The following is a 144,179-nucleotide window of genomic DNA, read 5'->3' as shown; positions in this document are numbered from 1 at the left end:
TCCTTGAATACAGAGAGGGCATTCAGAGTGACCAGAAAGAACCTGGGCCTGAGAAAATGGAGGCCATGATTCTTCTAAATTTTTCATGAAAACAAACTAAGTCAAAATTGCTCCAAACCCAAATTAGCATTTTTTAAATTCCTGCTCCCAGATAGGCAAATCTAATCAGACTCCAGTGTCCAGAGAGGTTATCTCTGGTCTGCCTTGTATCTCCATTCCACCTTCAATTCATACCTTTGGTTAAGTGCCCCTTCCCACCTATCAAGAGAAAGTCAGAAAGCTGGCCTCTCCCCACTTCTCAGACAAACTTAGCATGCTCAGTTACCTTATTCCTTCAAATGGCTGGTTCACTGAGGTGCACAGTCCAAACTCCAAGCACTGGTTTGGAACCCCACCAGCCTAGGCCACTTAAACCAGCCACCTGTGTTTCACCTCTACAGGGGTGAAGAGAAAAATACTAACAAGGGGACAGTCCCCCAATGTCAGATTGCTGTGCCAAACAAACAAAAAAGTCCTAGCTCTACAACTAGAGAAGAAAGTTAATGGGAAAAGATGAGAGAGGACATTTAAAACTTAGTTAAGCATCAGAATTACTAACTTACTGTATGTACTTGAGTGGGGAGTATGCTATTACTGTATCTTTGGCTTTCTCTACATCACTCTTTCTTCCCAGGAAGAGGTATTAGATCAAATCAGCAAGGTCACCATTGCAGCTCACCTTAGCTCCTCTATGGCTGTATCAATTCCTACACACATACTTACTCACAGAGTTGGGAACCAAGTTGCATTTTTCTCAGAAAAGCCTTTTACAAAACAGAAAATTTCCAAATGAGAAAATTTAAGGAAACCAAAGGAAGTCCTGGGAAAGGGTAGCATTATCTTGGCAGTGTCTAAGCAGGACTGTGTCTTGTAATTACTTTTATCATTGATGATAGTAAACTGTAACAGGATTCCATCTCTTGTGCTTATTTTGCTGGCTCACTACACATCTTTGTACATGGTAATGCTACTGTTGCTCTGTTGTACCATCTGGATTCCCTTTCACCTACCCTGTCCTCCCACCCTGAGTCAGAATGATGTTGAACAAAACCACTAGGATTTGGAGATGGAGTCAACTCATGGAGCAAAATTGATAGATGATGAGGCCCAGGAGCAGGTAGATGTGGCTTGCTAAATTGCTTGGTTACTAGCTGCTTCCCAAAAAGGAAGCTAGTTTGCTGAGCACCTATTCTGGCATGTACTAGCTTGGAAGCAAAGTAAGAGGTGATGATCTTTCCCAAGGGAGTTGGATTAACCTCTGGAAACATAAGCTTCTTTCAGGACTACATTGTTAACTACTTGCAGTAATACAATTGCTTGGGTGGTGGGACCAATCACCAAATAGCCATCTCAACTATGTTCAGAGATGCCATTAAGAACCAAAGTTCTGGGGTTTGGTTGCATTTCTGGTAGCACTTACCAAGGGATTAATTGTGCAATTCCTGGCCAGAAAAACTGGGGGTCGGGGAGGAGAATGCCAATAGATTTGTACTGCCACCAACCACTCCTGGTGTTAGTACTACAGGAGGTCAGCAGCTATCTGTCACTTCTCTAAATGGGGCCTGTCCTGTGTCCAAAAAGGCAGGAGAAGAATAAGAAAGCATTTTCAGCTTAATAAAGTAGGTTAATTGTTGATCAGAAGAAACAACTGGGATCAACATCATCTTCCCTCAGGACACAGTAGAAGAATTTTGATGTCATAAGAGGTAGAAACTAATACCAAAGCAACTAAACCCATTAGCACTTTTCCATCCTGTAAAGGACCTTGATTGGCTATGTGGTTTGTGGAATTGCATTTGCATATTTGTCTGCTAACCTGTAATACATGTTGTTTTCTGTTTTGTGGGGTTTTTTGTTTGTTTCCTCAAATGCCCCTGCAAACAAGCAGCAGGCTAGGGTTGGTTGAGGGAGAAAGCTAGGGTAGTTATGGGGTAACAGGATAAAGCAGAAAGAAAAGTTCCACAAAGTGTTGCCTATTCCTCCTCCCCCTAAATATGGAACCCCCTCAACACTAATAAAGTTTTGCTTCTTAAAATATTTTAATAAATGGATAAATGTAACAGCAGTGTCTCATCAATGGGGGTAGTTGAATGGTGGTAGTTGAATGGTGATGGAAATGGGAGGCGGGCTTAGGTGGTCATTCAAGTTCTAAACAAGCCACATGCATACAGGGATGGCAGGTGAGGGAGGACAGCAGCAACACAAGCCAAGAATCTCCATCAAGGTGATCATAACACTAAAAGAGCTACCACAAAAAGTTCTAAAATCGAGCTGCAAATAAGGACACTCGTGTGGGGAAACACTTGCCACTCTAATTGTTCTAGAAGCCTATTGATCTGCAGGATGCAGATTTCAACGAAATGAATTAATTACTGGGGAGGAGAAGTGAGGTGGAGGAGTACAACCCAGATTGCTGAATAGATTCATAAATGCAAAAGGCACGTTGAAACACTTTTGACAGTACAATCTACCCCCACCATAACACATACACACTCCCCTCCCCTCAAGAAGGGTTTGAGGTGGGGAGGAATGTTCTGTTCAGATGTAAAATTGGTTAGGCAGGGGATCAAAAATGGTTCAGTTTCTCCCTACTAACAGCAACCCTTGGGGAGCCAGTTATTAGTCACATTTACTAAGAAGGCAAACAAAATTGTACTAGGCTAGGATTCCACAAAGTGCTATACCAGCATAAGAACTTGGATCTTATAAATCCTTCACTTTCCAATACTAAAAAAGCATCTTTTACTTAGACACAGTACAGTTGTGACCTTCAGGACCACATTTCAGTCCATACCCGTGAGAACTACCTTCTTGGGCTTTAGAGGGAAACAGACCTGTTGCTGAGGAACGACTAAAAGGGTGGGCCCTTGTAATTCACGGTAAGTTTAGACTGTATCTTGTAGACTAGTGAAGGACCATCAGAATTGAACCCTGTTTTTTAATTATCACACAATAAAATTGCTTTTTTTCTTTTGGTGTATAATTCAATGAATTTTAACACATGCTAAAATCATGTAACCACCACCACTATCAGGATACAGAACAATTTCTACTGCCTCATGAATCTCCTTCTTATCATTCGTTTATGGCCATACCTTAGCCCCTACCTCTAACCAACTGATCTATTTTTCCATCCCTACAGCTTAGTCCTTTCAAGCATGTCATAGAATATGTAACCATTTGAGACATGCTTCTTTAACTCAGCATAATGCCTTTCAAATTCTTTCAAGTTGTCCTATGAATCAATAATTTGTTCCTTTTTATTGCCAAATAAGATTCCATTGTATAAATCTACCATTTAGTTTATCGATTTACCCCCTGAAGGACCTTTAGATTGTTTCCAGTTTGGGGCAATTATGAATTGAACTTCAAATGTGGGTTATTTTATTCAATTCTCTAGAATACCAAGGAGTAGTATTGTGGGGTTATATGGGACATGCATGTTTAACTTAGTAAGAAACTTCCAGAGCGTATTTCCAAAGTATTTTCCAGAGTGGCTGCATCATTGTACATCCAAACCAGCAGTGTTTGAGAGTTCTACTTGCTGCACATTCTCACCAGTTCATAGAATTCAGTATTTTTTACTTTCGTCATTCTGATAGGTGTTTAGTGGCATCTCATCATAGCATTTTCCTAATAGCTAACAATGTTGAATATCTTTCTATGTGCTTATTCTCATACTTAAATCCTTTTTGGTGAACTGTCTGTTCAAATTCTTTTCCCTTTTTCATGTTTTTCATTTACTCTTTGCTGTTTTCAGACTTTTTATATATCCTGAATCCAAATTCTTTGTCAGATATATGATTTACAAATATCTTTTGCCAGTCCATAGTTTGTCTTTTCATTTACTCAACAATATTTTTCAGAGGAAAACTCTTATATTTTTATAAAAAGAACACTTCATCATTTTCTTCTATGAATTGTGCTTTTTGTAGCATATTTAAAAACTCTTCCTCTGAGTGGTTCTCAGTCAGGGGTTACCTTACCATCCAGGGACATTGGACATTCTCTTAGGCACATTTTTTGCTGTCACAGCTTGGGGCTGGGGTTGCTACTGGTACTTAAAGGGCAAATGGTAGAGATGCTGCTAATTATCCTACAGTGTTTGGAAAGTTCCCACAACAAATAATTAATTTATGCCAAAATGTCAGTAGTGCTGCTGCTCAGAAACCCCCATTTAATCCCAGGTCACAAAGATTTTCTTTTATACTAACTTCTAAATCTTTTATAGTTTTATTTTTTTATAGTAGATCTACGACTCATTTTGAGTCAATTTTTGTATAATGAGTGAGGTTTAGATGAAGTTTCATTCTTGGGCAGATCGATGTCCAGTTGTTCCAACACCATGATTGGAAAAGACTACTTTTATCACTGAATTGCTCCTGCACCTTTCTCAAAAATCAAACAGCATAATTGTGTTTGTCTGTTGCTAGACTCTGTATCCTATCACACTGTTCTTTCTCTTCTCCAATACCACACCATATTCATTACCATAGTTTTATAGCAAGTCTTCAAATCAGGTGGTGTGACTCTTCCAAGTTTACTCTTTTTCAAAATTGTCATAGCTATTCTAGTTCATCTGTGATGTAAATTTTAGAATCAGTTTGTATCTACAAAAAATATTCTGCTGGGATTTTGACTGGTGTTGAGGTAAATCAACAAATCAGCGTGAGTAGTGACATCTTTACTTTCTTGACATTTCCATTCCATGAACACAGTGTCTCTCAATTTACATGATTTCCTTCATCAGCATTTTGTAGTTTATACCACACAGATTTTGTAAATGTCTTATTAGACTTATACTTAAGCATTTAGTTTTGGGGATAATGGTATTTTAAAGTTTTAGTTCTTTGCACAATGCCAGGATATAGAAATGTGATTGATTTTTGTGTGTCCATCTTCTTCTGTGACCTTGCTAAACAAACATGTTAGTGCTAAGAGTTTTTTGTAGGTTCTTTGAAATTTTCTACACATGTAATCATGCATCTGCAAAGTCATTTATTCCTTTCCAATATGTATATTTTTGTCTCATTGCACTAAATGAAACTTCTAATACAATTTTGAATAGGACTGGTGAAAGTGGACATCCTTGCCTTGTTCCTAATCTTAGGGGGAAAGTATTAAGTCTTTCACCATTAAATGTGATGTTACACGTAGATTTTTGGAGACAACATTTACCTTTGAGGAAGTTTCCATCTATTCTTTGTTTGTTCATCATTTTTATCATGAATGAATGTTGAATTTCGTCAAATGCTTTTTCTGTATTGATATGTGATTTTTCTTCTTTAAATTGTTAATATGATTGATTACACTGATTGATTTTTTCAAATATTGAATCAGCCTTGCAATCCCAGGATAAAGCTTACTTGTTTATTATGTACTATTTCTGGATCAGATTTGTTAAAGATCTTTGAGTCTATGTTTATGGGGGAAATTGCTTTGTTATTCTGTTTTTTTTTTTATTGAAGGGTAGTTGACAACAGTATTGCATTACATTAGTTTCAGATGTACGACACAGTGATTCAACATTTATATACATGATAATTCTAGGTACCAGGTATCACCATACCAAGTTGTTACAATATTTTGACTATATTCCTTATGCTATACATTACATCCTGGTTACTTATTTATTTTACAATTGGAAGTGTGTTTATATATATATATATATATATATATGTATATATATATATATATATATATATATTTTGTGAGGGCATCTCTCATATTTATTGATCAAATAGTTGTTAACCACAATAAATTTCTGTATAGGGGGGTCAATACTCAATGCACAATCATTAATCCATCCCAAGCCTAATTTTCGTCAGTCTCCAATCTTCTGATGCATAACGAACAAATTCTTACATGGAGAACAAATTCTTACATAGTGAATAAGTTACATGGTGAACATTACAAGGGCAGTCATCACAGAAGCTTTCGGTTTTGTTCATGCATTATGAACTATACACAGTCAGTTCAAATATGAATATTCATTTGATTTTTAAACTTGATTTATATGTGGATACCACATTTCTCTATTATTATTATTTTTAATAAAATGCTGAAGTGGTAGGTAGATACAAGATAAAGGTAGAAAACAGAGTTTAGTGTTGTAAGAGAGCAAATGTAGATGATCAGGTGTGTGCCTGTAGACTATGTGTTAATCCGAGCTAGACGAGGGCAATAAACATCCATGTATGCAGGAGATTTCTCTCAGAACATGAGGGGGGAGATTCTAAGCCTCACCTCTGCTGCTCCCCATTTTCTCACCACATGGCCCCCTGCGACTGTGCCTGTCTTAGGTTGTTCCTCCCTTGAGGAATCTTACCCGTCTCTGGCTAACCAGTCATCTTCCGGGGCCATACAGGGAAATGTTAAGTTGGTAAGTGAGAGAGAAGCCTTATTGTTTGAAAAGGTTAGCTTTTTACTTCTTTGCATATTTATGCCCTGTGGCTTCTATGCCCAGCATTTGTCTTGAGGTGTCTTTACCACTTGGAAGAATTATGATACTCGGTAAATTCGACATGTGGCACGAGTTCTATTTAAAGGTTGTGATTAGGTAGGAAGAAGAAAAGCTATAGAAGTAGCAGGCAGAAGAAAACCTGGGAAGATTGATTATTTCTTTGACATATCTTCTTGTAGAGTAACTTCAGCATGGATAGGTTTTAAACTACTAATTAAATTGTGCACACACATTAACATAATAGGAATATAGTTACCTAACCAAAGCATACCTGTAATTACCAGCCATCTCCAGTGAAACCAAGAAAACCAGTTAGGCACCTTAGGCATTTGTGAAAACTTATCTATGATATGGTGGATATTGTCCGACTGAACTTAAACAGTCTGAGAGAATTCAGATAAACTAGAACAACCCATTCCTGGGGACTGTTCATATCCCATATGTTCTTTTAACGATAAATAGTCTGTGGTTGTAAGATTTTGGAGTGCTACAATTTGCACTTCTCCTAATTCTTGGTTGAGTTCCAACAGTATAGATCCAGTCCAATTTTTGTTTTACTGTATGCACAGGCCAGCTTAGATATCTCCATCATTCCCATGGCAAGTCCAGGAACTGGTGGGATGAGTGCATCTTCACCTCTGACAGTGCGTGGATCTTTGTTGGAGTTTTTTTTTTTTTTTTTTGCTGATCATCTTCTGTCATGAGTCTTCCCGAGAGTGCTGATGTTGGAAGTTCTTTTTCATATCGTATCTTAGTTCATTTTCGGGGTAGCCAAATTAGGCTTTGATCCTCTGTATAAACACAAACAGACCCTTTGCCTACACTTTTATATGCCCTTTATATCATTGTGTAGAACTCATTAGAGGTCACCACATAGGAACTGCTTTTTTTTTTTTAATCATTAATCTACACTTACATGACGAATACTTTGTTAACTAGGCTCTCCCCTATACCAGGTCCCCCCTATATACTCCCTTACAGTCACTGTCCATCAGCGTAGCAAACTGTTGTAGAATCACTACTTGTCCTCTCGGTGTTGTACAGCCCTCCCCTTTCTCCCACCCCGCTATGGATGCTAATCTTAATACCCCTCTTTTTCTGCCCCCCCTTATCCCTCCCTACCCACCCATCCTCCCCAGTCCCTTTCCCTTTGGTACCTGTTAGTCCATTCTTGAGTTCTGTGATTCTGTTGCTGTTTTGTTCCTTCAGTTTTTCCTTTGTTCTTATAATCCACAGATGAGTGAAATCATTTGGTATTTCTCTTTCTCTGCTTGGCTTGTTTCACTGAGCATAATACCCTCCAGCTCCATCCATGTTGCTGCAAATGGTTGGATTTGCCCTTTTCTTATGGCTGAGTAGTATTCCATTGTGTATATGTACCACATCTTCTTTATCCATTCATCTTTCGATGGACATTTAGGTTGCTTCCAATTCTTGGCTATTGTAAATAGTGCTGCGATAAACATAGGGGTACATTGGTCTTTCTCATACTTGATTGCTGCGTTCTTAGGGTAAATTCCTAGGAGTGCAATTCCTGGGTCAAATGGTATGTCTGTTTTGAGCATTTTGATGTACCTCCATACTGCTTTCCACAATGGTTGAACAAGTTTACATTCCCACCAGCAGTGTAGGAGGGTTCCCCTTTCTCCACAGCCTCACCAACATTTGTTGTTGTTTGTCTTTTGGATGGCAGCCATCCTTACTGGTGTGAGGTGATACCTCATTGTAGTTTTAATTTGCATTTCTCTGATAATTAGCGATGTGGAGCATCTTTTCATGTGTCTGTTGGCCATCTGTATTTCTTTTTAGGAGAACCGTCTGTTCAATTTCTTTGCCCATTTTTTAATTGGGTTATTTGTTTTTTGTTTGTTGAGGTGTGTGAGCTCTTTATATATTCTGGACTTCAAGCCTTTATCGGATGTGTCATTTTCAAATATATTCTCCCATACTGTAGGGTTCCTTTTTGTTCTATTGATGGTGTCTTTTGCTGTACTGAAGCTTTTCAGCTTAATATAGTCCCACTTGTTCATTTTTGCTGTTGTTTTCCTTGCCCGGGGAGATATGTTCAAGAAGAGGTCACTCATGTATATGTCTAAGAGGTTTGTGCCTATGTTTTCTTCCAAGAGTTTAATGGTTTCGTGACTTACATTCAGGTCTTTGATCCATTTTGAGTTTACTTTTGTATATGGGGTTAGACAATGGTCCAGTTTCATTCTCCTACATGTAGCTGTCCAGTTTTGCCAGCACCATCTGTTGAAGAGACTGTCATTTCGCCATTGTATGTCCATGGCTCCTTTATCAAATATTAATTGACCATATATGTCTGGGTTAATGTCTGGATTGTCTAGTCTGTTCCATTGGTCTGTGGCTCTGTTCTTGTGCCAGTACCAAATTGTCTTGATAACTATGGCTTTATAATAGAGCTTGAAGTTGGGGAGTGAGATCTTTATTTTTCTTTCTCAGGATTGCTTTGGCTATTCGGGGTCTTTGGTGGTTCCATATGAATTTTTGAATTATTTGTTCCAGTTCATTGAAGAATGTTGCTGGTAGTTTCATAGGGATTGCATCAAATCTGTATATTGCTTTGGGCAGGATGGCCATTTTGACAATATTAATTCTTCCTAGCCATGAGCATGGGATGCGTTTCCATCTGTTAGTGTCCCCTTTAATTTCTTTTAAGAGTGACTTGTAGTTTTCAGAATATAAGTCTTACACTTCTTTGGTTAGGTTTATTCCTAGGTATTTTATTTTTTTTGATGCAATTGTGAATGGAGTTGTTTTCCTGATTTCTCTTTCTGTTCGTTCATTGTTGGTATATAGGAAAGCCACAGATTTCTGTGTGTTGATTTTGTATCCTGCAACTTTGCTGTATTCCGATATCAGTTCTAGTAGTTCTGGGGTGGAGTCTTTAGGGTTTTTTATGTACAGTATCATGTCATCTGCAAATAGTGACAGTTTGACTTCTTCTTTGCCAATCTGGATTCCTTGTATTTTTTTGTTTTGTCTGATTGCCATGGCTAGGACCTCCAGTACTATTTTAAATAACAGTGGGGAGAGTGGGCATCCCTGTCTAGTTCCCGATCTCAGCGGAAATGCTTTCAGCTTCTCGCTATTCAATATAATGTTGGCTGTGGGTTTAACATAGATGGCCTTTATTATGTTGAGGTACTTGCCCTCATTCCCATTTTGCTGAGAGTTTTTATCATGAATGGATGTTGAACTTTGTCAAATGCTTTTTCAGCATCTATGGAGATGATCATGTGGTTTTTGTCTTTCTTTTTGTTGATGTGGTGGATGATATTGATGGACTTTCGAATGTTGTGCCATCCTTGCATCCCTGGAATGAATCCCACTTGGTCATGGTGTACGATGGTTTTGATGTATTTTTGAATTCGGTTTGCTAAAATTTTGTTGAGTATTTTTGCATCTACGTTCATCAGGGATATTGGGCTGTAGTTTTCTTTTTTAGTGGTGTCTTTGCCTGGTTTTGGTATTAGGGTGATGTTAGCTTCATAGAATGAGTTTGGGAGTATCCCCTCCTCTTCTATTTCTTGGAAAACTTTAAGGAGAATGGGTATTATGTCTTCCCTGTATGTCTGATAAAATTCCGAGGTAAATCCATCTGGCCCGGGGGTTTTGTTCTTTGGTAGTTTTTTGATTACCGCTTCAATTTCGTTGCTGGTAATTGGTCTGTTTAGATTTTCTGTTTCTTTTTGGGTAGTCTTGGAAGGTTGTATTTTTCTAGGAAGTTGTCCATTTCTCCTAGGTTTCCCAACATGTTAGCATATAGGTTTTCATAGTAGTCTCTAATATTTCTTTGTATTTCTGCGGGGTCTATCGTGATTTTTCCTTTCTCATTTCTGATACTGTTGAGTTGTGTTGACTCTCTTTTCCTCTTAATAAGTCTGGCTAGAGGCTTACCTATTTTGTTTATTTTCTCGAAGAACCAGCTCTTGGTTTCATTGATTTTTGCTATTGAATTATTCTTCTCAATTTTATTTATTTCTTCTCTGATCTTTATTATGTCCCTCCTTCTGCTGACCTTAGGCCTCATTTGTTCTTCTTTTTCCAATTTCGATAGTTGTGACATTAGACCGTTCATTTGGGATTGCTCTTCCTTTTTTAAATATGCTTGGATTGCTATATACTTTCCTCTTAAGACTGCTTTTGCTGTGTCCCACAGAAGTTGGGGCTTAGTGTTGTTGTTGTCATTTGTTTCCGTATATTGCTGGATCTCCATTTTGATTTGGTCATTGATCCATTGATTATTTAGGAGCGTGTTGTTTAGCCTCCATGTGTTTGTGAGCCTTTTTGCTTTCTTTGAACAGTTTATTTCTAGTTTAATGCCTTTGTGGTCTGAAAAGTTGGTTGGTAGGGTTTCAGTCTTTTGGAATTTACTAAGGCTCTTTTTGTGTCCTAGTATGTGGTCTATTCTGCAGAATGTTCCATGTGCACTTGAGAAGAATGTGTATCCTGTTGCTTTTGGATGTAGAGTTCTGTAGATGTCTATTAGGTCCATCTGTTCTAATGTGTTGTTCAGTGCCTCTGTGTCCTTACTTATTTTCTGTCTGGTGGATCTGTCCTTTGGAGTGAGTGGTGTGTTGAAGTCTCCTAGAATGAATGCATTGCATTCTATTTCCTCCTTTAGTTCTATTAATATTTGTTTCAGGTATGTTTGTGCTCCTGTATTGGGTGCATATATATTTATAATGGTTATATCCTCTTGATGGATTGAGCCCTTTATCATTATGTAATGTCCTTCTTTGTCTTTTGTTACTTTCTTTATTTTGAAGTCTGTTTTGTCTGATACCAGAATTGCAACACCTGCTTTCTTCTCTCTGTTGTTTGCTTGAAATATCTTTTTCCATCCCTTGACTTTAAGTCTGTGCGTGTCTTTGGGTTTGAGGTGAGTCTCTTGTAAGCAGCATATGGATGGATCTTGATTTTTTATCCATTCTATTACTCTGTGTCTTTTGATTGGTGCATTCAGTCCATTTACATTTAGGGTGATTATTGAAAGGTATGAATTTATTGCCATTGCAGGCTTTAAGTTTGTGGTTACCAAAGGTTTAGGGTTAGCTTCTTTACTATCTTACTGTCTAACTTAACTCGCTTGTTGAGCTATTATAAACACAGTCTGATGATTCTTTATTTCTCTTCCTTCTTATTCCTCCTCCTCCCTTCTTCATATGTTGGGTGTTTTGTTCTGTGCTCTTTTTAGGAGTGCTCCCAACTAGAGCAGTCCCTGTAGGATGCCCTGTAGAGTTGGTTTGTGGGAGGCAAATTCCCTCAACTTTTGCTTGTCTGGGAATTGTTTAATCCCTCCTTCATATTTAAATGATATTCGTGCTGGATACAGTAGTCTTGGTTCGAGGCCCTTCTGTTTCATTGCATTAAGTATATCATGCCATTCTCTTCTGGCCTGTAGGGTTTCTGTTGAGAAGTCTGATGATAGCCTGATGGGTTTTCCTTTATAGGTAACCTTTTTTTTCTCTCTGGCTGCCTGTAATACTTTGTCCTTGTCTTTGATCTTTGCCATTTTAATTATTATGTGTCTTGGTGTTGCCCTCCTTGGATCCCTTGTCATGGGAGTTCTGTGTACCTCTGTGGTCTGAGAGGCCATTTCTTCCCCTAGTTTGTGGAAATTTTCAGCAATTATTTCTTCAAAGACATTTTCTATCCCCTTTTCTCTCTCTACTTCTTCTGGAATACCTATGATTCTTATATTGTTCCTTTTCGTTTGGTCACTCAGCTCTCTTAAAATTCTTTCATTCTTGGAGATCCTTTTATCTCTCTCTGCATCAGCTTCTCTGTGTTCCTGTTCTCTGTTTTCTAGTCCATTAATGGTCTCTTGCATCTCGTCCATTCTGTTTTGAAGTCCTTCCAGAGCTTGTTTTATTTCTGAATTCTCCTTCCTTAGTTCTTGCATATTTCTCTGCAAGTCCATCAGCATGGTTATGACTTTTGTTTTGAATTCTTTTTCAGGAAGACTGGCTAAATCTATCTCCCCAGATTCCCTCTCAGGGGAAGATGTAGTAGATGCCGAAGCTGTCTGGGTTAGTCTTGCCTGGATCATATTTTTTTGCCTTTTCATGTTGACAGGTGCTTTTGACTGTCAGCTGGGAGGGCCAAAATTTTCACTTGCTACTGGCCTTTCTTTACTGGGACAACTGCGACCCCTAGTGGCTTGTGTTGGGTAATTGCGTGTAGAGTGGGTCTTTGTGTCTTGCCTGGCCGGAAGGGAGAAATTTCCCTTTCTGTGGGCGGAATTTGTCTCAGGCTGCTTCTCTGCTTTCGCAGCGCCCGGTGGGGTAATGGATGGGGGGGCTGCTTGACTGTTTGCCTCTGTGAGGGGTCTCAGAGCTGTTGCCCAGGGGGTTAGTGCACCCGGTTTTCTCTGTAATTTCCAGCTGCTGTACTGTGACCTGGGTTGTTTCCGTCAAGCTGTTAAGTCCCTGTCCCTTTAAGACTTTCAAAAAGCCCCCGCTTTTCTTTGTCACAGGGGCATCAGCTTCGGCACCCGCTCAGAGGTCTTACTCCCTGTTCCCCCAGTATCCAGGGCCCCCTGGGCACGTACTGTGTCTGCGCTCTGGCCCGGATGGCTGGGGCTGGGTGTTCAGCAGTCCTGGGCTCCGTCTCCCTCCCGCTCTGCCTATTCTCCTCCCGCTGGGAGCTGGGGGGAGGGGCGCTCGGGTCCCGCCGGGCCGGGGCTTGTATCTTACCCCTTTCACCAGTCGCTGGGTTCTCGCTGGTGTAGCTGCAGTCTGGCCACTGTCCTGCGTCTTCTGGTCTCTCTTTTAGGGCTAGTTGTGTTTGTTGTATTTTCAAAAGTATATATGCTTTTGGGAGGAGATTCCCACTGTCCTACTCACGCCGCCATGTTGGCTCCACCTTTATTTTCTTTTTTATACTGTTTTTCTGGCTTTGGTATCAGGGTAAAGCTAGCCTCATAAAATGAATTGAAAAGTTTTCCCTCTTCTATTTCCTAGAAGAGAATGTGTAGAATTGGTGTTAATTCATCTTCAAATGTTTGGTAGAACATGCCAGTGAGACAACCTGGTAACAGATACTCCTTTGGGGGAGGTTTTAACTATGAATTCAATTTTATACTAGTTACAGGAATACTCAGTTTGTCTATTTTATCTTAGATCACATTTGGTATTTGAGGTTTCCAAGAGGTTGGGCCATTTTATCTAAAATAAAATTTATGTACATGTAATTGTTTTTAGTATTCCCTCAATAGCCTTTCAATGAATGTGAGGTCTGTAGTGATTTCCTCTCTTTCATTCTTGATATCGGTAATTTGAATCTTCTTTTGTTTTTCTTTGTTTAGCCTAGCTAGAAATTTATCAATTTTACTGAATCAGTAAATTTTCAAAGAACCAGTTTTGGGTTTCATTGATTTTTCTTTATTTGTCCATTTTCAATTTCATTGTTGCTCTTTATTATTTCTTTCCTTCTGCTTGATTTGAATTTATTTTGTTCTTTTTCTAGTTTAAGGTAGAAACTCAAGTTATTGATTTCAGATCTTTCTTATTTTCTAATATGAGCAATTTAATACTATAAATTTCCATTGTCATTGCTATTTGATGTATTCAACTAATTTTGATACAATATATTTTCATTTTCATTATGTTCAAAGTATTTCTAATCACTATTGGGACACCTTTTTGACCCATCGATTACTTAGAAGTATATTATTTAATTTCCAAGTGTTTGGAGATTTTCCTATTATTTTCCTGTTATTGATTTCTAGTTTAATTCCATTGTGGTCAGCAAACACACTTATGATTTCAATTATTTTTAATTGTTAAAGGCTTGTTTTATGACCTAGGATATGGTCTGTCTTGGTGAATGCTCCATGTGCACTTGAAAAGAATGTGTATCTCAGCTGTTGCTAGGCAGTGCTCTATGTCAGTTAGATTCAGTTCACTTCTTCAATTCCCTTTCTGATTTTGTCTACTACTTTCCATCACTTACTGAAACTATAACTGTAGATTTTTCTATTCTTTCAGCTCTGTCAAGTTTTGCTTCCTGTATTTTGAAACTCTGTTATTAGGAGCAAACACATTTAGGATCATTATGCCTTCTTGATGATTTGTTACTTTTATCAATATATAAGTCTCTCTTTATTCCTGACAATTTCGTTGTTCTGAAGTCAACTTTATCTTATGTTAATATAGCCACTGTAAATGTCTTTTGATCAGTTTTTGAATAGTATCTGTTTTCATCCTTTTGCTTTTAGCCTATCTACATAATTATATTTGAAGTGGGTTATGTAAGTGGCTGTGGTTGGGTGGTGTTTTTAATCTATGCTGACATTGTCTTTTCATTGATGTGTTTAGACTAATGTAATTATTGACATGACCGGATTTAGGCTTGCCATTTTATTGAGGCAGGTAATGCAGGGATGCAGGCAGATAAAGTTCAGGGCCCCTGTAAATTCCAAGAAGCTTCAGGTCCCTCTAAGTTTCAAGACCCTTGTAAGTTTCAAAAAGCTCCAATCAAACTCAGCTATTCAAAAAGTACACTTAGTTAGATTGAACTCAGCTCTGATTCATTATGCCCTATGCAAGCTGATTGGTTATTCCCTGTGCAAATGAATCATTGAACTTTCAGCCAATCAAGAGTAGGTTGTGATGTTATCAGTTCAGTTCTCTTATTTGGTCTGGGGAGGGTGGGACTTCCTCCTCTCAGGAGGCAATATAAATCCCAGACCCCATGGCCTCATGCATCCCCCCTCTGAGCCCCCCTAAATAGCAGGAGCTTTCTCTTTCCACTCATTAAAAAAGCTTTCTGGTTGCACTATATTCTTGTCTGCTGGCTTCATTCCTGGCTTCATTCTTCATAGTCTCCCAGAAACAATCCTGGGAAATACAGCAGCTTTCTTAGCCAGTAACATTACTATTTGTATTCTGTTTTGCCCCTCTGATTTTTATTCCTGTTTCCCTTTCCTGACTTATTTTAGATTATTTGAACATTTTTTAGCATCCCATTTTAATTTATTGTGATTTTCACATCCCTTGGTATAATTTTTTTAGTAGTATCTCTAGGGATTAAAAATACATGCGTTTCACAGTCTACTTACAATCATTTTACCACTTCAATTGCAATGCAAAAATTTTACCAGCAAACTGGGTCCTTTAACCTCTCCATCTTATGCTATCATTGTTTATGTATTACATCAACATACACTGAAAATCCCATCAGGAAATGTAATTTTTGCTTTCAGTCAAAACTCAAAAGAAAAATAGTCTTATTATATTTACCCAGGTATTTACCACTTCTGCTGTGCTTCATTCCTAATGTTCCAATTTCCCTTCTGGTGTAATTTCATTCTGTATGAAGAAATTCCTTTAACCATTATTTTCACAGGTCTGCCTACTATGAATTTCCTTAGTTTTACTTCATGTGAATTTGTGTTTTAAATTTTAACTTCAGAGGATTCAAGATGGTGGCGTGAGAAGTGAGACAGATAATTCCCCCCAAAACCACATATAGTGTGAAAATATAGTTAATCCAACTAGCCCTAAAACAGCAACAGGAAAGAAGGCTGCACCAGACTGCATACAGACCTCACAAACAGAGCAGACCTCACCAAACAGGGTAACGTATGAAAGCCTTGATCTGGCAGGACCCAAGCCTTTCCCCCACCACAGATCACTGGTGGGAGGAAGAGAAATGGAGTGGGGAAGGGGTGGAAGCCTAGAACTTATGAAAACCCAGCCCTGGAGGTCTGCTTTGGAACACAAACCTACATTGTGTGGTGCCCTGGAGGTTGGTGGGGTTGGGGAGTTGGGACAGGTGGAGTGCTTGAGAGACTGAGATTCTGGCTGTTTGTGGAGGATGGGGATACACATCTGGCCGCTCTGGGACAAAGGAAAGGCAAGTGGTCTGAGAGGCTTTCTAGCAGTGAGAGGGCTGCTGAAGGGGTGGGGTTGGCATGGAGCTTGCTACACGGGAGAAGGGATCGGTGGACAAGTTTTTCTGGGCACACTCTTCCCAGAAGGTTGAGAACTTTGAGGAGCTTCAGGCGCTCCATCTCCCTGACTGGCTACTCAGCTCCAAGGGCCCCACTGTGATACCCAGCCTGTTGCACCTTCCTCCTGGCCTGCCAGCACCTGCTCGCAAACAAGCAGTCACTGTGCTGGTGTCAGGCCACCCAGAGGGAGGCACCACCTACAAAAGCTAGAGATGCCAAGTACAGAGGCTTACACCTGAGGCTCTGATACTAGAGACAGGAAGTGCAGCCGGGAATCAGGAAACAGATCTTTCCTCCCCCTAGGCACCAGAATCCCCTATAACTGCCAACCTCACTCTAGGGGCAGAGAAGCTCCAGAGACTAGAGCTTCTGGGCACTAGAGGGCACCACACAGAATTATGAAAAGTCAAAGGAACCTGGTTCAAACCAAAATCTCACAAACCCCAGAAAAAGGGCCAAATGAAACTGAACTCACCAATCTTCCTGAAAGAGAGTTCAAAATAAAAATCATAAACATGCTTATGGAGGTTAAGAGAAATATTCAAGAACTCAGGGATGAATTTAAGATGGAGATTCAATAATTAAGAAATTCCATATCTGAAATGAAACATACAATGGAGGGATTTAAAAGCAGGTTCGATATAGTAGTAGAGATGGTAAATAAAATAGAAATTAGAGAAGAGGGATACAAAAGAGCTGAGGCACAGAGAGAAAAAGGATCTCTAAGAATGAAAGAATATTGAGAGAACTGTGTGACCAATCCAAACAGAATGTATCCACATTATAGGGGTACTGGAAGAAGAAGAGAGACAAAAAGGGATAGAAAGTGTTATTGAGGAGGTAATTGCTGAAAACTTCCCCAATCTGGGGAAAGAGATAGTCTGTCAAGCCATGGAGAAGCACAGATCTCCGAACACAAGTGACCCAAGGAAGACAACATCAAGACATATAATAATTAAAATGGCAAAGATCAAGGATAAAGATAGACTTGTAAAAGCAGCTAGAGAGAGAAAAAAGATCACATACAAAGGAAAACCCATCAGGCTATCATCAGATTAATCAACAGAAATCTTACAGGCCAGAAGGGAGTGGCATGATATATTTAATGCAATGAAGCAGAAGGGCCTCAAACCAAGAATACTCTACTCGGTAAAGTTATAATTTAAATTTGAAGGAGGGATTAGACAATTTTCAGATAAGCAAAAGCTGAGATAATTTATCTCTCACATCCACCTCTACAGTGCATTTTGGAGGAACTGCTATAGATAGAAGTATTCCTAATGCTAAATAGATGTCACCAGTGGAAATAAAACTACAGCAAAGTGGAACAATTAGTTATTAAGCAGATGCAAAAGCAAATAAACTACCCCCAAAGTCAATGAAGGGATAAGAAAGAGGACAGAATATGATATCTAATATATAAAGAATCGAGGAGGAAGAAAAAGGAGGAAAAACAAAGAACATTTAGTTTGTAATAGCATAAGAAGTGAGATAATTAGACAGTTAGATAGTAAGGGAATTACCATTGAACCTTTGGTAACCACGAATCTAAAGCCTGCAATGACAATAAGTACATACCTATCTATAATCACCCTAAATGTAAATGGTCTGAATGCACCAATCAAAAGACATAGAGTCACTGAATGGATAAAAAAACAAGATCCATCTATATGCTGCCAACAAGACACTCACTTCAAACCCAAAGACATACACAGACTGAAAGTAAAGGGTTGCAAAAAGATATTTCATGCAACTAATAGGGAGAAAAAAAGCAGGAGTTGCAATACTTGTATCAGAAAAATTAGACTTCAAAACAAAGAAAGTAACAAGACACAAAGAAGGACATTACATAATGATATAGGGGTCAGTCCAACAAGAGGATATACCTATTATAAATATTATGCAAACAACATAGGATCACCTACATATGTGAAACAAATACTAACAGAATTAAAGGGGGAAATAGAATGCAATGCATTCAATTATAGGAGACTTCAACACACCACCCAGTCCAAGGACAGGTCAACCAGACAGAAAATAAGTAAAAAGACAGAGGCACTGAGCAATGTACTAGAACAGATGGACCTAACGGACATCTACAGAACACTTCATCCAAAAACAACAGAATACACATTCTTCTCAAGTGCACATGGAACATTTTCAAGAATAGATCATATACTAGGCCACAAAAAGAGCCTCAGTAAATTTTTAAAAACTGCAATTGTACCAACCAGCTTCTCAGATAACAAAGGTATGAAACTAGAAATAAACTACACGAAGAAAACAAAAAAGCCCACAAACACATGGAGGCTTAATAACATGTTCCTAAATAATCAATGGATCAATGACCAAATAAAAACAGAGATCAAGCAATATATGGAGACAAATGACAACAATAATTCAACACCACAAAATCTGTGGGATGTAGCAAAGGCCATGCTAAGAGGGAAGTATATTGCATTAAAGGACTACCTCAGGAAAGAAGAACAATCCCAAATGAAGAGTCTAAACTCGCAATTAATGAAACTAGAAAAAGAAGAACAAATGAGGCCCAAAGTTAGTAGAAGGAAGGACATAATAAAGATTAGAGCAGAAATAAAATTGAGAAGAATAAAATAATAGAAAGAATCAATGAAAGCAGGAGTTGGTTCTTTGAGAAAATAAACAAAATAGATAAACCCCTAGCCAGATTTATCAAGAAAAAAGAGTCTGCATACATAAACAGAACCAGAAATAAGAAAGGAAAAATCACTACAGACACCAGAGAAATACAACAAATTATGAGAGAATACTATGAAAACTAATATGCTGACAAACCAGATAACCTAGAAGAAATGGACAACTTTCTAGAAAAATACAACCTTCCAAGGCTGACCCAGGAAGAAATAGAAAATCTGAATAGGCCAATTAGCAGCAAGGAAATTGAATTGGAAATCAAAAAAACACATAAGAACAAAACCCATGGACCAGATGATTTCACTGCTGAATTTTATCAAACATTTAGTGAAGACCTAATACCCATACTCCTTTAAGTTTTCCAAAAATTAGAAGAGGGGGCAATGCCCCCAAACTAATTCTACAATGCCAACATCACTCTAATACCAAAACCAGTCAAAGACACCACAAAAAAAGAAAATTACAGACCAATATCCTTGATGAACATAGATGCAAAAATACTCAACAAAATATTAGCAAACCAAATTCAAAAATACATCAGTAAGATCATCCATCATGATTAAGTGGGATTAATCCTAGGGACACAAGGATGGTACAACATTCAAAAATCCATCAACATCATGGCAGGACAAAAACCACATGATCATCTCCATAGATGCTGAAAAAGCACTTGACAAACTTCAATATCCATTCATGATAAAAACTCTCAACAAAATGGGTAGAGAGGGCAAGTACCACAACATAATAAAGGCCATATATGACAAACCAACAGCCAACATTATCCATAACAGCGAGAAGCTGAAAACTTTTCCTTAAAGATTGGGAACAAAACAAGGAAACCCACTCTCCCCATTTTTATTCATCACATAATGTACATCCTAGCCACAGCAATGAGACAACACAAAGAAATAAAAGGCATCCAGATTGGAGAGGAAGAAGTCAACTGTCACTGTTTGCAGAAGACATGATATTGTATATAAAAAATGTTAAAGATTCTACTGCGAAACTACTAGATCTAATATCTGAATTCAGCAAAGATGTGGGATATAAAATTAATAGACAGAAACCTGCTGCATTCCTATATACTAACGATGAACTAGCAAAAAGAGAAATCAGGAAACAATTCCATTCACAATTGCATCAAAAAGAATAAAATACCTAGGAATAAACCTAACCAAGGAAGTGAAAGAACTATAATCTGACAACTACACAACACTCACGTGAGAAATTGAGGAAGATACCAATAAATGGAAATACATCCCGTATTTGTGGATAGGAAGAATTAATATTGCCAAAATGGCCATCCCACCTAAGGCAATCTACAGATTCAATGCAATCCCTATCAAAATAACAGCATTCCTCAATGAACTAGAGGAAATAGTTCTAAAATTCATATGGAACAACAAAAGACCCCGAATAGCCAAAACAATCCTAAGAAGGAAGAATAAAGGTGGGGAATTATGCTCCCTGACATCAAGCTCTACTACAAAACCACAGTAATCAAGACAGTTTGGTACTGGCACAGAAACAGAACCACAGACCAATTGCACAGACTACAGAGCCCAGATATAAACCCAAGCATATATGGCCAATTAATATATGATAAAGGAGCCATGGACATACAATGGGGAAATGACAGCCTCTTCAACAGCTGGTGTTGGCAAAACTGGACAGCTACATGTAAGAGAATGAAACTGAATCATTGTCTAACCCCATACACAAAAGTAAACTCAAAATGGATCAAAGACCTGAATGTAAGTCATGAAACTGTAAAACTCTTAGAAAAAAACATAGGCAAAAATCTCTTGGACATAAACATGAAGAATTCTTCATGAACATATCTCCCCGAGCAAGGGAAACAAAAGCAACATTGAACAAGTGGGACTATAGGAAACTGAAAAGCTTCAGTACAGCAAAGGCCACCATCAGTAGAATAAAAAGACATCCTACAGTATGGGAGAATATATTCATAAATGACATACCCGATAAGGGGTTGACATTCAAATTATATAAAGAGCTCATGCAACACAACAAACAAAAAGCAAATAAGCCAATTAATAAATGGTCACAGTAGCTGAACAGACAGTTTCCAAAGAAGAAATTCAGATGGCCAACAGACACATGAAAAGATGCTCCACATCCCTAATCATCAGAAAAATGCAAATTAAAACCACAATGAGATATCACCTCACACCAGTTAGGATGGCCAACATCCAAAAGACAAACAACAACAAATGTTGGTGAGGATGTGGAGAGAGAACCCTCCTACACTGCTGGTGGGAGTGTAAGATAGTTCAACCATTGTGTAAAGCAGTATGGAGGTTCCTCAAAAAACCCAAAATAGAAATACCATTTAACCCATGAATTCCACTGCTAGGAATTTGCCCTAAGAATGCAGCAGCCCAGTTTGAAAAAGACATATGCATCCCTATCTTTATTGCAACACTATTTACAATAGCCAAGAAATGGAAGCAACCTAAGTGTCCATCAGTAGATGAATGGATAAAGAAGATGTGGTACATATACACAATGGAATATTATTCAGCCATAAGAAGAAAACAAATCCTACCATTTGCAACAACATGGATGGAGCTAGAGGGTATTATGCTCAGTGAAATAACCCAGGCAAAGAAAGACAAGTATCAAATCATTTCACTCATCTCTGGAATATAAGAACAAAGCAGGAGGAGAAGCCAAGATGGCGGCATGAGTAGGGCAGTGGAAATCTCCTCCCAAAACCATATATATTTCTGAAAATACAATAAATACAACTATTCCTAAAAGAAAGCCCAGTGGATACAGTACAATAGCCAGGCTACATCTACATCTGCGAGAACTCAGCATCTCACAAAGTGGGTAAGATACAAGCAGTGGCCCCGCGGGACCCAAGCGCTCCACCACCCCAGCTCCCCGGCAGGAGGAACAGAATGAGAGGAGGGAGGGTGTGAAAGCCCAGGACTGCTAAACAACCACCTCTAGTAATCCGCACCAGAACACAGACACACAGTCCACAGTGTGCAGGATATTAGAGAAACAGAAAAGCAAAATCTGTGAGTGTGTCCCCGCAATCAGCTCCCCTGGGACAAAAGAAAAGCTAGTGCTTTTTCAAAGTCTTAAAGGGACAGGGGCCTCATAGCTGGATGGAAGAGTCCCAGAACACTCAGCCCAGCAGCTGGGAATCCCGGGGAAATCCATGCTCCCTAAAGCCCGGGGCAACAGCGCAGCTCTGAATCTCCTCACAGTGATAAGCAGCATGCCAGTCATTCCCCCAGCCAGTGCGGCCCCCAACACAGTAGCCCAGTAATCTGAGAGTGGAGGTGGTGGAGCAGCCCGGGAGCGGCCACACGCACATGTAGTGATGGTGGCCGAGCAGCCACGAAGCAGCTGCACGTGCACACGGCAGCACTCAAGCAGCCGGGTTGCTGCTGTGCATGCACGTGGCAGCAGCGGAGTGGCCCGGGAGCAGCTTCATCCCCCGCAGCAGCCCAGAATCTCCTGCTGGCACACAGCCACCCAGACAAGACCCAATGGTTGCTGCCAGCACGCAGCTGCCTGGTGCAGGCAGAAGAAACCAAGGCAAGGTGAGAACGGGTGCCGCTCTCACAGGAGAGCATACCTGGTGTGCCTGCCAGTCTCTGCAGGGCTCTGGGATACCCTGACTGCAACCCTGTCCATGGCAGCTTAGGGGATTCATCCAGAGGCTGCTCCAGGCATGCAGGTAACAGACAGGCAGTGGAGCAGAGCAAGGAGACCCGCAAACAGGAAAGGACTTTCTTCTCCCAGCTGACATACATGATACCTGCCCATAGCTACCTCTATCACCATTGAAAGGCAGAAGAATTTGATCCAGTCCAGAATTACCCAGACAATCCCCGAGAGAGGGCCTGGTGAGATAGATTTAACCAATCTTTCTAAAAAAGAATTCAAAATAAAGGTCATAACCATGCTAATGGACCTGCAAATATGCAAGAGGTATAGGAGCAAGTAGGAAGAGAGAATACAGAAATAAAATAATCTCTGGAAGGACTTAAGAGCAGACTGGATGAGGTGCAAGAGGCTGTTCATGGAATAGAAGTCAAAGAACAGGAATACAGAGAATCTGAGGCAGAGAGAGACAAAAGGATCTCCAGGAATGAAAGAATATTAAGAGAACTGTGTGACTAATGTAAATGGAACAATATTCACATTATAGGAGTACCAGAAGGAGAAGAAGAGAGAAAAAGGGACAGAAAATGTCTTTGATGAAATAATTGCTGAATACTTCCCAAAACTGAGGGAGGAAATAGTCTATCAGACCATGGAAGCTCACAGATCTCCCAACACAAGGGACCCAAGGAGGACAACACCAAGACATACAATAATTAAAATGGCAAAGATTACAGACAAGGACAGAGTATTAAAAGCAGCCAGAAAGAGAAAACAGGTCACCTACAAAGGAAAATCCATCAGGCTGTCATCAGACTTTTCAACAGAAACCTTACAGGCCAGAAGAGAATGGCATGATATATTTAATGCAATGAAACAGAAGGACCTTGAACCAAGAATACTGTATCCAGCACAATTATCATTTAAATATGAAGGAGGGATTAAACAATTTCCAGAAAAACAAAAGTTGAGGGAATTTGCCTCCCACAAACCACCTCTACAGGATATTTTAAAGGGACTTCTCTGGGTGGAAGCACTCCTAAGGCTAAACAGATGTCAACAGAGAAAATAAAATCACAGCAAAGAAAGCAGACCAACCAAATACTACCTAAAGGCAAAAAATAAAATCAACTACTCACAAAAGGAGTCAAAGGAAACACAAAAGAGTACAGAATAAAACACCTAACATATAAAGAATGGAGTAGGAGGAATAAGAAAGGAGAGAAATAAAGAATCATCAGAATCTGTTTCTAATAGCTTAATAAGAGAGTTAAGTTAGATGGATAAATAGTAAAGAAGCTATCCTTGAACCTTTGGTAACCACGAATCTAAAGCCTGCAATGGCAATAAGTACATATCTTCCAATAATCACCCCAAATGTAAATGGACTGAATGCACCAATCAAAACACACAGAGTAACAGAATGGATAAAAAAGCAAGACCCATCTATATGCTGCTTACAAGAGACTCACCTCAAACCCAAAGAAATACAGACTAAAAGTCAAGGGATGGAAAAAGATATTTCATGCAAACAATAGGGAGAAAAAAGCAGGTGCTGCAGTACTTGTATCAGATAAAATAGACTTCAAAACAAAGAAAGTAACAACAGATAAAGGACATTACATAATAAACGGGTCAGTACAAAAAGAGGATATAACCATTATTAATATATATGCACCCAATACAGAAGCACCAACATATGTGAAACAAATACTAACGGAATTAAAGGAGGAAATAGAATGTAATACAATCATTATAGGAGACTTCAACACACCACTCACTCCAAAGGACAGATCCACCAGACAGAAAATAAGTAAGGACACAGAGGCACTGAACAACACACTAGAACAGATGGGCTTAACATATATCTACAGAACTCTACACCCAAAAGAAGCAGGAAACACATTCTTCTCAAGTACACATGGAACATTTTCCAGAACGGACCACATACTAGACCACAAAAAGAGCCTCAGTAAATTCAAAAATATTGAAGTTCTACCAACCAACTTCTCAGACCACAAAGGCATAAAACTAGAAACAAATTGCACAAAAAAAGGCTCACAGACACATGGAGGCTTAATAACATGCCTTTAAATAATCAATGGACCAATGACCAAATAAAAACAGAGATCAAGCAATATATGGAGACAACTAACAATGAGAGCCTAAAGCCCAACTTCTGTGGGATGCAGTGAAGGCAGTCCTAGGAGGAAAGTATATAGCAATCCAGGCCTATTTAAAGAAGGAAGGACAATCCCAAATGAATAGTCTAAAGGCACAATTATTGAAATTGGAAAAAGAAGAACAAATGTGGCCCAAAATTAGCAGAAGGAGAGACATAATAAAGATCAGAGAAGAAATAAATATAACTGAGAATAATAAAACAATAGAAAAAAATCAATGAAACCAACAGCTGGTTCTTTGAAAAAATAAACAAAATAGATAAGCCCCTAAACAGACCTACTAAGAGAAAAGGGGAATCTACACACATCAACAGAATCAGAAATGAGAAAGAAAAATCATGACGGAACCCACAGAAATACAAAAAGTTATTAGAGAATACTATGAAAATCTTTATGCTAACAAGCTGGAAAACCTAGAGGAAATGTACAACTTCCTAGAAAAATACAACCTTCCAAGACTGACCAAGGAAGAAACAGAAAATCTAAACAGACCAATTACCAGCAAAGAAATTGAATTGGTAATGAAAAAACGACACAAGAACAAAACACCTGGGCCAGATGGATTCATTGCTGAATTTTATTAGACATATTGAGAAGACACAATACCCATTCTCCTTAAAGTTTTCCAAAAAATAGAAAAGAGAATACTTCCAAACTCATTCTATGAAGCCAGCATCACTCTAATACCAAAACCAGGCAAAGAACGCACCAAAAAAGAAAATTACAGACCAATATCCCTGATGAACATACATGCAAAAACACTCAACAAAATATTAGCAAACCACATTCAAAAACACATCAAGAGGATCATACACCATGATTAAGTGGGATTCATCTCAGGGATGCAAGGATGGTACAACATTTGAAAATCCATCAATATTATCCCCCACATCAACAAAAATAAGGACAGAAACCACATGATCATTACCCTAGATGCTGAAAAAGCATTCGACAAAATTCAACATCCATTTATGACAAAAACGCTCAACAAAATGGGTATACAGGGCAAGGACCTCAACACAATAAAGGCCATATATGACAAACCCACAGCCAACATCATACTTAACAGTGAGGAGCTGAAAGCTTTTCCTCTAAGATCTGGAACAAGACAGGGATGCCCAATCTCCCCACTGTTATTCAACATAGTACTGGAGGTCCTAGCCATGGCAATTAGACAAAACAAAGAAATACAAGGAATCCAGATCAGTAAAGAAGAAGTCAAACTGTCACTATTTGCAGATGACATGATATTGTACATAAAAAACCCTAAAGACTCCACTCCAAAACTACTAGAACTGACATTGGAATACAGCAACGTTGCAGGATACAAAATTAGTACACAGAAATCTGTGGCTTTTATATGTACTAATAATTAACAAACAGACAGAGAAATCAGGAAAACAATTCCATTCACAATTGCATCAAAAAGAATAAAATACCTAGGAATAAACCTAACCAAGGAAGTGAAAGACTTATACCCTCAAAACTACAAGACACTCTTAAGAGAAATTAAAGAGGACACTAACAAATGGAAACTCATTCCATGCTCCTGGCTAGGAAGAATTAATATTGTCAAAATGGCCATCTTGCCTTAAGCAATCTACAGATTCAGTGCAATGCTTATCAAAATACCAACAACATTCTTCAACAAACTGGAACAAATAATTTTAAAATTCATATGGAACCACAAAAGACCCTGAATAGCCCACACAATCCTGAGAAGAATAAAACAGGGAGCATCTTGCTTCCCAACTTCAAGCTCTACTACAAAGCCACAGTAATCAAGACAATTTGGTACTGGCACAAGGACAGACCCATAGACCAGTGGAACAGAATAGAGAGTCCAGATATTAACCAAAACATATACAGTCAATTAATATATGATAAAGGAGCCATGGACATACAATGGGGAAATGACAGCCTCTTCAAAAGCTGGTGTTGGCAAAACTTGACAGCTACATGTAAGAGAATGAAAGTGAATCATTGTCTAACCCCATACACAAAAGTAAATTCAAAATGGATCAAAGACCTGAATGTAAGCCATGAAACCATAAAACTCTTAGAAAAAAACATAGGCAAAAATCTCTTGGACATAAACATGAGTGACTTCTTCATGAACATATCTCCCTGGGCAAGGGAAACAAAAGCAAAAATGAACAAGTGGGACGATATCAATGAAAAGTTTCTGTACAGCAAAGGATACCACCAATAGAACAAAAATGCATCCTACAGTATGGGAGAATATATTCATAACTGACAAATCCAATAAAGGGCTGACATTCAAAATATATAAAAAGCTCATGCACCTCAACAAACAAAAACCAAATAATCCAGTTAATAAATGGAGAGGAGCTGAACAGTTCTCCAAAGAAGAAATTCAGATGGCCAACAGACACATGAAAAGATACTCCACATCCCTAATCATCAGAGAAATGCAAATTAAAACCACAATGAGATATCACCTCACACCAGTAAGGATCGCCACCATCCAAAAGACAAACTGCAACAAATGTTGGTGAGGTTGTGGAGAAAGGGGATCCCTCCTACACTGCTGGTGGGAATGTATACTAGTTCAACCATTGTGTAAAGCAGTATGGAGGTTCCTCAAAAACCCAAGATAGAAATACCATTTGACCCAGGAATTCCAATCCTAGGAATTTACCCTAAGAATGCAGCAGCCCAGTTTGAAAAAGACAGATGCACCCCTATGTTTATTGCAGCACTGTTTACAGTAGCCAAGAAATGGAAGCAACCTAAGTGTCCATCAGTAGATGAATGGACATAGAAGATGTGGTACATATACACAATGGAATATTATTCAGCCATTAGAAGAAAACATATCTTACCATTTGCAACAACATGGATGGAGCTAGAGGGTATTATGCTCAGTGAAATAACCCAGGCAGAGAACGACAAGTACCAAATGATTTCACTCATATGTGGAGTATAAGAACAAAGAAAAAACTGAAGGAACAAAACAGCAGCAGAATCACAGAACCCAAGAATGAACTAATAGTCACCAAAGGGAGAGGGACTGAGGAGGATGTGTGGGAAGGGAGGGACAAGGGGTAGGATGAAAGGGGGTCTTATGATTAGCATGTATAATGTGGGGGGTCACAGGGAGGGCTGTACAACACAGTAGACAAGTAGTGATTCTACAGCATCTTACTATGCTGATGGACAGTGACTGTAATGGGGTTTCTGGGGGGGACTTGGTGATGGGGGGAGTCTAGTAAACATAATGTTCCTCATGTAATTGTAGATTAATGATAACAAAAAAAAATGAGCAAAGCAAAAACTGAAGGTACAAAAGAGCAGCAGACTTACAGAACCCCAGAATGGACTAACAGTTGCCAAAAGGAAAGGGACTGCAGGAGCTGGTGGGTGGGAAGGGAGGGAGAAGGGGAATAAGGGGCATTATGATTAGCACACATAATGTAGGGGGTGGTGTGGGGAAGGCAGTATAGCACAGAGAAGACAAGTAGTAATTCTATAGCATCTTACTATGCTGATGGACAGTGCCTGTAATGGGGTATGTGGTGGGAAGTTGATAATAGGGTGAGTCTAGTAACCATAATGTTGTTCATATAATTGTACATTAATGATAGCAAAATAAAAAAAATTTTACCTTCATTCATCAAGGATTTTTCTTTGCCAGATCCTGAATTCTGAGCTGACAGAAATTTCAACACTTGAAAAATTTTGTTGCTTCCTTCTGATCTAGAGTTTCTAATGAGATATCTACAGTTATTCAAATCATTCTTCTACACATAATGTATCATTTATATCTGGATGCTTCCAAGGTTTTTTTATTTGACTTTATTTCTCAGCAGTTTGAATTGTAATATATCTACCTATGGATTTCTTTTGTCCTGGTTGAGATTTACTCATTTTCTTGAATCTATAGATTGGCGTCTTTCACCAAAATTGGGAATTTTTCAGCCATTATTTCTTCAAAGAATTTTTTCAGCACTTCTTTCTCCTTCTGAAATGCTAATGGCACAGCTGATAGACCTTTTCTTATTGTCCTACATGTGCCTGAGGCACTGTTCTTTTTTCCTAAGCTTTTTGTCTGTGTTGTTCTTATTGCATGATTTCTATTTATCTACCTTTAGGTTTACTGACTCTTTCCTCTGACATCTCACTTCTGCTGTTAAGTTTATCCAGTTTTATTTTTTGTTGTTATTTTTCAATTCTTAAGTTTGCACTTGGTTTCTACTTCTTTATATCTTCTATTTGTCTGATGAGACTTTCTATTTCAACATTTGTTCCAAGAGTGTTTGTGATTGTTCATTTGAGTTTTTAATAGCAGCTGATTTAAAGTCTTTGTCAGATAACTGCAACATCCACAACTTGTCACTGATAACTGTTGTCTTTGCCTTGCCAGTTGAGACATTTGCAGTTCTTTGTATGCCTGGTAATTATGGAGTATATCTTGGACATTTTGAATATGACATTATAAATTTCTAAGTTTTATTGCATGGAAAACATTGATATTTTTGCTTTATTAGTCAATTTAGTTAGGTTCAGGCCACACATTCCCATCAGGCTTCTTGTGGGCTGATGGCCCAATGTCAGTTCAGTTCAGTTTTCAAAGCCTTTGCAGTGTTATTCAGATCTGTCTGGTCTGTGTGTGTCACTAAGTGGTCAGTCTGGAAACTTAGATAGATGTCTGTTTAGCTCAGTTCTCAAATTCCTTGATATGCTAATTACGATCTGATCAACACATGCACAGATTAGTGGTACGTATCCAGTAGGTCATAAGCAGGTTTATTGAGTCATTTTCCTGAGCTCCTACCTTTTCACATTCTCCCCAGTACTACACAATTCCTGGGACTTCACTTTCATTCCTCCAGTTGGAACTGGTTCACTTCTGCAATTGCACCACACGTAGGGACAAGCAATGGGAGGATAGAGAGATAAAAAAGCAAATGTGCCGTTCTTCTGTCTTGTAAACACAGCTCCATCAAATAGAGATTAGTGGTCCCCCAAGAATATTGGTCCCTGAAGGCTCCCATTGCTACTGCTTGTGCTACCACTGCATGATTGCCTGGGAGTTGGGATGTGAGAGGAGAGAGAAATAAAGAAAAAAATGGGGGACTTCCCCCCTCTCTCACTTCTCTAGCCAGAACTATAGGGCTTCTCCTGTAGTTCTCTGTCTGTACCACAATGTTCACTTCCAGGTTTCCAGCTGCATTAAATTCAGGTCTGGGAATCAGAGGTCAGGGTCAGGGGGAGTGGGAAACTCAACAGAGGTTTGCTGGTTCCTCAAATTCTGGTGTTCTTCTCCAATGTGCCTGTAGCTATTTACTTTTTAGAATTCCCAAATAGCTATGCCATGCATTCTATCCAGATTTTATGATTATTTTCAGTTAAAGGAAAAGAGTGGCAGGTACTTAACCACCTTATCTAGAACTGTAATCTAGAGTTGAATTTTAAATAAATCATTCAAGTGGTTATATGGAGGTTGAATTTGAAGGGAACAAGGTTGAAGATAGGGAGATCAATTAGGAAAGTACTGCAAATATCCAGGCAGTAGATGAGATCTCAATCCTGGGCAGTGGTAGTAGAGATTATGATGAGAATACCAGTGTAAGAAATATTTGGGAGGTAAAATCAGCAAGACTTAATGAGTTCACCCTTTCATAAGGCCATAATTCAAACATGTAAGCAAGAAATTGAAAATGAAGAAGACTGATGGCTCCATTAAAAAAATAAAATACTTAGGAATAAATATTACAACAGAAATACAAAATTTATACTCTTGCTAAGTATAAGACATTGCTAAAAAGAATTAAAGACCTAAATGAAAAGAAAGACAAACCATGTTGTAATGTAAGCCCTGACACGTGGGTTTTCTTTTTTGTAATGCAAGTGTCTGACATAAGCTTTGATTATTGAGGCATTCACTTCTCAAGAAAATATATTGCTAGCCATATTGCTAAACCCCAAGCACCTTTGCTTTAGAGATCTTGGTTGATTTTGATAACTGATCATTTGGGCTAATTGTTTTTTCCTCTTCCCACATTTTAAATTCCCACTGTTACATTTTAAATTCACCAATGAAGAGTGAGCCCACAAAACCCTAGGTCCCACTTGAATTCAATAAAAGGAGAACCCCCAGGCCAACTCACTTGTTCTCACCTGCCATCTCTCTCTCTCTCTCTCCTTCCTCTTTCTCTCCCCTTGACCTTGCTATGTGGCCCCAGGTATGCTGTGTAGTTTCCAGGATTTTAAATAATAAATCTTGGCTCTTTCAAAGTTTCCTGATGGTTATTACTGACAGCATTTTGCAATCATAATAAGAACCACAAGAGCCAGTTCACCTGCAACACTGGTTATCAACAGGCTGAGACCAGCACAAAACACATGTTCATAGATTAGAAGATTTAATATGGTTAAGATGGCAATACTCCCCAAGTTGACCTACAAATTCAGCACAATCTCTAGCAAAATCCAAGCTTTCTTTTCAGAAATTAACATGCTGATGCTAAAATTCATACAGAAATGTGAGGGACCCAAAATAGCCAAAACAATTCTAGAAAATAGGAACAAAGTTGGAGAACTTACATTTCCCAATTTCAAAATTTACTACAAAGCTACAATAATTGAAGTGTTGTGGTGCTGACATACAGGTAAACAGAATAGAATTGAGAGTCCAGAAATAAACTCCCAAATTTAAACTCAATTACTCTTCACCAAGGGTGCCAAGACAATTAATTAGAGAAAATATACTTTTTCAACAAATGGTGCTATGACAACTGAATACCAGCAAGAAAATGAGGTTGGACCCCTACATCACATCACATACAAACATGGACTCAAAACAGACTTAAGAACTAAATATAAGAGCCGAAAGTAGAAGAACACATGAGGATAAATATTCATGATCTTGGATTAGGCAACGGTTTCCTAGATATGACACAAAAGCAAAAATATCCAACCAATAGATAAATTAGATTTGATCAAAATTAAAAACATTTATCCTTCAAACAACACAATCAAGAAAGTGAAAAGATAATCTATAGAATCAAAGGCAATATTTGCAAATCATACATATGAGTCAGAGTATATAAGGAGCACTTACCACTCAATAAAAAAGAGACAACCCAATTAAAAATGGGCAAAGAATTTAAAGAGGCAAGAGGATACACAAATGGCAAATGAGCATATGAAAAAAATGTTCAACATTATTAGGCATCAGAGAAATGCAAATGAAAACCACAATAAGATGCCACTTCATAACCACTAGGATGGCTCTCTAAAATTAAAAAGACAGATGAGTGTTAGAGAGGATCTAGAGAGATTGGAACCCTTATAGAGTACTGGTGGGAAGGTAAAATAGTGTGTGATTCAGCAACTCCACTCCTAAGTAATACACAAGATAAATGAAAATATATGTCCACACAAAAACTTGTACATGAACACTCATAGCAAAATTGTTAATAATAGCCAAAAAGTAAAAGCAACCCAGATTTTCATCCACTTATGACTAGATTAAAAAAATGTGGTATGTCCATAGAAAGAAATATTACTCAGCAATAAAAGGAAATGAAGTACTGATACATGCTACCACATGGATAAACCTTAAAACCATTATGCTGAGAAAGGAATCAGACACAAAAGGTTATATACTGTATGATTTAACTTATATAAAACATCCATAATAGGTAAATTTATAGAGACAGTAAATTAGTAGTTGCCTAAGGTGGGGGTTGGGAGGTGATGAGCAGTGAGGTGGTGGGGTGGGATTGGGACTGACTGCTAATGGGTATGGGTTTATTTTTGGTGTGATAAAAATGCTCCAAAATTGGATTGTGGCAATAGATGCACAATTTTGTGACTATACTAAAAACTATTGAATTGTACACTTTAAATGGCAAGTTGTATGGTACGTGAATTATATCTCAATAGAAATGTTTTTAAAATGTAAGATTACAAAGAAAACCAGTCATACTGAACTAGAACCATTGAAATATAAGAACAAATTATTGATAAAGAAATAAATGTGCTTATTCAATAAGGTACTAAACAACAAGATCCAGGTCTAATGGCTATCTTAATTTTGAAGTAGTGATAAGTGTAAAATGAATTTCATACATGTGCAATGACCAAGAAAAAAGGATTGATGGTTCCATTAGCACCTCTAAAGAACAACAGAGTTGGTAAGGTAGGGAGGAGGGAGGTAATAATAAATAAGTTCATTTTTGCCCCTGATGAAGCTCCAGAATTAAAAGGAAGTTAGTTACAAGACACTTTCTTTCAGTGATGCTGGAGATTTGCAAGAGGGATTCCAGCCCAGTGCTTTTAGCATGTTTATGCAAAGTTGAATATGGTAGCCAAATCACTGTCAAGCAGCTTGGACCTCTCTAGCTGTACCCTTTAATCATCTTGCAAAGCAGTGGAAGGGGGGCAGGAGGGAACCTAGTCATCAAGTCATCAAGGCAAAATAAGTTGGGAAATAGGAACCTAGCACAAAGAGAAAAAATCACTAAGACATCTAAGGGCTTGGCATGCTCTCTTCTGTCCCAAATCAGAAAAAGTGATGCAACCCAAAAAAGAAAGGAAGTCATGGGCCACTGGGGAGGTATTTTCCCCATAATTTCTCCACTGACTATCTCCTCCATCAGATATCCACTCCCTGGACTAACATTCAAAATATTTGACAAGTGTTAACAAATGGCCACACAGCAATCAGAGCAGTTGCTAATCACAGTACTACTGGAATAGAGTCCTAAAGGTCTCCTGCTGTGACAGACATTACTTCAGTTGTTAGATTGTGGGGAGGTCCCAAAGGTCCTAGAGGCAAGATTACGGTCTTGTACACAAAAGTACACTCAAAATGGATCAAAGACCTGAATGTAAGTCATGAAACCATAAAACTCTTAGAAGAAAACATAGGCAAAAATCTCTTGAATACAAACATGAGCAACTTTTCCCTGAACACTCTCCTTGGGCAAGGGAAACAAAATAAAAAATGAACAAATGGAACTACATCAAACTAAAAAGCTTCTGTACAGCAAAGGACACCATCAGCAGAACAAAAAGGCATCCTACAGTACGGGAGAATATATTTGTAAATGACAAATCTGGCAAGGGGTTAACATCCAAAATATATAAAGAATTCACATGCCTCAAGACCCAAAAAGCAAATAATCCAATTAAAAAATGGTCAGAGGATCTGAACAGACACTTCTCCAAAGAAGAAATTCAGATGGCCAACAGACACATGAAAAGATGCTGCACATCACTAATCATCAGAGAACTACAAATTAAAACCACAATGAGATATCACCTCACACCAGTTAGGATGGCCAGCATCCAAAAGGCAAGAAACAACAAATGCGAGCGAGGATGCACAGAAAGGGGAACCCTCCTACACTGCTGGTGGGAATGTAAATTAGTTCAACCATTGTGGAAAACAATATGGAGGTTCCTCAAAAAACTCAAAATAGAAATACCATTTGACCTGGGAATTCCACTCCTAGGAATTTACCCAAAGAAAACAACTTCTCAGATTCAGAAAGATATATGCACCCCTATGTTTATTGCAGCACTATTTACAATAGCCAAGAAATGGAAGCAACCTAAGTGTCCGTCAGTAGATGAATGGATAAAGAAGATGTGGTACATATACACAATGGAATATTATTCAGCCATAAGAAGAAAACAAATCCTACCATTTGCAACAACATGGATGGAGCTCAAGGGTATTACACTCAGTGAAATAAGTCAGGCAGAGAAAGACAAATACCAAATGATCTCCTTCATTTGTGGAGTATATGATGAAGCAAAACTGAATGAACAAAATAGCAGCAGACTCACAGATTCCAAGAAGGGACTAGTGGTTACCAAAGGGTAGGAGTGGGTGGGGAGGGAGGGAGAAGGGATTGTGGGGTATCATGATTGGTACACATTGGTGTGTGTGGGGTCACAGGGAAGACACTGTAGCTCACAGAAGACAAATAGGGACTCTGTGGCATCTTACTACACTGATGGACAGTGACTGCAATGGAGTATGGGTGTGGGGCTCAATACTAAGGGTGAATGTAATAACCACATTGTTTTTCTTGTGAAAACTTCATAAGAGTGTATATCAATGATACCATAATAAAAAAAAAGATTAAGGCAGTGGCTCTTAATGAACTGGCACAGAAGATGTTTAACTCCTCTGTAAACAACTAAAACAGATGTGCCAGTACACATCACCCCAAAGACAGGATATAGACAGAGTGGAACCACCTTGAGGCTTTAGGAATGGAATATTGGGCAAGTGATTGATGCTTAAATTCATGGGACATCTCTCTGATTTCACAGGTGGAAATTTCTCCTCTTGACAGAAGGGCCAGAAGAGAGTTCAGCCAAGCACATCAAGCAGTTTTTCTCAAATTTAGACTCTAGAAAGCCACCTAGGAAAGTAGGGTTATATTTGGTTTAAAATTCTGATCCCCAACTTTTTTTCATCTAGGAAGAAGCAAAGAAAGCAAGCAACCTGAGATGAGGACCAAAGGGTATTGGCCCACATTCCCAGATCTGAACACTAAGACCTGTCTGTTGGGTAGAGGTCTCTCTTCACATACTGGGCACACACCCCACCCCCTGAAAGGATCCTCATTCTACAGACTCACCTATCAATTGAGACCTAGCTCAATCCCTCTTCCAATGAAGAGAAAGCCTCTAAGCAGAGAAGGAAATTGAAAAAGCTAGGCCTGGAGGCACAGCCTTTACTATGCAGGAAAAAAAAATGTCCTTGGGTAATGCATAGGGCTCTTAAAAATAAGAGGGAGGTGAGCCATTTGAACAACAAACATTATTTTTTATTAAATATTTAAACAAATACTATAATAATTTCTCTTTCATAAGAAACTTAAACATTTTATAACATTATCAGTTTGGAAAAAGACAAAGAGTAAAACTGAAGAAAAGTAACCAAAAGACAAATTCAAGGACAGAATAAATAGAGCCTGTTTAGATGCCTGCCTGGCCCTGGTGGCTGCTCCCAGAGTACCACGTCCTCAGCCTCAGAAGTAGTAGTAGTAGTTTCAAATCTTTTCCAGCTTCAACACGTCCAAGGGGGGGATTTTGGTGACTTCAAAAAAGATCCTGCAAAAGGAAGAGGGGTCTTCTCAGTGCAAAATAGGCCAAAGCAAGCAGGTTCCCTGGAATAAGTAGAACATAAGGCACTTGGTTCCCCATCTAGGCTTAACCCCAGAGAAGAAAGTAAGGTGAAAAGTAATTGAATCTTGTCCCATAAGTGAGGCTAGTCTGGGCCTCCCCATGATTGGGCACAAACCCAACCTCAACTGGAGGTTGCTACTTACTGGTTAGAATACTTGGAAAGCACAGTCTTGAGTGTACAGCAATGATGCCGCAAAGTCAAGAGGATGTTCAGCTGCTTAACCAAGGGGTGGAGATCAGAGATTTTGTAGCCACTATAATACTCCAGAGTAGGAGCCTGGAAGAAACAGCATGAGCAGTAACTTTTAAAACAGGAAGCAGGCCCTTCCTCTGCCTCTACTACCCCAAGTTCAAACTTCCTATCCATGGTATAGGCAGGGAAGACAGCAAAACATTTCAAAGACTCATATGGCACAGACACTGACCAATAATTATAGGGTACTACCTAGAAGAATAGATTCCAGCCTCAAACTAGTGGTATGGCTATATCCATATATATCAGTTGGGCATTAGCCCTGGCTGTAGGAATTCATGTAAACTGAAATCCACCCACCAAAGAATCTAAGGGAGCAACCAGCTTTGTAATTTACTCACTGTCAGATAAAGAGCCAAAGGCTAGACAAACCTTAGAACAAACTTGAGGTTCCAACTAATGGCCAACAGGAACCTAAGGCCATTCCTCCACTCTGGCTCTAACAGCTATCATTCTTTGCATTAATTTTCTCATTCAACTTTAAGGATGTCTGTTAAGTGGCAGAAGCAATATAGGGGAGCGTTTAAGAGCAAAGGTTCCAAAGGCAAACTGCTTGGGTTCAAATTCCAGCTCTACTAACAGCATGGACTTGAGCCAGTTATCTAACCCTTGGTTCCTCAGTTTCCCACTCTGCCAAATGGGGATCATTATAGTAATTACATCACAGGGTTAAATGAGTTAATATATACAAAGCACATGGAAAAGTCTAGCACATAATAAGTGCCCAAACAATGCTAGCTAGAATTAATTTTACTAAGCCTTGTGTAGGATGCTAGGAATACTATGATGATTAAGCTGCTGCCCTTGTGGAGTCTGTAGTCTACTGGGAGCGATACACATGCAAACAGAGAATTAAAAAATACATGGGAAGTGTAATGATGAAAGGAGAAAGAATCAGGAGCCATAATCTTTGGCTGAGAGAGTCACAGAAAGCTTCATAGAGCTGGGCACATCTGCAATAGATGTCAAAAGTCAAGTGGGATCTCCACGGGTAGAGAAATGATTTATTCTATAAGGCAGTGGTTTTCTAAAAATGTCTTCAATTATTTTTTCTCAACTTTTTTTCAAATATCTTACCTGGAAGCCCAGATATCTTACCTGGAATTGGGGATGGGAGCTAAGCTCATCAATTTGAATCCCTTTTATATGGTCCCTGAGACACTTCTACAGGAATCCCAGGGCTTTACTGAATACTGTTGGACACCAATGCCCCAAGCAAAGGGCAGTCATTGGCATGTTGAACAAGGCAGTGACACATGGGTTAACACATTATATTGGGTATATTAAATAAGATTAATGGCTCATTGTCACTGCTTAGGTTCAGGCTCCAATGCTACACTATTATGAAAGCCTACTCGCTGGTGTTCCCACTTTTATACTCCCTCCTCTGATACATCTTCTATACTGCCAAACAAGTACTGTTTCTAAAACATATAAACAGGACTATGTCACTTGCCTGCCTAAAAGTACTTGCAATGCCTTAGTATAAAGTAGGTCAGTCAGCATGGCATAAAAGGTCTTTCACGATCTGGCCACACCATACCATTCTGGTCTGATCTTTTACCATTCTCTATTAATATATTCTCTGTTTCATCTATAGGAACTGTCTTCTGCCCCAAATACATCAAACTCTTTTCTTATTGCCTTTATGTCTTTTTAATTATTATTCTCTGTACCTAGAATATCTCCTCACTAGTTCCTACTCATCTTTCAAGACCCAACTCAAAAGTCACCTCCTCTGTGAAGTATTTTTATCCATAGCAGAAGTATATATAGCATAAGAGAACTGTGGAGCCAGACTATCTGGGTTCAGATCAGGGCTGACATTTAGCTGGTACTCGCTGGCATAGCCACACCAAATGTTAAAACACTGAAATATTTATATACTGGTTCCAAGCAGTTTGCTGCCCTGAGCCCTTCAACTGTCCTACCAGACTTCCCCAGGATTCAAGGGTTAAATCCTGGCTCACCATGAGGCCTCCAGGACTATGGCTGTACAGCTTTCATGAAGTTATTTCTTATCCGTAAAATAGGAAAAATAGTACTGATCTTCTAAGGTTGTTATGAAGATTAAATGAGTTAATACCCTAAGTGTTTAGATCACTGCCTAAACACAATAAATACTAGCCATTGTTATTTATTCTTTTTCATCATTACTGCCATTTACTGAATGCTTTCTCTGTCCCAGGAAATTTCAGTATGACTTGTCCAAGTTCACAGAACTGTTTATAGGGTTCTTTCTCAGCACACAGAGGTTCTCCCATCAGTAGTGGCTCTAGGATTTCTAGGTCAGAGAGGCTTAGGAGAGGTTGGGAAGGAGCTTAGGAGTGGTTGGGAAGAGGATGCTCATTTGCAAGCATACTCATTCTACTTAGACTGCATGTTACACATTAGTAAAAATTAAGAGTTCTTCTGAGTTGCTTTTATGCACAATAAAATTGAGAAAGCATCAAATATGTTTTATTTGTATTTGGGAAGGCAGTTTTGGGGGCCTTCTACTTCAGAGAAGAGCACTATAGTATACCTCTGGGTCCCCTATCATAAACAAGGACAGTTCTTTAAATTCTCTGTTCTCTGGGTCAGTGCTTTTCAAACCCTGTTCCAACAAACTCCCTCAAAGGATAACCTTGCTAAGGGGCCTACAAGGGCCAGGGGTAGAATGGGGTCAGGTAAGAAGTGTGGGCCCAACCAACATCCTGATGCAACCAGAATAACTTCATAGTAGTTTTTTGTTTCTTTTTTGTTTTTGTTTTTATTGTTATTGCTGCAATATTGGGCTTTCACATAAGCTTTCTTTGCCACAAAGGGTACTACGATAAGAAAAATGAAATAAAATACTTCAAAACCATTCCTGTAGAAACCCTTTAGGGAGCCAAGCCTCTAAGATGTTGAAATGTCAAAGAATTCATAACTGTAGGTACACGGCAGTTTTGTCACCAAGTTTCCCACAGCCCTAATTTAAACCTTCCCCTTAAGCTGACACCGTGGTTTTAAATCCCTACCTCTTGACCCTAGGAAATGCTTACCAAGTGTTTTAGCTTCTTCATGTAGAGGGCCAGGAGGAAGGAGCCAGCAGCTAGCTTGGAAGCCTTCTCCTGGATATAGTCGTATTCCTGCAGAGTCATCTCACAGATGAAGCGGGACAAGGTCAATGTCTTCATGCTGGCACAGATACACTAAAGGCGGCAAGAAGACTGACTCAGTAATCAATTCAGAAAACCAGCACCAAGCAGAGACCTTCCACAACCACTCTCTCTGGTTATCCCATATCAGGCCTAAAGGGATCCTTGTCTGAACAATATACCTCTCTTGCCATCATGACTCATACTGAGGACCTTAACCCCAAAAGCACAGAATCTTAAGGGGAGTATTCTGAAACTGGTAACAGTACTTACCCCCTTTAGGGTTTTTAACCAAATTATCAAGTGTGCTTGTGGTACACTCCCACCTCTCCTTTTTGTACAAAGCCCTCCAACTATAACTCTGCACCTGGTTCCACCCTAGGAGGTGCTTCATATCCAAAAGAATGACTTTCTTTTTCTTGTTTGACTCTTTTTTTAAAAAAATTATAACCTACAGCACACATAGAAAAAAGTACACAACATATATTTGTATAATAAAGTGACCTCCCTGTAACCAATACTCAGGTGAAAGAGAACTTTATCAGCAACTCCCCAAAACTTCTCAGGTATCTCTTGCTGATCAAAGAATCTTCTCCCAGCCTCCAACTCTGCCCTCACCTCACAATTTTATAGGCACACAGTAGAAATCTGAAATTTTCTCCCCCCCATACTTCGTAAAGATTGCCAATCTATGAGAGTGGCTTGAAGAAGAAATTTCCCTGCCCCCAGTTATTCCTTTCTCTTTTCCTACCACTCAGGCAGCCACTCTGGGTATGGAGGGGACTGACCCAGCAGTGGAAGAATGAAGATGTGCCTCTTTGCTCTTACCCTAGCATATCTGCGCAGAAAATGATAGGCGATGGGAATGTTGATATCAAATTTGAGGGTTTGTAGGATGCTGATTTCCATGGCAAGCATCTCATCTCGCTGATAAATACCATCACAGATGTACAGAAAGTCATCCACACAAGGTGGGCTGGTCTCCTATGGGTGGAAAAGAGAGGTAGTCACAACCACACAGAGTCAACCCACTCCACTCTGCTTAGAGATGAAAGGTAGAGGGAGAGAAGTGTGAAGAATAAGACACAAAATCATTTCCTGGCATTAATCTTCAGGGTAGCTCTAAGAGCCAGCTTCTGGGTGATATGAGTGGCCCATCTAAAAACCAAAATCAGAGTCAGGTCATATCTGCCCAAAAACTGCACCATTGGATAAAGGATAAGGCCTCTTGGGATGGAGTCTTACAGTGTTGGAAGCAGCCATAATATGGCACAGGAAAGCAGTGATCTCTTTTCTAATGAGTGAGAGCCAGGAATGGGAAGGGAGAGCCAGGAATGGGAAAGGAGACCATGGAAAGGAGCACTAGAGATGAAAAATAATCCCACGTTCTAGACTAAGGAATGAATAAGGCCATTGGAGTAACAGACAGTGAGAAATCAGCAGACAGGCACAGAGGAGCTTCAGCAAAGACCGAGAACTGCAGGGAATGGGAAGATGAGCATGGGAGCTAGAGTATGAAGATCTAGGCCAAGCCAAGGATGAGAAGAACCCCTATTCAGGAGTACTTTCCCATGTGCCCCCTTCTGCTGGTTGAACCTTGGTTTGGAGGAAATGAGTAGGAAGCAGGAAGACCCCTGAATTTTTTCTCTAGCTGCATCTAACTGCCCACACCAGCCTTACACCCAAATCTTTCTGTCCCTTTATAGTAAGATTACAGACTGGATCCCTCTGGTTTTTCAGACAAGGAAACTGAGATCCAGAAAGAGAAAGTAACTTGCTCAAGTTCACACAACAACCTAGTGTCAGTACCAGGGCAAGAAACCCTCCCTTGCATTGCTCTACTCATCAGTGGCTCATTGGTTTCTTCTTTAGTCATACCATGTCGATACCTCCTCTTTGCAAAAGGCTTTCTGTACTTCTCAATCCTGTGAAGGGAAGATACCCCTTCTCCAAAAAACATAGTGGATGCCCTTTTTCCTAGCAACTAGGAAGGGGGCTCCTGGATCCAAGATTTACTTAAAAGTGCTTCTCACAGGAAAACAATTCCATTCACGATTGCATCAAAAAGAATAAAATACCTAGGAATAAACCTAACAAAGGAAGTGAAAGACCTATACCCTAAAAACTACAAGACACTCTTAAGAGAAATTAAGGAGACACTAACAAATGGAAACTCATCCCATACTCTTGGCTAGGAAGAATTAATATTGTCAAAATGGCCATCCAGCCTAAAGCAATCTACAGATTCAGTGCAATCCCTATCAAAATACCAACAGCATTCTTCAATGAACTGGAACAAATAGTTCTAAAATTCATATAGAATCACAAAAGACCCTGAATAGCCAAAGCAATCCTGAGAAGGAAGAATAAAGCAGGGGGGATCTCACTTCCCAACTTCAAGCTCTACTACAAAGCCACAGTAAACAAGACAATTTGGTACTGGCACAAGAACAGACCCACAGACAAGTGGAACAGAATAGGGACTCCAGATATTAACCCAAACATATATGGTCAATTAATATATGATAAAGGAGCCATGGACATAAATGGGGGAATGACAGCCTCTTCAACAGCTGGTGTTGGCAAAACTGGACAGCTACATGTAAGAGAATGAAACTGGATCATTGTCTAACCCCATACACGAAAGTAAATTCGAAATGGATCAAAGACCTGAATGTAAGTCATGAAACCATAAAACTCTTAGAAAAAAACATAGGCAAAAATCTCTTGGACATAAACATGAGTGACTTTTTCATGAACATATCTCCCTGGGCAAGGGGAAAAAAAGCAAAAATGAACAAGTGGGACTATATCAAGCTGAAAAGCTTCTGTACAGCAAAGGACACTACCAGTAGAGCAAAAAGGCATCCTACAGTATGGGAGAATATATTCATAAATGACAGACCCGATAAAGGGTTGACATCCAAAATATATGAAGAGCTCATGCACCTCAACAAACAAAGAAAAAAATAAGCCAATTAAAAAATGGTCAGAGGATCTGAACAGACACTTCTCCAAAGAAGAAACTCAGATGGCCAACAGACACATGAAAAGATGCTCCATGTCGCTAATCATCAGAGAAATGCAAATCAAAACCACAATGAGATATCACCTCACACCAGTTAGGATTGCTACCATGCAAAAGACAAACAACAACAAATGTTGGTGAGGTTGTGGAGAAAGGGGAACCCTCCTACACTGCTGGTGGGAATGTAAATTAGTTCAACCATTGTGGAAAGCAGTATGGAGGTTCCTCAAAAAACTCAAAATAGAAATCCCATTTAACCCAAGAATTCCACTCCTAGGCATTGATCCAAAGAAAACAAGATCTCAGATTCAAAAAGACATGCACCCCTGTGTTTATCACAGCACTATTTACAATAGCCAAGAAATGGCAGCAACCTAAGTGTCCATCAGTAGATGAATGGATAAAGAAGATGTGGTACATATACACAATGGAATATTATTCAGCCATAAGAAGAATTCCTATCAGTTGCAACAACATGGATGGAGCTAGAGGGTATTATGCTCAGTGAAATAAGCCAGGTGGAAACAGACAAGTACCAAATGATTTCACTCATCTGTGGAGTATAAGAACAAAGAAAGAAACTGAAGGAACAAAACAGCAGCAGACTCACAGAACTCAAGAATGGACTAACAGTTACCAAAGGGAAAGGGACTAGGGAGGATGGGTGGGAGGGATAAGGGGGAAAAAAGAGTGGGTGCATTACTATTAGCAGACATAATGTGGGGGGAGCACGGGGAGGGCGGTACCACACAGAGAAGACAAGTAGTGACTCTATAGCATCTTACTACGCTGATGGACAGTGACTGTAATGGGGTTTGTGGGGGGGAACTTGGTGATGGGGGGAGTCTAGTAAACATAATGTTCCTCATATAATCGTAGATTAATGATACCAAAAAAAAAAGGTTTGGGAACAGAACTGGAAAAAAAAAGTGCCCCTCACATTCTCCTCCTCCTTCCTGCTCTCTGTTGGCCAGGGATCCCCCGCTTCTTTTCTAACCCCTTTAAGGCTGAGGTATGGAGTGTGTGTTCAAGCCACAAGGATGGCCCTAGGTGGAGGGAGGGAGGAGGAAGGAAAGGAGGGAAGAAAAGAGGGTAAAGGTGGAGGAAGCAAGGGAATGAACCAGGGAGCAAGTAAGCAGGGAATGAAATGGGCCAGAGAGGGAAGCAGCAAGGAATGGAACAAGGGAGAGAGTGAAGGATGAGGCAGTGAAAGAGAATAAAAGGAAAGGAGAAGTCTAGGGTGCAAGAGAGGGAAGGAGGAAGGAAGAAAAGGGTGGGAAAGAGAGAGGAAATGAAAGCGATAGGAAGGAGGGAAAGAACCAGGGAGAGAAAGAGAGGGAGGGAAGGAGGATGATGAAAGAGAGAATGGGTGGGAGAGAGTCAGTGAGAGACAGAGCATGTAGTGATGGGGAGCAAGGGTACCACTGAATAAGGAAGGAAGGAAGGAAGCCAGAGAGGGAAACAAGGAGAGAGCAAGAAGGAAGGGAGAAGAAAATAAGGGAACAAGGAAAGGAAGGAGGGTAGAGGGAGCCAGGGTGGAAGGGAGTCATGGTACTAGGGTGCCATGAAGCAAGGAGGGGGAGGTAGGAAGGAGAAGAGCAAATGAGGAGGGGAGAGAAGGAATAGTCAGAAAATGGGGAGAGGGAGGGAGGGAAGGGATAAGCAAAGGAGGGAGTGAGGTATGAGAGAAGCAAGGGGGAGGGCGGGAGGAACAAGAGAGAGAGGGAGAAGATGGGTCAGAGGGGTGGAGGGGAGAGATTTAGCAAAGGAAGAAAGAAGAGAGTAAGCAAGGTAAAGGGAAGAAAAGGAGAAAAGGTGGGAAGATAGAGAGGGGAATGGAATAAGACAGAGGGAAGGAGGGTGTGAGAAGAGAAGAAGGTAGCAAGGAGGGAGGCACAGAAGGAGTAAGGGATGGAACAAGGGTAGGAGAAAGGGAGGGACAAAAGGAAGCAGCGAGAGAGAGAGAGAGGGATGGAGCAGCAGATGGACCAAGGGCCCAGGTGAAGGGAGGGAGTGAGCTAAAGATGGAGCCCAGTATAGAGTGAGTGAGTGCACAAAGCAGGGGTGAAAGGATCAAGGGAGCAATGGAGGGAAGAATTTAGAGAAGGCTGGAAGGAGGAAAGGAGCTATGGAGCAAGGGTGGAAGTGAAGCAAGGGCAGAAGTGAAGTGAGGGTGGAAGTGAAGTGAAGGCGGAAGTGAGGAGAAGGCAAGAACTTCAAGAGAGGGAGGTAGAGAGGGAGGCAAGGAGCAAAGGAAGGAAGTTTGGGGTTAGGGATGGACATATGGCCTGAAGTAGAGGGTAAGTGAATGAAGGCAGGAACAAAGGAGGAAGAGAGGCAGGGAGCTAGTTAGAAACAGAGCTGGAGAGGAACCGTCAAGGGAGCACAAAAACAAACCCACAGTTGTAAAGTTATTTGAACTCAGTAAAAGTTGCTATCTCTCTGCTCCTAAACCCTAAGGTTTCATACAACTAGCCTATCTGAACAACAACAACAAAAAAAATGAGAGCTGGACAAGATTATTTAGCATCCAAAAGAGAAGAAAAATAAGAGAAACTGTTAGTTAGATGGATTACGGTTGTGAAGGGAAGGCCAACTTCTTGCTTTTATACTGATGAGGAAATATACAGAAAGTTCTCAAATCCCTCCCCCCCTCCGGGTTTGGTAGGAAGCCAGAAAAGCTAAAAAGTCAAGGAAACACAGTTTCTGTTAAGGCTTCCAGAATTTGAAGGAATCACAAGGTGCTTGGGTGCTTTAGATTGAAACAATGTAACGATGTATCCCCCGCCATCCCACCCCAGGACTCAGTGGTATGTAACAGCTTGTTAATCATAGTCATGGAAGCTCATTACTTTATAATACAGTATCTGGGTAACCTTTACAGAAATTGATTAAAATATAACTAGCATCCTGAATACACCTGTAGTGACCTAATAGCTTCCACTGAAACAGTTTCTGGGTGCTGACTCCCACCGTGGCTCTGTAGTAAATGTATAAAAGGCATGGCTCTTCTGTACTCGGGGCTCAGACCTTTGGAGATCACTCTCCTCTGAGCCCGCCAGCATAATTTAAACCTTCACCTTCCAAGACCTCTGAGAGCTGTTTGGTTCTTCCGTCAGTGATCCAGTCCAGGTTTTCCAGTTTTCTGTAGCAACACTGCTATTTCAAAAGTAACTATTTCACCTAGACTTAATACCATCTACACCAGGCCATTTTCTTTTGATGTCTCCAGCACCCAGATTTAGAAATGCTTTCTTGTGTATGCAGTTCAAGCTTCACTAGATGGAGATGGAGTTGGTGGAAGAAGAAAAGGTTGGGGGGAAGGGCAAAGAATCATGGACCAGAAGAAAGCATTAACAACCCATTTAACTAGGCATATACACACATCATAAAGAGTAAATGGAAGAACCTTATTGATGTCAAGAAACAAATACACCACCACTGCCACCCAACACATGCTTTCCTACCTTGTAACAGACAAAAAAAATTGGTAGGAAAAATTATCTGTGTATGTATGTAATTATGCATACATATATGTATATAATATATCATATACATATATGCATACATACAGCATATATATGATTTGGATAGAAACTTGATTGATTAGTTCTTTCCTGGTCTTATGGACTCAAGCTCACCTCAAATTTTGCTGCAATCAGCAAAGCAGTGGAACCAGTGAGTTGGAGCTTGTCCTTCTTGCATATTACCTCCATAAGGTAATGATCCACCAGCTTCACTGCCAAGTACAGGGTCTCATGACTCATCTCAAAGGACATCTGGAAGAAAACACAAACAGAGCACAAATCTGCATATTGTCCAGCTCCAAAGCCACATCCAAATAGATCTAACTACCTGGTATGCAGCATTGAAGACAGTGAAGCTACCACACCTGACCAGCTGAGACTACCATGAATGCGGAAACTGCTAGGTGCCTGGCTATATCTCCTGTACCTTTGAGGAACCTGGGTAGGTGACCAGTCTGATAAAGCAGAGAGAGCTGCTCTGCCTTTTCTATGAGCACCTTGAGTGAACACACCCTTTCCTCTTGATCTCCAGTACTTAGATTCTTCTTTTACTCATTTGCTACTACTGTATACAGTGAACTCCCAAAAGAGATCATGTTCATTTAACTCTGAAATACAGAGACTTGTTTATTAGTTTATTCATTCATTAGTTTCTCTTCCCAACTAGATATGTTATTACAATATATGGATTGGGAACAAGTACCAGTAGCACCATTTGGAAGTAAGCTGATGGGTTAGAAAAGCCAGAATTAGATTAAAGCATTAGCAGTATAACCCTCCTTCCCTTCTTTCTCTTATTTATCTTGTCTTTCCTTCACCAACTCCAAGAAACCAGTGTGTATAGCCCAAGTCCCCCAGTTACTGCTGGCCCATGTGACATCTTTGTGCAAATTAGAGAAAAGATGCCTTCTTTGGGTAAATGCAGCCCTGCAGGCACACATCATATCAAGTAGGTAATACCTTTATATAAATTAGCAAAAGTTGTCCCTGCATCAGGGCCTAGAAACCCCACAGCCAGAATGTACACCTTGGCAAACAGAATATGAGCTGGATCCCCATCGCCCACTTTAGCTTTAGCTGGAGGCCATGTGCAGGCAAAATTTGCACTGTACACAGGGTTCCTACCCAATCCTTAGTGATGCTTCTTCCTCACAACCCCTTAGGTTCTTAGGATTCAAGAACAATAAAAATCTATAGTTCAACAATAAAAATCTATAGTTTAACATTTCCGTGCATGAATCCTCTTTAATGTCTTTACCAAACAGGTTTTCAGTTCCTGCCATAGACCCTCCAAATATAGCCCAATCTCTCTTTGAATGTTTTAACAGAAAATTCTGCCTTATCTTGAGTAGAAATCACCTCCCCATAAGCTTCGCTTACTTCACTGGGCTTCCTTTTGTAAAGGTTACTGTTATTGACTGAAGCCTAGATGACCAAAAAGTAGGTCAGTATGGAGAAATGGATGTATATTTGCATAGGTGAATAATTATCAGAAGATAATTTGAATGCACTGGTTCAGCAATAGACACGTTAAGTTTCTGAGTAATAGAAATACCAAGAAGCTTTTCTTACTGTTCCTGGGACAGGGCCTTGGATCTTCTAAGAAATCTGTCCTTATTAGTTTTGTATTGCTGCTATAATAAATTACCACATATCTACTGGCTTAAAACAACATTAAGTCATTATCTTACATATCTGGAGGTCAGGAGCCCAAAATGAGACTCATTGGGTTAAAAAACATGTTGGCAGGGCTGTTTTTCTTTCTGAAAATTCTAGTGGAAAATCCTTTTCCTAGGCTCTAGAAGCTGCCCACATTCTTTGGTTGGTGGTCCCTTCCATCTACAAAGCCAGCAAATGCCAGCTGAGTCTTTCTTCACTGCATCACTCTTTGCATCACTCTTCCACATTTAAGAGCCCTTGTGATTATATTGGGCCACTTGGATAATCCAGGATAATCATCCTAACTTAAATTCAGTTGATTACAATCTTAATTCCATAGTTCAATTTTCCTTTCCCATGTAAAGTAATATATTCACAGATTCTGGAAATTAGGATGTCAATATTTTATTCTGCCTACTACATTTTCCACAGGAATGTCATAAGAAAGGGATGGGGAGTCATTGGTGGAAGATGTCGGCGTGAGTAGAGCAGCAGAAATCTCCTCCCAAAACCACATATATCTATGAAAATATAACAAAGACAACCCTTCCTAGAATTAAGACCAGAGGACACAGGAGAATATCCAGACCACATCCGCACCTAAGAGAACCCAGCGCCTCGCGAAGGGGGTAAGATATAAGCCCCAGACCGGCGGGAGCCGAGCGCCCATCCCCCCAACTTCCGGCGGGAGAAGAATAGGCAGAGTTGGAGGGAGACGGAGCCCAGGACTGCCGAACACCCAGCTCCAGCCATCCGGGCCAGAGAGCAGACACAGTGCGTGCACAGGGGGCCCTGGATACTAGGAAAACAGGGCAGCAAGAACAGTGAGCGGGCACCGGAGTCCAGGCGCCGGAGGACATAAGAAAAGCGAGCGACCACTTTTTTTTTTTTTTTTTGCTGTTTTGTTTTGGTGAGCGCTTTTTGGAAGTCTTAAAGGGATAGGGACCCCAATACTAGGGAAACAGGGCAGCAAGACCGATGAGCAGATGCCTGAGGCTGGCACCGGAGAATAAAGAAAAACGAGCAGCCACCTTTTTTTTTTTTAATAAAAAAATTTTTTTTTTAATTTAAATTTTTTTTTTTTTTTTTGTGGTCGTTCTTTTGTTTTGGCGGATGCTTTTTGGAAGTCTTAAAGGGGCAGGGCGGGACACTTAATCCAGAGGTAGGGAATCCGGGGATCTCTGGGCACCCTAACCCCCTGGACTCTAGGGAGCAGGGAGGCCCCTTACAGAGATAAATAGATTCCCAGCCGCTCCCCCTTCAATGCGACTCGACCATTTAGGAGCAGCAGCCCGAGCCAGGCCACGCCCAAAGCAATAGCGGAGATAAACTCCATAGCAGCAGGGCAGGAAGCAAAAGCCCTGTCTGCACGCAGTTGCCCAGCAAAAGCCACTAGAGGTCACTGTTCTCCCAGGAGAGGAGAGCCACAAACTAACAAGAAGGGAAGTTCTTCCAGGCGTCACTCATCCCAGCTCTACAAACTATTCCTATCACCATGAAAAGGCAAAACTACAGGCAGACAAAGATCACAGAGACAACACCAGAGAAGGAGACAGACCTAACCAGTCTTCCTGAAAAAGAATTCAAAATAAGAATCATAAACATGCTGCCAGAGATGCAGAGAAATACGCAAGAGATATGGGATGAAGTCAGGAGGGAGATCACAGATGCCAGAAAGGAGATCACAGAAATAAAACGAACTCTGGAAGGGTTTATAAGCAGAATGGATAGGATGCAAGAGGCCATAGATGGAATTGAAACCAGAGAACAGGAACGCATAGAAGCTGACATAGAGAGAGACAAAAGGATCTCCAGGAATGAAACAATATTAAGAGAATTCTGTGACCTATCCAAAAGGAACAATATCTGTATTATAGGGGTTCCAGAAGAAGAAGAGATAAGAAAAGAGATGGAAAGTATCTTAGAAGAACTAATTGCTGAAAACTTCCCCAAACTGGGGGAGGAAATAATCGAACAGACCACGGAAATACACAGAACCCACAACAGAAAGGATCCAAGGAGGACAACACCAAGACACATAATAATTAAAATGGAAAACGTCAAGGACAAGGAAAGAGTTTTAAAGGCAGCTAGAGAGAAAAAGGTCACCTATAAAGGAAAACCCGTCAGGCTAACATCAGACTTCTCGACAGAAACCCTACAGGCCAGAAGAGAATGGCATGATATATTTGATACAATGAAACAGAAGGACCTTGAACCAAGGATACTGTATCCAGCACGACTATCATTCAAATGTGATGGGAGATTAAACAATTCCCAAACAAACAAAAGCTGAGGGAATTTGCTTCCCACAAACCACCTCTATAGGACATCTTACAGGGACTGCTCTAGATGAGAGCACTCCTAGAAAGAGCACAGCACAAAACACCCAACATATGAAGAATTGAGGAGGAGGAATAAGAAGGGAGAGAAGAAAAGAATCTTCAGACAGTGTATATAACAGCTCAATAAGCGAGCTAAGTTAGGCAGTAAGATACTAAAGAGGCTAACCTTGAACCTTTGGTAACCACGAATTTAAAGCCTGCAATGGCAATAAGTACATATCTTTCAAAGGTTACCCTAAATGTTAATGGGCTGAATGCACCAATCAAAAGACACAGAGTAATAGAATGGATAAAAGAGCAAGACCCATCTTTATGCTGCTTACAAGAAACTCACCTCAAACCCAAAGACATGTACAGACTAAAAGCCAAGGGATGGAAAAACATATTTCAAGCAAACAACAGCGAGAAGAAAGCAGGGGTTGCAGTACTAAGATCAGACAAAATAGACTTCAAAACAAAGAAAGTAAAAAGAGATAAAGAAGGACACTACATAATGATAAAGGGCTCAGTCCAACAAGAGGATATAACCATTCTAAATGTATATGCACCCAACACAGGAGCACCAGCATATGTGAAACAAATACTAACAGAACTAAAGGGGGAAATAGACTGCAATGCATTCATTCAAGGAGACTTCAACACACCACTCACGCCAAAGGATAGATCCACCGGGCAGAAAATAAGTAAGGACATGGAAGCACTGAACAACACAGTAGAGCAGATGGACCTAATAAACATCTATAGAACTCAACATCCAAAAGCAACAGGATATACATTCTTCTCAAGTGCACATGGAACATTCTCCAGAATAGACTACATACTAGGTTAAAAAAGAGCCTCAGAAAATTCCAAAATATTGAAATCCTACCAACCAACTTTTCAGACCACAAAGGCATAAAACTAGAAATAAACTGTACAAAGAAAGCAAAGAGGCTCACAAACACATGGAGGCTTAACAACACGCTCCTAAATAATAAATGGAGCAATGACCAAATCAAAATGGAGATCCAGCAATATATGGAAAAAAAAAGACAACAACAACACTAAGCCCCAACTTCTATGGGACACAGCAAAAGCAGTCTAAAGAGGAAAGTATATAGCAATCCAAGCATATTTAAAAAAATAAGAACAATCTCAAGTGAATGGTCTAAAGTCACAATTATCGAAATTGGAAAAAGAAGAACAGATGAGGCCTAAGGTCAGCAGAAGGAGGGACATAATAAAGATCAGAGAAGAAATAAATAAAATTGAGAAGAACAAAACAATAGCAAAAATCAATGAAAGCAAGAGCTGGTTCTTCCAGAAAATAAACAAAATAGATAAGCCTCTAGCCAGACATATTAAGAAGAAAAGAGAGTCAACAAAAATCAACAGTATCAGAAACGAGAAAGGAAAAATCACGACTGACCCCACAGAAACACAAAGAATTATTAGAGAATACTATGAAAACCTATATGCTAACAAGCTGGGAAACCTAGGAGAAATGGACAACTTCCTAGAAAAACACAACCATCCAAGATTGACCCAGAAAGAAACAGAAAATCTAAACAGACCAAACACCAGCAACGAAATTGAAGCGGTAATCAAACAACTACCAAAGAACAAAACAACCGGGCCAGATGGATTTACCTTGGAATTTTATCAGACATACAGGGAAGACATAATACCCATTCTCCTAAAAGTTTTCCAAAAAATAGAGGAGGAGGGGATACTCCCAAACTCATTCTATGAAGCTAACATCACCCTAACACCAAAACCAGGCAAAGACCCCACCAAAATAGACAACTACAGACCAATATCCCTGATGAACGTAGATGCAAAAATACTCAACAAAATATTAGCAATCCGAATTAAAAAATACATGAAAAGGATCATACACCATGACAAAGTGGGATTCATCCCAGGGATGCAAGGATGGCACAACATTCGAAAGTCCATCAACATCATCCACCACATCAACAAAAAGAAAGACAAAAACCACATGATCATCCCCATAGATGCTGAGAAAGCATTTGACAAAGTTCAACATCCATTCATGATAAAAACTCTCAGCAAAATGGGAATAGAGGGCAAGTACCTCAACATAATAAAGGCCATCTATGATAAACGCACACCATTATTATATTGAACACAAACATTATAATGAACAGTGAGAAGCTGAAAGCATTTCCTCTGAGATCGGGAACTAGACAGGGATGCCCACTCTCTCCACTGTTATTTAACATAGTACTGGAGGCCATAGCCACGGCAATCAGACAAAACAAAGAAATAAAAGGAATCCAGATTGGTAAAGAAGAAGTTAAACTGTCAATATCTGCAGAGGACATGATACTGTACATAAAAAACCCTAAAGACTCCACCCCAAAACTACTAGAACTGATAGAGGAATACAGCAAAGTTGCAGGATACAAAATCAACACACAGAAATCTGTGGCTTTCCTATACACTAACAATGAACCAACAGAAAGAGAAATCAGGAAAACAACTCCATTCACAATTGCATCAAAAAAATAAAATACCTAGGAATAAACCTAACCAAAGAAGTGAAAGACTTATACTCTGAAAACTACAAGTCACTCTTAAGAGAAATTAAAGGGGACACTAACAGATGGAAACTCATCCCATGCTCGTGGCTAGGAAGAATTAATATCGTTAAAATGGCCATCCTGCCCAAAGCAATATACAGATTTGATGCAATCCCTATGAAACTACCAGCAGCATTCTTCAATGAACTGGAACAAATAATTCAAAAATTCATATGGAGACACCAAAGACCCCGAATAGCCAAAGAAATCCTGAGAAAGAAGAATAAAGTAGGGGGGATCTCACTCCCCAACTTCAAGCTCTACTATAAAGCCATAGTAATCAAGACAATTTGGTACTGGCACAAGAGCAGAGACAAAGACCAATGGAACAGACTAGAGAATCCAGACATTAACCCAGACATATATGGTCAATTAATATTTGATAAAGGAGCCATGGACATACAATGGCGAAATGACAGTCTCTTCAAAAAGATGGTGCTGGCACAACTGGACAGCTACATGTAGGAGAATGAAACTGGACCATTGTCTAACCCCATATACAAAAGTAAACTCAAAATGGATCAAAGACCTGAATGTAAGTCATAAAACCATTAAACTCTTGGAAGAAAACATAGGCAAAAACTTTTTAGACATAAACATGAGTGACCTCTTCTTGAACATATCTCCCCGGGCAAGGAAAACAACAGCAAAAATGAATAAGTGGGACTATATTAAGCTGAAAAACTTCTGTACAGCAAAAGACACCATCAATAGAACAAAAAGGAACCCTACAGTATGGGAGAATATATTTGAAAATGACACATCCGATAAAGGCTTGACGTCCAGAATATATAAAGAGCTCACACGCCTCAACAAACAAAAAACAAATAACCCAATTAAAAAATGGGCAGAGGAACTGAACAGACAGTTCTCCAAAAAAGAAATACAGATGGCCAACAGACACATGAAAAGATGCTCCACATCGCTAATTATCAGAGAAATGCAAATTAAAACTACAATGAGGTATCACCTCACAACAGTAAGGATGGCTGCCATCCAAAAGACAATCAACAACAAATGTTGGCAAGGCTGTGGGAAACGGGAACCCTCCTACACTGCTGGTGGAAATATAAGTTAGTTCAACCATTGTGGAAAGCAGTATGGAGGTACATCAAAATGCTCAAAACAGACTTACCATTTGACCCAGGAATTGCACTCCTAGGAATTTACCCTAAGAATGCAGCAATCAAGTATGAGAAAGATCAGTGCACCCCTATGTTTATCGCAGCACTATTTGCAATAGCCAAGAATTGGAAGCAACGTAAATGTCCATCGATAGATGAATGGATAAAGAAGATGTGGTACATACACACAATGGAATACTACTCAGCCATAAGAAAAGGGCAAATCCAACCATTTGCAGCAACATGGATGGAGCTGGAGGGTATTATGCTCAGTGAAACAAGTCAAGCAGAGAAAGAGAAATACCAAATGATTTCACTTATCTGCGGAATATAAGAACAAACGAAAAACTGAAGGAACAAAACAGCAGCATAATCGCAGAACTCAAGAATGGACTAACAGGTACCAAAGGGAAAGGGACTGGGGAGGATGGGTGGGTAGGGATGGATAAGGGGGGGGAGAAGTAGGGGGGTATTAAGATTAGCATGCATGGGGGGGTAGGAGAAAAGGGAGGGCTGTACAACACAGAGAAGGCAAGTAGGGATTCTACAACATTTTGCTATGCTGATGGACAGTGACTGTAAAGGGGTTTATAGGGGGGACCTGGTATAGGGGAGAGCCTAGTAAACATAATATTCGCCATGTAAGTGTAGATTAGTGATACCAAAAAAAAAAAAAAAAGGGCAGTTCCTGTGTGGTAACCTCCAATGAGTTCTACACAAGAGTATAAAGGGCATATGAAAGTGTAGGCAAAGGGTCTGTTTGTGTTTATACAGAGGATCAAAGCCTAATTGGGCTACCCCGAAAATGAACTGAGATACGATATGAAAAAGAACTTCCAACATCAGCACTCTCTGGAAGACTCATGCCAGAAGATGATCATCAAAAACCCCAACAAAGATCCACGCACTGCTACAGCTGTAGATGCACTCATCCCACCAGTTCCTGGACTTGCCATGGGAATGAAGAAGGAGATATCTAAGCTGGCCTGTGCATACAGTAAAAGAACAAATTTGACTGAATCTATACTGTTGGAACTCAATCAAGAATTAGGAGAAGTGCAAATTGTAGTGCTCCGAAATCTTACAACTACAGACTATTTACTGTTAAAAGAACATAAGGGATGTGAACATTCCCCAGGAATGGGTTGTTTTAATTTGTCTGATTTCTCTCAGACTGTTCAAGTTCAGTTGGACAATATCCACCATATCATAGATAAGTTTTCACAAATGACTAAGGTGCCTAACTGGTTTTCTTGGTTTCACTGGAGATGGCTGGTAATTACAGATATGCTTTGGTTATGTAACTATACTCCTATTATGTTAATGTATGTGCGCAATTTAATTACTAGCTTAAAACCTATACATGCTGAAGTTACTCTACAAGAAGATATGTCAAAGAAATAATCAATCTTCCCATGTTTCCTTCTGCCTGCTACTTCTATAGCTTTTCTTCTTCCTTCCTAATTACAACCCTTAAATAGAATTCGTGCCTCATATCAAATTTACCGAGTATCATAATTCTTCCAAGTGGTAAAGATACCTCAAGACAAATGCTGGGCATAGAAGCCACAGGGCATAAATCTGCAAAGAAGTAAAAAGGTAACCTTTTCAAACAATATTGCTTCTCTCTCACTTACCAACTTTACATTTCCCTGTATGGCCCCTGAAGATGGCTGTTTAGCCAGATACGGGTAAGATTCCTCAAGGGAGGAACAACCTAAGACAGGCACAGTCGCAGGGGGTTCATCAGGTGAGAAATTGGGGATCAACAAAGGTGAGGCTTAGAACCTCACCTCCCCTGTTCTGAGAGAAATCTTCTGCATCCGTGGATGTTTTATTGCCCTTGTCTTGCTTGGATTAACACATAGTCTACAGGCACACACCTGATCATCTACATTTGCTCTCTTACAACACTAAACAATGTTTTCTACCTTTATCTTGTATCTACCTACCACTTCAGCATTTTATTAGAAATAATAATAAGAGAGAAATGTGGTATCCACATATAAATCAAGTATAAAAATCAAATGAGTATTCATATTTGAACTGACTGTTTATAGTTCATAATGCATGAGCAAAACCAAAAGTTTCTGTGATGACTGCCCTTGTACTGTTCACCATGTAACTTATTCACTATATAAGAATTTGTTCTCCATGTAAGAACTTGTTCGTTATGCTTCAGAAGTTTGGAGACTGACAAAAATTAGGCTTGGGGTGGATTAATGATTGTGCATTGAGCATTGACTCCCCTATACAGAATTGTATTGTTGTTAACAACCATTTGATCAATAAATATGAGAGATGCCCTCACAAAAAAAAAAGTGCACACTTCCAATTGTAAAATAAATAAGTAACCGGGACGTAATGTACAGCATAACGAATATAGTCAAAATATTGTAACAGCTTGGTATGGTGATAGCTGGTACCTAGAATTATCATGTATATAAATGTTGAATCACTGTGTTGTACACCTGAAATTAATGTAATACTGTGTGTCAACTACCCTTCAATAAAAAATAATTATCTACAAAAATAAAAATAAATAGAAATTAAAAAAAAGACTTGGTAACTAAACAGACAAGACATAACTGGCTTGGAAAGCTCAATATTGTGAAATCTGTGAACTCTCTCTGAATCTATCTCAATGGGCTATTTTTTTAAGTTGACAAAGTTATTTTAGAGCTCTCCTGGAAGAATTAATGTGTAAGAACAATGATTATTATTTTGTAAAAGATGAGTAAAGAACCAATAAACATATTATAAAGTCATAATAAAATAGCATACTACTCATTTGTTTTGATTTTTTAAGTTTCCACGTATAAGTGAAATCACATAGTATCTGTCTTTGTATGTCCTGTTTTACTTAGCATAGTATCCTCTAGGTCCACAAAACAAATGAACAAACAAAAAAAATGGAAACAGACTCATGAACACAGAGAATGGACTACTAGTTACCATAGAAAAGGGGGGTACATGGATGGGTGAAATAGAAGAAGGGTATAAAGAGGTATAAACCTCAAATTATAAAATGAAATTAGTCACAGACATGGAAGTACAGCATAGGGAATATAGCGAATAATACTGTAGTCTCTTTGTATGTTAACAGATGGCAACTACACTCAAACCTGGAATGACCAAAAATAAACCCAAGTATATATGATTACAGATGTCATTTCAAACCAGTAGATGACGAAAACCAAGAAATAGTATTAGAATAACTGGATAATCATTGGGGGAAGATGTACAGATGCTGACACTAAAACCAAAATATTCACTTTTATTCAAAATAAATTCTAGATAAAGATTTAGATGTGAACATTAAACTATAAATGTTCTAGAAAAAAATTCAGAGAAATCTTTATACAATTATGACTGGAGAAGAATTTTCTAAGCAAGAAACAAATCTTAAAACCATAAAGGGAAGAAGTGATAGACCCTGACTACTTGAAATGCCAATGCTCCTGTACATCAACCTGAAATAAGACATTAAAAATTTTCTGAATTTGTTCACCATGTAAGAACTTGTTTGTTATGCTTCAGAAGATTGGAGAATGATGAAAATTAGGCTTGGGGTGGATTAATGATTGTGCATTGAGCATTGACTCCCCTATATAGAATTTTATTGTTGTTAACAACCATTTGATCAATAAATATGAGAGATGCCCTCTCAAAAAAAAAATTTTCAGACGTCAGATGGCAAAAAATATAACACCTTGTGTTGGTAAGACTATGAGAAAATAATCACTTTCATTCAGCACTGGTGAAAGTACAAATGGACATGAAACTTCAGAAGGGCAGTTGCCTGTATATACAGAAATTTTAAATGTGCATTGCTTTGATCTAATATTTCTACTCCTAGCAATCTATTTCAGAAAAACTAAACTAAATTTATGAGCAATACAAGCATATGCATGTTCACTGCAGGGTTTTTTCTAAGGGCAAAAGTTGGAAATAACATAAATGTCCACCAATGGGGGGGTTGGGTAAATAATGACAGTTAAAGAACAGAATATTATACAGTCAGCAAAACTCATGCAAAAATATGTTGATTTAATTGGAGATGTCTGCAATTACATGAACATTGGAAACATGAGACAAAAGCAAGTCACAAGACTATAAAGAGAACATAATAACCCTAAATGTGTATGTTCCCAATTATAGATTTCAAAATACGCAAAGCAAAAAATGACAAAACTGAAAAGACAAATGGACTAATTTACAATTATAGTTGAAAATTTCAGTACTCTCTCTCAGCAACAGAATTAGTACACAGAAAATAAGCAAAGATAATGAAGAAATTAACATCAACCAACAGGATCCAACTCACACTTAGAGAAAACTCCATCAAACAGCAGCAGAATACACATTATTCTAAAGTGCCCATGGAACATTCACCAAGAAAAAACATATCCTGGATGAAAAACTTTTAAAACATTTTTAAACATTAAAATCATACATAGATTAGGATTAAAGATAGCGGTGTGAGAGGGAGACAGAGGCTTCCTCCTAAAACTGGATACAATTAGAAAATATAGTTGGCGCAACTAATTCTGAGAGAGCAACAGGAAAGAGGATGGCACAGACTCCATACACCTGGAGAAAAGATCAGACCTCACTGAACAGGGTAATGTACCAAAGCTGTAGCTCGGCTGGACCAGAGCCCTTCCCCCACCACAGCACACCGGCGGGAGGAACAGAACTGGAGCAGGGAGGGAGTGGAAGGCTTGGGACTGTTGAATACCTAGCTCCAGAGATCTGCGCTGGGAGCACAAACCTACATTTCATGGTGCTTTCATCATACTCCTCTGATTATGGGGTTAGAAAGCTGGGACAGGTGGACTTCCTGGGGAGATTGGTATTCCGGCCGCTTGTGGAAAGCAGGGATCAATATCAGGCTGCTCTGGGACAAAAGCTTATATCTGTGTGCTCAGCCCACTGGTTCAGGCAGTGGACACAGGCACAGCAGCCAGAAAGCAGGAAAAAGTTCTTTCCTCCCCGCAGACACAAATACCGCTCCCCTGCGACCCTAGACATTGCTTCAGGGGCTGAGCAGCTCCACAATAGAGCTTCTGCAAACTAGAGGGCGCCATATAAAAATATGAAATGCCAAAGAAACCAGGTCCAGAGTAAAATTATTAATACAACTCCCAAGAAAGATTTAAATGATATGGACCTCGTGACTCTTCCTGAAAGGGAGTTCAAAATAAAAATCATCAACATGCTAATGGCAGCATGGAAAGACATCCAAGAACTCACGAATGAATTCAGGTCGGAGATCCAATCACTGAAGAGCGCGATGGAGGGTATTAAAAGCAGATTGGATATGGTGGAGGAGATGATAAATGAAATAGAAACTAGAGAAGAGGAATACAAAGAAGCTGAGGCACAGAGAGAAAAAAGGATCTCTAAGAATGAAAGAATATTGAGAGAACTGTGTGACCCATCCAAATGGAACAATATTCGCATTAAAGGGATACCAGAAGAAGAAGAGAGAGACAAAGGGATAGAAAGTGTCTTTGACGAGGTAGTTGCTGAAAACTTCCCTAATCTGGGGAAGGAGATAGCATCTCAGGCCATGGAGATCCACAGATCTCCCAACACAATGGACCCAAGAAAGACAACACCAAGACAAGCAGTAATTAAAATGGAAAAGGTCAAGAATAAGGACAGACTATTAAAATCAGCCAGAGACAGAAATAAGATCACATACAAAGGAATTCCCATCAGGCTAACATCAGATTTCTCAGCAGAACCTTACAGGTCAGAGGGGAGTGGCATGATGTATTTAATGCCATGAAACAGAAGGGCCTGGAACCAAGATTAATTTATCCAGCAAGATTATCATTTGAATTTGAAGGAGGGATGACAATTTCCAGATAAGCAAAAGCTGAGAGAATTTACTTCCCACAAACCATCTCTACAGTCTATTTTGGAGGGACTGCTATAGATAGAACTGTTCCTAAGGTTGAATAGCTGTCACCAGAGGTAATAAAACCACAGTAAAGAAAGCAGAAGAGCTAATTACTAAGAAAATGCAAAATTAAATTAACTATCCCCAAAGTCAATCAAGGAATAGACAAAAAGTACAGACTATGATACCTAATATATAAAGAATGGAGGAGGAAGAAAAAGGAGGAGAAACAGAAAAGAACTTTTACATTGTGTTTTTAACAGCATACTAAGTGAGTTAAGTTAGACTCTAAGATAGAAAAGAAGTTAACCTTGAACCTTTGGTAACCACAAACTTAAAGCCTGCAATGGCAATAAATTCATACCTTTCAATAATCACCTTAAATGTAAATGGACTGAATGCACCAATCAAAAGACACAGAGTAATAGAATGGATAAAAAAACAAGACCCATCTATACGCTGCTTACAAAAGACTCACCTCAAACCCAAAGACATGCAACAATAAAAGTCAAGGGATGGAAAAAGATATTTCATGAAAAAACAGGGAGAAAAAAGCAGGTGTTGCAGTACTACTATCAGACAAAATTGACTTCAAAACAAAGAAAGCCAGAAGAGATAAAGAAGTACATTACATAATGATAAAGGGCTCAGTCCAACAAGAGGATATAACCATTATAAATATATATGTACCCAACACAGGAGAACCACCATATGTGAAACAAATACTAGCAGAATTAAAGGAGGAAATAGAATGCACTGCATTCACTTTAGGAGACTTCAACACACCATTCACTCTAAAGGACAGATCAACCAGACAGAAAATAAGTAAGGACACAGAGGCACTGAACAACACACTAGAACAGATGGATCTAATAGGCATCTGTAGAACTCTACATCCAAAAGGAACAGGATACACACTCTTCTCAAGTGCACATGGAACATTCTCCAGAATAGACCACATACTAGGCCACAAAAAGAGCCTCAATAAATTCAAAAACATTGAAATCTTACCAACCAATTTATCAGACCGCAAAGGTATAAAACTAGTAATAAATTGTACAAAGAAAGCAAAAAGGCCCACAAACACATGGAGACTTAACAACATGATCCTAAATAATCTATGGATCAATGACCAAATTAAAATAGAGACCAAGCAATATATGGAAACAAAAGCAACAGCAAGACAAAGCCCCAACTTCTGTGGGATGCAGCGAAAGCAGTCTTAAGAGGAAAGTATATAGCAATCCAGGCATATTTAAAGAAGGAAGAACAATCCCAAATGAATAGTCTAACATCACAATTATTGAAATTGGAAAAAGAACAAATGAGGCCTAAAGTCAGCAGAAGGAGGGCACAATAAAGATCAGAGAAGAAATAAATAAAATTGAGAAGAATAAAACAATAGAAAAAATCAATGAAACCAAGAGCTGTTTCTTCGTGAGAATAAACAAAATAGATAAGTCTCCAGCCAGACTTATTAAGAGAAAAAGAGAATCAACACCCATCAACAGAATCAGAAACGAGAAAGGAAAAATCATGACAGACCCCACAGAAATACAAAGAATTATTAGAGAATACTATGAAAACCTGTATGCTAACAAGCTGGAAAACCTAGGAGAAATGCACAACTTCCTAGAAAAATACAACCTTCCAAGACTGACCAAGGAAGAAATACAAAATCTAAACAGAATTACCAGCAAAGAAATTAAAGCAGTAATCAAGAAAACTACCCAGGAACAAAACCCCCGGGCCAGATGGATTTACCTCGGAATTTTATCAGACATACAGGGAAGACATAATACCCATTCTCCTTAAAGATTTCAAAAAATAGAGGAGGAGGGGATACTCCCAAACTCATTCTATGAAGCCAACATCACCCTAATAGCAAAACCAGGCAAAGACTCCACCAAAAAAACAAAACTACAGCCAATATCCCTGATGAACGTAGATGCAAAAATACTCAACAAAATATTAGCAAACCGAATTCAAAAATACATCAAGAGGATCATACACCATGACCAAGTGGGATTCATCCCAGGGATGGAAGGATGGTACAACATTCGAAAGTCCATCAACATCATCCACCACATCAACAAAAAGAAGGACAAAAGCCACATGATCATCTCCATAGATGCTGAAAAAATATTCGACAATATTCAACATCTATTCATGATAAAAACTCTCAGGAAAATGGGTATAGAGGGCAAGTACCTCAATATAATAAAGGCCATATAAGATAAACCCACAGCCAGCATCATACTGAACAGTGAGAAGCTGAAAGCTTTTACTCTGAGATCGGGAACAAGACAGGGATGCCCACTCTCCCCACTGTTATTTAACATACTACTGGAGGTCCTAGCCACAGCAATCTGACAAAACAAGGAAATAGAAGCAATCCAATTTGGTAAAGAAGAAGTTAAACTGTCACTACTTGCAGATGACATGATATTATACATAAAAAACCCTAAAGACTTCACTCCAAAACTACTAGAACTGATATCGGAATACAGCAAAGTTGCAGGATATAAAATTAAGACACAGAAATCTGTGGCTTTCCTATACACTAACAATAAACTAATAGAAAGAGAAATCAGGAAAACAAACCCATTCACAACTGCATCAAAAAGAATAAAATACCTAGGAATAAACCTAACAAAGGGAGTGAAAGACCTATACCCTGAAAACTATAAGACACTCTTAAGAGAAATTAAAGAAGACATTAACAAATGGAAACTCATCCCATGCTCTTGGCTAGGAAGAATTAATTTCGTCAAAATGGCCATCCTGCCAAAAGCAATATACAGATTTGATGCAATCCCTATCAAATTCCAAACAGCATTCTTCAACGAACTGGAACAAGTAGATCAAAAATTCATATAGAAACACCAAAGACCCTGAATAGCCAAAGCAAACCTGAGAAGGAAGAATAAGGTGGGGGGCCCCAACTTCAAGCTCTACTACAAAGCCACAGTAATCAAGACAGTTTGATAATGGCACAAGAACAGAGCCACAGACCAGTGGAACCGAATAGAGACTCCAGACATTAACCCAAAAATATATATTCAATTAATATTCGATAAAGGAGCCATGGACATACAATGGGGAAACGACAGTCTCTTCAACAGATGGTGCTGGCAAAACTGGCAGCTACTTGTAAGAGAATGAAACTTGATCACTGTCTAACCCCATACACAAAAGTAAATTCAAAATGGATCAAAGACCTGAATGTAAGCCATGAATTCATAAAACTCTTAGAAAAAAACATAGGCAAAAATCTCTTGGACATAAACATTAGCGAATTCTTCATGAACATATCTTCCCGGGCAAGGAAAACAAAAGCAAAAATCAACAAGTGGGACTATCTCAAGCTGAAAAGCTTCTGTACAGCAAAGGACACCATCAGTAGAACAAAAAGGTACCCTACAGTATGGGAGAATATATTCGTAAATGACAGATCCGAAAAATGCTTGACATCCAAAATATATAAAGAGCTCACACTCCTCAATAAACAAAAAGCAAATAATCCAATTAAAAAATGGGCAGAGGAGCTGAATAGACAGTTCTCTAAAGAAGAAATCCAGATGGCCAACAGGCACATGAAATGATGCTCCACATTGCTAATCATCAGAGAAATGCAAATTAAAACCACAATAAGATATCACCTCACACCAGGAAGGATCGCCACCATCCAAAAGACAAACAACAACAAATGTTGATGAGGTTGTGGAGAAAGGGGCACCCACCTACACTGCTGGTGGGAATGTAAATTAGTTCAACCATTGTGGAAAGTAGTATGGATTTTCCTCCAAAAACTCAAAATAAGAGTACCATTTGACCCAGGAATTCCACTCCTAGGAATTTACCCTAAGAATGCAGCAGCCCAGTTTGAAAAAGACAGATGCACCCCTATGTTTATCGCAGCACTATTTACAATAGCCAAGAAATGAAAGCAACCTAAGTGTCCATCAGTAGATGAATGGATAAAGAAGATGTGGTACATATACACAATGGAATATTATTCAGCCATAAGAAGAAAACAAATCCTACCATTTGCAACAACATGGATGGAGCTAGAGGTTATTATGCTCAGTGAAATAAGCCATGCAGAGAAAGACAAGTACCAAATGATTTCACTCATCTGTGGGGTATAAGTACAAAGGAAAAACTGAAGGAACAAAACAGCAGCAGAATCACAGAACTCAAGAATGGACTAACGGTTACCAAAGGGAAAGGGACTGGCCTTATGATTCGCATGTATAATGTTTGGGAGGCACAGGGAGGGCTGTGCAACACAGAGAAGACAAGTAGTGATTCTACAGCATCTCACTATGCTGATGGACGGTGACAGTAATGGAATTTTTGGGGGGGACTTGGTAAGGGGGAAGTCTAGTAAACATAATGTTCTTCATGTAATCATAGATTAATGATAACAAAATGAATAAAAAAATAAAATCTGAAAAAGAAATCATACATAGTGTACCTTTTGACCACAGTGGAGTTAAACTACAAATCAATAATAGAAAAATAATAGTGAAAACTCCAAACACTTGGAAATTAAATGACAAACTTCTTAAAAGTCCAACAATTGAAGAGGAAGTCTCCCAAAATTGGTGACATACAGCTAAAGCAATGCTTAGGAAGAAATGTATAGCATTAAATGCTTATGTTAGAAAAGAAAGGTCTGAAATCAATAATCTAAGTTTCTACCTTAAGAAACTAGAGAAAGAGCAGATAAACCCAAAGCCAAGAGGAAAGGAAACTACAAAAATTAGAGCAAATACCAATAAAGCAGAAAACAGAAAAGCAATAGAGAAAATGAACAAAACCAAAACCTGGTTCTTTGAAAAGATCAATAAAATTTCTAAATTTCTAGAAAGGTTGATAATGAAGAAGACACAAATGACCAAATATCAGGAATGAAAGAATGAATAATAAGGGAATACTATGAACTTTTTGCACATAAATTTAATAACCTAGATGGAACAAACCAATTCCTTGAAAATCACAAACTCCCAAAAGTCACATGAAATGAAATAGATAATTTGAATAACCTTATAACTTTAAAGAAATTATTTTCTTAGTCAAAATTCTTCAGGAGAAAAAACACTTCAGGATGAGGTTGTTTCACTTGTGAGTTCTACCAAACATTTAAAATATAAATAACATCAGTTCTACACATCTCTTCCAAAACATAGCAGAGGATGGAATACTTCCCTAATGATTTTATGAAGCCAGTGTCATTCTCATACCAAAACCTATGATAAAAACAGTACAAAAAAAAGCATACCACAGGCGAACATCCATCATAAACATGGATGCAAAAAAAAATTAGCAAATAAAATCAAATAAATATAAAAATAATAATACACCAGGAACAAGTCTGATTTATTCCAGGAATATGTGGCTGCTTCAATATTTGAAAATTAATCAATGTTATCCACCATATTAGTAGTCCAAAGAAAAAAGTCATATCAACAGATGCAGGAAAAAAGAATTTGACAAAATTCATCATTCATTCATAATAAAGCAAACTAGTAATGGAAAGTCATTTTTTCAACTTTATCAAGGATGTCAGGAAAACCCTACAGTTAAGATCATAATAATGGTGAAAGACTAACTACTTTCTCCCTAAAATCAGGAACAAGGCAAGGCTGTCCACTCTCACTTTTTCTATTCAACTTCATAATGGAAGTCCTACACAGTGCAATAAAACACAAATATGAAATCAAAAGCATGCAGATTGGAAGGGAAGAAATAAAACTGTCTCAACTGGTAAATGACATGACTTTCTATGTATATAACTTCAAGAAATCTACAAAAAGAAAAGAATTCCTAAGAATTAATGAGTTTTAATAAGGCAATAGAATACAAGGTCAACACACAAATATCAATATTTCATATCGGTAGTATACAAATGGAAACCTAAATTTTAAAAAATACCAGTTCCAAGAAAAGAATTCATTTTGATATAAATCTTGTAAAACATGTATAGGATCTGCATGGTTAAAAAAATACAAATAAAATCATAGAACTAAATAAATGAGAGACATACCACATTCATGGGTTGGAAGATTCAACACACAAAAGATGTCAATTGTATTTAAATCCACCTACAGATGTGTGTCAGGTGTCCAAGACCACCCCTAGATATGGTGATTTGTAGGACTTACAGGACTCAGCATTAGTCATACTCATGGCTATGATTTAATGTAGGACAAGATACAAAGCAAAATCAGCAAAGGGAAGAGGAGCACAAAGTTTAGTGAAAAGCAGAAACAAGCTTCCAAGAGTCCTGCCCAAGTAGAATTGCTCAGGATGCACTTAATACCTACAGCAATGAGATGTGGTAATACACATAAAATGTCATCTACCAGGGATGACTCAGTGCCTAAGATTTTATTGGGAGTTGGTTACATAAACACTCTCTGCCTAGCATGTACCAAAATCCTTGACTCCCAGAAAGAAAGCAGGTGTTCAGAATAAACCACATTGTTTGAACAAAGAGTTTAGGCACAGTTATCATGAAAGGAGGGTTTTATAGCAGTATCAGGAGCTGTTCACCAGTGAAGCTCCCAGATGTCAGCTAAGGACCAACTTTGCAAACAGGCTTTTCTAAGGATAGCAGTATTAGGCCTGTTATGTCCTCTTTTCTGCACAAGACATAAGTACTCAATTCCAATCAAACTCTCAGCAGGATTTTTTGTAAATGTAGATCAACTGTTTTGTAGACATACTGGTATTTAAAAATTTGTATATTAAAGCAAAGGAACTAGGATAGCTAAAACAATTTTGAGGGAGAAAAAATGACAGAATAGATTTAGAGAATCATGCTACCTAGTTTTAAGACTTACTATAAAACTAGAGAAATACAGTGTGATATTATCAAAGGGACAAACAGAAATCAATGAGACAGAATAGAGTATAGAAATAAGTATAGAAATAGACCCACACAAATAAGGCCAATTGATTTTTAGCACTAGTGCAAAAGGAATTTAGTGGAGAAAGTATATTTTTCTACAAATGGTGTTAGAACAATTGGACACCTATATGCAAAAACAAAACTGTGACCTCAAGAAACTCACATCTTAGGCAAAATTTAAGTGAAAATGTATTATAGATTTGCTATTAAAACCATAAAACATTTAAATAGTTTCAATAAAATAAAATATAGGAGAAAACATTCATGACCTAGGTTTAGGCAAAGAGTTCTTAGACGTGCCATGAAAAGCACAATCCATAAAGAAAACGTTGAAAAACTGAACTTCATCAAAACAAAAAACTTTTACTCTGTGAAATATAAGAGAATAAGAGAGATACAGACTGGTAGGATATATTTATAAATCACATATCCAACAAAGGACCTGTATCCAGAGTATCTAAAGAACTCTTATAACTTGACACAAAGAAAATAAACTATCCAATTTAAAATAGGAAAAAGACTTAGACACTTTACCAAAGAGGATATACAGATGGCAAATAAGCATGATATTCGACATTATTAGCCCTTTAAATACAAAGTAAAATTATGGTGAGATTCCTCTACAAACCTATTAGATGACTAAAATAAAATGCTAACAATACCAAGTGCTAACAAGGATGCAGAGCACGTAGAGATCTTATACATTGCAGGTGAGAAAACAACATGGTACACTCGGTGGCAATTCTCATTAAGTTAAACATTCATTTATCATGACCCAGCAACCCCACTTCTGGGTATTGATGTTGGAAATGAAAACATGTATTTACATAAAAGCCTGTATATGAATGTTTATAGCAGTTCTTCTCAGTCTCAAAAACTAGAAACAACCCAAATTTCCTCTAATAGGTGACTGCTTAAATAAACTGTGATACATACATTCATACACTCATACCATGGACTATTACTCAGCAATAAAAAGGAATGAACTGTTGATACACACAACACCTTGGATGGATCTCAAGGAAATTATGATGAATGATAAGAATCCATCTCAAAAGGTTATGCACCCTGTGATTACATTATATAACATTCATGAAATTACAGAAGTGGAGAAAAAATTAGGAGTTTCCAAGGACAGGAAGGGGAGGGGAGGGAGATGGCTGCAGCTAGAAAAAGGTGACATGAGGGATCTTTGCAGTGATGGAACAGTTCTGTATCCTAACTGTAGTGGTAGTGCTTATAAAATTTACATGTGTGATAAAATTATATAAACTAAACACACACACAAATAAGTGCCTATAAAGAACTCATACAACAACCCCAAAAATAATGACAATAACCAGCTTAAAAATGGGCAAAGGACCTGAATACACATTTTTTCCACAGAAGGCATACAGATGTCAAACAAACACATGAAAAGATGCTCATTATCTCTAATCACCAGAGAAATGCAAAGCAAAACCTCAATGAGGTATCACCTCACACCAACCAGAATGGCTAGTATCAAAAAACAAACAACAAGTGTTGACAAGGATGTGGAGAAAAGGGTACCCTCATATACTGAGAATGTAAATTGTTGCATCCACTATGGAAAGCAGTACAGAGATTTCTCAAAAAAATCTAAAAATAGAAATACCATATAACCCAGTAATTCCACTTTACCTGAGGAAAACAAAATCTGTGATTCAAAAATTACATGCAGCCTTATGTTTATCACAGCATTATTTACAATCACTAAGATACAGAAGCAACCTAAGTGTCCATCAATAGATGAATGGATAAAAAAGATATGCATATTTATAATGGAATATTACTCAGCAATAAAAAGAATATAATCTTGCCATTTGTGACAGCATCGATGGACCTAGAGGGTATTATGCTAAGTAAAATAAGTCAGAGAAAGACAAATACCATATGATTTCACTTGTATGTGGAATCTAAAAAAAAAACAACAGAAATAGACCCACAAACACAGAACACACTAGTGGTAGCCATTGAGGTAGATGGGCAAAATAAGTAATGGGGATAAAGAGATACAAACTTCCAATTGTAAAATAAATTAGTCAAGGGTTAAAAGAACAATATAGGGAATATAGTCAATAATATTTTAATATCTTTGTATGATGACAGACCACAACTACACTTATTGTGGCATTTAGTAATATATATATAGTTGTCAAATCACTATGTTGTATACCTGAAACCAATATAATATTGTATATCAACTATATTTCAATAAAAATAAATAAATAACTGCATGTAACTGGTAAAATTTAAATAAGGTCTGAGAACCTTGATTGTGACAGTTAAATAAAATGTTCCCATTGGAAGAAACTAGGTAAAGAATAAACAGGACCTCTCTCTACTATTTTTTCAGGCTCTTGTGACTCTACTATTTGAAAACAAATGTTAAAATTTCATAGAACTATATACCAAAAATATCAATGTTACTGTCTATTTAAAAATATAAAAAGCAAAGTTATGAAGGCAATATATTTTCTGGAACTGTGATTCTCTATCAAAAGGTATACATTAGCATCATTTATGGGGCTTTATAAAAATACGTGTACCTGGGCCACAGCACCACAATTCTGATTTGGTAAGTCTGGAATGGGATCTGGGCATCTGTGATTCTGTGATCTATACATTAGAGATGCACCCCTAGTGGATAACCATCACTTTAAAAGTGTGGGAATAATATACACACATGAATGTTAACAGTGGTTGTGGGTTGTGGATCACAGGTAATTATAATTTCTTACTTTGCTATAATAAATGTGAGTTTTGTACAGTAAAAATAATGAAGACTTTTTAAAACAAGATTCAGTTTATCATTCCAGTGGCAGAGGGATGTATCTCTGTTAACCATTTATTTCCTATCCCTGTTTCCAGTTTCATGCCATCTGTGAATTTGTTGAGCAGATCTTCTCTGTTATCATCTACAGCACTAATAAAAATTTTGATCAGAACAAAGTCCACTGGCAGTCCCTTTGAAATGTCTTTCTATCTTGGTAATGATTGGCAATCTTTGGGATCAATTTTACTTAAGATCTACCCAAATTCTACTCTTATCTAATTTACTGTTCTTCTATCATTTCCATAAGATGAGAGGTATTTTCAGGCTTTGCTGATGTCCAATTATATAATGTCTATCACATTTCTCTCAAACTAACCTTGAACCACTCCTCTAGTACTTAATAAAGGATATTAAACTGTATTATCTTTTCTTCTTAATTATATAGTAAGACTCTGCTGGGCATAGACTGTCATATATTTCCTTGCAAAATCCATAGCAATTCATTCAATTCCATTCATTCAACAAATATTTATTGACACCCACTATGTCTCAGGTACTCTTCTGGGCTACCCTTCCTTATTATAGAGTGATAATTAAGTACTCACAGCAACATTCCCTCAACATCCAACCCTAGACAAACAGCTACCTACCAGGTCTGGTGCCACATTATCCTGTCCTACCTATTAGCTATCCCACCCAAAGAAAGATCTTGTCACTGACACTTACCCAAATCACTAGATATGCTTTTACAATATTTTAAGAATGATTATGTTAGGCAGAAAGACAGATATGAATGGGATGAAAAGAGGGTGGAGCCCACCAAGAACTCAGGGAGTTGATCAGATAAAGCCAGAGAGCCAGAAAGGACTCACAGAGTTAACACCCTTTGCAAAGTGAGTTCATTCCACAGGCTCTGAATCTGGGCTGACCTTGAGACTTGCTGTAGCTAATGCAGATGAGTTAGAGCTGAGACATGGGACAAGCATCATGATTAACTTTTCCTGCCTATGATGAAAAATGCCAAGATATAAATAGAATAGTAAGAACAGGAGGGACTCCATCTTAAGGCTAAGATTCCATTTTAAAAACCAAGGAGTTAGGAGATAAGATTCCTAACAAATTCTTTGGTAATCAGCCAACAACCTGTCTTAAAGCAAGGCAAGCAGTCTTAACTGATCTGTTCCCAGTGCTTGAGGGTAACCACTATCTTGGAGAGGAACCAGATCAATAAATTCCTTGTGTTAAGTCTATCTTACAGTATTATCTAAAGGACTGACTATGAATAGTGATGATGTATCTCACTGGAGAGAGACATCATGAGACCACAACTCAAGCCTATACCCAACAAGCCCCACCCTAGCCCTTTGCCCCATTCTTGAAAGCTTTAAAAGACAGAATCCTAAACCCTTAAGCATGCCTCCTCTGTGAGGTTGCCCACACTAGCCTTTCATCGAGTGTGTCACCCTCTGTCCTACTCCAGATAAGTAGAGAAAGACTAGTGAGATCTCTGATTTGGGCTTGCAAGCTCACGTCGCCTGGGGAACCTGGATGAAACTGCAATTCTACAATCATGCTCCTTAGTAGCCTGCCTGAAAATCTCTTTCCTTTGCCTTTAGGAAGTTCTCAGAACATAATCTCACTCCATCCACTGCTCTGTGGCTCCCACAACTCCTGGGGTGGTAGGGGCTTAGTTCCCATGCTGTGCAGACTCAAGTGGACACTGGATACCAGGTGACACTGGTTTAGGAGTTGTCAAGGGATTATGCCCTATAATGAACAGCAGTTCAATGAGCTTCCCTTTCCTTTCTCTGTTTTTTCTTCCTCTCTACTTTATTCAAGTAAATCCACCTTTGTCTATCTTCACTCTGGCCTTCTCTTCCTTTGGACTGTATTTGAATAAAAGTTTCATTTTGCTTCACTACTGTGTCTCTGCCCTTTTGTTCTTTGTTGCTGCAGGGAAAAGAACCAAGAATTAAACCCCCTAACAATTAAATTACCATACCATCATAGGCCTTTCTAGAAATAATCTCTCCTGCTACTGCATTCTCACAGTATCTTTTTTCACTTTTTATTTAGTTACTTACTTACTTATTTATTTTTATTTTGGTATTATTAATGCACAATTACATGAGCAACATTATGGTTACTAGACTCCCCCTATTATCAAGTCCCCACCACATAACCCATTATGGTCACTGTCCATCAGCGTAGTAAGATGCTATAGAATCACTACTTGTCTTCGCTATGTTGTATTGCCTTCACGATATCACCCCACCCCCCGCTACACTATGTGTGATAACCGTAATGCCCCTTTTTCCCCCTTATCTCTCCCTTCCCACCCATCCTCCCCAGTCCCTTCCCCTTTGGTAACTGTTAGTCCATGCTTGGGTTTTGTGAGTCTGCTGCTGTTTTGTTCCTTCAGTTTTTTCTTTGATCTTATACTCCACATATGAGTGAAATCATTTGGTACTTGTCTTTCTCCGCCTGGCTTACTTCACTGAGCATAATACCCTCTAGCTCAAACCATGTTGTTGCAAATGGTAGGATTTGTTTTCTTCTTATGGCTGAATAATATTCCATTGTGTATATGTACCACATCTTCTTTATCCATTCATCTACTGATGGACACTTAGGTTGCTTCTATTTCTTGGCTATTGTAAATAGTGCTACAATAAACATAGGGGTGCATATGTCTTTTTGAAACTGGGCCCCTGCATTCTTAGGGTAAATTCCTAGAAGAGGAATTCCTGGGTCAAATGGTTTCTCTATTTTGAGTTTTTGGAGGAAACTCCATACTGCTTTCCACAATGGTTGAAATAATTTACATTCCCACTAGCAGTGTAGAAGGGATCCCCTTTCCCCACATCTTCGCCAACATTTGTTGTTTGTCTTTTGGGTGTTGGCCATCCTAACTGGTGTGAGATGATATCTCATTGTGGTTTTAATTTGCATTTCCCTGATGATTAGTGATGTGGAACATATTTTCATGTGTCTGTTGGCCATCTGAATTTCTTCTTTGGAGAAGTGTCTGTTCAGCTCCTCTGCCCATTTTTTACTTGGCTTATTTGCTTTTTATTTGCTGAGGTGTGTGAGCTCTTGATATAATTTGTATGTCAACCCCTTATTGGATATATCATTTATGAATATATTCTCCCATACTGTAGGATGTCTTTTTTTCCTACTGATGGTGTCCTTTGCTGTAAAGAAGCTTTTCAGCTTGATATAGTTCCACTTGTTCATTTTTGCTTTTGGTTCCCTTGCCTGGTAAGATATGTTCATGAGGAAGTTGTTCATGTTTATGTCCAAGAGACTTTTCCTATGTTTTTTTCTAAGAGTTTTACAGTTTCATGACTTACATCAGGTCTTTGATCCATTTTGAGTTTACTTTTGTGTATGGGGTTAGACAATAATCCAGTTTCATTCTCTTACATGTGGCTGTCCAGTTTTGCCTACACAAGCTGTTGAAGAGGTTGCCATTTCCCCATTGTATGTCCATGGATCCTTTATCATATATTATTGACCATATATGTTTGGGTTAATGTCTGGAGTCTCTATTCTGTTCCACTGGTCTGTGGGTCTGTTCTTGTGCCAGTACCAAATTGTCTTGATTTCTGAGGCTTTGTAGTAGAGCTTGAAGTCAGGGGGCGTAATTCCTCGCCAATTTATTTTTCCTTCTCAGGATTGCTTTGGCTATTTGGGGTCTTTTGTGGTTCCATATGAACTTTAGAACTATTTGTTCCAGTTTATTGAAGAGTTCTGTTGGTGTTTTGAAAGGGATTGCATTGAATCTGTAGATTGCTTTAGGCAGGATGGCCATTTTGACAATATTAATTCTTCCTTGCCAAGCAAGAGCTTGGGATGAGTTTCCTCTTTAATTTCTCTTAAGAGTGCCTTGTAGTTTTCAGGGCAAAGGTCTTTCACTTCTTTTCCTCTAGTTTAATGAATAATACTATTGATACTTTGATGGGGATTGCATTGAATCTGTATACTGCTTTGGGCAGGATGGCCATTTGGACAATATTAATTCCTATCCATGAGCACGGGATGTGTTTCCATGTATTGCTATCTTGTTTAATTTCTCTCATGAGTTTCTTGTAGATTTCAGAGTATAAGTCTTTCACTTCCTTGGTTAGGTTTATTCCTAGGTATTTAATTCTTTTGATGCAATTGTGAATGGAATTGTTTTCCTGATTTCTCTTTCTGCTAGTTCATCATTAGTGTATAGGAATGCAACAGATTTCTGTGGATTAATTTGGTATCCTGCAACTTTACTGAATTCAGATATTAGTTCTAGTAGTTTTGAAGTGGAGTCTTTAGGGCTTTTTTTTTTTGAGAGGGCATCTCTCATATTTATTGATCAAATGGTTGTTAACAACAATAAAATTCTGTATAGGGGAGTCAATGCTCAATGCACAAACATTAATCCACCCCAAGCCTAATCTTCGTCAGTCTCCAATCTTCTGAAGAATAACAAACAAGTTCTTACATGATGAACAAATTCTTACATAGTGAGATTCTTACATGTAAGTTCTTACATGGTGAACAGTACAAGGGCAGTCATCACAGAAACTTTCAGTTTTGATCACCCATTATGAACTGCAAAGAATCAGGTAAAATATGAATATTCGTTTGATTTTTATACTTGATTTATATGTGGATACCACATTTCTCCCTTTATTATTATTATTTTTCTTTTTTTTAAATGCTGAAGTGGTAGGTAGATACAAGATAAAGGTAGAAAACATAGTTTAGTGTTGTAAGAGAGCAAATGTAGATGATCAGGTGTGTGCCTGTAGACTATGTGTTAATCCAAGCTAGACAAGGGCAATAAAACATCCATGGATGCAGAAGATTTCTCTCAGAACGGGGGGAGGGGGTGAGGTTCTAAGCCTCACCTCTGTTGATCCCCAATTTCTCACCTGATGGCCCCCCTGTGACTGTGCCTGTCTTAGGTTATTCCTCCCTTGAGGAATCTTACCCGTCTCTGGCTAACCAGTCATCTTCCGGGGCCATACAGGGAAATGTAAAGTTGGTAAGTGAGAGAGAAGCCACATTGCTTGAAAAGGTTAGCTTTTTACTTCTTTGCATATTTATGCCCTGTGGCTTCTATGCCCAGCATTTGTCTTGAGGTATCTTTACCACTTAGAGGAATTATGATACTAGGTAAATTCGATATGAGACACGAATTCTATTTAAGGGTTGTAATTAGGAAGGAAGAAGAAAAGCTATAGAAGTAGCAGGCAGAAGAAAACATGGGAAGATTGATTATTTCTTTGACATATCTTCTTGTAGAGTAACTTCAGCATGTATAGGTTTTAAACTACTAATTAAATTGTGCACACACATTAACATAATAAGAACAAAGTTACATAACCAAAGCAGATCTATAATTACCAGCCATCTCCAGTGAAACCAAGAAAACAAGTTAGGCATCCTAGGCATTTGTGAAAATTTATCTATGATATGATGGATATTGTCCAACTGTACTTGAGCAGTCTGAGAGAAATCAAATTAAAACAACCCATTCCTGGGAACTGTTCACATCCCATATGTTCTTTTAACAGTAGATAGTCTGTAGTTGTAAGATTTTGGAGCGCTACAACTTGCACTTCTCCTAATTCTTGGTTGAGTTCCAACAGTATAGATCCAGTCAAATTTGTTGTTTTACTGCATGCACAGGCTAGCTTAGATATTTCCTTCTTCATTCCCATGGCAAGTCCAGGAACCGGTGGGATGAATGCAGCTACACTTGTAGCAGAGCCTGGATCTTTGTTGAGGTTTTTTGATGATCATGTTCTGGTATAAGTCTTCCAGAGAGTGCTGATGTTGGGAGTTCTCCTTCATATTGTATCTTAGTTCATTTTCTGGGTAGCCAAATTAGACTTTGATCCTCTGTATAAACACAAACAGACCCTTTGCCTACACTTTGATATGCCCTTTATACCATTGTGTAGAACTCCTCAGAGGTCACCACACAGGAACTGCTTTTTTTTTTTCTTGAGAGAAAGGAATATTATCAGAAAAATGAACCTCCATAGCCAATCATCTGACACCCTTTAAGTAATCAAAATTAAGGATATTTAAAGCATGCATTAATCATTGATTTACAGTTAGTTTTATCCGATCAGGGATTAATACCCCTTTTCTTTCTTTCTTTTTTTTCTGTTATCATTAATCTACACTTACATGAAGAATATTATGTTTACTAGGCTCTCCTCTATACCAGGTCCCCCCTATAAACCCCTTTACAGTCACTGTTCATCAGCATAGCAAAATGTTGTAGAATCACTACTTGTCTTCTCTGTCTTATACAGACTTCCCCTTTCTCCCACCCCACCATTATGCATGCTAATCTTAATACCTCCCTTCTTTTCCCCCACCCTTTCCCCTCCCTACCCACCCATCATCCCCAGTCTCTTTCCCTTTGGTACCAGTTAGTCCATTCTTGAGTTCTGTGATTCCGCTGCTGTTTTGTTCCTTCAGTTTTCCCTTTGTTCTTATACTCCACAGATGAGTGAAATCATTTGGTATTTCTCTTTCTCCGCTTGGCTTACTTCACTGAGCATAATACCCTCCAGCTCCATCCATGTTGCTGCAAATGGTTGGATTTGCCCTTTTCTTATGGCTGAGTAGTATTCCATTGTGTATATGTACCACATCTTCTTTAGCCATTCATCTATCGATGGACATTTAGGTTGCTTCCAATTGTTGGCTATTGTAAATAGTGCTGCGATAAACGTAGGGGTGCATCTGTCTTTCTCAAACTTGATTGCTCCGTTCTTAGGGTAAATTCCTAGGAGTGGAATTCCTGGGTCAAATGGTAAGTCTGTTTTGAGCATTTTGATGTACCTCCATACTGCTTTCCACAATGGTTGAACTAATTTACATTCCCACCAGCAGTGTAGGAGGGTTCCCCTTTCTCCACAGCCTCGCCAATACTTGTTGTTGTTTGTCTTTTGGATGGCAGCCATCCTTACTGGTGTGAGGTGATACCTCATTGTAGTTTTAATTTGCATTTCTCTGATAATTAGCGATGTGGAGCATCTTTTCATATGTCTGTTGGCCATCTGTATTTCTTTTTTGGAGAACTGTCTGTTCAGTTCCTCTGCCCATTTTTTAATTGGGTTATTCGTTTTTTGTTTGTTGAGGCATGTGAGCTCTTTATATATTCTGGACGTCAAGCCTTTATCGGATCTGTCATTTACAAATATATTCTCCCATACTGCAGGGTTCCTTTTTGTTCTATTGATGGTGTCTTTTGCTGTACAGAAGCTTTTCAGCTTAAAATACTCCCACTTGTTCATTTTTGCTGTTGTTTTCCATGCCTGGGGAGATATGTTCAAGAAGAGGACACTCATGTTTATGTCTAAGAGGTTTTTGCCTGTGTTTTTTTCCAAGAGTTTAATGGTTTCATGACTTACATTCAGGTCTTTGATCCATTTTGAGTTTACTTTTGTATATGGGGTTAGACAATGGTCCAGTTTCATTCTCCTACATGTAGCTGTCCAGTTTTGCCAGCACCATCTGTTGAAGAGACTGTCATTTCACCATTGTATGTCCATGGCTCCTTTATCAAATATTAATTGACCGTATATGTCTGGGTTAAAGTCTGGATTCTCTAGTCTGTTCCACTGGTCTGTGGCTATGTTCTTGTGCCAGTACCAAATTGTCTTGATTACTATGGCTTTATAGTAGAGCTTGAAGTTGGGGAGTGAGATTCCCCCCTACTTTATTCTTCTTTCTCAGGATTGCTTTGGCTATTTGGGGTCTTTGGTGTTTGCATATGAATTTTTGAACTATTTGTTCCAGTTCATTAAAGAATGTTGCTGGTCGTTTCATACGGATTGCATCAAATCTGTATATTGCTTTGGGCAGCATGGCCATTTTGACGATATTAATTCTTCCTAGCCACGAGCATGGGATGAGTTTCCATCTGTTAGTGTCCCCTTTAATTTCTTTTAAGAGTGACTTGTAGTTTTCAGAGTATAATTCTTTCACTACTTTGGTTAGGTTTATTCCTAGGTATTTTATTTTTCTTGATGCAATTGTGAATGAAGTTGTTTTCCTGATTTCTCTTTCTGTTGGTTCATGGTTAGTGTATAGGAAAGCCACAGATTTCTGTGTGTAAATTTTGTATCGTGCAAATTTGCTGTATTCCGATATCAGTTCTAGTAGTTTTGGGGTGGAGTCTTTAGGGTTTTTTATGTACAGTATCATGTCATCTGCAAATAGTGACAGTTTAACTTCTTCTTTACCAATCTGGATTCCTTGTATTTTTTTGTTTTTTCTGATTGCCGTGGCTAGGACCTCCAGTACTATGTTAAATAACAGTGGGGAGAGGGGGCATCCCTGTCTAGTTCCCGATCTCAGAGTTAAAGCTTTCAGCTTCTCGCTGTTCAGTATAATGTTGGCTGTGGGTTTATCATAAATGGCCTTTATTATGTTCAGGGACTTTCCCTCTATTCCCATTTTGCTGAGAGTTTTTATCATGAATGGATGTTGAATGTTGTCCAATACATTTTCAGCAACTATGGGGATGATCATGTGGTTTTCGTCTTTCTTTTTGTTGATGTGGTGGATGATGTTGATGGACATTCGAATGTTGTACCACTCTTGCATCCCTAGGATGAATACCACTTGGTCATGGTGTACAATCCTCTTGATGTATTTTTGAATTCAGTTTGCTAATATTTTGTTGAGTAATTTTGCATCTACGTTCATCAGGGATATTGGTTTGTAGTTTTCTTTTTTGATGGGGTCTTTGCCTGGTTTTGGTATTAGGGTGATGTTGGCTTCATAGAATGAGTTTGGAAGTATTAACTCTTCTAGTATTTTTTGGAAAACTTTAAGGAGTATGGGTATTATGTCTTCCCTGTATGTCTGATAAAATTCCGAGGTGAATCCATGTGGTCCCGGGATTTTGTTCTTTGGTAGTTTTTTAATTACTGCTTCAATGTCGTTGCTGATAATTGGTCTGTTTAGATTTTCTGTTTCTTTCTGGGTCAGACTTGGAAGGTTGTATTTTTCTAGGAAGTTGTCCATTTCTCCTAGGTTTCCCAGCTTGTTAGCATATAGGTTTTCATAGTACTCTCTAATAATTCTTTGAATTTCTCTGGGGTCCAGTGTGATTTTTTCCTTTCTCGTTTCTGATTCTCTTGATTTGTGTTGACTCACTTTTCCTCTAAATAAGTCTGGCTAGAGGCTTATCTATTTTGTTTATTTTCTCGAAGAACCAGCTCTTGGTTTCATTGATCTTTGCTATTGTTTTATTCTTCTCAATTTTATTTATTTTTTCTCTGATCTTAATTATGTCCCTCCTTCTGCTGACCTTAGCCCTCATTTGTTCTTCTTTTCCCAATTTCGATAATTGTAATGTTAGACCATTCATTTGGGATTGTTCTTCCTTCTTTAAATATGCCTGGATTGCTATATACTTTCCACTTAAGACTGCTTTTGCTAGGTCCCACAGTAGTTGGGGCTTTGTGTTGCTGTTTTCATTTGTTTCCATATAATGCTGGATCTCCATTTTGATTTGGTCATTGATCCATTGATTATTCAGGAGAGTGTTGTTAAGCCTCCATGTGTTTGTGAGCCTTTTTGCTTTTTCTGTACAGTTTATTTCTAGTTTTATGCCTTTGTGGTATGAAAAGTTGGTTGGTAGGATTCCAATCCGTTAGAATTTACTGAGGCTCTTTTTGTGGCCTAGAATGTGGTCTACTCTGGAGAATGTTCCATGTGCACTTGAGAAGAATGTGTATCCTGTTGCTTTTGGATGTAGAGTTCTGTAGATGTCTATTAGGTCCATCTGTTCTAGTGTGTTGTTCAGAGCCTCTGTGTCCTTACTTATTTTCTGTCTGCTGGATCTGTCCTTTGGATTGGGTGGTGTGTTGAAGTCTGCCAGAATGAATGCATTGAATTCCATTTCCTGCTTTAGTTCTGTTAGTATTTGTTTCAGATTTGTTGGTGCTCCTGTATTGGGTGCATATATATTTATAATGCTTATATCCTCTTGCTGTACTGAGCCCTTTATCATTATGTAATGTCCTTCTTTATCTTTTCTTATTTTTTTTTATTTTCAAGTCTGTTCTGTCTGATAGTAGAATTGCAACACCTGCTTTTTTCTCTCTGTTGTTTGCATGAAATATCGTTTTCCATCACTTGACTTTAAGTCTGTCCATGTCTTTGGGTTTGAGGTGAGTCTCTTGTAAGCACCATACGGATGGATCTTGCTTTTTTATCCATTCTATTACTCTGTGTCTTTTGATTGGTGCATTCAGTCCATTTACATTTAGGGCGATTATTGAAAGGTATGAGCTTTTTGCCATTGCAGGCTTTAAGTTTGTGGTTACCAAAGGTTCAGGGTTAGCTTCTTTACTATCTTACTGTCTAACTTAACTCGCTTGTTGAGCTATTATAAACACAGTCTGATGAGATTCTTTATTTCACTCCCTTCTTATTCCTCCTCCTCCCTTCTTCATATGTTTGGTGTTTTGTTCTGCGCTCTTTTTTAGGAGTGCTCCCAACTAGAGCAGTCCCAGTAAGATGCCCTGTAGAGGTGTTTTGTGGGAGGCAAATTCCCCCAACTTTTGCTTGTCTGGGAATTGTTAAATCCCTCCTTCATATTTAAATGATATTCGTGCTGGATACAGTAGTCTTGGTTCAAGCCATTCTGTTTCATTGCATTAAGTATATCATGCCATTCTCTTCTGGCCTGTAGGGTTCCTGTTGAGAAGTCTGATGATAGCCTGACGGGTTTTCCTTTGTAGGTAACCTTTTTTTCTCTCTGGCTGCCTGTAATTCTTTGTCCTTGTCTTTGATCTTTGCCATTTTAATTATTATGTGTCTTGGTGTTGCCCTCCTTGGATCCCTTGTCGTGGGAGTTCTGTGTACTTCTGTGGTCTGAGAGGTGATTTCCTCCCCTAGTTTGGGGAAGTTTCCAGCAATTATTTCTTCAAACACACTTTCTATCCCTTTTTCTCTCTCTTCTTCTTCTGGTACCCCTATAATGCGGATATTGTTCCGTTTCAATTGGACACTCAGCACTCTTAGAATTCTTTCATTCCTGGAGATCCTTTTATCTGTCTCTGCATCAGCTTCTCTGCGTTCCTGTTCTCTGTTTTCTAGTCCATTAATGGTCTCTTGCATCTCTTCCATTCTGTTTTGAAGTCCCTTCCAGAGCTTGTTTTATTTCTGTATTCTCCTTCCTTAGTTCTTGCATATTTCTCTGCAAGTCCAACAGGATGGTTATGACTTTTGTTTTGAATTCTTTTTCAGGAAGACTGGTTAAATCTATCTCCCCAGGTTCCCTCTCAGGGGAAGATGTAGCAGATGCCGAAGCTGTCTGGGTTAGTGTTGTCTGGATCTTATTTTTTTGCCTTTTCATGTTGACAGGTGCTATGGACTGTCAGCTGGGAGGGCCAAACTTTTCACTTCCTACTGGCCTTTCTTTACTGGAACAACTGCGACCCTTAGTGGCTTGTGTTGGGTAATTGCATGTAGACTGTGCCTTTGTGTCTTGCCCGGCCGGTATGGAGGAAGCTCCCTGAGGGTGTGGCCAGCCTTATGCTGCTTCTCTGCTTTCGCCGTGCCCGGATGGGTAATGTATGGGGGTCTGTTTTGCTGTTTACCTCCGTGAGGGCTCTCAGAGCTGTTGCCCAGGGGGTTAGTTCACCTGGTTTTCCCAGTAATTTCCGGCTGCTGGGCTGTGACCTGTGTTGTTTTCATCCTGCTGTTGCGTCCCTGTCCCTTTAAGACTTTCAGAAAGCACTCGCTTTTCTTTGTCATAGGGGCATCAGCTTTCGAACCCACTCAGAGGCCTTGCTGCCCTGTTTCCATAGTTTCCAGCCCTCCATGCATGCACAGTGTCTGCACTCTGGTGAGGATGGCTGAGGCTGGGTGTTCAGCAGTCCTAGGCTCCCTCTCCCTCCCCGCTCTGATTCCTCTCCTCCCACCAGGAGCTGGAGGGGTGGTGCTCAGGTCCCGCCGGGCCGGGGCTTGCATCTTACCCCTTTCACCAGGCACTGGGCTCTCGCACGTGTGGATATAGTCTGGCTGTTGTCCTGTGTCTTCTGGTCTCTGTTTTAGGATTAGTTGTATTTGTTGTATTATCAAAAATATATATGTTTTTGGGAGGAGATTCCCACTGTCCTACTCACGCCACCATGTTGGCTCCACCTCTCCCTTTAGGGATTTTATGTACAATATCATGTCATCTGAAAACAGGGACCGTTTGAGTTCTTCCTTACCTATCTGGATGCCTTTTATTTCTTTGTGTTGTCTGATTGCTGTGGCTAGGACCTGTGGAACTATGTTGAATAAAAGTGGGGAGAGTGGGCATCCTTGTCTTGTTCCTGACCTTATAGGAAAAGCTTTCTGCTTCCTGCTGTTAAGTATAATGTTGGCTGTGTGTTTGTGATACATGGCCGTTATTGTATTGAGTTACTTGCCCTCTATACCCATTTTGCTGAGAGTTTTTATCATGAATGGATGTTGAATGTTGTCGAATGATTTTTCAGCATCTATGGAGATGATCATGTGGTTTTTGTCATTATTGTTGATGTGGTGGATGATGTTGATGGACTTTCGAATGTTGTACCATCCTTGCATCCCTGGGATGAATCCCACTTGGTCATGGTATATGATCCCCTTGATGTATTTTTGAATTCGGTTTGCTAATATTTTGTTGAGTATTTTTGCATCTATGTTCATCAGGGATATTGGTCTGTAGTTTTCTTTTTTGGTGGGGTCTTTGCCTGATTTTGTTATTAGGGTAATGTTGGCCTCATAGAATGACTTTGGGAATATTCCCTCCTCTTCTACTTTTTGGAAAACATTAAAGAGAATGGGTATTAGGTCGTCACTAAATGTTTGATAATATTCAGCAGTGAAACCATCTGGTCCAGGCATTTTTTACTTAGGCATTTTTTTATTACCAATTCAATTTCCTTGCTAGTAATTGGCCTATTCACATTTACTGTTTCTTCTTGGGTTAGCCTTGGAAGGTTTTGTTTTTCTAGAAAGTTGTCCATTTCTTCTAGGTTATCCAGTTTGTTAGCATATAATTTTTCATAGTATTCTCTCATAATTCTTTGTGTTTCTGTGGTATCCGTAGTGAATTTTCCTTTCTCATTTCTGGTTTTGTTTATGTGTATAGACTCTTTTTTTCTTGATAAATCTGGCTGGGTGTTTATCTATTTTGTTTATTTTCTCAAAGAACCACCAGCTGCTCTCATTGATTCTTTCTATTGTTTTATTCTTCTTGATTTGATTGCTTCTCTAATCTTTATTATGTCCCTCCTTCTACTACCTTTGGGACTCATTTGTTCTTCCTTTTCTAGTTTCATTAATTGTGAGTTTAGACTGTTCATTTGAGATTGTTCTTCTTTCCTGAGGTAGGCAATATACTTCCCTCCTAACACAGCCTTCGCTGCATCCCACAGATTTTCTGGTGTTGAATTATTATTGTCATATGTCTCCATATATTGCTTGATCTGTGTTTTTATTTGTTCATTGATCCACCGGTTATTTAGGAGCATGTTATTAAGCCTCCGTGTGTTTGTGGGTTTTTTCATTTTCTTTGTGTAATTTATTTCTTGTGTCATACCTTTGTGATCTGAGAAGCTGCTTGGTATAATTTCAATCTTTTTGAATTTACTGAGGTTCTTTTTGTGTCCTAGTATATGATCTATTCTTGAAAATCTTCCATGGGGGCGGAGCCAACATGGTGGCATGAGTAGGACAGTGCGAATCTCCTCCCAAAAACATGTATATCTTTGAAAATACAACAAATACAAGTAATCCTAAAAGAGAGACCAGAAGACACAGGACAACAGCCAGACTACATTCACACGTGGAAGAGCCCAGCGCCTGGTGAAAGGGGTAAGATACAACCCCTGGCCCGGCGGGACACGAGCACACCTCCCCCCAGCTCCCGGCGGGAGGGAGGGGGAGCCCAGGACTGCTAAACACCCAGCCCGAGCCACCCACACAAGAGTGCAGACACAGTGCATGTGTGGAGGGCTGGAAACTAGGGAAACAGGGCAGCAAGACCTCTGAGTGGGTTCGGAAGCTGATGCACCTGTGACAAAGAAAAGTGAGTGCTTTTTGAAAGTCTTAAAGGGACAGGGATGTAACAGCTGGATGGAAACAACACAGGTCACAGCCCAGTGGCTGGAAATTACAGGGAAAACCGGACACACTAACCCCCTGGGCAACAGCTCTGAGACCCCTCACGGAGGTAAACAGCGAAACAGCCCCCCCGTACATTACCCCTCCGGGCTCTGCGAAAGCAGAGAAGCAGCCTAAGGCAGACGAGGCCCACAGAAAGGGAGATTCCTCCATATCGGCCGGGCAAGACACAAAGACCCAGTCTACACGCAATTACCCAACACAAGCTACAAGGGGTCGCAGTTGTCCCAGTAAAGAAAGACCAGTAGCAAGTGAAAAGTTGGGTCCTCCCAGCTGACAGTCCATAGCACCTGTCAACATGAAAAGGTAAAAAATATGATCCAGACAAGACTAACCCAGACAGCTTCGGCATCTGCTACATCTTCCCCTGAGAGGGAACCTGGGGAGATAGATTTAACCAGTCTTCCTGAAAAAGAATTCAAAACAAAAGTCATAACCATCCTGCTGGACTTGCAGAGAAATATGCAAGAACTAAGGAAGGAGAATACAGAAATAAAACAAGCTCTGGAAGGGACTTCAAAACAGAATGGACGAGATGCAAGAGACCATTAATCGAGTAGAAAACAGAGAACAAGAACGCAGAGATGCTGATGCAGAGACAGAAAGAAGGATTTCCAGGAATGAAAGAATTCTAAGAGTGCTGAGTGTCCAATTGAAATGGAACAATATCTGCATTATAGGGGTACCAGAAGAAGACGAGAGAGAAAAAGGGATAGAAAGTGTCTTTAAAGAAATAATTGCTGGAAACTTCCCCAAACTAAGGGAAGAAATGGCCTCTCAGACCACAGAGGTACACAGAAATCCCATGACAAGGGATCCAAGGAGGGCAACACCAAGACACATAATAACTAAAATGGCAAAGATCAAAGACAAGGACAAAGTATTAAAGGCAGCCAGAGAGAAAAAAGAGATTTCCTACAAAGGAAAACCCATCAGGCTATCATCAGACTTCTCAACAGAAACCCTACAGGCCAGAAGAGAATGGCATGATATACTTAATGCAATGAAACAGAAGGGCTTAAACCAAGACTACTGTATCCAGCACGAATATCATTTAAATATGAAGGAGGGATTAAACAATTCAAAGATAAGCAAAAGTTGAGGGAATTTGCCTCCCAGAAAACACCTCTACAGGGCATCCTACAGGGACTGCTCTAGTTGGGAGCACTCCTAAAAAGAGCACAGAACAAAACACCCAACATATGAAGAAGGGAGGAGGTGGAATAAGAATGGTGAGAAATAAAGAATCATCAGACCACTTTTATAATATCTCACCAAGCGACTTAAGTGAGATAGTAAGATAGTAAAGAAGCTAACCCTGAACCTTTGGTAACCACAAACTTAAAGCCTGCAATGGCAATAAGTACATACCTTTCAATAATCACCTTAAATGGTGTAAATGGACAGAATGCACCAATCAAAAGACACAGAGTAATAGAATGGATAAAAAAGCAAGATCCATCCATATGCTGCATACAAGAGACTCACCTCAAACCCAAAGACATGCACGGACTTACAGTCAAGGGATGGAAAACGATATTTCATGCAAACAACAGAGAGAAAAAAGCAGGTGTTGCAATTCTACTATCAAACAAAACAGACTTGAAAATAAAGATAGTAACAAAAGACAAAGAAGGACATTACATAATGATAAAGGGCTCAGTCCAACAAGAGGATATAACCATTATAAATACAAATGCACACAATACAGGAGCACCAACATACCTGGAGCAAATACTAACAGAACTAAAGGAGGAATTAGAATGCAATGCATTCATTCTAGGAGACTTCAACACACCACTCACTCCAAAGGACAGATCACCCAGACAGAAAATAAGTAAGGACACACAGGCAATGAACAACACACTAGAACAGATGGACCTAATAGACATCTACAGAACTCTACATCCAAAAGCAACAGGATACACATTCTTCTCAAGTGCACATAGAAAATTCTCCAGAAGAGACCACATACTAGGCCCAAAAACACCCTCAGTAAATTCCAAAAGATTGAAATCCTACCAACCCACTTTTCAGACCACAAAGGCATAACACTAAACTGTACAAAGAAAGCAAAAAGGCTCTCAAACACATGGAGGCTTAACAACACGCTCCTAAATAATCAATGGATCAGCTGGGCATAGAAGCTACAGGGCATAAATATGCAAAGAAATAAAAAGCTAACCATTTCAAACAATAAGGCTTCTCTCTCACTTACCAACTTTACATTTCCCTGTATGGCCCAAGAAGATGACTGGTTAGCCAGAGACGGGTAAGATTCCTCATGGGAGGAAGAACCTAAGACAGGCACAGTCGCAGGGGGGTCATCAGGTGAGAAATTGGGGATCAACAGAGGTGAGGCTTAGAACCTCACCCCCCGATCTGAGAGAAATCTTCTGCATATGTGGATGTTTTATTGCCCTTGTCTAGCTTGGATTAACACATAGTCTGCAGGCACACACCTGATCATCTACATTTCCTCTCTTACAACACTAAACTATGTTTCTACCTTTATCTTGTATCTACCTACCACTTCAGCATTTTATTAAAAATAATAATAATAAAGAGAGAAATGTGGTATCCACATATAAATCAAGTATAAAAACCAAATGAGTATTCATATTTGAACTGACTGTTTAGAGTTCATAATGCATGAGCAAAACCAAAAGTTTCTGTGATGACTGCCCTTGTACTGTTCACTATGTAACTTATTCATTATGTAAGAATTTGTTCTCCATATAAGAACTTGTTTGTTATGCCTCAGAAGATTGGAGACTGACGAAAATTAGGCTTGGGGTGGATTAATGATTGTGCATTGACCATTGACTCCCCTATACAGAATTTTATTGTCGTTAACAACCATTTGATCAATAAATATGAGAGATGCCCTCACAAAAAAAAAAAAAAAAAAAAGGACAGACTTCCAATGGTAAAATAAATAAGTAACCGGGATGTAATGTATAGCATAAGGAATATAGTCATGATATTGTAACAGCTTGGTAGGGTGATAGCTGGAACCTAGAATTATGTATATAAATGTTTTATTACTGTGTTGTACACTTGAAACTAATGTAATGTAATACTGTGCGTCAACTACCCTTCAATAAAAAATAATTATCTAAAAAAAAAAAAAAAAAACTCAATGGATCAATGACCAAATAAAAATGGAGATCCAGCAATATATTGAAACAAATGCCAACAACACAAAGCCCGAACTACTGTGGGACACAGAAAAAGCAGTCTTAAGAGGAAAGTATATAGAAGACTAGGCATATTTTAAAAAGGAAAAACAATCCCAAATGAATGGTCTAATGTCACAATTAACGAAATTGGAAAAAGAAGAACAAATGAGGCCTAAAGTCAGCAGCAGGAGGGACATAATAAACATCAGAGAAGTAATAAATAAAATTGAGAAGAATAAAACAATAGCAAAAATCAATGAAACCAAGAGCTTGTTCTTCAAGAACATAAACAACATAGATAAGCTTCTAGCCAGACTTAAGAGGAAAACAAACTCAACACAAATCAACAGTATCAGAAACGAGAAAGGAAAAATCACGACGGACCCCACAGATATACAAAGCATTATTAGAGAGTACTAGGAAAACCTATATGCTAACAAGCTGGGAAACCTAGGAGAAATGGACAACAGCCTAGAAAAATACAACCTTCCAAGACTGACCCAGAAAGAAACAGAAAATCTAAACAGACAATTACCAGCAAAGGAATTGAATCAGTAATCAAAAAATTATCCAAGTACAAAACCTCCAGGCCAGATGGATTCACCTCGGAATTTTATCAGACATACAGAGAAGACATAATACCCATTCTCCTTAAAGTTTTCCAAAAAATAGAGGAGGAGGGGATACTCCCAAACTCATTCTATGAAGCCAACATCAAAGTAATACCAAAACAAGGCAAAGACCCCACCAAAAAAGAAAACTACAGACCAATATCCCTGATGAACGTAGATGCAAAATTACTCAAAAAATATTAGCAAACCGAATTCAAAAATACATCAAAAGGATCATACACCATGAACAAGTGGATTCATCCCAGGGATGCAAGGATGGTACAACATTCGAATGTCCATCAACATCATCCACCACATCAACAATAAGAAAGACAAAAACCACATGATCATCCCCATAGATGCTGAAAATGTATTCAACAACACTCAACATCCATTCATGATAAAAACTCTCAGCAAAATGGGAATAGAGGGCAGGTACCTCAACATAATAAAGGCCATTTATGATAAACCACAGCCAACATTATACTGAACAGCGAGAAGCTGAAAGCTTTAACTCTGAGATCAGGAACTAGACAGGGATGCCCACTCTCCCCACTGTTATTTAACATAGTACTGGAGGTCCTAGCCATGGCAATCAGAAAAAACAAAAAAATACAAGGAATCCAGATTGGTAAAGAAGAAGTTAAACTGTCACTATTTGCAGATGACATGATACTGTACATAAAAAACCCTAAAGACTCCACCCCAAAACTACTAGAACTGATATCGGAATACAGCAAATTTGCACGATACAATATTTACACACAGAAATCTGTGGCTTTCCTATACACTAACAATGAACCAACAGAAAGAGAAATCAGGAAAACAACTTCATTCACAATTGCATCAAGAAAAATAAAATACCTAGGAATAAACCTAACCAAAGTAGTGACAGAATTATACTCTGAAAACTACAAGTCACTCTTAAAAGAAATTAAAGGGGACACTAACAGATGGAAACTCATCCCATGCTCGTGGCTAGGAAGAAGTAATATCGTCAAAATGGCCATCCTGCCCAAAGCAATATACAGATTTGATGCAATCCGTATGAAACGACCAGCAACATTCTTTAATGAACTGGAACAAATAATTCAAAAATTCATATGCAAACACCAAAGACCCCGAATAGCCAAAGCAATCCTGAGAAAGAAGAATAAAGTAGGGGGGATCTCACTCCCCAACTTCAAGCTCTACTATAAAGCCATAGTAATCAAGACAATTTGGTACTGGCACAAGAACATAGCCACAGACCAGTGGAACAGACTAGAGAATCCAGACATTAACCCAGACATATACGGTCAATTAATATTTGATAAAGGAGCCATGGACATACAATGGCGAAATGACAGTCTCTTCAACAGATGGTGCTGGCAAAACTGGACAGCTACATGTAGGAGAATGAAACTGGATCATTGTCTAACCCAGTATACACTAGGAAATTCAAAATGGATCAAAGACCTGAATGTAAGTCATGAAACCATTAAACTCTTGGAAAAAAACATAGGCAAAACCTTTTAGACATAAACATGAGTGACCTCTTCTTGAACATATCTCCCCGGACAAGTAAAACAACAGCAAAAATGAACAAGTGGGACTATATTAAGCTGAAAAGCTTCTGTACAGCAAAAGACACCATCAATAGAACAAGAAGGAACCCTACAGTATGGGAGAATATATTTGAAAATGACAGATCCGTTAAAGGCTTGATGTCCAGAATATATAAAGAGCTCACACACCACAACAAACAAAAAACGAATAACCCAATTAAAAAATGGGCAGAGGAACTGAACAGTTCTCCAAAAAAGAAATACAGATGGCCAACAGACACATGAAAAGATGCTCCACATCGCTAATTATCAGAGAAATGCAAATTAAAACTACAATGAGGTATCACCTCACACCAGTAAGGATGGCTGCCATCCAAAAGACAAACAACAACAAATGTTGGCGAGGCTGTGGAGAAAGGGGAACCCTCCTACACTGCTGGTGGGAATGTAAACTTGTTCAACCATTGTGGAAAGCAGTATGGAGGTACATCAAAATGCTCAAAACAGACTTACCATTTGACCCAGGAATTCCACTCCTAGGAATTTACCCTAAGAATGCAGCAATCAAGTTTGAGAAAGACAGATGCACCCCTACGTTTATCGCAGCACTATTTACAATAGCCAACAATTGGAAGCAACCTAAATGTCCATCGATAGATGAATGGCTAAAGAAGATGTGGTACATATACACAATGGAATACTACTCAGCCATAAGAAAAGGGCAAATCCAACCATTTGCAGCAACATGGATGGAGCTGGAGGGTATTATGCTCAGTGAAGTAAGCCAAGCGGAGAAAGAGAAATACCAAATGATTTCACTCATCTGTGGAGTATAAGAACAAAGGGAAAACTGAAGGAACAAAACAGCAGCGGAATCACAGAACTCAAGAATGGACTAACTGGTACCAAAGGGAAAGAGACTGGGGAGAATGGGTGGGTAGGGAGGGATAAGGGGGGGAGAAGAAGGGGTGTACTAAGATTAGCATGCATGGGGGGTGGGAGAAAGGGGAGGGCTGTACAGCACAGAGAAGACAAGTAGTGATTCTACAACATTTTGCTATGCTGATGGGACAGTGACTGTAAAGGGGTTTATAGGGGGGACCTGGTATAGGGGAGAGCCTAGTAAACATAATATTCTTCATGTAAGTGTAGATTAATGATAACAACAAAAAAATAGCAGTTTCTGTGTGGTGACCTCCAATGAGTTCTACACAATGGTATAAAGGGCATCTAAAAGTGTAGGCAAAGGGTCTGTTTGTGTTTATACAGAGGATCAAAGTCTAATTTGGCTACCCAGAAAATGAACTAAGATACGATATGAAAAAGAACTTCCAGCATCAGCACTCTCTGGAAGACTCATGCCAGAAGATGATCATCTACTGCTACAGCTGTAGATGCACTCATCCCACCGGTTCTTGGACTTGCCATGGGAATGAAGAAGGAGATATCTAAGCTGGCCTGTGCATACAGTAAAACAACAAATTTGACTGGATCTATACTGTTGGAACTCAACCAAGAATTAGGAGAAGGGCAAGTTGTAGCCCTACAAAATCTTACAACTACAGACTATCTACTGTTAAAAGAACATATGAGATGTGAACAGTCCCCAGGAATGGGTTGTTTTAATTTGTCTGATTTCTCTCAGACTGTTCAAGTTCAGTTGGACAATCTCCACCATATCATAGATAAGTTTTCACAAATGCCTAAGGTGCCTAACTGGTTTTCTTGGTTTCACTGGAGATGGCTGGTAATTATAGGTCTGCTTTGGTTATGTAACTGTATTCCTACTATGTTAATGTGTGTGCACAATTTAATTAGTAGTTTAAAACCTATACATGCTGAAGTTACTCTACAAGAAGATATGTCAAATAAATAATCAATCTTCACATGTTTTCTTCCGCCTGTTACTTCTATAGCTTTTCTTCTTCCTTCCTAATTACAACACTTAAATAGAATTCTTGCCTCATATCGAATTTACCGAGTATCATAATTCTTCGAAGTGGTAAAGATACCTCTAGACAAATGCTCCGCATAGAAGCCACAGGGCATAAATATGCAAAGAAGTAAAAAGCTAACCTTTTCAAACAATAAGGCTTCTCTCTCACTTACCAACTTTACATTTCCCTGTATGGCCCTGGAAGATGACTGGTTAGCCAGAGATGGGTAAGATTCCTCAAGGGAGGAACAACCTAAGACAGACACAGTCGCAGGGGGGCCATCAGGTGAGAAATTGGGGATCAACAGAGGTGAGGCTTAGAACCTCATCCCCCCTGTTCTGAGAGAAATCTTCTGCATCTGTGGATGTTTTATTGCCCTTGTCTAGCTTGGATTAACACAGTCTACAGGCACACACCTGATCATCTACATTTGCTCTCTTACAACACTAAACTATGTTTTCTACCTTTATCTTGCATCTACCTACCACTTCAGCATTTTATTAAAAATAATAATAATAAAGAGAGAAATGTGGTATCCACATATAAATCAAGTATAAAAATCAAACGAATATTCATATTTGAACTGATTGTTTATAGTTCATAATGCATGAGCAAAACCGAAAGTTTCTGTGATGACTGCCCTTGTACTGTTCACTATGTAACTTATTTACTATGTAAGAATTTGTTCTCCATGTAAGAGCTTGTTCGCTATGCTTTAGAAGATTGGAGACTGACGAAAATTAGGCTTGGGGTGGATTAATGATTGTGCATTGAGCATTGACTCCCCTATACAGAATTTTATTGTTGTTAACAACCATTTGATCAATAAATATGAGAGATGCCCTCTCAAAAAAAAAAAGTACAGGCTTCCGATTGTAATATAAATAAGTAACCGGGATGTAATGTATAGCATAAGGAATACAGTCAAAATATTGTAACAACTTTGTATGGTGATAGCTGGTAGCTAGAATTATCATGTATATAAATGTTGAATCACTGTGTTGTACACCTGAAACTAATGTAATACTGTTTGTCAACTACCCTTCAATAAAAAATAATTTTTAAAAAAAGAAAATGTTCCATGTGCACTTAGGAAGACTGTGTATCCTAATTGCTTTTGGATGGACTGTTCTGTGGATGTCCGTTAGGTCCCATCTGTTCTAAAACATTGTTCAGTGCCTCTGTCTCTTTATATTCTGTCTGGTTGATCTGTCCTTTGGAGTGAGTGGTGTGTAGAAGTCTCCCAAAATGAATGCATTGCATTCTATTTCCCCCTTTAATTCTGGTAATATTTGTTTCACATATGTAGGTGCTCCTGTGTTGGTGCATAGATATTTTTAATAGTTATATCCTCTTGTTGAACTCCCTTTTGTCATTATGCAATGTCTTTATTTGTCTCTTGTTACTTTCTTCATTTTGAAGTCTATTTTGTCTGATACAAGTACTGCAACTCCTGCTTTTTTCTCCCTATTAGTTACATGAAATATCTTTTTCCCTCCCTTTACTTTCGATCTGTGTATGTCTTTAGGGTTGAAGTGAGTCTCTTGTAGGCAGCATATAGATGGGTCTTGTTTTTTTTTTATCCATTCAGTGACTCTACATCTTTTGAATGGTGCAGTCAGACCATTTACATTTAGGGTGATTATCAAAAGGTATGTACTTTTTGCCATTGCAGGCTTTGGATTCATTGTTACCAAAGGTTCAAGGGTAATTTCCTTACTATCTAACAGTCTGATTTACCTCACTTCTTGTGCTATTACAAACACAATCTAAACATTCTTTCCTTTTTTTCCTTTTTATTCCTCCTCCATTCTTTGTATGTTATGAATCATATTCTGTACTCTTTGTCTATGCCTTGGGTGACATCTACTTTGCCTTAGGAATACTTTCATCTATAGGAGTCCCTCCAAAATCCACTGTAGAGGTGGTTTGTGGGAGGTAACTTCTCTCAGGTTTTGCTTATCTGAAAATTGTTTAATCCCTCCTTCAAATTTAAATGATAACCTTGCCAGGTAGAGTATTCTTGGTTCGAGGCCCTTCTGCTTCATTGCATTAAATATATCATGCCACTCCTTTCTGGTCTGTAAGGTATCTGTTGAGAAATCTGATGATGGCCTGATGGGTTTTCCTTTGTATGTGATTTTCTTTCTCTCTCTAGCTGCTTTTAAAAGTCTGTCTTTATCCTTGATTTTTGCCATTTTAATTATTATATGTCTTCATGTTGTCTTCCTTGGGTCACTTGTGTTGGGAGATCTGTGAACCTCAATCACTTGAGAGACTATCTCCTTCCCCAGATTGGGGAAATTTTCAGCAATTACCTCCTCAATGACACTTTCTATCCCTTTTTCTCTCTCTTCTTCTTCCGGTACCCCTATTATGTGACTATTGTTTCATTTGGATTGGTCACACAGTTCTCTCAATATTCTTTCATTCTTAAGAGATCGTTTTTTCTCTCTCTGCCTCAGCTTCTTTGTATTCCTCTTCTCTAATTTCTGTCCATATACCGTATCTTCTGCTGCATCTTATCTGCTTTTAAACCCCGCCATTGTATATTTCATTTAAGATATGGAATTTCTTAATGATTGAGTCTCCAACTTAAATTCATTCCTGAGTTCTGGAATATTTTTTTGTACCTCCATAAGCATGTTTATGATTTTTATTTTGAACTCTCTTTCAGGAAGATTGGTGAGTTCAGTTTCATTTGGCCCTTTTTCTGGGGTTTGTGAGATCTTTGTCGGAACCATGCTCTTTTGACATTTCATATTTCTGTGTGTTGCCCTCTAGTGCCCAGAAGCTCCAGTTTCTGGAGCTGCTCAGCCCCTAAAGTGAGGTTGGGGGTCATAGGGAAGCAGCACTGGTTCCTCGGGGGAAGAAAGATCTGTTTCCTGATTCCTTGCTGCAGTGCATGTCTCCAGTATCAGAGACAGTGAGCCGAGCGCACAGGTGTAAGCCTCTGTGCTTTGCATCTCTAGCTGTTGTAGGTGGGGCCTCCCTCTGACTGGCCTGACGCCAGCACAGTGACTGTCGCTTTGTGAGCTGGTGCTGTCAGTCCAGGAGGAAGGCTCAACAGGCTATGTGTCACAGTGGGGGGCCTCAGAGCTGAGTAGCCAGCCAGGGGGATGGAGCACCTGAAGCTCCTCAAAGTTCCCAATCTGCTGGGCAAAGCACTCCCAGACAACCTTGTTCCCCTATCTTGTCTCTCATGCAGCAAGCTCCATGCAAACCCCACCCCTTCAGCAGCTCTCTCACTGCTAGGAAGTCTCTCAGACCTGCCTTTCCCTTGTCCCAGTGTGGCCAGTTGTGGATCCTGTCCTCCACAAATGGCTGGAATCTCAGTCTCTTAAGCACTCCACCTGTCCCAGCTTCCCATCCTCCAGAGCACCACACAATGTAGGTTTCTGCTCACAAAGCAGATCTCCAGGGCTAGGTGTTCAGCAGACCTAGGCTTCCACCCCCTCCCTGCTCTGTTTCTCTTCCTCCTGCCAATTAGCTGGGGTGGTGGAAAGGCCTGCATCCTGCAAGATCAAGACTTTGGTACATTGCCCTGTTTCATGAGGTCTGCTCTGTTTATGAGTTCTGTATGCAGTTTGATGCAGGCCTCTTTCCTGTTGCTGTTTTAGGGTTAGTTGTATTAACTATATTTTCACACTGTCTGTGGTTTTGGGAGGAGTTCTCTGTCTCACCTCTCACACCACCATCTTGAATCTCCAACTCTTCTCACAGTATCTTATCTATAACGTTCTTGTATTATTTAGTGTATTCCACTTGTATTATACTTACCTGCCTGCATGTTTTATCTTGCCTCCTAGATCATAAACTCCCTGAGGGTGGGAATCATGGCTTACTCAACTCTGTAAACCCAATAAAGTTTTACCATATCTGGCACCTGGTGATGCTGAATGAATAATTGGTAAAGAGAAGGGCAGCTCCTTAAGGTAGCAGTGGTAAGACTTACTTGCACCTCCACCATCCAGTCCACAAGAATGGCCCTCATGTCACTGCTGATGTCAATCTGCCTGTTCATATATTTTTTAAGTATGAACTTTTCCTGGCATCAAGAAGAAAGAATTGTTAATAAACAAACTCTCCTTGTAGTTCAAAAATTATAACAGGAAAAAATATTTGCAACTAATTTCAGAAAACAAGTTTTAACATAATTAACTTATTCATGGTTCTAACTCCATTTTTGGCTTGTATCAAACAAAAGCAGAGCCAAGTATCCTTTTCCACACAATTTTAGTTACACTTAGGAAATGGACACATATGATATTCAAGTGTCAAGGAGGATACTGAGGAATCCAGGGGGAATATGGAATATGGGGAAGAACACACTTAAGAGTATAGATGAATACCAAAGAGGTTCTGCCCCTTCTTTGCAATTCAATCTAAAGTACAATACCTTACCATGTAGAGCAGTGCTTCTCAGACTTTAACATGCAAATGCACCATTCTGGGATCTTTCAAATTCACATTCTAATTTAGAAGTTCTGGGTGGAGGCTAGGTTTCTGCATTTCTAACAAGATCCCAAGTGAAACTAATACTGTTGAGCTAAAGCCCACACTTTTAGTATAACAGTGTTATCTCTTCCTCCAAGGTATACTAGAAAAAGTGTGAGCTCTGGAGTCAGTTAATCAAACGCTATATCTCTAGAGAGAAACAATCTATTCATCCTCCCTTTTATGTATCGCCTGCTAAAATTATAGTTGATAGATTACCTTGATCCCATTGGTTCCACTGAAAGAGGCAGAAGAAAATTTGGAATCAATGAATATTACTGGTAAAGGAGACTACATATTTCAAAGGTAAAAGAAAATTTCACCATGTTGGAGAGCTGAATAAAAAGGTGTTATTTTACATATGATGCCAGAAACTTGCATAGAGAAGGGAAAAGACCTCTAAGAACAGCCACTCAGAAAGAGACTACTTGACCATTTTTGTGTCTGAGATTGTCTCCACAGCAATTAGAGATGCAGGCTTGTTGTCTTCAAAGTAATTGGACTTTAGTCTATAATCCAGCTCTACCACATAGTAGTTGTGTGACTGAGCAGTTTCTCCCATATATAAAAAGGAGATTATAATACTTACCATCATGAGGTTATTGGGAAAATTAAACAATGTTTATAAATCCCTTAGCACCATGTTTAACTCATAGTAAGCTACCAGTAGATGTCAGTTGTTGCTATTATTATTTTCATCATCATTATTACCACCCTTTTTAACTTGCATTTGAAGGATTGAATGAAAAGAGAATGAGAACTAGAAATAATGTTCCTCCATCCTGCCACCTACACACCTCTCTCTCCTTCATGTAACTGAAGATATCCTTGGCATATATTGAGTTGAAAACTGGATCACTGTGGTCCTTGTCAATATCCTCCAATGGGGTCATCTGCTTGGAAATCACCAAAAAGACATATCAGGAGGAGAAAGATCCCAAGGAAGGCTTAGCACATACACATAAAGGATGACTCCTTTCTTCCCACTATCATCTTCTGCTATGGTTCCTCAAGCTTCATATATCTTGAGTCATAATAGAGCATCCCTTGGCCCTACAATACTCAAACTGCTGAATGATCAAAAAATGCTTAGTCTTCCTTGTACACAACTGTTCTGCCCTAGAAACCAGGCACCATTTTTACAGGTAGGCTCAGGACTTTCCAAGAAAAACACTCTTATGTTATCATTTCAGCTTGTCACCTGTCTTCTTAGGTCCCTTGCTATGTTCCAATGCTTTGATCTGGCCCAATTCATCTTTTTGATAGCCTTTTCCTCCTTTCTACATCTTTACCTAGGTTATTTTGCATACAAGAGGAATATTTCTCCTCCTGCTTCACAAATCTCATCCCTCCATCCTTCCAAATTACAACTTCCAATTTAGAAGGTGCCTCTGTGAAATTTATCCATCTTTGACTGAAGCCTGCTATAATGCAGATTGCAATTACTAACAAAAGCAATTTCCGGAAAGAAATTGTCTAACTACTATTACAAAGCCCAAATATATATACACACAGTATTCCAGGCCCTTGTGGGTATTCCCAGAATAAATATTCCAATTGCTTGGGTGTATCACTATCACAATCAAGAAGTCAAGAGACTGTACGAGATCAACTTTTTTTACTATAGCTTACTATATACTATATAGCTATATATAGCTTCCTAAGCTCAATTGCTTAGGAAGGTAAAATATAATCTCTTTGCCAGCAACCACTTCTAGAATAACAAAAAGACTTCATCTAATAAAAAAAAAGAGAGCAGAATACCTCCTTCTGTGATCTCTTGCCCTGAGATGAAAAAGATTTATTGGAACTAAATTCACAAGCACTGGACTTGCTTGTAATACTGAACATGCCCACACTGGACATGGTAGCAGCGATAGACATGCCTGTTCCAGATTTAGGGGCACTGCTGGACATACGTGCACTGGTCTCAACTTGGGTGATAAAGAAGTCTTTGAGAAGTGTGTCTTCTTTGTAAGTGGCATTCTCTTGCAAGGCCAATGATTTCCCGAACGACATCTCCTTCCCACTGGTAGGTTTCTCATTCAAGGCAATTATCTCCTTAAAATGTAATGCCTCATTGATGGTAAGCATCTCCTGAAAGCTTAATGGCTCCTCAAGGAGGACCTCCTTCTCACTGCTGGTCTTCTCCTGCAAGGCCAAGGACTCCTTCAGGATAGTCTCATCCTCAATTGTGGGATTCTCCTGAAAGGCCAAGGGCTCATTCAGGATAGGCCCTTCCTCAATTGGGGCTTTCTCCTGAGAGGCCAAGAACTCCTTGAAGAATGTTTCCTTCTCAATGCTGGGCTCCCCCTGCAAGACCAAGGTCTCCCTCAGGATGGTCTCCTTTTCAATGCTGGGCTTCTCCTTCAAGGCCATTGGCTGCTTAGTAAGGGATTCCTCTTCATTGATGATATTCTCTTGCAAGGCCAGCTGCTTCTTCAAGAGGTACAACTCCACCTGAGCAGTGGGCCTCTTCTTTAAAGATAGTTGCCTCTCTATGTTTGTTGCAACCTCAGCAGAGAGCTCCTTCTTCAGAACCAATGGTTTTTTTAAAAGGAAATCCTCTTCAGTGGTGCTTTTGTCTTGCAAAGGCAACAGCTTCTTCAAGGAGTCCTTTTTGGTATCAATTCTCTGCAAGGCCAAAGACTTACAGAAAAGGGATTCATCTTTGTTGATAGGTTTAACATGCAATGAAAATGGCTTCTGAAGGAGGAATTCCTCCTCAGTGGTAGGCTTCTCTTTTAAAGTCAATGGTTCCTTAATATATGATTCTTCTTCAGTGGTGATCTTCTCCTGCAAGGCCAATGGCTTCTTTGAGAGGGGCACCTGCTGCAGAGTGGTGTGCTTCTTTTTCAATACAGATGGATCCTGGAAGAGGAATTCCTCTGCAGTTGCAGGCTTTTTATTACAGGGTAACAGCTTCTTAAAGAGTGACTCCTCTTCAGAGGTGATCTTCTCTAAAGCCAGAGGCTTCTTGGAGGGGAACAGCTTCTCCTGAGTGATGTGCTTCTTCTTTAAAGAAAATGTTGTCTTAGTAAGGACTACCTCCTCTGTTGAAGACACCTTCTTAAGTGACAGGAGCTCCATAAAGAAAGGATACTTACTTTTGTTAAGCATATTTTGCAAGTCCAACAGTTCTTGGGGGGTGGATTTTGTCATTTGAGCACACCTTTTCTTCTTTAATAACAGCTCCTTGGTGGAAACTCTCTGATGTATGACATCTTGTTCCATAAGAAATTTATCTTCACTTTCAATGTTTTCCTGCAATGCCCGTGGCTTCTTCAAGAGGCCCATCTCTCCGTGAGTGATATGCTTCTCTTGCACTGCAGATGATTCCCTAAAGAGGGACTCCTCCTCAGTTGTAGGCTTCTTTTTAAATGTCAATGGCTTTTTAAAAAGTGATCTCTCTTCAGAAATGGTCTTCAATGCTAGTGGTTTCTTCAAGCAGGACATCTTATCCTGAGTGGTATACTTCTTTTTCTTTGAAGATAACATCTGCTCAGTGGAGGATGCCTCCCCAATAGTATGTTTCTTCTTAAAAGTCAAAGGCTCCTCAAAAAGTGACTCCTCATCAGTTGGAGTCTTCTGCAAGGCCAAGGACTTATTCAAGATAGTCACCTCCTCCTGAATGGTGTGCTTCTTTTGCAAAGCAGATGGCTCGTGGAAAAGGGACTCCTCAGTGGTAGACTTTGTAAAGGACAATGGCTCCTTAATGAGTGACTTCTTTCCAGAGGTGGTCTTCTGCAATACTATTGGCTTTGTTAAGTGGTACATCTTCCCCTGAATGGTACACTCCTTCATTAAAGGTAATGGCTTCTTGGTCAGGACTATCTCCTTGGTAGTATGCTTCATCCTAAGGGAAATTGGCTCTGTAAGAAATTCATCTTCATTGTCTTTTTTCTCCTGCAATGCCCATGGCTTCCTCAAGGGGGCCACCTCCCTATCAATGGTGTGCTTTTCTTGTAATGCAGATGGCTCCTGAAAGAGTGACTCCTCCTTAGGCTTCTTTTCAAAGGACAATTGTGTCTCTCCAGAGGTGGTCTTCTGCAATACTAATGGCTTCTTTGAGTGGGCCATCTTCCCCTGAGTAGTGCACTTCCTTAAAGATAATGGCTTCATGGTGAGGTTTGCCTCCTCAGTGGTAGGTTTCTTCTTAAAAGCCAATGGATCCTTAGAGAGGGAATCCTCTTCAATCTCAATCTTCTCCTGCAAGGCCAATGATTTATTCAAAATGGATATCTCTTTCTCAGTGATCTGCTTCTTTTGCAGTGTAGATGCCTCCTGGAAAAGGAACTCTTCAGAGTTAGGCCTCTCCTTGAAGGACAATGGCTCCTTAATGAGTGACTTCTTTTCAGAGGTGGTTTTCTGCAGTACAAGTGGTTTATTCATAAGGGACATCTCCCTCTGAGTGGTACACTTCTTCTTTGGAGATAACAACTCCTTGGTGAGGGGAGCCTCCTCCATTTTAGGCTTCTTCCTAAAGTTCATCAGATCCATAAAGAAAGAATCCTCTTCAGCACTGATGTCCAGCTCCCCTTGATATGTGCACATCTTCTTTAAGAATAATGTCCTCTTGGTGATGGCTGCATCCTCAGTTTTATGTTTCTTCCCAAAAGTTATTGGCTCTACAACAGACTTATCACTACTATCAGTCTCTTCCAGCAAGGTTAGTGGCTCCAGGAAGTTCATCTCCCCCTGATTTGTGCACTTCTTTAAAGATAATGACCTCTTGATGAGAGTTGTATGCTCAGTACTGTGTTCCTTTTTTAAAATTAATGGTGCTTTGGAAAGAGATGCCTCCTCATTAGTGGGTGTTTGGGAAATGGTAGGTATCTCCAGAATGAGTGGTTTCTCCATGTTTAGCATCAAGGTAGCAGAGACTACTACTGGTGAGGGTTCCAGTTTACACCTGAAAAGGAAATAATGTATGGGTAAGAATTTAGTTCCTAGAATCCTAACTTACTATCTCATTTTCTTGCTATATTTTCAAAAGGTGAGGGAGGAAAAAGGGTTTCAATCCCAAGAGACAGATTAAAAGTAAATATCCTTTGCCATTATAGTGAATCAACTAAGTAGCATGCTGTATAGTTTCTCTGGCCTAGGTTCCCACATTTTTCTAAAAACTTTCCCCTGAAATCCATATTATGCTTTCTCATATATAATTTTTACTCCATTTTTTTATTTTGATATCATTAATCTACAATTACATGAAGAACATTATGTTTACTAGGCTCTCCTCTACACCAAGTCCCAATAAACCCCATTACAGTCATTGTCCATCAGCATAGTAAGATGTTGTAGAATCACTACTTGTCCTCTCTGTGTTGCACAGCCCTCCCCTTTCCCCCACCCCCCACACTATACATGATAATCATAATACCCCCTTTCTTCTTCCCTGCCCTTATCCCTCCCTACCCTCCCATTCTCCCCAGTCTCTTTCCCTTTGGTGACTGTTAGTCCATTCTTGGGTTCTGTGATTCTGATGCTGTTTTGTTCCTTCAGTTTTCCTTTGTTCTTATACTCCACAGATGAGTGAAATCATTTGGTATTTGTCTTTCTCTGCATGGCTTATTTCACTGAGCATAATACCCTCTAGCTCCATCCATGTTGTTGCAAATGGTAGTATTTCTTTTCCTCGTATGGCTGAATAACATTCCATTGTGTATATGTACCACATCTTCTTTATCCATTCATCTACTCATGTGCACTTAGGTTGCTTCCAATCCATGGCTATTATAAATAGTGCTGTGATAAACATAGGGGTGCATCTGGCTTTTTCAAACTGTAGTGCTGCACTCTTAGGGTAAATTCCTAGAAGTGGAATTCCTGGGTCAAATGGTAAGTCTATTTTGAGCATTCTGAGGAACATCCATATTGCTTTCCACAAAGGTTGAACTAATTTACATTCCCACCAGCAGTGTAGGAGGGTACCCCTTTCTCCACAACTGCGCCAACATTTGTTGTTGTTTGTCTTTTGGATGGTAGCTATCCTTACTGGTGTGTGATATCTCATTGTGGTTTTAATTTGCATTTCTCTGATGACTAGCGATGTGGAGCATCTTTTCATGTGTCTGTTGGCCATCTGAATTTCTTCTTTGGAGAACTGTCTGTTCAGCTCCTCTGCCCATTTTTTAATTGGATTATTTGCTTTTTGTTTGTTGAGGAGCATGAGCTCTTTATATAATTTGGATGTCAAGCTTTTATCGGATCTGTCATTTAAGAATATATTCTCCCATACTGTAGGGTACCTCTTTGTTCTATTGATGGTGTCCTTTGCTGTACAGAAGCTTTTCAGCTTGATATAGTCCCACTTGTTCATTTTTGCTATTGTTATCCTGGCCTGTGGAGATATGTTCATGAAGAAGTAGCTAATGTTTATGTCCAAGAGATTTTTGACTATGTGTTTTTCTAAGAGTTTTATGGTTTCATGACTTACATTCAGGTCTTTGATCCATTTTGAATTTACTTTTGTGTATGGGGTTAGACAGTGATCCAGTTTCATTCTCTTACATGTAGCTGTCCAGTTTTGCCAGCACCATCTGTTGAAGAGACTGTCATTTCCCCCATTGTATGTCCATGGCTACTTTATCGAATATTAATTGACCATATATGTTTGGGTTAATGTCTCGAGTCTCGAATCTGTTCCACTGGTCTGCGGCTCTGTTCTTGTGCCAGTACCAAATTGTCTTCATTACTATGACTTTGTAGTAGAGCTTAAAGTTGGGGAGTGAGATTCCCCCACACACACTTTATTCTTCTTTCTCAGGATTGCTTTGGCTATTTGGGGTCTTTGGTGTTTCCATATGAATTTTTGAACCATTTGTTCCAGTTCGTTGAAGTATGTTGTTGGTAATTTGATAGGGATTGCATTGAATCTGTAGATTGCTTTGGGCAGGATGGGCATTTTGACGATATTAATTCTTCCTAGCCAAGAGCACTGGATGAGTTTCCATTTGTTACTGTCCTCTTTAATTTCTCTTAAGAGTGTCTTACAGTTTTCAGGGTATAGGTCTTTCACCTTTTGGTTAGGTTTATTCCTAGGTATTTTATTCATTTTGATGCAATTGTGAATGGAATTGTGTTCCTGATTTCTCATTCTATTAGTTCATTGTTAGTGTATAGGAAAGCCACAGATTTCTGTCTGTTAATTTTGTAACGTGCAACTTTGCTGTATTCCTATATCAGTTCTAGTAGTTTTGGAGTGGAGTCTTTAGGGTATTTTATGTACTGTATCATGTCATCTGCAAATAGTGACAGTTTAACTTCTTCTTTACCAATATGGATTCCCTGTATTTCTTTGTTTTGTCTGATAGCCATGGCTAGGACCTCCAGAACTACGTTGAATAACAGTGTGGAGAGTGGGCGTCCATGTCTTGTACCCGATCTCAGAGGAAAAGCTTTCAGCTTCTCGCTGTTCAGTATGATGTTGGCTGTGGGTTTATCATATATGGCCTTTATTATGTCGAGGTACTTGCCCTCTATACCCATTTTGCTGAGAGTTTTTATCATGAATGGATGTTGAATTTTGTCGAATGCTTTTTCAGCATCTATGGAGATGATCATGTAGCTTTTGTCCTTCTTTTTGTTGTGGTGGTGGATGATATTGATGGATTTTCGAATGTTGTACCATCTTTGCATCCCTGGGATCAATCCCACTTGGTCGTGGTGTATGATCCTCTTGATGTATTTTTGAATTCTGTTTGCTAATATTTTATTGAGTATTTTTGCATCTACATTCATCAGGGATATTGGTCTGTAATTTTCTTTGTTGTTGGGGTCTTTGCCTGGTTTTGGTATTAGGGTGATGTTGGCTTCATAGAGTAAGTTTGGGAGTATTCCCTCCTCTTCTATTTTTTGGAAAACTTTACGGAGAATCGGTATTATGTCTTCTCTGTATGACTGATAAAAGTCCAAGGTAAGTCCATCTGGCCCAGGGGTTTTATTCCTGGGTAGTTTTTTGATTACTGCTTCAATTTCTTTGCTGGTAATTGGTTTGTTCATATTTTCTGTGTCTTTCTGAGTCAGTCTTGGAAGGTTGTATTTTTCTAGGAAGTTGTCCATTTCTTCTAGGTTTTCCAGCTTGTTAGCATATAGGTTACATAGTAGTCTCTAATAATTCTTTGTATTGCTGTTCGGTCTGTCGTGATGTTTCCTTTCTCATTTCTGATTCTGTTGATGTGTGTGGATTCTCTTTTTCTCTTAATAAGTCTGGCTAGAGGCTTATCTATTTTGTTTATTTTCTCAAAGAACCAGCTCTTGGTTTCATTGATTTTTCTATTGTTTTATTCTTCTCAATTTTGCTTATTTCTCCTCTGATCTTTATTATGTCCCTCCATCTGCTGACGTTAGGCCTCACTTGTTCTTCTTTTTCCAATTTTGATAATTGTGACATTAGACTATTCATTTGGGTTTGTTCTTCCTTCTTTAAATATGCCTGGATTGCTGTATACTTTCCTCTTAAGACTGTTTTCACTGCATCCCACAGAAGTTGGGGCTTTGTGTTGTTGTTGTCATTCATTTCCACATATTGCTGGATCTACATTTTAATTTGGTCATTGATCCATTGACTATTTAGAAGCGTGTTGTTAAGCCTCCATGCATTTGGGAGCCTTTTTGCTTTCTTTGTACAATTTATTTCTAGTTTTATACCTTTGTCGCCTGAAAAGTTGGTTGGTGGAATTTCAATCTTTTTGAATTTACTGAGGCTCTTTTTGTGGCCTAGTATGTGGTCTATTCTGGAGAATGTTCCATGTGCACTTGAGAAGAATGTGTATTCTGTTGCTTTTGGGTGTAGAGTTCTATAGATGTCTATTAGGTCCATCTGTTCTAGTGTGTTGTTGAGTGCCTCTGTGTCCTTACTCATTTTTTGTCTGGTGGATCTGTCCTTTGGAGTGAGTGGTGTGTTGAAGTCTCCTAAAATGAATGCATTGCATTCTATTTCCTCCTTTAGTTCTGTTAGTATTTGTTTCACATATGATGGTGCTCCTGTGTTGGGTGCATATATATTTATAATGGTTATATCCTCTTGCTGGACTGAGCCCGTTATCATTATGTAATGTCCTTCTTTATCTCTTGTTACTTTCTTTGTTTTGAAGTCTATTTTGTCTGATTCTAGTACTACAACACCTGCTTTTTTCTCCCTATTGTTTGCATGAAACATCTTTTTCCATCCTTTGACTTTTAGTCTGTGTATGTCTTTGGGTTTGAGTTGAGCCTCTTGTAAGCCGCATATAGAAGGTTCTTGTTTTTTATCCATGCAGTGACTCTATGTCTTTTGATTGGTCCATTCAGTTCATTTACAATTAGGGTGATTATCGATAGGTATGTACTTATTACCCTTTCTGGCTTTAGATTCATGGTTACCAAAGGTTTCAGGTTACCTTCCTTACTATCTGAGAGTCTAACTTAACTCACTTAGTATGCTCTTACAAACACAATTTAAAGCTTCTTTTCTATTTCTCCTCCTTGTTCTGCCTCCTTCATTCTTTATATATTAGGTATCAAATTCTGTACTTTTTGTTTATCCCTTGATTGACTTAGGGGATAGTCAATTTAATTTTGCATTTGCCTTGCAATCAGCTGCTCCACCCTCCCTACCGTGGTTTTACTACCTCTGGTGACAGCTATCCAACCCTAGGAACACTTCCATCTGTAGCAGTCCCTCCAAAATAGACTGCAGAGATGGTTTGTGGGAGGTAAACTCTCTCAGCTTTTTCTTATCTGGAAATTGTTTAATCCCTCCTTCAGATTTAAATGATAATGTTGCCAGATAAAGTGAGCTTGGTTCCAGGCCCTTCTGCTTCATGGTATTAAATACATCATGCCACTCCCTTCTGGCCTGTAAGGTTTCTGCTGAGAAGTCTGATGTTAGCCTGATGGACTTTCCTTTGTATGTGATCTTATTTCTGCCTCTGGCTGCTTTTAACAGTCTGTCCTTATTCTTGATCTTTCCCATTTTATTTACTATGTGTCTTGGTGTTGTCTTCCTTGGGTCCCTTGTGTAGGGGGATCTGTGAATCTCCATGGCCTGAGAGATTATCTCCTTCCCCAGATTGGGGAAGTTTTCAGCAACTACCTCCTCAAAGACACTTTCTATCCCTTTCTCTCTCTCTTCTTCTTCTCTTATCCCTATAATGCGAATATTGCTCCGCTTGGATTGGTCACACAGTTCTCTCAATATTCTTTCATTTTTAGAGATCCTTTTTTCTCTCTGTGCCTCACCTTATTTGTATTCCTCTTCTCTAGTTTCTATTTCATTTATCATCTCCTCTACCATATCCAACCTTCTTTTAATACCCTCCATCGTGCTCTTCAATGATTGGATCTCTGACCTGAATTCATTCCTGAATTCTTGGATGTCTTTCCGTACCTCCATTAGAATGTTGATGATTTTTATTTTGAACTCCCTTTCAGGAAGAGTCACAAGGTCCATATCATTTAAATCTTTCTCGGGAGTTGCACTGACAATTTTACTCTGGACAAGGTTCCTTTGGCGTTTCATGTTTGTATATGGCGCCCTCTAGTGTCCAGAAGCTCTATTCTGGAGCTGCTCAGCCCCTGAAGCAATATCTGGGGTTGCAGGGGAGTGGTACTGGTGCCTGGGGGGAGGAAAGAGCTGTTCCCCACCTCCCGGCTCCTGTGCCTGTCTCCACTGCCTGAGCCAGTGGGCCGGTCACACAGGTATGTTTTTGTCCCAGAGCAGCCAGATATGGATCCCTGCTTTCCACAAGCAGCTGGAATCCCAGTCTCCCCAGGAACTCTGTCTGCATTAACTCTCTAACCCGGCAGTCATGTGTGTCTCATGAAAGCACCATGAAGTGTAGGTTTGTGCTACCAGAGCAGATCTCCGGAGTTAGGTATTCAGCTGTCCCAAGCCTTCCACTCCCTCCCTGCTCCATTTTTCTTCCTCCCACTGTTGAGCTGCGGTGTGGGAGGGGCTCGGGTCCCACGGAGCCACAGCTCTGGTACGTTACTCCGTTCACTGAGGTCTGCTCTTTTCTCCAGGTGTGTGCAGTCTGACGCCGTCCTTTTTCCTGTTGGTCTCTCAGTATTAGCTGCGCCCATTAAATTTTCTAATTGTATCCAGTTTTAGGAGGAAGCCTCTGCCTCTCCTCTCACACCGCCATCTTTAATCCTTCCTCTCATATATAATTTATTACCTTTATTTATATACAGAGGCTTTTATTATATTTACCACATTGTACGAGTTATCTACTTACATAAAAGTCCCCTTCAATAGCTGCATTTATTCATATTTGTTAACAGCACTGAGCATCTGGTGAAGTACAGGTGGAAATTAATATTGTTTGAAGGGTTATGAGAGAGGATTATAAGAGAGAGGCTCATGAAGGCTTATAGAGAAAAGTAGGCTGCTATACTTAATGTAGATGGTATCTCAACATACTCCCTTCATCTTAGGCTATTTAGAAGATACTTTCCCAGTGACGTTTATTGTGAACAACAGACATTTGTTCATATTGTCAGATGCAAAGCTTTGTTCTAAATAGGATTTTGTGTCCAAATTAGAGTGACTAGCCTAGTATGACCAAATAACTGGAAGACTAGAAATCAGAATAAGAACAAAGAAAATTGAAGGCAATACTATCATCCAAGTGTAAGTGCCTCCAAAAGACCAAGTGTCATATGATTCCATTTATATCATATGTACAGAATAAATATAACCATAGACATATATCCATGATAAACAGTTAAGTAGTGGTTGCCTGGGACTGAGAAAGGGTAAGAGGAAGGTAGAAAGGGGGACTGGGAAAGGGAAGGGACTGCTAATGGGTATGATTTTATCGGGGGGTGTTGAAAAAGTTCTAAAATTAGGTAGTGGTGATAGTTGTACAACTCTGTGAATATAATTTTTTTAAACTGAATGGTAACATAAAAGAGGAAGTGCCTCAAAAGGTTTCACCTGACCAGATTGGTTCCTGATCCCACCCAATGAGAGCTTTTATAGGTGGTGTTCAGATAGTCTAGTTATAAAAAGCATACATTCTGGAGCTTGACTGCCTGGATTCAAATCCTGGCTCCTCCACTTACTTGCTTGGTGACCTTGTGCAAATTAACTCTGTTCTTCACTTTTTTCACCTATAAGTGAGGATCATAATATTACCCCCACTGTAAGCTTGTGAAGATTTGATGAATACATAAAAACACTTAGGCAAATGTTAAAAACAATTATCAGAAACAATTGCCTGCCAATAAATGAGATAATTTAGATGAAATGGACAAATTCTGAGTAAGAAACAATCTACTAAAACTGACTCAGAAAGAAAATAGAAAACCTGAATAAACCTATAACAAGACACCAAATTAATCATGAAAAGCTACCCACAAAGAAAAGTCCAGGACTAGATCCAGGTGGCTGCACTGGTGAATTCTACCAAACATTTAAAGAGAATTAATACCAGTTCATCATGAACTCTCCCAAGAAATAGAAGACTTTTTTTCTTACCCTTTGGAACCCATGCTTAGCCCTGCTATAGCTATCTAGCCAATTTATTCTATACTTTCCTGAAAAAGTAATTCTTAGTGAAATGAGGAGAGGACATAGAAAAGTCTCACTCTACTGTCAACTCTTCTTCCAATAAGTTTTCCTAGAAATAAATCCTTTTTCCAATCCCAGATGAGAATATTCATATCTACTTGCAGAACCTGGAAATGGTTCCCTGTAACAGCTGGAAAACACATGTTTTTGAGCTAGAGAGATAGTAGTTTCTCTCAAGTAACAAGGGACAAACCTTTCCAAAAGCTACTAATGGGACAAGCATACTGGTAAGCTATCAGCCAGCTACTGAGAACCCCCTGAAAAGTTAAGTTGCCTAATACTCGCAAGCACAGACTAGCTCAAACAGGGACTGAATTACTAAAAGAGAGAAAAGATGAGAACAAAATCATTTGGCAAATTCCCCAATGGCAACTGCTCTTTCAATGTGCACACACCATGGAGAGAGACAAGGAGGTAGGAAAGGAGGAGAGGACTGTAACATTTCAGAAATCACAGCTGGATCTACTTCAACACCCAGGGTTAATGTACTAATTACCACTGTGGCTTACTAAATATGTTCTCAATGGGGAAGAAGGGGGTCAAAAGAATGTCACACATTCTCCTCTTCCATCTAAAACAATGCAAACTGAGTCCCCTTACCTTTTTATATTCATCTCATTGTTTTTGGCAAACCCAAGGGCAGGTGTTTTCCTGCTTATCTTCTTTGAAATATCCTTAACAAACTCCTTATTGGCTTCCTTCTTGGGCTGGACAGTTTGGCTTTGAGAAGCCTGCAAAAAATAAAAATAAAAAAGCAGAGATAAGGAAGCAAGGAAATGGAAAAACCATAAATTACCCAATATGTGGCTCTTATAGGAAAGTTCTGACCCACATTTCCACCCTGGAAACCTTGTTTGGGTGTTCCCAGTAACAATAATCAGAACATCTCACAATCAGTCTCACAATTGATGCCAAATAATCACAATGGAAACTAGCAGTAATTTAGTACTGGTACATACTAGCTAAAAGCAGCCAGGTGATTCCAAGGTACATGGAACATAGTTCTCATCTCCGTATTGGGTGCACTAGAGATATGGTGATATATCTCTCCCATCTTGTTGAGGAAATATTTATTTATCATGGAGCTACACCACAAACTCTAATCACGACTAATTCTATTAAACAGGAGTGATTGTGGGACTATGAATAATGTCAGTAAAAAGTTTAAAAATCAGGTCTTTAAATAAAACAAATTGAACCTAATTATATTCCACATAAATACTGCAAACACACTAAAGAAAAGAAGAAAACAAAATACAAGAAACAACTAATCCAAGTAAACACTGTATTAGACTATATAACCTCAACATGTATATCCTCAGTCAGCATGCATTTGTAGGGTAGCAGAGAATATTACAAATAAATTTGAACTCTTTTTAATAGGTTTATTATGGTGGTATAGACAAAGTAATCTTGAAATGCTTTCAAATGTATTATAGTATTGAGTAAATGTGTTCATGTTCTTGGGAACCAGGGTTTTCATTGTAAAAAGAACATACAAATATGGATTGGAGAATGTATGAAAAAAAACCCATGTATTGGAATAGGAGCTGTACAAACTCATGATTTCTCAAATAGGTCTATGTAGACATATATCTGAGTATATGGGCATATATATTTGTGTGTGTAGGTATATATGCATATGTATGTGAGCACATATATGTGAATATGTATATATATATGTATATATATATACATATATATATATATGTATATATGTGTGTGTGTGTGTGTGTGTGTGTGTGTGTGTGTGTGTATATATACCTGCAGATATTTCCTAGTTTTATCTGCTGAAAGGGCAGAAAATGCAGACACCCCAATGGCATACCTAGCACTGAGATCTTGGTCCACTAAAACGGAACCAGAATTCTTCAAAGAAATGGTTGACTCCACGACCAAGATAAAATAGGTAAAAGATAAACCTGGAACATACTATTATGCTGGAAAGAAAATGCTCAAAAAAATTGGATAAATTATTATCACAAGGACACAATAATCAGATTGAAGGGAACCTACTGGCCAAATCTGGGACACTTTGATTACCAAAATAACTAAGTACAACAATGAACAATAAACCACTGAAAAAATAGGAATTCCTAAGTCCATAAACAAATGGGAAAGAAGGGAAGGCTCATGACTGTAGCAGAATGCCAAAGGTAAACTGGGAAATGAACAATAAATGCTGGAGTTGGAAAAATCATCATAAAGATTGGGTTAGTCAAAAATAACCAAGGATGCTAAACCTAGGGGACATTTTGATGAAGAGCAGGTTCTTTTAGGCTCTTAAGAGTATGTCCCACAGACTGCTTATTAGTTGTAAGAGGGAAAAAGGTAAACAGTAATTACACAGTGGGAAAGCAGACAACATCTTGACTAGGTGATCAAAATTAACATCACTGAGGGCAGATGGACATCATGTGCCTACAGATGTGATACCCTAAGAAGGACAGAATAACACCTACACATTATTCCAGCCAAGAATGTATAACATCAACCTAATCACATGGAAAGATCAAACACAAAATTAGAAATGTTCTATTTTTAAAAGGAGAAGTTGGGTGGGACTGTATTCTTCAAAAAGTTAATGTTATAAGAAACAAAGAGGGGATCATGGGAAGATGGCGGCATGAGTAGTTGAGAGGAAATCTCCTCCCCAAAACATATATATTTATGAAAATACAATAAATACAACTATTCCTAAAAGAGACACCAGTGGATGCGTACAACAGCCAGGATACATCTACATCTGTGAGAACTCAACATCACACAAAGGGGGTAAGATACAAGCCATGGCCAGGTGGAACACAAATGCTCCCCCACCCCAGAACATGGTGGGAAGAAAGGACTTGGAGTGGGGAGGGAGTGAAAGCCCAGGAATGCTAAACAACCAGCTCTAGAAATCCACACCTGGAGTGCAGACACAACATGCACAGGGTGCTAGATATTAGAGAAACGGAAAAGCAAAACCTGTGGGCAGGTCCCCACAACCAGCACCTGAGATAAAAGAAAAGCGAGTGCTTTCTGCAAGTCTTAGAGACAGGGACCTTATAGCTGGACGAAGTCGTCCTGGCACACTTAGCCAGCAGCTGGGAATCCCGGGGAACCTTAGGTGCCCTAAACCCCGGAGAGGCAGCGCAGCTCTGAAGACCCTCACAGCACTAAGCAGCCTGCCAGTCATTCCCCTAACTGGCGTGGACCCCGACACACCAGTCCAGTAGCAGGAGAGGGGCAATGGGTGCTGGGGACGGCGGTGCCAGAAGGGACCAGGAGCAGATCACGTGCGCCAAAGGTGCCAGAGGGGATCATGAGAGGCTGAGCGAGCCTGCAGCAGCGGCGACCAAACAGAATGGGTGTGGCTCACGTGCACCAGTGGCAGTGGAGCCAGAGGAGCCTGGTAGAGGCCCACGCAGGAGAGCACTGTGCGTACCTGCAGTGCAGCCAGAGGGAGCAGGCATGCTCCCAGATGACCAGAATCCCAGCCCAATGCACAGCCACCCGGGCCAGACCCAAAGGCCACTGCTGGCACACAGCTGCCCAGAAGGGGCGCCGCTAACATGGAGGAGCGCACCTAGAATGCCTGCCACTCCCCGAAGGGCTCCGTGCAGCTCTGACAGAGACCCCGCCTACAGCAGCTAAGGGGACTAACCCGGTGGCTGCTCTAGGAGTGCGGGTAACCAACACAGACAGCGGAGAAGGGCAAGACATCCAGCAAGCAGAAAAGGACTTTCTTCTCCCAGCCGACACACCCAACCTGCCTACAGCCACCACTATCACCATGAAAAGGCAAAAAAATTTAGTCCAGTCCAAGATAGTTCAGACAACACCTGAGAAAGGATATGCAGAGGCAGACCTAACCAGTCTCCCTGAAAAAGACTTCAAAATAAAAATCATAAACATGCTGACAGAGCTGCAGAGAAATATGCAAGAGCTAAGGGATGACGTCCAGAGGGAGATTACAGACATCCGGAGGGAGATTACACAAGTGAAACAAACTCTGGAAGGATTTATAAGCAGAATAGATAAGATGCAAGAGGCCATTGATGGAACAGAAACCAAAGAATAGGAAAGCATAGAAGCTGATGCAGAGAGAGATAAAAGGATCTCCAGAAATGAAACAATATTAAGAGAACTGTGTGAACAATCCAAAAGGAACAATATCCGCATTATAGGGGTACCAGAGGAAGAAGAGAGAGAAAAAGGGATAGAAAGTGTCTTGGAAGAAATTGCTGAGAACTTCCCAAAACTGGGGGAGGAAATAGTTGCTCAGACTACGGAGGCACACAGAACTCCCGAGAGATGGGATCCAAAGAGGACAACACCAAGACACATAATAATTAAAATGGCAAAGATCAAGGACAAGGACAGAGTATGAAAAGCAGCCAGAGAGAGAAAAAAGGTCACCTACAAAGGAAAACCCATCAGACTTCTCAACAGAACCCTTACAGGCCAGAAGAGAATGGCATGATATATTTAATGCAATGAAACAGAAGGGCCTTGAACCAAGGATACTGTATCCAGCATGATTATCATTTAAATATGAAGGAGGGATTAAAGAAGTCCCAGACAAGCAAAAGTTGAGGGAATTTGCCTCCCACAAACCACCTCTACAGGGTATCTTAGAGGGACTGCTCAAGATGGGAGCACTCTTAAAAAGAGCACAGAAAAAAACACCCAACATATGAAGAATGGAGGAGAAGGAAAAAGAAAGGAAAGAAATAATCATCAGACTGTGTTTATAACAGCTCAATAAGCGAGTGAGGTCAGGCTGTAAGGTAGTAAGCAAGCTAAACTTGCACCTATGGTAACCACAAATCTAAAGACTGCAATGGCAATAAGTACATATCTTTCAATAATCACCCTAAATGTAAATGGACTGAATCCATCAATCAAAAGACACGGAGTAATAGAATGGATAAAAAAACAAGACCATATATATGCTGCTTACAAGAGACTCACCTTAAACCCAAAGACACACACAGATTAAAAGTCAAGGGATGGAGAAAGATATTTCATGCAAACAACAGAGAGAAAAAAAGCAGGTGTTGCAATACTAGTATCAGATAAAATAGACCTCAAAATAAAGAAAGTAACAAGAGATAAAGAAGGACATTACATAATGATAAAGGGCTCAGTCCAACAAGAGGATATAACCATTATAAACATATATGCACCCCATATAGGAGCACCAATATATTTGAAACAAATACTAACAGAATTAAAGGAGGAAATAGAATGCAATGCATTCATTTTGGGAGACTTTAACACACCACTCACTCCAAAGGACAGATCCACCAGACAGAAAATAAGTAAGGACACAGAGGCACTGAACAACACACTAGAACACATGAACCTAATAGACATCTATAGAACTCTACATCCAAAAGCAAAAGGATTTGCATTCTTCTCAAGTGCACATGGAACATTCTCCAGAATAGACCACATACTAGGTCACAACAAGAGCCTCAGTAAATTTCAAAAGATTGAAATCCTACCAACCAACTTTTCAGACCACAAAGGCATAAAAACAGAAATAAACTGTACAAAGAAAGCAAAAAGGCTCACAAACACATGGAGGCTCAACAACACGCTCCTAAATAATCAATGGATCAATGACCAAATCAAAATGGAGATCCAGCAATATATGGAAACAAATGACAACAACAACACAAAGCACCAACTACTGTGGGACACAGCAAAAGCAGTTTTAAGAGGAAAGTATATAGCAATCCATGCATATTTAAAAAAGGAAGAACAATCCAAAATGAATGGTCTAATGTCACAATTATCGAAATTGGGAAAGAAGAACAAATGAGGCCTAAGGTCAGCAGAAGGAGGGACATAATAAAGATCAGAGAAGAAATAAATAAAATTGAGAAGAATAAAACAACAGCAAAAATCAATGAAACCAAGAGCTGGTTCTTCGAGAAAATAAACAAAATAGATAAGCCTCTAGCCAGACTTATTAAGAGAAAAAGAGAGTCAACACACATCAACAGAATCAGAAACGAGAAAGGAAACATCACGACGGACCCCACAGAAATAAAAAGAATTATTAGAGAATACTATGAAAACCTATATGCTAACAAGCTGGAAAACCTAGGAGAAATAGACAACTTCCTAGAAAAATACAACCTTCCAAGAATGACCCAGAAAGAAACAGAAAATCTAAACAGACCAATTACCAGCAAAGGAATTGAATCAGTAATCAAAAAACTATCCAAGAACAAAACCTCCGGGCCAGGTGGATTTACCTCAGAATTTTATCAGACATACAGAGAAGACATAATACCCATTCTCATTAAAGTTTTCCAAAAAATAGAAGAGGAGGGAATACTCCCGAACTCATTCTATGAAGCCAACATCACTCTGATACCGAAACCAGGCAAAGACCCCACCAAAAAAGAAAACTACAGACCAATATCCCTGATGAACGTAGATGCAAAAATACTCAACAAAACATTAGCAAGCCAAATTCAAAAACACATCAAAAGGATCATACACCATGACCAAGTGGGATTCATCCCAGGGATGCAAGGATGGTACAACATTCGACAATCCATCAACATCATCCATCACATCAAGAAAAAGAAGGACAAAAACCACACGATCATCTACATAGATGTTGAAAAAGCATTCAACAAAATTCAACATCCATTCATGATAAAAACTCTCAACAAAATGGGCATAGAGGACAAGTACCTCAACATAACAAAGGCCATATATGATAAACCCACAGCCAACATAGTACTGAACAGCGAGAGGCTGAAAGCTTTTCCTCTGAGATCAGGAACAAGGCAGGGATGCCCACTCTCCCCACTGTTATTCAACATATTACTGGAGGTCCTAGCCACGGCAATCAGACAAAACAAAGAAATGCAAGGAATCCAGATTGGTAAAGAAGAAGTCAAACTGTCACTATTTGCAGAAGACATGACACTGTACATAAAAAACCCTAAACACTCCACTGCAAAACTACTAGAATTAATATTGTAATTCAGCAAAGTTGCAGTATACAAAATTAACACACAGAAATCTGTAGCTTTCCTACACACTAACAATGAACTAATAGAAAGAGAAATCAGGAAAACAATTCCATTCACAATAGCAACAAAAAGAATAAAATACCTAGGAATAAACCTAACCAAGGAAGTGAAAGACCTATACCCTGAAAACTCCAAGACACTCTTAAGAGAAATTAAAGTGGTCACTAACAAATACAAAGTCATCCCATGCTCCTGGCTAGGAAGAATTAATATCATCAAAGCAATATACAGATTTGATGCAATCCCTATCAAATTACCACCAGCATTCTTCAATGAACTGGAACAAATAGTTCAAAAATTCATATGGAACCACCAAAGACCCCGAATAGTCAAAGCAATCCTGAGAAAGAAGAATAAAGTAGTGGGGATCTCGCTCCCCAACTTCAAGCTCTACTACAAAGCCACAGTAATCAAGACAATTTGGTACTGGCACAAGAACAGAGTCACACACCAGTGGAACAGAATAGAGACTCCAGACATTAACGCAAACATATGTGGTCAATTAATATACGATAAAGAATCCATGGACATACAATGGGGAAATGACAGTCTTTTCAACAGATGGTGCTGGCAAAACTGGACAGCTACATGTAAGAGAATGAAACTGGATCACTGTCTAACCCCATACACAAAACTAAACTCCAAATGGATCAAAGACCTGAATGTAAGTTATGAAACCATAAAACTCTTAGAAAAAAACATAGGCAAAAATCTCATGGACATAAACATGAGTGACTTCTTCATGAACATATCTCTCCGGGCAAGGAAAACAAAGGCAAAAATGAACAAGTGGGACTATATCAAGCTAAAAAGCTTCTGTACAGCAAAGGACACCATCAATAGAACAAAAAGGTATCCTACAGTATGGGAGAACTTATTCATAAATCACAGAACCGATAAAGGATTGACATCCAAAATATATAAAGAGCTCACACGCCTCAACAAACAAAAAGCAAATAATTCAATTAAAAAATGGGCACAGGATCTGAACAGACTGTTCTCTAAAGAAGAAATCCAGATGGCCAACAGACACATGAAAAGATGCTCCACATCGCTAATCATCAGAGAAATGCAAATTAAAACCACAATGAGATATCACCTCACACCAGTAAGGATCGCCATCGTCGAAAAGACAAACAACAACAAATGTTGGCGAGGTTGTGGAGAAAGGGGAACCCTCCTACACTGCTGGTGGGAATGTAAATTCGTTCAACCATTGTGGAAAGCAGTATGCAGGTTCCTTAGAATGCTCAAAATAGAAATACCATTTGACCCAGGAATTCCACTTCTAGGAATTTACCCTAAGAATGCAGCACTCCAGTTTGAAAATAGACAGATGCACCCCTATGTTTATTGCTGCACTATTTACAACAGCCAAGATATGGAAGCAACCTAAATGTCCATCAGTAGATGAATGGATAAAGAAGATGTGGTACATATTCACAATGGAATATTATGCAGCCATAAGAGAAAAACAAATCCTACCATTCGCAACAACATGGATGGAGCTAGAGGGTATTATGCTCAGTGAAATAAGCCAGGTGGAGAAGGACAAGTACCAAATGATTTCACTCATATGTGGAGTATAAGAACAAATGAAAACTGAAGGAACAAAACAGGAGCAGAATCACAGTACCCAAGAATGGACTAACAGTTACCAAAGGGAAAGGGACTGGGGAGGATGGGAGGGAAGGGAGGGATAAATATGGGGAAAAAGAAAGAGGGCATTATGATTAGCATGTATAGTGCATGGGGGGTACAGGGAGGGCTGTGCAACACAGAGAAGACAATTAGTGATTTTACAGCCTCTTACTACGCAGATGGACAGTGACTGTGAAGGGGTATGTGGGCGGGACTTGGTGAAGGGGGGAGCCTAGTAAACATAATGTTCTTCATGTAATTGTAGATTAATGATACCAAAATAAAAAAAAAACAAAGAAAGGCTATGGAAATGTTCCAGATTAAAAGAAGCTAGAGACATGACAAGTAAATGATTCTAGACTGGATCCTTTACTAGAGGGGAAAAATGCTTATAACATCAACCTTATAAGTTCAACTGAAAAAATTAGAAAATGGACAATAATTACATAAAAATACTGTATCACTATAAATGTATAATGTTAACTTTACTGTGTATATAAGACAATTTCTCTGAAGAAGTGTACACCAAAGAACCTAGGGGTAGAGGGCCATGACGTATATAAGTAAATAGGATAAAATGTTAACAACAGGTGAATCTAGGTAAGGGGTATATCTGTGTTTTTTGTACTATTTTTATTTTGTAACTTTTGTAAATTTGAAATTATTTCCAAATAAAATGTTAAAAAAATGCCTTTGTATCATCAGATCCTAAGCAACCACAATCCAGCAGGGAATTCTTTTTTAGGCCCTCAAGTCATCTGCTTCTTCTCTTCAAAGAGCTTGACACTGTTTTCATTTTAACTTCACCTGAAGTTTTACAAACTCCCTATATGTGCAATTGAGATTCAGAATTGTAAAAGAAGTGTATTCTTAGCAGGAGAGGGGTGGAGACTATAATCCCTGAGGGTGAAACTCTCTACTTGCCATATGTGAAAGTTTCAAAACACTAATATTTTCAGATGTAAGCTCAAGGGGACTTTAACCTGTACTTGCCTATAATTCTTTCACCAAGAAATAGGAAAATTGTGTCTTACTAATATAAAATCCCTTTGGTAAATATGGACATAGACCCTATCTACTTATCTACTAATTTAGGATCAGCTCTTAACTATCAAAACTTCTTCCCATGCTGGAATGATAAAGGTGAGAGAAAAGAAAACACATCAGATTAACCAATTAAAACACATCAACTCTTTTGGTAGGCCAGGACCTCACTGTGGTGAATGAGGAGAAGACAGATATGGGGACATGGATACCTAGCAATACTGACAGAAAAGAGCAAGTCATCATATAGGGAATACCCAACATTCAGAGAGAAAGGAACCCTCAACCTTCAAATAGATGAGCTCAGCCATCTGCAGAAATGCCCTACCTTAGGAATGACTTAGGTACATTGTAATGATGTTACTTTCTCTGGAAAGTACCAAAGACCACTCAAGGTAAACAAAGTCAATCTTCAGAACTTGAATACAAAAGGGAAATGAGTTTTCTGAGCTTCTGGAAAGCTAGAGGCAGAGATACTCCTCAGGGATATCTTGCTCCCCCCAGCCCAACCCTGGATGAGGATGTTGACTAATAGATGTTGAAGTCAGTTGGAGAACCAGGAGAGTCCTGGATATCTGCATGTATTTTCCATTAGTTTATTTGTATTTACTCTTTATGAATGGCAATATAGAAAACTTCATAAGAAAAGGATTGAGACATAGCAAGAAAGTTTCTCATATGCTGTGAGACCTTGCCTTGCATAGTGTCACTGCACTCCTATTAGGGACTCTGGGGGCCAAGGGTAGCTACACTAAGATGGGCTATACCTGCTACTGATTTGGGTGGCTACTTTATTTCAGCCAAATTTCTAGATCCACGGATAAGTAAGTCAGGTCTATGTGGAAGGGGTCTCTTTCAACCAATCTGTAGTGAATCTGAAATTATGCAAAAAGCTGTAACCTAATTATATATGTTGTAATATGCACAGGGAAGAGACTGTATTAGCACAAAGGTGGTTACATAGCACCTAAAGAGCAGAGATCCGAAGGACAGAACTTTGCCAGTGTTGATCCAATCCTGCTCAAGGGAGTAAAATATTATCTAGTAGATATAAGTATTCCAGTAGCCATAGAAGGACATTCTATTATGGAGGGAAGGAATAGTTCATCAGAATTCTCTGTATCCTAGATGAAACAGGCTTCAAAACCAACACTGGGCAAGACCTCATCTGTAAAGTAGAGATAATTGCAGCATCTATACCTAGGATTATAAGAAGATTAAGTGAGTTGATACAGGAAAATGTATTTAAAATAGCACCTGGCACATGGTAAATGCTCAGTAGGCATCAGTTATTTTCCAAGACCAAAAGATTACCTTTGGCCCAATTCCATGTCCAGTTAGTAACTTTCTATTAATTCTGGGTTTTGCTGGTACCTTAATAACACCAGAAGGGAGGTAATTTGGAAGTAAACTCAAGAATTCCTGTCAAAATCGAGTTTCTAGATCACCATAGTTGAAGACTAGATCATGGCTGTGGTCCTCTACCGTTCTGTACATCAGGGGGATTTTTTATTGTCACTGTGATTTGGGATGCTGCTAGAATTTATTGCCTAGGGGCCAGAGATGCTGGTTGAAGTCAGTTCTATGTGACAGAAAATTGTCCTGCACCAAATACCCATAGTTCTCTAATTGATAAACACTGCCCTAGACTACAATGAATCCACCAAAGTACTTACCTCTAAGGCCTAGGCAGCCAGCAGAGCCACCTCTGAACTTCACCTAAATCCAAGACCCCATAGGTCTCATATTTACCTACAATTTCATATCGGACAATCACTCTGCCTGCCACTTCTAAAGAGCTCCACCAGTTAATGCAGATGGTATGTGCCAGAAGAGTCCCAGCAGTTTCTGCAATTGGGTCATCAATGATTCCAAATAAAACTGGCTCTCAACATTCTAGAGAGTGTCAGGGTCTAGTAAACTGGAAAGGTCCTTCAAGAAAGGTTTTGTCTAAGCATTATGAAAAACCACAGTGGAGGATTGGACTAGCATACTCACATTGGTGAGATCTTCAAAAGCTGATCTCTTTTTGAGTGGTCCCTGAGTTGATGATGGAGATATATTTGCTTGGTAATTCTCCCCTCTCTAAAAAAGTAAAAGAGGTAAATGAGTATATCCAATTGTGAACAGTCTTTTCAGAGACTTCAGGTCCTCTTTAGGGCTTAGGAGGAAACTCTAAAATCTCAAAGAAACTGGAGATGCATATAATAAACCCCAACAAATGAAAATATCAGCACTCACTTCTGCTCAGAGTCCCTAAGGGAGGTAATCTTGACAATGGGGACAAGGCTGTGAGGAGAGATAACCATCAGTGTTACTCTCAGAATGAGCAAAATAGCTTGGTGAACTAATTTTCCTCCTTACTCTTCTCATACTTACGGTTATCCTATCCAAGATTAACAACCACGACCACTACCCCGCCACTCCCCCAGTCATTCCTTCAGTGTAGATGCTTTCAGGTAAATTAGTTCAATAATTTAACAAATATTTAAGTTAAATGGTTTATTTAAGACATTTACAATAAGGACAATAACAAACATACCCACATACTGGTCCAAGATCAGTTCATTACTAGTCAACAGCCTCAGTTTTTTTATCAGTAAAACTGGAATGATAACTTGCCTTATTTGAAGATCGAATAAGAGAATACTTTTTTAAAAAAGGACTGTATAAAGTGTAAATTGACAGAAAACAACTTTAAAAGTATATAGTCCAATATGATTTTAAACCTCACAGGGAAAACTTTATATTTTAAGAAAGGAGTTTGGTAATCCATACTACTCCCTAATTGTTAGTGTATACAACAGTGGGATGGTAGAATGGAGGAGAAGTATTTTGGAGCAAAGGGGGCTTTCTTTCTGGGTATTGTTTATCTATGCATGCCTTACCCCACTCCCAAATGAGTAAAACCAACTCTATGGGGTTAAAGATTAGGGTAAATTTTACTGTAGGACTCTTCTGTTTTTATTTTTTGTGAAAATTTGGTGTTTTTTTTTGGTGAAAGGCTCCTAAGTATCAGATTTCCTTTATGAAATGAGAACAAAGTCTGCCCTCGCTATATCAGAGACTTATTATAAGCAGAACATTGGGGCCACACCATTTATTTGCTCTATTCTCTACCTATACTATGAACTGTTAATATGTGACAGAGTAAGTAATCAGAAATTTAGAGAGTTAGATTCAAAATACAGCAAACCAGTATAGCATAATAGAGCAATCCTGAAAAAGCTGACAACTACTTCCATTTTCTAATTGATTAAGCGAAGAAATAAGTAAACAATTAGTCTTTTCTCTAGTTCATGATAAATAATCCTAGTGAAAATAATTAGCAAAATCTAAAATATTTTGTAGTTACAAAAATATCAAATTTAGCCAACAAATAAGCTGTCATTCTGTTATCCAATTCCTACTTAATATTACTCATACCTCAGAGATATTACAGGTTCAGCTCCAGACCACTACAATAAAGCAAATGTAGCAATAAAGCAAGCCAAATGAATTTTTTGCTTCCCAGTGCAAATAAAAGGTACATTTACACCATACTGTAGTCTGTTAAGTGTACAATAGCATTTTGTCTAAAAAATGTACATATCTTAATTTAAAAATATTTTATTGTTAAAAATGCTAACCGTTTCATACAAGTTTTCAGCAAGTCATCATCTTTTTGCTATTAGAGAGTTTTGCCTTGATGTTGATTATTGCTGACTGATCAGGCTGATAGCTGCTGAAGATGGGGGTGACTATGACAATTTCTTAAAATAAGACAACAATGAAGTTTCCACATTGACTCTTTGTTTCGTGAACAATTTTTCTTTAGCATGCAATGTTGTTTAATAGCGTTTTACCCACACTAGAACTTCTTTCAAAAGTACAATCAATCCTCTCAAACCCTGCCAACTAATTTTAATTTACCAACTAAGTTTATGTAATATTCTAAGTCCTTTGTTGTCATTTTAACAATCTTCACAGCATCTTCTCCAGAAGTGGATTCTATTTTAAGGAACCACTTTCTTCACTCATCCATAAGAAGCAATTCCTCATCTGTTAAAGTTTTATCATGAAATTTCAGTAATCCAGTCACATCTTCAAGCTCCACTTCTAATTCTAGTCCTCTTGTTATTTCTCCTACATCTGCAGTTACTTTCTCCATTGAAATCTTGAACCCCTAAAAGTCATCCATGGGGCTTTGAATCCACTCCTTCCAAACTCCCCTTAATGTTGCTATTTTGACCTCTTTCCATGAACTGTATTCTTTGTGGCATCTAGAATGGTGAAGCCTTTCCAGAAGGTTTTCAATTTACTTTCCCCAGGGAGAAATTTGGGGTCAAAATACTTTTGAAACCGAAATGAGTCAAAGGGAGAATTAAAGTGGGGGAAACCCAGTTATTGCTTACAAGCAGTTGTCGACTTTTGCTCTCTCATGTCTCTCCCCACCCGCCTGCAAAAAAAGGGACCCTGCCAAACTCTCCAGTCCAGATATGCCTTACCTCACCCTTGTAATTACCTATTGACATGGAGATGGATACCTCTCTCTACCCCTTGGAAACACCTATTGATATGGAGATGCACTAAGGCCAGGCAAGAGATTCTGGAAATATTACAATTTTACCCACAGCCCATTTCTCCAGAAATCTTGCCTCACAATTTACTCATTTCCCCATTTCCACAATGTCCCCTATATAAGAAAACTGGAGCACTGTAACCAGACTAAAAAGATACAATAGCAACAGCAATAAAATCATGATAATCCTCAAGCCAGAGGATTCAGCTGGTTCAAAGTCCTATGCAGATTAAGTCCAAACTCATGCATTCCACAGGTGGTCATAGCTGAACAGGTAGTGAGTTTAGAGCAATCATCACCCAGCAGCTACAGCCAGGGGGTGGGTCCAGGCCACAGGGACTGTAGAAGAAAAAAACCTTAAGAGTGATAAGATGCATGTTTTAATGACACCAGCATAGGCAAATCTTCTCCATCAGGTAGGATGCATGCATAAGAGTGGTCGTGTGACAGGACACTGGCAGGAATGGGATCTCGTCCTGATCTAGTACACCAGATCTTCACCCCACTCCCTGCAGCAGTTACAGATGGGTCAGTATATACAGCTATGGGAGGTATATGCACTGGCCATAAAGATAAAACAAAACTCCCCTACAAGATGCTCTTACTTCCTGGATGTATTGGGAATACTACCATGATCTTTGGGGGCCACTGTGATGTTACTCCAAGAACAAAGAGGACGCCAGCTTTCAGGCCTTTTCCCCAAGGTGCCAGAAGTGGTCCATGTGTCGAAATGTCCAGGGCCACATCCACTCAACAGAGTCTCGAGGGTTTAATGCAGTTGGGGACAGCAGCAGAATGTTGCTCTACTACCCATATCCTGGCTTCAATAACTCCTCTTTGGTTTGCACATACAGTTGTATAGGAGAGGCAAATGTGTTAGCATACCCACAGGGCTCAAGGCTCCTTTTCAGGGCTTCTCATTCAAATGCTGTAGCACTGTCCATAAGCAAACTGACCAGCCCTGTAGATTATTTGTGTCTGACTTCAGGACAGATTTCAACAAGCCATTGTACTTCTCTATCATGCGTGCCCCAGCAGGGTTATATGGTACATGAAACTTCCACTTTATTCCTAATTGCTGCACCCATTCTTATAATGCATGTCCAGTAAAGTGGGTGCCCTGATTGCTCTCAATCACCTGTGGCTGGTCATAGGCTGCAAAGAGACACTCTAAGCCCCGCTTGGTGGTTTTCTGGTCTGCATGACATGCAGGAAAAGCAACCAACAATCCAGTATCTGGGTCCACACAAGTTGTGGCATAGCAATACCCTTCTGATATGGGCAGAGGCCCAATACAGTCTATCGGCCACCTGATACAGGCTATCAGCCCCTTTACTATTGCCCTGTGTTGCTGTGGGACTCAGTGTAACTACCACTTAGAGCACACAAGGTACTCCTTCCGGTCTCTGCTGACTTCTTCAAAGGTCAATGGCAAGCCCCACTGACAGGCTACAGCCCACATTGTCTTTTGCCCTATCTGCAACAAACACTGATGTAACCATTGGGCCACATCAGAGGCAGTCTTTCCTTCTAGCCAATGCATCTGGGCCAATCTGTCTGCTTCATTATTCCCTGGGGATGCCAGAGGCAAATGGCCAGTCACATGACATACAGTAACAGTCTTAGTCTGGCCAGAGGCCCATAGGTATTGCCACAACACTTGCCTCCAAAGGGGCCAATGACCAACCATCCAGTTGGCATGGCACCATATCAGTAGCCACAGGGTCAAGCCCCAATAGACAGCCCAGCTGTCAGTGCAGACAACTATAGGGGAGGGCTCCTGTGATCAAGAGCCATACTGCCTGCAACTCAGCCCACTGGCTGCTCTTCCCCTCTCTGTCCTCCATCCATATTGTCTCAGTCTTAGGATGGAAAGTCACAACCCTCTACTTCGGGGGCTGCCCATAACTGGAGACGCCTGTATACCAAGCATCTTCAGCAATAGGGGCTTTTCCCTCCTGATAAGGACTCTTGGCTACCAGTGGCTCAAAAGCAACTCCTCCTGCTTTCCACTGGTGTATGTCACTAGCCCCAATAAGTGTTGAAGTTCTCCACTTAAGGGGCTAGTAGAGAAGGTGCTACACTGCTGTAAATATGCACCCCATTTGGCCAGTGTAGGCATCTGTGCTATGCCACTCCATGCCCTTTAGGTCCAGTCTCGCACCTACCCTGCAACAGGATAGGTGGTTATTACCTTGGTCGCAGCTGTTCTGGTGATGGGCTCCATAGACAACAAGGTGTGGTACACAGCAGCGAGCTGCTTCTCTATCAAGGTGTGCCAGACCTCTGCTCCTTTTCATAGTTGTGACCAGAATCCAATAGGTTGGCATGTCCATTCAAGCCACTGACAAAAACCCCATCCATAACCATCTTTGGTTACATGAACATCCAGTTCATAAGGCCTTGATGAGTCCATTACATTTAAGGCCCGTATGGCCTTGACTGCCCATTTAGCAGCAGTAAAAGCATCTGGACATGAGTCATCCCAGTCCCACCTGATGCCCTTTCACACCACTGGTATAAGGGCTTCAGAATTTGTGCCAAGTGTGGGATAAACACTCTCCAGTAGCCCAAAAGACCCAAAAATTCTTGTAATACTGCCACAGCAGTAGGGGTAGGGAAAGCCTGGACCATGTCTATGACTGCTTCAGGAATAACTTTAGTTTTACCTGACCACACAACCCCCAAGAATTTTACAGACAAACCAGGTCCCTGAACCTTGACGCTGTTCACAGCCCATCCTCTCTCCTGTAGATGTTACACCAGTCTAGGAACTTCCCTTTCTATATCTGCAAGAGAACCAGATGTGAGCATAATATCATCAATGTAGTGATACCATTGCACCATTTGCAGTTTCTTCCATGTGGCCAATTCCTGGGCTACAAGTCCATGAAAGATGGTGGGATTGTGGAGATATCCCTGAGGAAGGACAGCGAATGTCCACTGCCTGCCTTCCCACATGAAGGCAAACTGTTGCTGACTTTTCTGTACTATGTGAATAGAGAAGAAGGCATTAGCAAGGTCCACAACATAATGATATGTCCCTAGTTCCTGACTGAGGGTGTCCTTAAGGTCTGCTATAGAGGGGACAGCAGCATGCAAAGGGGTTGTGACTTTATTCAATTCCCTGTAGTCCAAAGCCATATGCCAGGAGCCATCTGGCTTTCTCACTGACCACATTGGGGAATTGAAAGGACTATGAGTGGGCTTTATGATGCCCACCTTCTCCAACTCCTGTAGAGTTTCTCTAATTCCCTTGTGTCCCCAGGCAATTTATACTGCTTAGTATTTCTCACTTGCCGAGGTACAGGTAGAGCTACAGGTGCTTAGTATGTTCCCTCAGAACTGCCTTTACCACACGTACCCTCAGTCTGAACTCACCTGTAGTGGTCTGTAACCACAGACCCTGCAGGATATCTACCCCCAAAATATATTCAGGGATGGGAGAAATGTACACACTACACTCCTTTGGGGGTAAACACCCTATTCCCAATGGGATTTGGGCTTTCTTCACTCTAATTGCCTTACCCCCATAGCCATCTATCACAGCAGGGGGCCCAGGAAAATGCTCAGAGTTGCCATAAATCAGAGAACATTCAGCTCCTGTGTCCACCAGAACCAGGAAACAGTGTACATTCACAGGGGACCAATGAATTGCTAATTCTACATGTGGCCTCTGGTCCCCACCATGTTTCCCAAGGTGGGGGACTTGACCCCCTCTCAGTCAAACCACAACACCCAATCATTTTCCCATGGGGTTGCAGGCCAAGGCGGAGCCTGAGTACTGTCCTCCAGGAAGACTTGCAGGGACACAGGCCAGATGGGGCTTTGTCTTCTGCTTCTGTGTCCTGAATCTCAGTGGCTAGAACTGCTGCTCTGGCTTTAATTGCTGCCACAGTTCTCACAAGATCCTATTGGGCTGCCCATCAAGTTTTTCTTTTACCATCCCAGCCTTTATCAAATTAACCTACATCTCGGTCCATGAAACCTTCATGGGGCCCTTTGCAGCTCTCCTTTCAGTCATAGCCCATACTTCCTTCCATGCTCTTATTGTTTCAACCTCCCCCAGATCTGCTAAAGTAAGAGTAGCCTCACTTATAGGTTGCCCTATATGGGGGGCAAGAAGAGTCAGTAGGAACCCAAAGAGAGAGCTGTATGGAGCACCAGATTTATCATTCCAATGGTAAACAGTTCCTCATCAGGGCCCCTGGGGTCCATATTTTAGATGATATTTTTCATGCCCAACTCCCGTAACACCTGTTGGAGCTTTGCATAGATTTTCCAGCTAGTGGGTAAGTATGGTAAATCACCCTGATTAGGCCAAACTGCCCTGATGGCTGCTGTCAGCCAATTCAGAAGTGTCCGGTTCCCTGAAGTGTGAAGGGCAATTTGCAACCATTGCCAGAGGGAAGAATAAATCATCAGGGAAGCCAGTCTACCCATTTCAGTACCTGACATAACAATGTGTTGCATCGCCATACCCCAGAAATACAAAAGCCATGTAGGCAGATGTTCCAAAGGCTCCTGCCAATACCAGATGCTCATGTCCACCAGCTCATTCTCAGTGTAGGGGTGGAGCATGGAGTGGTCTACCAACTGGGTAGAGGGTGCATCCTCCCCCTTGAGGAGCCCACAGTGGCTGCATTTTTATTTTCTTAATTACAACCAAGCAGGTCAGTCCAACAAGAGGGTATAATCATTATAAATATCTATGCACCCAACATAGAAGCACCTAAATATGTAAAACAAAAACTAACAGAATTAAAGGGGAAAACAGAATGTAATACATTCATTTTATGAGACTTCAACATGCCACTTACTCCAATGGACAGATCCACCAGACAGAAAATAAGTAAGGAGACAGAGGCACTGAAAAACACATTAGAACAGATGGACCTAACAGACATCTACAGAACTCTACACACAAAGGCAGCAGGATACACAGTCTTCTCAGGTGTACATGGAACATTTTCCAGAATAGTTCACATACTAAGACACAAAAAGAGCCTCAACAAATTCAGAAGGATTGAAAAGCCAGCTTCTCAGACCACAGAGGTATGAAACTAGAAAATAAATTATGTAAAGAAAACAAAAAAAGCGAACAAACACATGGATGCTTAACAACATGCTCCTAAATAATCAATCAATGACCAAATAAAAACAGAGATCAAGCAATATATGGAGATAAATGAAAACAACTAAACACCCCAAAACTTGTGGGAAGCCATGAAGGCAGTTCAAAGAGGGAAGTATATTGAAATACAGCCCTACCTCAGGAAGGAAGAACAATACCAAATGAACAGTCTAAGCTCACAATGAATGAAACTAGAAAAAGAAGAACAAATGAAGCCCAAAGTCAATAGAAGGGAGGACATAATAAATATCAGAGCAGAAATAAGTAAAATTGAGAAGAATAAAACAATAGAATCAATGAAACCAGGAGTGGGTTCTCCATGAAAATAAACAAAACAGATAAACTCCTAGCCAGACTTATCAATAAAAAAAGAGTGTACACACATAAACAGATTCAGAAATCAGAAAGGAAAAATCACTACGCACACCACAGAAATACAAAGAATTATTAGAGAATACTATGAAAAACTATATGCTAACAAATTGAATAACCTAGAAGTAATGGAACACTTTCTAGAAAAATACAACCTTCCCAGAATGACCCAGGAAGAAACAGAAAATCTGAACAGACCAATTACCAGCAATGAAAGTGAACTGGTAATCAAACATCTACCTAAGAACAAAATTCCTAGTACAGATTTTTTCACCACTAAATTTTATCAAACATTTATTTATTTTTTTATTTTTTTTATTGAAGGGTAGTTGACAACAGTATTGCATTACATTAGTTTCAGGTGTACAACACAGTGATTCAACATTTATATACATGATAATTCTAGGTACCAGGTATCACCATACCAAGTTGTTACAATATTTTGACTATATTCCTTATGCTATACATTACATCCCGGTTACTTATTTATTTTACAATTGGAAGTGTTATATATATATATATATATATATATATATATATATATATATATATATATATATATATATATATATATATATATATATATATATAGTGAGGGCATCTCTCATATTTATGGATCAAATAGTTGTTAACCACAATAAATTTCTGTATAGGGGGGTCAATACTCAATGCACAATCATTAATCCACCCCAAGCCTAATTTTCGTCAGTCTCCAATCTTCTGATGCATAACAAACAAGTTCTTACATGGAGTACAAATTCTTACATAGTGAATAAGTTAGATGGTGAACAGTGCAAAGGCAGTCATCACAGAAGCTTTCGGTTTTGTTCATGCATTATGAACTATACAGAGTCAGTTCAAATATGAATATTCATTTGATTTTTAAACTTGATTTATATGTGGATACCACATTTCTCTATTATTATTATTTTTAATAAAATTCTGAAGTGGTAGGTAGATACGAGATAAAGGTAGAAAACAGAGTTTAGTGTTGTAAGAGAGCAAATGTAGATGATCAGGTGTGTGCCTGTAGACTATGTGTTAATCCGAGCTAGACGAGGGCAATAAACATCCATGTATGCAGAAGATTTCTCTCAGAACATGAGGGGGCAGGTTCTAAGCCTCACCTCTGCTGCTCCCCATTTTCTCACCAGATGGCCCCCTGTGACTGTGCCTGTCTTAGGTTGTTCCTCCCTTGAGGAATCTTACCCATCTCTGGCTAACCAGTCAACTTCCGGGGCCATACAGGGAAATGTTAAGTTGGTAAGTGAGAGAGAAGCCTTATTGTTTGAAAAGGTTAGCTTTTTACTTCTTTGCATATTTATGCCCTGTGGCTTCTATGCCCAGCATTTGTCTTGAGGTGTCTTTACCACTTGGAAGAATTATGATACTCGGTAAATTCGACATGTGGCACGAGTTCTATTTAAAGGTTGTGATTAGGTAGGAAGAAGAAAACCTATAGAAGTAGCAGGTGGAAGAAAACCTGGGAAGATTGATTATTTCTTTGACATATCTTCTTGTAGAGTAACTTCAGCATGGATAGGTTTTAAACGACTAATTAAATTGTGCACACACATTAACATAATAGGAATATAGTTACCTAACCAAAGCATACCTGTAATTACCAGCCATCTCCAGTGAAACCAAGAAAACCAGTTAGGCACCTTAGGCATTTGTGAAAACTTATCTATGATATGGTGGATATTGTCCGACTGAACTTAAACAGTCTGAGAGAATTCAGATAAACTAGAACAACCCATTCCTGGGGACTGTTCATATCCCATATGTTCTTTTAACGATAAATAGTTTGTGGTTGTAAGATTTTGGAGTGCTAAAATTTGCACTTCTCCTAATTCTTGGTTGAGTTACAACAGTATAGATCCAGTCCAATTTTTTGTTTTACTGTCTGCACAGGACAGCTTAGATATCTCCTTCGTCATTCCCATGGCAAGTCCAGGAACTGGTGGGATGAGTGCATCTACACCTGTGACAGTGCATGGACCTTGTTAGAGTTCTTTTTTTTTTGCTGATCATCTTCTGTCATGAGTCTTCCCGAGAGTGCTGATGTTGGAAGTTCTTTTTCATATCGTATCTTAGTTCATTTTCGGGGTAGCCAAATTAGGCTTTGATCCTCTGTATAAACACAAACAGACCCTTTGCCTACACTTTTATATGCCCTTTATATCATTGTGTAGAACTCATTAGAGGTCACCACATAGGAACTGCTTTTTTTTTTTAATCATTAATCTACACTTACATGACGAATACTTTGTTAACTAGGCTCTCCCCTATACCAGGTCCCCCCTATATACTCCTTTAAAGTCACTGTCCATCAGCGTAGCAAACTGTTGTAGAATCACTACTTGTCTTCTCTGTGTTGTACAGCCCTCCCCTTTCTCACACCCCGCTATGGATGCTAATCTTAATACCCCTCTTTTTCTGCCCCCCCTTATCCCTCCCTACCCACCCATCCTCCCCAGTCCCTTTCCCTTTGGTACCTGTTAGTCCATTCTTGAGTTCTGTGATTCTGTTGCTGTTTTGTTCCTTCAGTATTTCCTTTGTTCTTATATTCCACAGATGAGTGAAATCATTTGGTATTTCTCTTTCTCTGCTTGGCTTGTTTCACTGAGCATAATACCCTCCAGCTCCATCCATGTTGCTGCAAATGGTTGGATTTGCCCTTTTTTTATGGCTGAGTAGTATTCCATTGTGTATATGTACAACTTCTTCTTTATCCATTCATCTATCGATGGACATTTAGGTTGCTTCCAATTCTTGGCTACTATAAATAGTGCTGCGATAAACATAGGGGTACATTGGTCTTTCTCATACTTGATTGCTGCATTCTTAGGGTAAATTCCTAGGAGTGCAATTCCTGGGTCAAATGGTATGTCTGTTTTGAGCATTTTGATGTACCTCCATACTGCTTTCCACAATGGTTGAACAAGTTTACATTCCCACCAGCAGTGTAGGAGGGTTCCCCTTTCTCCACAACCTCGCCAACATTTGTTGTTGTTTGTCTTTTGGATGGTAGCCATCCTTACTGGTGTAATGTGATATCTCATTGTGGTTTTAATTAGCATTTCTCTGATAACTAGCGATGTGGAGCATCTTTTCATGTGTCTGTTGGCCATCTGTATTTCTCTTTTGGAGAACCATCTGTTCAGTTCCTTTGCCCATTTTTTAATTGGGTTATTTGTTTTTTGTTTGTTGAGGTGTGTGAGCTCTTTATATATTCTGGACGTCAAGCCTTTATCGGATGTGTCATTTTCAAATATATTCTCCCATACTGTAGGGTTCCTTTTTGTTCTATTGATGGTGTCTTTTGCTGTACAGAAGCTTTTCAGCTTAATATAGTCCCACTTGTTCATTTTTGCTGTTGTTTTCCTTGCCCGGGGAGATATGTTCAAGAAGAGGTCACTCATGTCTATGTCTAAGAGGTTTTTACCTATGTTTTCTTCCAAGAGTTTAATGGTTTCATGACTTACATTCAGGTCTTTGATCCATTTGGAGTTTACTTTTGTATATGCGGTTAGACAATGGTCCAGTTTCATTCTCCTACATGTAGCTGTCCAGTTTTGCCAGCACCATCTGTTGAAGAGACTGTCATTTCGCCATTGTATGTCCATGGCTCCTTTATCAAATATTAATTGACCATATATGTCTTGGTTAATGTCTGGATTGTCTAGTCTGTTCCATTGGTCTGTGGCTCTGTTCTTGTGCCAGTACCAAATTGTCTTGATTATTATGGCTTTATAATAGAGCTTGAAGTTGGGGAGTGAGATCCCCCCACTTTATTCTTCTTTCTCAGGATTGCTTTGGCTATTCGGGGTCTTTGGTGGTTCCATATGAATTTTTGAATTCTTTGTTCCAGTTCATTGAAGAATGTTGCTGGTAGTTTCATAGGGATTGCATCAAATCTGTATATTGCTTTGGGCAGGATGGCCATTTTGACGATATTAATTCTTCCTAGCCATGAGCATGGGATGCGTTTCCATCTGTTAGTGTCCCCTTTAATTTCTTTTAAGAGTGACTTGTAGTTTTCAGAATATAAGTCTTTCACTTCTTTGGTTAGGTTTATTCCTAGGTATTTTATTTTTATTGATGCAATTGTGAATGAAGTTGTTTTCCTGATTTCTCTTTCTGTTGGTTCATTGTTGGTATATAGGAAAGCCACAGATTTCTGTGTGTTGATTTTGTATCCTGCAACTTTGCTGTATTCCGATATCAGTTCTAGTAGTTTTGGGGTGGAGTCTTTAGGGTTTTTTATGTACAGTATCATGTCATCGGCAAATAGTGACAGTTTGACTTCTTCTTTGCCAAACTGGATTCCTTGTATTTTTTTGTTTTGTCTGATTGCCGTGGCTAGGACCTCCAGTACTATGTTAAATAACAGTGGGGAGAGTGGACATCCCTGTCTAGTTCCCGATCTCAGCGGAAATGCTTTCAGCTTCTCGCTATTCAATATAATGTTGGCTGTGGGTTTAACATAGATGGCCTTTATTATGTTGAGGTACTTGCCCTCATTCCCATTTTGCTGAGAGTTTTTATCATGAATGGATGTTGAACTTTGTCAAATGCTTTTTCAGCATCTATGGAGATGATCATGTGGTTTTTGTCTTTCTTTTTGTTGATGTGGTGGATGATATTGATGGACTTTCGAATGTTGTGCCATCCTTGCATCCCTGGAATGAATCCCACTTGGTCATGGTGTACGATGGTTTTGATGTATTTTTGAATTCGGTTTGCTAAAATTTTGTTGAGTATTTTTGCGTCTACGTTCATCAGGGATATTGGCCTGTAGATTTCTTTTTTGGTGGTGTCTTTGCCTGGTTTTGGTATTAGGGTGATGTTAGCTTCATAGAATGAGTTTGGGAGTATCCCCTCCTCTTCTATTTTTTGGAAAACTTTAAGGAGAATGGGTATTATGTCTTCCCTGTATGTCTGATAAATTTCCGAGGTAAATCCATCTGACCCGGGGGTTTTGTTCTTTGCTAGTTTTTTGATTACCACTTCAATTTCGTTGCTGGTAATTGGTCTGTTTAGATTTTCTGTTTCTTTTTGGGTCAGTCTTGGAAGGTTGTATTTTTCTAGGAAGTTGTCCATTTCTACTAGGTTTCCCAGCTTGTTAGCATATAGGTTTTCATAGTATTCTCTAATAATTCTTTTTATTTCTGTGGGGTCCGTCGTGATTTTTCCTTTCTCATTTCTCATACTGTTGATTTGTGTTGACTCTCTTTTCCTCTTAATAAGTCTGGCTAGAGGCTTATCTATTTTGTTCATTTTCTCGAAGAACCAGCTCTTGGTTTCATTGATTTTTGCTATTGCTTTATTCTTCTCAATTTTATTTATTTCTTCTCTGATCTTTATTATGTCCCTCCTTCTGCTGACCTTAGGCCTCATTTGTTCTTCTTTTTCCAATTTCGATAGTTGTGACATTAGACCGTTCATTTGGGATTGCTCTTCCTTTTTTAAATATGCTTGGATTGCTATATACTTTCCTCTTAAGACTGCTTTTGCTGTGTCCCACAGAAGTTGGGGCTTAGTGTTGTTGTTGTCGTTTGTTTCCATATATTGCTGGATCTCCATTTTGATTTGGTCATTGATCCATTGATTATTTAGGAGCGTGTTGTTGAGCCTCCATGTGTTTGTGAGCCTTTTTGCTTTCTTTGAACAGTTTATTTCTAGTTTAATGCCTTTGTGGTCTGAAAAGTTGGTTGGTAGGGTTTCAATCTTTTGAAATTTACTGAGGCTCTTTTTGTGTCCTAGTACGTGGTCTATTCTGGAGAATGTTCCATGTGCACTTGAGAAGAATGTGTATCCTGTTGCTTTTGGATGTAGAGTTCTGTAGATGTCTATTAGGTCCATCTGTTCTAATGTGTTGTTCAGTGCCTCTGTGTCCTTACTTATTTTCTGTCTGGTGGATCTGTCCTTTGGAGTGAGTGGTGTGTTGAAGTCTCCTAGAATGAATGCATTGCATTCTATTTCCTCCTTTAGTTCTATTAATATTTGTTTCAGGTATGTTGGTGCTCCTGTACTGGGTGCATATATATTTATAATGGTTATATCCTCTTAATGGACTGAGCCCTTTATCATTATGTAATGTCCTTCTTTGTCTTTTGTTACTTTCTTTATTTTGAAGTCTGTTTTGTCTGATACCAGAATTGCAACACCTGCTTTCTTCTCTCTGTTGTTTGCTTGAAATATCTTTTTCCATCCCTTGACTTTAAGTCTGTGCGTGTCTTTGGGTTTGAGGTGAGTCTCTTGTAAGCAGCATATGGATGGATCTTGCTTTTTTATCCATTCTATTACTCTGTGTCTTTTGATTGGTGCATTCAGTCCATTTACATTTAGGTTGATTATTGAAAGGTATGAATTTATTGCCATTGCAGGCTTTAAGTTTGTGGTTACCAAAGGTTTAGGGTTAGCTTCTTTACTATCTTACTGTCTAACTTAACTCGCTTGTTGAGCTATTATAAACACAGTCTGATGATTCTTTATTTCTCTCCCTTCTTATTCCTCCTCCTCTCTTCTTCATATGTTGGGTGTTTTGTTGTGTGCTCTTTTTAGGAGTTCTCCCATCTAGAGCAGTCCCTGTAGGATGCCCTGTAGAGGTGGTTTGTGGGAGGCAAATTCACTCAACTTTTGCTTGTCTGGGAATTGTTTAATCCCTCCTTCATATTTAAATGATATTCGTGCTGGATACAGTAGTCTTGGTTCGAGGCTCTTCTGTTTCATTGCATTAAGTATATCATGCCATTCTCTTCTGGCCTGTAGGGTTTCTGTTGAGAAGTCTGATGATAGCCTGATGGGTTTTCCTTTGTAGGTAACCTTTTTTTTCTCTCTGGCTGCCTGTAATACTTTGTCTTTGTCTTTGATCTTTGCCATTTTAATTATTATGTGTCTTGGTGTTGCCCTCCTTGGATCCCTTGTCATGGGAGTTCTGTGTACCTCTGTGGTCTGAGAGGCCATTTCTTCCCCTAGTTTGGGGAAATTTTCAGCAATTATTTCTTCAAAGACATTTTCTACCCCTTTTTCTCTCTCTACTTCTTCTGGAATACCTATGATTCTCAAATTGTTCCTTTTCGATTGGTCACTCAGCTCTCTTAAAATTCTTTCATTCCTGGAGATCCTTTTATCTGTCTCTGCATCAGCTTCTCTGCGTTCCTGTTCTCTGTTTTCTAGTCCATTAATGGTCTCTTGCATCTCTTCCATTCTGTTTTTAAGTCCTTCCAGAGCTTGTTTTATTTCTGAATTCTCCTTCCTTAGTTCTTGCATATTTCTCTGCAAGTCCATCAGCATGGTTATGACTTTTATTTTGAATTCTTTTTCAGGAAGACTGGTTAAATCTATCTCCCCAGATTCCCTCTCAGGGGAAGATGTAGCAGATGCCGAAGCTGTCTGGGTTAGTCTTGTCTGGATCATATTTTTTTGCCTTTTCATGTTGACAGGTGCTATTGACTGTCAGCTGGGAAGGCCAAAATTTTCACTTGCTACTGGCCTTTCTTTACTGGGACAACTGCGACCCCTAGTGGCTTGTGTTGGGTAATTGCGTGTAGAGTGGGTCTTTGTGTCTTGCCTGGCCGGAAGGGAGAAATTTCCCTTTCTGTGGGCGGAATTTGTCTCAGGCTGCTTCTCTGCTTTCGCAGCACCCGGTGGGGTAATGGATGCGGGGGCTGCTTGACTGTTTGCCTCCGTGAGGGGTCTCAGAGCTGTTGCCCAGGGGGGTTAGTGCACCCGGTTTTCCCTGTAATTTCCAGCTGCTGTACTGTGACCTGGGTTGTTTCCGTCAAGCTGTTAAGTCCCTGTCCCTTTAAGACTTTCAAAAAGCCCCTGCTTTTCTTTGTCACAGGGGCATCAGCTTCGGCACCCACTCAGAGGTCTTACTCCCTGTTCCCCCAGTATCCAGGGCCCCCTGGGCACGTACTGTGTCTGCGCTCTGGCCCGGATGGCCGGGGCTGGGTGTTCAGCAGTCCTGGGCTCCGTCTCCCTCCCGCTCTGCCTATTCTTCTCCCGCCGGGGGCTGGGGGGAGGGGCGCTCGGGTCCCGCCGGGCCGGGGCTTGTATCTTACCCCTTTCACCAGTCGCTGGGCTCTCGCTGGTGTAGCTGCAGTGTGGCCACTGTCCTGCGTCTTCTGGTCTCTCTTTTAGGGCTAGTTGTGTTTGTTGTATTTTCAAAAGTATATATGTTTTTGGGAGGAGATTCCCACTGTCCTACTCACGCCGCCATGTTGGCTCCGCCTCCCTCAAACATTTAAAGAAGAGCTAATCCCCATCTTCCTTAAAGTTTTCCAGAAAGTAGAAGAGGGAATGCTTCCAAACTCATTCGATGAGGCCAGCATCACTCTAATAGGAAAACCAGGCAAAGACACCCCAAATAAGAGAATTACAGACCAATATCCCTGATAAACATAGATGCAAAAATACTCAACAAAATATTAGCAAACCAAATTCAAAAATACATCAAGAGGATCATACAACATGATCAAGTGGGATTCATTCTAGGGACGCAAGGATGGTACAACATTCGAAAATCCATCAAAACATCATCCACCACATTAACAAAAAGAAGGAAAAAAACCACATGATCATCTCCATAGATGTTGAAAAAGCATTCAACAAAATTCAACATCCATTCATGATAAAAACTCTCAACAAAATGGGTATAGAGGGCAAGTACCTCAACATAATAAAGGCCATACATGACAAACCCACAGCCAACATCATACTTAACAGCGAGAAACTGAAAGCTTTTCACCTAAGATCAGGAACAAGACAGGGATGCCCACTCTCCCCACTGTTATTCAACATAGTACTGGTGGTCCTAGCCATGGCAATCAGACAAAACAAAGAAATAAATGGCATCCAGATTGGTAAGGAAGAAGTCAAACTGTCACTCTTTGCAGATGACATGATATTGTACATAACAAAACCTAAAGACTCCACTCCAAAACTTCTAGATCTAATATCTGAATTCAGCAAAGTTGCAGGATACAAAATTAACACACAGAAATCTATGGCTTTCCTATGCACTAACAATGAACTAATAGAAAGAGAAATCAGGAAAACAATTCTATTCACAATTGCATCAAAAAGAATAAAATACCTAGGAATAAACCTAACCAAGGAGGTAAAAGACCTATACTCTGAAAACTACAAGACACTCATGAGAGAAATTAAAGAAGACATACAAAAATGGAAATACAGTATGTGCACCTGGATAGGAAGAATTAATATTGTCAAAATAGCCATCCTACCTAAAGCAATCTACAGATTCAATGCAATCCCTATCAAAATACCAACAGCATTCTTCAATGAACTAGAACAAGTAGTTGTAAAATTCATATGGAACCACAAAAGACCCCAAATAGCCAAAGCAATCCTAAGAAGGAAGAATAAAGCAGCTTCCCAACTTCACGCTCTACTACAAAGCCATAGTAATCAAGACAATTTGGTACTGGCTCAAGAACAGATCCACAGATCAATGCAACACAATAGAGAACCCAGATATAAACCCACACATATATGGCCAAGTCATATGTGATAAAGGAACCATGAATATACAATAGGGAAATGACAGCCTCTTCAAATAATGGTGTTGGCAAAACTGGACAACTACATATAAGAGAATGAGACTAGATTATTGTCTAACTCCATAAGTAAAAGTAAACTCAAAATGGATCAAAGACCTGAATGTAAGTCATGAAACCATGAAACTCATAGAGGAAAACATAGGCAAAAATCCCTTGAATATAAACATAAGAAACTTTTTCCTGAACACATCTCCTCAGGCAAGGAAAACAAAAGCAAAAATAACAAATGGGACAACATCAAACTAAAAACCTTCTGCACAGCAAAGGACACCATCAGCAGAACAAAAAGGCATCCTACAGTATGGGAGAATATATTCATAAATGACTTATCCAACAAGGGGTTAACATCCAAAATGTATAAAGAATGCACACACCTCAACACCCTAAAGACAAATAACCCAATTAAAAAATGGGCAGAGGATATGAACAGACACTTCTCCAAAGAAGAAATTCAGATGGCCAACAGGCACATGAAAAGATGTTCCACATTGCTAATCATCAGGGAAATGTAAATTAAAATCACCATGAGATATGACCTCACACCAGTTAGGATGCCAACACAGAAAAGACTAGGAACAACAAATGCTGGCAAGGACGTGGAGAAAGGGGAACCCTCCTACACTGTTGGTGGGAATGTAAATTAGTTCAGCCATTTTGGAAAGTAATATGCAGTTCCTTAAAAAACTACAAATAGAAATACCATTTTGATGAGGAACTGCACTCCTAGGAATTTACCTGAAGAAATAAGATCCCAGATTCAAAAAGACATATGTACCCCTATGTTTATTACAGGACTATTTACAATAGCCAAGATACGGAGGCAGCCTAAGTGTCCATCAGTAGATGAATGGATAAAGAAGATGTGATACATAAACACAATGGAATATTACTCAGCCATAAAAAGAAAACAAATCCTACCATTTGCAACAACATGGATGGAGCTAGAGGGTATTATGCTCAGTGAAATATGCCAGGTGGAGAAGACAAGTACCAAATGATTTCACTCATTTGTGGATTATAACAACAAAGAAAAACGGGAGGAACAAAACAGCAGCAGACTCACAGACTCCAAGAAGGGACTAGCAGTTACCAAAAGAAAGGGGCTGGGGAGGGTGGGTTGGGGAGCAAGGGATAAGGGGATTAAGAGGCATTATAATTAGCACACACTATATAGGTAGGTCACCGGGAAGGCAGTATAGCACAGAGAAGACAAGTAATGACTCTATAGCATCTTACTACGCTGATGAACAGTGATTGCAGTGGAGTGTGTGGGTGGAACTAAATGATTGGGTGTATGCTGAAAGCACAGTGTTATTCATGTGAAACCTTCATAAGATTGTATATCAATGATACTTTTTAAGTATCATTTTTTAAAAAACATTTAAAAAATTGAACAAATAAAGAGTATAGATGTGATCGTCATTTACAAAAGTTGAGTATTGTTTGCTTTTGAAGGTTGTGGAGGGTGGCCTTCATTTCAGTCATACATTTATGGGAAAGAAGAGTTCACACTCTCTGCAAGTTATAATTTGCTGGCATTCTCCAACTAAAATAGCTGCCTCCCCTTCCCACTTCCTCAAATTAAACCACACATATTTCAAAAGATTTAGGGGTGAGGATAAGGACTCACCCAACATAGAAAGAGGTTATTTGAGACATTGTTGGGAGAAACAGCTTACTCTAACCTTTTCAGATTGGCCATGATCACTGGGCAAAGTTTTGCTGGACTGAGATTTCTTAGTCTCATGTTTGGAGCTTCGTGGTGGTAGTGGCAGTGGCATCTCTTACAGATTCAGCAGCATCTATCCAAAGCAGGGCTGCAATTTGAAAAAAAAGGACTTTTTAAAACACCATTCACCAGAAACATCACAGAGTTCTCCAGAAATTCTTGAGAAAACCTCATGTGTTTATAGCATCCGTAGGAGAAAACAAACTTTGAGTTAGGTAGAAATAGGTTCAATTCTTGGTTTACCACAATTAACCTTCGCCAAGTGACTTAAAACTCCCTTAGCTTCAGTTATCTCATCTATTAAATGGAGATAAGTATACCTACTTCTGCAGGGCTTTGTTCAAATTAAATGAGATACTCTAAGTAAAAAGCCCAGCACAAGTGCCTGCCATCCTCTTTGGGCACTGGAACTACGGCCTAGCCCCATATTTAGGTCTAGGAACACTAGGGACAAAACACATGAGAGTTTTGCACTGAAAACAATCAAGAAAATGACAGGTTATATAGTATGGAGGCTAGCTGGTAGGGTTAATGTTCTTTAAAAGGCATGGAGTTCTGGCTGCAGCAATTATAATAATGCTATGGAGAAGACACAAGAATGCACAGTAAGCCAGAGAGTATTCAAAGGCTGCATTCAATCAGAAGAAACTGTAACGCAGTTTCAGGAACCTGGTAGGAAAAAAATTCAAAAGATGACATAATAACAGAAGAACTAATGTATTAAAATTCATTTGACATAAAAATTTAACAATCATCACAGCCCTTGGAAGAGTCCTACCTTTTCCCCATTTGAGTGTGAGACCCCAGGCAACATCTCTCAAGGTTCTTTTTTTGTAAGTCCTCGATATTTAGGATACATTTATGGGTCTTACAAGCAAATACATTATTAGGAATAATGAGGTTTTGAATACACAAGAGACCCTTCCCACTCAGATACAAGTGCCCTTCCAACCACACCCATATTCAATCTCCAAGTTCAATTGCATTTGACAAAGAACAGGCTTCCCTAAGAGAGATGCTAAGGCAATGCAACAAACTTACCACTATCTACCAGATACTTCAAGCAATGGAGATACAAACACAAATAAATCATGGATCTTATCCTAAAAGTCTAACATGTGCAACTCTAACAATAACAAAAATGTGGCAAATGATTTAATAAAGGTAGATTTACACAAAGTACTACAGAAACATAATGGAAAGTCAGTAACTTTGTTGGGGACAGGGGTTGGAGGAAAACTTCACAGAGGTTATGTTTGATCTGGACTTAAATGACAAAGAGGTTCCCAAGTAGACTGGGGAGCTTTCCAGGTAAAGAAAGACTGAGCCTTGCACAGGCAGAGCATCGCAGTTTCAGGGACATCCCAGTTACCTGGAGTATGGACTATAAAGAATGTGTGGGTAAGGAGTTATAAAGGGGCTGAAAGCTAGGCTGTGGCCAAGCTGGTAAGAAAGGGAAGCAGAGAAGATTGCAGTTTGAAGGGAAAGTTTAAGAAAGGAAAAAGGTTGACTTGGGTTTTGCTTTAGATGGAGATGTATTAAACATTTTGTCAGTGATGAAAAGTCAGTAAAAGTATGTACCTTCCCATTAATTACCTCAGTTGACCCTCATAACAAAACTGTGAGGTAAGCAGGGCAAGTACAGTTATTTCCATTTTATAGTCCCAAGTGTGTTAAGTGACTTATTACACAGGACAAACTATTAAGCAGCATAGATCGCCCAGTACTTTCCAGGACTCTTTCGAAAATACCATGAATACATGCACAAATACATATACACAATGTCTCCCCGAACATACTCAAAAGCATTCCAAAACAGTCCACAGTCCAAAATGAAAGGTGTGTGGTAGTGTGAGGAGAAATAATGAGTACAGCCCTTTAAAAAAAAAAAAGCGATTAGGCTTCTAAACCAGCCAAGTTAGCATCTTTAAGCCTCAGTTTCCTCATTTGGAAAAGAGCTATACTACCACTTACTTTGCAGAGGTATCATGCAGCTCGAAAGTAAATTTTTATGCATGAAGCCTAATTCATGGCAGGTGCATCTTACCTTCTCTTCTCCCAAATCCAAACCTATTTTCTATCTTATCCCTCAAAACTCAGCCAAGTATCAATAAAGCTAAATTGGGTGCACCCACCCTTAACTGTACTGTATGAAAACCACTTACTCCACTAGTATTATTCATACCTCATATGACTTTTTTATGGATGACCAAAGACTCGTGTTCTGAAAGCTTTATCTTTCAAAGGAAAGGGAAAAATAGACTGGAGTCAACAGGCTAGAAAACTTCCAGCTGATGACATCACAGGTTAACTAAACCTCAGAGAAAATAAGGTTATTCAGGTGATGATGGTCATATACCACCTTCATTATTCTGAACACTAATCAGTTGATTTGGAGAACACACACAATGACTTAACAATTTCCCTGGCAGGAGGAGGGGGGAGGGGACTGACACCACCAAAAACATGCTTTCATAAAAGGACACTCTCTGTAGAACAGTTCTTGTCTTTTACCACCTACAGAACCCTGAGCCTCACTTGGACAAGAAAATTAGAATCCTTTCCACTTTCCAGACTTTTCATGTCCCCAACATACACACTGATAAATGCTGGAGACTCCACTGAGCATCCCAGGACTGGTGCTGAAACCCACTCGGGGCAAGGTGGCTCGTTTAGAAGCCCAGTTACTTAGACTTCAAAAGTATAGCTCAAGATAGTCTACAGGAAACAGCAGCAACCCCATTTTATATATAAAGGCAGCTTACAGAAAGACACTTGGGGGAGAGAAAGCAGCATGGTGTCAATGAAAGCAGCACTGGGCTGGGAAGGATACCTAGGATCTAGTTCTGACCCTCACCCTAGCTGGCCCTGTGACTCAGGGAAAATCCCTTTTCCCTCTCTAGGCTCACCTAATAAAATGAGGCAATGGGATCAGAGCCTCCTAGCTATTCAAACTGTGCTCAATGGACCAGCAACATTAGCATCACCTGGGAGCTTGTTAGCAATTTAAAATCACAGTCCCCAAGCCAGGCCTACCAAACGTGCAAGTTAACAATAACCCCAGATGATTTGTATGGACGTCAATATCTAAGCACTGTTCTAGGGTCTCTTCCACCTCTAACATTCTAGGCTTCTAAGTGGACCATAGCGGAGAGCAGTGGGGAAGCCAGAGCTGCAGGGGTTGGAGGCAGGGATAGAAGAAAGCTGGTGGAAATAAAAGGGATAACAAGGAAGAGGACACATTTCCATCCTCCTTCATGTCCTCCAACCTGTAGTTCAAAAGACCCAGTCTCGTTTACTTTGCCAATTTCATCCTCTTAATACACACTCCCTGCCCAACCTCGTACAGACTGCTGACTGACAGCAGAAAGAAACAAAACAAAGGTTTCGTGGCAGGGACGCCGCGCATCCTGCCAAGAGAAGACAGCATGTAGCAAGGGGCTGGAGTGATGCTCAGGGACCTACCTGCATACGTCAGAGCAGGACATTCGAGTGGGCAGTACAAGCCCAAAGGCGCCTGCCTCACATCGAGATGGAGGACAGAACAGGAAAAACCACCGATGCACTCCTAGGCCAGGAGAAGCCCGGGCAATGAGCGGAGTTCTGTATCGTAGCGACCCGTGTCCTTCTCAACCTGGCCTGAGACCCTTCCAAGCGACCCAGGAGCGAATTTTGAAAATTACAGCCACAGGAGGAAGCGCAGTGGTGATTGGCCAACAGGAGCCAATAAGTGCGCACAGTTGTGACGTGTGCTCACCTAGCAAGGAAGGGCAGGGCAGAGTATTTTTAAATTGAACGCCGCGACTACGCATTGGGGTGGGGTTTCCAGTACTATCGGTTGGACCAGGCTGGGCTGGCATGCAGCAGTACTGGTTCTCTTTAAAGATGCGTTTCCTTTTAAGTAATTCTGCGGGAGAATGGGGAGAGTGGCTGCATAATGTAGAGTCAGACCAATTAAAACATTAATACTTATAACACTTTGTAGAGTCGAAGTGTTACTTGACTCCTGCTAGCTTCGCAAATGGCCTTGCGAGAGAAGCAGGTCAGAAATTACTGCCCCTGTTTTATGGATAAGCACCTGACATGCAAGGAGATAATAGTAGCTAACATTAATTGAGCATCAGTTCTGTGTTACTTGCTATAAATATTTTATCGTTTTAAACCTGTCCAAAAAGATGGGTATTTTTATTATTGCCATTTTACAATGAACAAAACTGTAACTTGCTAACTGCCCAATATCATAAACACTACATTGTGGCAAAGCAGTTCCTACAGCTCAGATAGTCCCATTCATTTCATTCATTAATTCGTTCATTCAACAAATATTTATTGAGCACCTGCTTCATTCCAGGAAATAGAAAAAATGTATGTGAGTAATTGACAAAAGAATATCTAGCTATGCCCTGTCCTCTGAGGAGGCAAAAAGAAAATGGAGACACTACGGATAAAATCTAGGGCTTCCTGCATATACAGCAGATACTCTACCACTGAACTGCATCCCTACCTTTATTACCAACCCATTCTCCTTTTAGTATCTCACAGCTTCTACATTAAAGGTAAAATATTCACATGATCCAGGTGCTCTTCTCTTTTTAACCTCCCTAGGTTATCTCATCGAGATCCACAATTTTAAATATCATCTAAAATCTGTTCCTGAACTCCAGATTCATAAATCCAGCTGACTACTCCATATCTCCACTTGGATCTCTAATAGACATCTCAAATTCACCATGTCCACAACTCTCACCAAACCTGATCCTTCTTCCAATGTCCCCCATTTCAGAAACTGGTACCACAACAAACTTATTAATCAAGACAGAAACCTCAATATCATCTTTGATTCAAACTCTTTTCCAGTACCCTACCCTCCTATATCCAATCCTTCAGCAAATCCAGTTGATTGTAACTCAAGAATGTATCTCATATCTATCCACTTCTCTCCAAATCCACTACGGTTTGGACCACTGTGATGAGCCTCCAAGCTTCTCTCTCCCTTTCCAATCTTGCCCTTCTCTAATGCAAATACAACACAATAACAAAATCATTCTCCTTTAAAAAGAAAAATTATATCTTGTACATCTCCTTTTTTAGTGGTTTCCCACAGAA

General features: G+C 39.4%; 1 protein-coding gene across 1 annotated transcript; it reads right to left on the bottom strand.

Annotated features, from left to right (window-relative positions):
• Positions 1 to 35,785: 35,785 nt before the first annotated feature.
• CCNB3 (cyclin B3) lies at positions 35,786 to 142,743 on the bottom strand. The gene is made up of 12 exons (XM_036928901.2): positions 142,539 to 142,743; positions 139,030 to 139,161; positions 119,683 to 119,769; positions 108,557 to 108,687; positions 97,162 to 100,309; positions 96,195 to 96,290; positions 94,856 to 94,948; positions 46,211 to 46,348; positions 40,370 to 40,525; positions 39,446 to 39,595; positions 36,310 to 36,443; positions 35,786 to 36,091 (listed from the first exon to the last, which is right to left on the bottom strand). The coding sequence occupies exons 2-12, from the start codon at positions 139,123 to 139,125 to the stop codon at positions 36,031 to 36,033; spliced, it is 4,290 nt and encodes a 1,429-aa protein (XP_036784796.2). The 5' UTR covers positions 139,126 to 139,161; positions 142,539 to 142,743; the 3' UTR covers positions 35,786 to 36,030.
• Positions 142,744 to 144,179: the final 1,436 nt, after the last annotated feature.

Source organism: Manis pentadactyla, chromosome X (assembly GCF_030020395.1).
Source record: "Manis pentadactyla isolate mManPen7 chromosome X, mManPen7.hap1, whole genome shotgun sequence".
Lineage (NCBI taxonomy): Eukaryota > Metazoa > Chordata > Mammalia > Pholidota > Manidae > Manis > Manis pentadactyla.
This window is presented reverse-complemented; position numbering and strand designations above follow the sequence as displayed.

Excerpts from the sequence above, each read along its gene's own strand:
- CCNB3 (XM_036928901.2), bottom strand. The coding sequence starts at position 139,125 with ATGCCACTGCCACTACCACCACGAAGCTCCAAACATGAGACTAAGAAA. Across the intron at positions 108,688-119,682 it reads CTTTTGAAGATCTCACCAAT|GCTTCTCAAAGCCAAACTGT; the intron begins GTGAGTATGCTA and ends TATTTTTTGCAG. Across the intron at positions 100,310-108,556 it reads AATGAGATGAATATAAAAAG|GTGTAAACTGGAACCCTCAC; the intron begins GTAAGGGGACTC and ends TTTCCTTTTCAG.